The 118,211-nt window shown below is 40.8% G+C and overlaps 5 protein-coding genes, 2 non-coding genes and 1 pseudogene across 7 annotated transcripts; 6 read left to right on the top strand and 2 right to left on the bottom strand.

Moving 5' to 3' along the window:
* Nucleotides 1-6,972: 6,972 nt before the first annotated feature.
* On the bottom strand, nt 6,973-9,360 carry LOC146619723 (uncharacterized). The gene is made up of 4 exons (XM_085369442.1): nt 9,034-9,360; nt 8,537-8,714; nt 7,817-7,911; nt 6,973-7,164 (listed from the first exon to the last, which is right to left on the bottom strand). The coding sequence occupies exons 1-4, from the start codon at nt 9,358-9,360 to the stop codon at nt 6,973-6,975; spliced, it is 792 nt and encodes a 263-aa protein (XP_085225568.1).
* Nucleotides 9,361-10,482: 1,122 nt separating this feature from the next.
* On the top strand, nt 10,483-23,758 carry nphp1 (nephronophthisis 1). Its single transcript, XM_085369058.1, has 20 exons — nt 10,483-10,548; nt 10,874-10,935; nt 11,281-11,341; nt 11,599-11,732; nt 11,970-12,177; nt 12,728-12,829; nt 13,054-13,193; nt 13,392-13,437; nt 13,575-13,662; nt 14,503-14,597; nt 14,680-14,808; nt 16,209-16,283; nt 16,428-16,538; nt 16,613-16,695; nt 16,875-16,951; nt 17,070-17,169; nt 21,978-22,090; nt 22,171-22,244; nt 22,493-22,537; nt 23,480-23,758. The coding sequence occupies exons 1-20, from the start codon at nt 10,483-10,485 to the stop codon at nt 23,756-23,758; spliced, it is 2,088 nt and encodes a 695-aa protein (XP_085225184.1).
* A 12,006-nt stretch (nt 23,759-35,764) lies between these two features.
* On the top strand, nt 35,765-49,208 carry LOC146619721 (myelin and lymphocyte protein-like). Its single transcript, XM_085369681.1, has 4 exons — nt 35,765-35,851; nt 40,368-40,532; nt 48,331-48,492; nt 49,134-49,208. The coding sequence occupies exons 1-4, from the start codon at nt 35,765-35,767 to the stop codon at nt 49,206-49,208; spliced, it is 489 nt and encodes a 162-aa protein (XP_085225807.1).
* A 3,128-nt stretch (nt 49,209-52,336) lies between these two features.
* Nucleotides 52,337-57,447, top strand: LOC146619720 (myelin and lymphocyte protein-like). The gene is made up of 4 exons (XM_085369682.1): nt 52,337-52,429; nt 55,518-55,685; nt 55,782-55,910; nt 57,373-57,447. The coding sequence occupies exons 1-4, from the start codon at nt 52,337-52,339 to the stop codon at nt 57,445-57,447; spliced, it is 465 nt and encodes a 154-aa protein (XP_085225808.1).
* Nucleotides 57,448-59,431: 1,984 nt separating this feature from the next.
* trnai-uau (transfer RNA isoleucine (anticodon UAU)) lies at nt 59,432-59,525 on the top strand. Its single transcript has 2 exons — nt 59,432-59,469; nt 59,490-59,525. It is a non-coding gene; the product is annotated as a tRNA-Ile (tRNA).
* A 338-nt stretch (nt 59,526-59,863) lies between these two features.
* On the top strand, nt 59,864-59,957 carry trnai-uau (transfer RNA isoleucine (anticodon UAU)). Its single transcript has 2 exons — nt 59,864-59,901; nt 59,922-59,957. It is a non-coding gene; the product is annotated as a tRNA-Ile (tRNA).
* A 908-nt stretch (nt 59,958-60,865) lies between these two features.
* mrps5 (mitochondrial ribosomal protein S5) lies at nt 60,866-95,633 on the bottom strand. The gene is made up of 12 exons (XM_085369057.1): nt 95,582-95,633; nt 93,842-93,994; nt 89,251-89,376; nt 88,606-88,719; nt 88,039-88,158; nt 84,993-85,027; nt 67,037-67,127; nt 66,354-66,400; nt 64,649-64,706; nt 62,744-62,806; nt 62,421-62,557; nt 60,866-61,421 (listed from the first exon to the last, which is right to left on the bottom strand). The coding sequence occupies exons 1-12, from the start codon at nt 95,628-95,630 to the stop codon at nt 61,197-61,199; spliced, it is 1,218 nt and encodes a 405-aa protein (XP_085225183.1). The 5' UTR covers nt 95,631-95,633; the 3' UTR covers nt 60,866-61,196.
* A 7,434-nt stretch (nt 95,634-103,067) lies between these two features.
* LOC146619716 (uncharacterized) lies at nt 103,068-104,824 on the top strand (annotated as a pseudogene).
* Nucleotides 104,825-118,211: the final 13,387 nt, after the last annotated feature.

The following is a 118,211-nucleotide window of genomic DNA, read 5'->3' as shown; positions in this document are numbered from 1 at the left end:
GCCGTCTGTGAAAATATTGTCGGGCATAAACCGGTCTGTGGCGCAAAAAAGGGTGGAGACCGCTGATTAAGAGGACCCGAGGGAAGCTCGGAAAGCTAAGCAGAAGTTATTTGGAGAGTGACTGCCGTTGGTTGAAAAGAGAGTTTAAAAAAAAAAAAAACTTCAGTGGTGTTGCACACCATTTTATATTATTTTTTTAAAGTTATTGTTAACCCTTTAAAGCCGGTCAGAGCAGCACGCTCCGTTTTGCGTAACAATTTTTAAATCCCTGTAGAATCTGAACCGTGTAAGCTAGCGCAATAATTTGTTTTGCATATGAAACCGGAGGAGTTGTACTTACATCTGATGCCATCAGCTTGTCCTAGGTCACGGTTTCGTTCCACATATAGCTTTGCAAAAATTGCATAAAAAGTGCTTGCAGGAACAAAAACATAATATTCCAGAAACACGCTTTGCCGTTCCTATCAGCTGTTCGTAACACTTCCCATAGTAAAATGATGCACATGCTGTTTTCTTTGCAAATTTGCATCATAGGATTGTTTTTTGTTTTTCCTGCAGTATATAAAAATTGCTGTATCTCCAAAATAAAACTATGAAGACACTCAAAATAAATTTCCTGTGGTGGGAAACTATTTTTTTGCAACTTTATTGTATTTAAAGTTTTGAGGGATAAACCTCTTAAATTTCTCCAAGTAGAAATATATGTAAACAAAACAAAAGCGATTTTCAATTTTTTTTGTAGTTTATTGCACTTTTTTGCAATTTATGTAATTACTATGGACTTAATGCATACATATTATTAAAATATGGGCTATAACAGTTGTATTGATGTATAGCAACTTGAAATGCTCCCACAAATGGCACTACAACATGTAAAAAAATATATATATATAAGCTCTGGTGGACTTGGTTCTATGGTAGGTCTTAAAGGGTTAAATAAATATCGTCAAATAATCGTGATCTCAATTTCAGTGAAAATAATCGTGATTATCATTTTTGCCATAATCGAGCAGCCCTAATCTGTGCAGTCTGCAATTTTGTTGAAGAAAGATCCATCCATCCATCCATCCATCCATCTTCATCCGCTTTGTCCGGGGCCGGGTCGCGGGGGCAGCAGCCTAAGCAAAGAGGCCCAGACCTCCCTCTCCCCAGCCACCTCCTCCAGCTTATCCGGGGGAATACCAAGGCGTTCCCAGGCCAGCCGAGAGATATAATCTCTCCAGCGTGTCCTGGGTCTGCCCCGGGGCCTCCTCCCGGTGGGACATGCCTGGAACACCTCACCCAGGAGGCGCCCAGGGGGCATCCTTGTCAGATGCCCGAACCACCTCAGCTGGCTCCTTTCGATGTGGAGCAGCAGCTGCTCTACTCTGAGCCCCTCCCGGATGGCCGAACTTCTCACCCTATCTCTAAGGGAGAGGCCAGCCACCCTTCGGAGGAAGCTCATTTCTGCCGCTTGTATCCGCGATCTCGTTCTTTCGGTCACTACCCACAGCTCGTGGCCATAGGTGAGGGTAGGGACGTAGATCGACCGGTAAATTGAGAGCTTCGCTTTTACACTCAGCTTCACCACGACGGACCGGTGCAGCGTCCGCATTACTGCAGCTGCAGCCCCAATCCGTCTGTCGATCTCCGGCTCCCTTCTCCCATCACTCGCGAACAAGACCCCGAGATACTTGAACTCCTCCACTTGTGGCAGGAACTCATCCCCGACCCGGAGTGGGCACTCCACCCTTTTCCGGCTGAGAACCATGGCCTCAGATTTGGAGGTGCTGATCCTCATTCCCGCTGCTTCACACTCGGCTGCGAACCGTTCCAGTGCGAGCTGGAGGCCTTCACCCGATGAAGCCAACAGAACCACATCATCTGCAAAAATCAGAGATGAGATTCTGAGGCCACCAAAGCGAAAGCCCTCCGCCACTTGGCTGCGCCTAGAAATCCTGTCCATAAAAATTATGAACAGAACCGGAGACAAAGGCCAGCCCTGGCGAAGCCCATCACCCACCGGGAACGAGTCCGACTTATTGCCGGCAATGGGAACCAAGCTCTTGCAACGGTTGTACCTAAACGCGTAGTGAGGGTGTGCTGGGAACATCTAGCAGAGGCCCCAGTCCGCGAGATCTTCAACGCACACCTCCGGCAGAGCTTCGACAGCATTCCGAGGGAGACTGGGGACATTGAGTCCGAATGGACCATGTTCAGAGTCTCCATTGCCGAAGCTGCTGCATTGAGCTGCGGCCGCAAGGTGGTGGGTGCCTGCCGTGGTGGTAATCCCCGAACCAAATGGTGGACACCAGAGGTGAAGGGAGCCACCAGGCTGAAGAAGGAGTCCTATCGGGCTTGGTTAGCCTGTGGGACTCCGGAGGCAGCCGACAGGTATCAACAAGCCAGGCGGAATGCGGCTCGGGCAGTGGCTGAAGCAAAAACTCGGGTGTGGGAGGAGTTCGGAGAGGCCATGGAAAAAGACTTTCGGACTGCCTCGAAGAGATTCTGGCAAACCGTCAGACGTCTCAGGAGGGGAAAGTGGTGCTCTACCTGCACTGTGTATAGTGCTGGCGGAGCGCTGCTGACGTCGACTGAGAAAATTGTCAGGCGGTGGAAGGAATACTTCGAGGACCTCCTTAATCCCACTGACACGTCTTCCGAGGAGGAAGCAGAGTCTGGGGATGAGGGGAATGACCCGCCAATTTCCGGGGGCGAGGTCACTGAGGCAGTTAAACAACTCCTTGGTGGCAGAGCCCCTGGTGTTGATGAGGTCCGCCCCGAGTTCCTGAAGGCTCTGGACGTTGTAGGGCTGTCCTGGTTGACACGCCTCTGCAATGTTGCGTGGAGATCAGGGGCAGTACCTGTGGACTGGCAGACCGGGGTGGTGGTCCCCATCTTTAAGAAAGGGGACCGGAGGGTGTGTTCCAACTACAGGGGGATCACACTCCTCAGCCTCCCTGGGAAAGTCTATGCCAGGGTGCTGGAAAGGAGAGTTCGTCCGTTAGTCGAACCTCGGATACAGGAGGAACAATGCGGTTTTCGTCCTGGTCGCGGAACACTGAAAGATGTTGAATCTATTTAATATTTCTTGAAAAAGAATTGATTTCTGTGCATTTTTTTTCACACTGCATCAAATTAAGGTTGATTACGTCGATTAAGCATCATGAGGTGGAGCGTGAGGGGTGGTAGAGTTGGATGTCTCGAGACCGGTCTTGGTCTCGAGACCGGTCTCGAGACCACTTTTACGTGGTCTTGGTCTCGTCTTGGTCTCGACGGACTTTTGTCTTGGTCTCGTCTTGGTCTCGACGGACTTTTGTCTTGGTCTCGGTCTCGACGGACATTTGTCTTGGTCTTGTCTTGGTCTCGACGGACTTTTGTCTTGGTCTCGGTCTTGGTCTCGCTGTTTCGGTCCTGCGTTCTCAAATCGACATAGTGTTCGGGAGATTTGGAGTCAACCATCAGCGGAGCGGGGGGGGGTGGCTTACTGGGCTTAAGCCCGGGTCATTTTTTCAGAAGCATGGGGTCTTTTGGAGTGTAATTTTTTAGTTAGATGCCTGACTGACAACTGTATAAAACAAAAACAACACACGAAGCACAGAGCGCACCGTCGTAAATTCCCCCTAATTTTGGTATGATCCGAGCTCAGGCACTAGGCGACTGAGCACAGCACCCATGTGAGCGAGGGGGGAGAAGCTGCTGCCTGCGAGTTTGCTGCAGACAGAGGAGAGCTTAAGTTTGACCAGGTACCAAAGCAAATCATTCGTACTGAACTAATAATGTAAATATGACGGTGTATCACAAAAGATTGATATCAAACTGATCACTTGGTTGCGTTACTTGCTCTTCGAGTGAATCAAAAAATGGATAAATAAAAAGCCGAACAGCAATGCTGATTTTTTAGAGAGTCTTAGCTTACATTTCATATTTTCAGTTGTTACCCTCCACGGCTAAACAAACTCTCTAAATCGGTTTCAATTGTGTACTGATGAACACAACAATGGACATAAGGAGCTTCTTTCAAAGAAAAAACTCAGGTAGATGTTATTTTATATATTATGCTTTGGATGTTGTTTAGTATATCTATGCAAAACAAGAGGAATTTCAATACACAGCAGTATATTCACAGTTGAAACCAGATATTTACATACACTTTAGGGAGAAAACATAATTTTTTTTTACTGCTAAACATCAATTTAGAGTAAACTTTTGTTTTAGATAAATAAATGTTGAAATATCTTTTGAATTAGTTGAATGTCAGAATAAAAAGAGGGAGCTGTCTATTTTAATCACTTTCATCAAATTTAGGAGTACATATACACTAAGTTTATTGTTAATTAATAAGAAACTCCAGACGATTCGATTCTGAGCTGAAGAAGTTTCTGATAGGTTAGTAGAGTCCATGTGAGTAAACTGGTGGCACAGCTGTGGATGCATATAAGGCAAAACACAGAGCCTGTTTCTGTGACATGGGAACATCAAGAGATGTCAACCAAAAGACCAGGAAAAGAACTGTGGAGCTCCATAAGTGTGGCTCAATTTTGAATACAATTTGGTTCCATTTGCAATTAAGAAATACAGATAGTTTCTCTCTTTACTCTCAAAGTTAACAAATATGTTTTTTATATTTATCAATCTAAAAAAATAAACATTTAGTCTGATTTGATGTTACAATTAAAAAGTGTTTGTGTTTTTATCTGAAGAGTGTGTAAATATCTGGTTTCCACTGTATTTGATGATGTTGGTGTTTGGCTTGATTGTCAGCACAAAGAGGGAGAGAGAGGAGCAGAGAGGGAGAGAGAGGAGCAGAGAGGGAGAGAGAGGAGCAGAGAGGGAGAGAGAGGAACAGAGAGGGAGAGAGAGAATGAGGACAGAACAGAGATGGAACAAGAGCAGGTGAGACACACATGTTAGTCAAATGGTTGTTTGCCAAAACTCATCAGAACATGTACCTAGTGTTTCTTTTTAGATACCATTTGTTCCTTTTCAAATTCTATATTTATTAAGTTCTGCAGGCTTGTTTGCACAACAAGGCTAAATAATTATATAAACTTTTCTCAATCTAAATATTGTACTTTGGTAGAATTAAAAAATAAGTGTAGTGCAGGTCTATGATGATTTTTTAGTGCTACTATCATCTAGTTCTGATTCTGGTTCTGTCTTGGTTACTGTTGTAGTCCTGTTTTAATTCCGGATCAGTTCTGGGTCTGGTTGAATTGGGGTTTAGTCCCTGTGTCTTGATACAGGCCCGACTTTGTTCTGCCTTGCTGCTTAATTAAAAAACTAGTTTAAGGTGTCCTGCATATGTATATAGAATAGCATCTGGCTGCAGTTTAAAGACTTTTTTTGTCTCGGTCTTGGTCTTGGTCTCGTCTCGACTCGGTCTCGTCTCAACTTGGTCTTGGTCTTGTCTTGGTCTCGATACCCTCTGGTCTTGGTCTTGTCTTGGTCTTGATACCCTCTGGTCTTGGTCTTGTCTTGGTCTCGGATTAGGCGGTCTTGACTACAAGTCTAAGGGGTGGTTCCCTATTTTTTATTTATTTATTTTTGTTGTTGCTGGGAGTTGGAACCCTATTAGTTAGGTTGCTTAATATTTATGCTAAGTACTCTTTAAAATACCAGAATAGGGAGGATGGTGTAGGTTTAAGTTTATTAGATTGAACAGTATTGCTGAACTATGAAATATTTTTTTTTGCATACAGGTATAACAGAATAGCTTTAGTGTAGTTGTTGTTTTAAACTTGAGTATGAACTTATACAAAATGCAGCAAGATATTTAAAAAACAGTTTTGTTGATCAAAAAACACTATATCGGATTCATATCGGTATCGGCAGATATCCAAATTTATGATATCGGTATCAGTATCGGACATAAAAAAGTGGTATCGTGCCATCTCTAATTTAAAGTGTAAATCTTGTTTTAAAAAGCAACTTACAAAACCAAAAGCCTACAAATGCAGTAATCTATTTACATTATTGGAGTTGTATTCATTTTCTTATGATTACGGGGCGACCGTGGCTCAGGGGATTGGGAAGCTCATCTGTAACCGGAATGTTCTGTCAGTCTGCCCCAGGGCAGCTGTGGCTACAACTCCACCAGTTTGTGAGAGTGAATGAATAGTGGAATTGTAAAGCGCTTTGGGTGCCTAGAAAAGCGCTATATAAATGCAATCCATTATTATAATTACATATTAAATTAACTTTTTCTGAATATATGAGGTAGTGAAAGCACTAATTGTTTTGTGACTACACCTCTGGTGGAAGATTGCAACAGACTGAGCCATGACTGCTGCAGTCCAGTGTTTTTCCAGTTGCCAAATAGCTTCATCTTTATATCTCATAAAGAGTCAGATTCTTTGGGATTAACTTTTATCACAATCAGTTTCAGACTTGATGTGGATGAAAAAAAAATTCTTACAGATCCTATGTAAAGGATTTTATTATTTTATCTTTAGGAGTTAGTCTTTGTGCAACATTTGCATGTAGAATGTACTAGCAGATTAACTCCAGCCATGCAATCTTTTTTTCTTAAAACATACTGTATGTCCACAGCACTTGTTTCCAAAATGACTGCTTGTGTGTGTAATGCAACCACAAATTTTAAACAGTCAGATAATTTATTCACCTTTAATACAAACCACCTGATGATATTACTGAATTGGGGAAAGACGTCAAGATTAGTGAGATATTACATGATTTTTACCATTAAAATGAGCAGTACTAAATTATATGAGAGTTGTATGAAATATTGAAACCAGATACATTGTCAATAATGGCTTCACACAAAAGCTGTATGTGCTACAGATGATTTAAGCACTTTGGATAATTATGAGGTAGTAAAAGAGTTTTTTCATTGACCATCTGAACTGTCACTTGAGCACAAATGTCTTGTACAGCAATAGCATGAAGTCCAGCTCATCTCCACATTGTCTCAACACTGCTCAGAAATTCACCATTAAGACCAGAAGTGGTGAAATTCATCTCTTAGAAATTCTACCACGGAAGTTCGGTTCCATCCCAGCTGTACGCTTTTCCAGTCTTTTCTATATTTAGCGTGTCAATGATGCTCATTAGACAGTTCACAGAGTGTTCAGCGCTGAACAGCTTGTCTTGTGGCACATTCCGGTGATAAGGCCTGGAGAGGTCTGTGTTCACTGTTCCTGGATGTAGGGACACACAAACAACCTGGGGAAAAAAAACATCATTATAGGCTATGGGATCTATGTACAAGGGCATGCCCTAATCCATGCTCTAAAAGAAAGATACAAACACCAGTAACAAGCATCTTAGACCTTAGGCTCAGAGATGTTTTTTCCCTTTTCGTGTAAATCCTTGACTCCCTGCTCAAACCAGAGTTCCTCCCTGTCCAGGATGTGTACATCCTCATCATTGAAACAGTATCTCGTGGCCTGTAGGTGTGAACAGACTGCGGAGTCCTGGCCTGACAAGTTAGCTCTTGTGTGCTGTGCCATCCGTTTAGCCAGAGGTTGTTTGGTTTCCCCGATGTATAAATCCTGGCAATCCTCCTGGCACTTAACAGCGTACACTATATTACTCTATTTGTGACATATCTTTTGGGTGGACCAATTTTTGGCACAGTGTGTCTTGGGGTTTGAAACCAACAGAGACCCAGTCTTAAGAGAAAATGCGTCTCAGCTGTTCTGATACTCCTGACACATAAGGGTGGAAGTCACTTGGACGAATGACGAAATGTTTCTCCCACTGAAAACGCCAACCAAACAAACAACCACATGAATAGACTCAACTTTGGGATTTCCTTAACTTGATGATTGAGCATGCATCAAGACATTAATGCAGCATGTATGAAAACACTTACCTTGGGTCGACTGCGGCCCAGCTCTATAGACAAATTCCTAGTGGCCATGTTAAGAGCTGCTTTAGACATTCTGTAGCTGTACCAACCTCCAAGACCTGAGAAAAAAGTGTTAGAGATGAACATTTTACCACTGTGCATGCATGCACATTATAACAAAAGATAAATATCTGCTTTGTAACTATGCTCTGTCCTTCAGCTAAGTAACAAAAGTGGTGCTGCCTACGTGCATAGGTGGTTTTAGACAGGGGCCAACGCCCCCGTAGAACTAGCTCTGGCCTCTGTGCTCAAGAGATAATAATTAATTGATTTCTTATGGTGATATGCAGTGGCACGGTAACTGGAATTAAATTGCTGAGGTGTTCAACGTGGACCGTTTAGGGTGCTGCACACTTGCTCTTTTAAATTTGGAGCCGTTTAGCTGGTGGGTTTTTCTCCTGTTAACAAAGAACAGTGTAGAGAGAGAGGATGAAGATCATGAGGGGATGAAAGAGAGAAAGAGGAGTTAGCTGGAGAGGATGCAAAGAACGAGGGATCAGAAACAGAGACTGTCAATCCTGTACAGTATGTGCTTAATACATTAAAAAAAAAAACTTTTTTGTTTTGTTCTGTGCCCCGATTAAAAAAACAAAACAAAACACTGGTCCCACTGATAAATCTGGTCTGGAAGTGCCACTACCTACATGACATGTATGCACAAAGTGTTTTGGAACCACCAGATACCATTGTCTCCAATTGATCCCACTTTCGCTGTGATGTTAACAATGATCCCGCTGTGCTGTTTGGCTTTCTCTGCAGGCTGCTGACCAAATCCACCACTGCCCTTAAGAAGGAGGGGGGAGAAATACTTGGCCATGACCAAAGGACCCACTGTATTAGTCGTTAAGGTGGAAATGATACCCTGAAAATGGGAAAAAAGTTACTTAATTAAGGATTTAATGAATTTGGTGTTGCCGATTTCAGACTCTCTTGCTGGACACAGACATCACCAGCACAGTTTAAGGACCACCAGAGATTGTTAGAAAAAGTCCAATGTATGTACCATTACAGGGGGAAATCCAAATGCCTCTATGATGATGGTGTCTCACCAAGTTTTTTGCACTACTTCTGTGCATGTATTTTCTACACAGGCAACGGTTTGACTCACGACAGTGAGTTAAACTAACTTTTACTCCAGTTTTTACGGAAATGTGGCTTCTCACACTAAAACAAAGGTCTACCTGTGCAGAAACATCCCTCAAGCTGGTCTCTCCTTTCCCCGAAGGGTGAAGCATTGCCGAGGAGTTGACGACTAGATCCAGCCGACCGAAACTCTCCTTAACCCTCTCTGCAGCTCCGCGGATGTCCTCCTCGTGGTTCACGTCCAGTCTGAGGACCATCAGTCGGCCCGGGTGTTGGCCGGCCAGGCTCCGCAATTCTGCAGCCCCGTCCGGGTTTCGACATGTTGCTACAACAGTAGCGAGTGATTTATTTTTAAGTATATATTTGCAGAATCCAAAGCCCAGTCCTCTGCTCGCACCTTGAATAAGAGCGACGGGTGCAGCCATGGTTGATAAATGACATAACTAACAGTGTTTGCTGCCTTCACTGCCACTCAAAGGGTCGTAACTTAGAAAATCGGGGGCAATTTAGCGAGGACGCTTGCCGAACGACATCTTAAATGGGCTCATAAGCGACCTTTAAACTTTTTTTTATATAAAAAAAACCCAACGCTGTTACAGTGGTGGTATGTTTTGAAATTATACATTTGAAATTTGGGGAAAAGAAAAGTGACAGTGAAGGTAACACGAAAGGCAAAGGACGTAACGTACGCCCTATAGGTCTTTCTGAAAGCACTTACACAACTGTGCATTGCAAGTGTCCTTTGAAAGAGTGATACTGGATGGGTTCGATCAGTCAAAAGCTGAGGATTATTGGGGGGGGGAATTCACGCTCGATTCGGAAGAGAAGTAAAAATATCAGTAATATTTTATGTTATCTTTTTTGGACATAAAACCTGTAAAAGCATCAAACATCTAGGATTTAAAAACTAGTATTAGAGGAAATGGAAATGCATTACATCATAATTTGGAGGGTATTTGGATTCATATATGATTACAATCAATAATGGTAGTTTTGCCTTTTGATCCAATATTTGGCTTTAGACCGATCAATTTTTACGCTTATGGCATTGAATCTGAATTAAATGCGCATTAAACACAAACAACTCCAACATTATGAAGTCGCAGTAACGTCAGTAATTTTTCAAGGAATCGTGAGAAAATATCCAGACCAGTAGGCGGCGGTAGCTTGATGTAAGCTTGTAAACTGCCAATAATTGCAAAAAAAAACAGAAAACATAGTCTTTGTATTAATATCGCGTTCATTCATTTACGAATATATAAAAATATATTACATAAGCGAAATATGCTGACTAAAACAAACCCACAATGAGCACGGAAATTACATTGACAATTAAAAAAAAATCGAAGAAGTCAGTTGCTTTTTCGGTCCACACTCCACACCAGTTGGTGGCGGTAATGCACCATTTTGCTGTTTGCCAACCGCCAATAAACCTTATACAGAAGAAGAAGAAGTCAGTTGCTTAGCAACTGTTGGAAGCCCAGCGTCAGTTAGCAAGCTAGAAGATCAGCTAACACACGTACCGTGTGACCCTAAAAAGTGTATAAATGCCACTAAAAAGAAGAGGACCTTTGCAGCTAGCCCAGAGAGAAGTGGATGAAATAAAAAAACAGGTCAGTTCAAGAACGACGCTTTAAACTTAGGTGCGACTGCACCAAACTGTTCGGACTGAACGTTATACAGTTGTTGCACATGTACCACCAGAGCTTTTTCGAAATGATGTGATCCCGAGGCTTGAACTCGACTGTTTCTCTAAACACTTTTGTCTTATAAGCCCTTTACCGACGTGGCATGCGCTAGCATAAATATTGATTAGCATCTGTTCGTAACAATTCATTATGATGCACTGCTGTGAGTTAGCAATGTAAACCAGAATAAAAACCGACATAATCATCAATATAAACGCTGAACTGTACATTGATTTAAACACTTTCACAGGTTGACAGTCTGGAGAAGGATGTCCAGAGCCAGGCTGGATCCACTGAAGAGGCCTTTCGAAGGTAACCAACTGTGGTAGAGCACCAGCAGTGCCCTTCCTTACTCCTTAAGATGAGCACCCTCACCTGTTTTAACATTGAAATCCTTGTGTGTAGTTAGTAGTCAGTTGAGCACTCAAAGGGTTTTCTGCTAAAAGTGTCACTCACCCAGTCACGCACAAATCCATACAGGATTGTATCTATAAACATTTTCTAACAATTACACACGTACTCAGACTGCAATGGGTCCATCAGTGAGTTCGCTATCAGTCTGCCCAAGGATATTTCAGCATGATGACCCTCTCTACCACATGCCCTGATCACCTACTTTATGGAATGCTTGAAAATTTGATATCTACTTGCAAACAGATGCCAAAAACTGCAAATGTCAGCAGAGGAGACACTAAGGACACTGAAGAAACTGAGCAAGGTTAGTTTTCTAATCTTTAAGAAACTTTTCAACCTTTTCAAATACTATTATTGTACACAGATTTAATATAATCTTTCGATGCCAACAATTGGAAGCAATCAGTGATATTACTTGACTAATATTAGTTGTTTTTATTAAAGCAGTTGTCATTACTTACGGCAGCAAATCGATATATTAATTTATCTTTGTGGAAAATGTTGCATGGTTGACAGCAGTGTAGCTAATTAGCCATCATAAGCTAACGCTTGATCTTTCAGGGTGAGGAGCTGGCTCCAGTGGGCAATTATGATCAGAGGAAACAGGAAGAGGAGCGACGAGTGCAAAACATCATGGAGCGTCTAAAAACTCTCTCTCTGGAGCTGTCGCCACCAGGACCTAGCACTGAAGCAGGGTTAGTGAAATGTGTGTTAAGTGCAAAGAAGGAAAACTGGGACGGTAGAGTTTTTTTTGTTGTTGATCTGTGTATGTACTTTATAGTCCATGCTGCAGGGGGCTTGACTTCCCCACAACAATTTAACCTGCATGCTTCATTGCAAAGCATCAGTTTATCTGACAGATTCAATGACAATTGATTGACAAATCTGACCCAAGAATACCTTTTTTCACTGAATTATTCCCTGGTCCACAGTAATGTTTCAAAGGAAGATAGTGAAAATAGTGCTGAAGAAGACGATGACGAAGACAGTAACGACAATGAAGAAGAGCATGTAGAAATTGTTAACAACATTGCCGGTGATGAGAGGCGAGATTTGAAACCGCCATCTCAGTCAGATGCTCGCATCTACATGGTCCTCAGTGATTTCAAAGGAGAGCAGGAAGGAGATCTGTCTGTTCGGGTAAAACACAAACAGCCTTGATGTCAGCAATATATTTAGGACGTTTAGAGCTTGGATTCTTTCCCCTTGCATGTTAAAAGCGATATTGTATAATATTTAGTTTCAACAGAAGAGGGCGCTCTAGCCATCCAAATCTTCTTCTTCAAGTCTTGCAGGCCTGAATTAAGTAACAAATGTAATTTACATATTTCTGAAAACTATTTACCTTTTTAATTTTAAACATTTCTATGATGTGTCTGGTAGATATTGGCATGTAGTCTAATGCACTGTAGTGTAATTTATAAGCTTTATTAATCGTTATGTCCATCCATCCATCCATCCATCCATCCATCCATCTCCACTTATCCAATTTGATATCCCTTTGTGTTAATGAATCTTATTCCATTGCCGGTTAATTTTTAATCAAGTACTTAACCGATTAGGAAGATAGGTTTATCCTCACATCTGAATTTTAGACATGTCTGTGATGAACTGCATTTGATCTCATCTGTTTGTTATAAATGTGTGAGTTATGTGAACTTACATGGTGTTCTGTGGCCTGTTGTTTCAGAAGGGGGAGGTGTTGAGGATTATCAGGAAGGCAGCAGATGGATGGTGGCTGGCTCAGAACACTAAAGGCAGCAGAGGAGTGGTTCCAAAAACCTTCCTGAAGGTACAAAATCTGCAATGATAGCAAGTCCAACATTATGAATTTTCATTTAGACAAGTGTTTAGCTGAAGGAATTATAAAACATTACTGAGAACATTAAAATGCAGCCTGCAGCAGTTTTCTTTATTCATTGTGTTTTTAATATTAGTATAGACTGACAAAAAAGATCAAAACCATAACAGGATATGATTTCTGATTATATTTTAAATGTAACCATAATGTGTTAGATTGGCTCTAGTGTTGATGAGGAAGATGATGATGATGATGACAATGATTCAAAAGAAGATGATGATGACAAGGAGGAGTCGGAAGAGGAGGAAAATCAAGATAGTGAAGAATTAACTGATGATCCAGACAAATGGAGGTTGAAAGTTTTTTATTTAATTTTTATTTAATGGCATTAAGCTTCCAGGGTCTGTGTTTCCCTACACTTGAGAGACTTTGTTTAAAAGGAAGATAATTTTGAAAACTACATTTATCCAGATTAATGGCAACATAAAAATATTACTTACTGGTGTGAATGAATAACATAATTATTCTTGGTTTCTTTTGTTTTTGTTGACAGTGCTTCACATTCTAACTGGTCTACAGTCAAAAAGGCTCTGAGTGAGGTGCGACTTTCTATACTCTACAGTTATAACTACAAGAACTGAAACTGCTATTAATTTTCCCAACAACAAATACTGCATTCACAATCTTTAGCGCTGTGTTAAATATGTTTTATGGTTTTATCGTGTGTCTGTGACAGATTGATGCAACAGATGTGCTCTCCGCCATGGGTGCTATACCTTCAGGATTCAGACCATCAACTCTCAATAAATTACTGGTGGAGGAAGGTCATTATGCAGCATGTGTGTGTGTGTGTGTGTGTGTGAGTGTGAGAGTGTGAGTGTGTGAGTGAGAGAGAGAGAGAGAGAGACTGGATAAACTCACAAATTAATATGAAGTAAACTCTGCCCACAATGGGGGATCTGTGCAGTTTTGGAAGCACTGGCAGAATTCAGTAAATCCTAGAGCTTGCTGGTCCACTGGTGGTGAACAGACCTGCCTCCCTTAGTGCTGCCTGACATCATCCTACAGGTTAAGTGGCTGTTATAAGGCTAGGGGAAAACTGTTTTCATTGCCAGTTACTCAACTTCTGCCAATTACTTTGTCAATGTATAATTTTTCTATAAAGCAGCAAAATATGTGGATTACATTTCCCCAATTCTAAGTAATGTATTCCAAGGTAGTAACAAATCCTTGCATCAGTGAAGCAGAAATCACAGGATGTGTCACATTTATATTTGGAAAAATCAACAATTCTACAAATTGTTGCATCTTAATGGAAATTTGGATTTAAACTAAGATGACACCCAAAACTTAAAACAGCTTGAACAGCTTACACTGTGAGATAAAGGAGCTGGTTTAAAAGACATTTTAATTTATTCAAGTTCATAACTGCACAGGCTTCAACAATTAAGAGTTTATACTGGGTGAGTTATACTGGATGTTATTTTTTATTACTGTAGTTGTTTTGGTACAGTAGGTTGAATGGTGAGTTAGATGCACAATTTTTACCCTATTGTTACCGTATTGATAGAAGCAGCTGTCACTGTAAATAGTAATATTTATCTAACAAGCCAATGCTACATGACTTTCAGGGCAAAGCTGTAACCCTTTGTGTCCTTTATTAGGTGTAACATACAGAGGAAGTCATTACATTCAGCCTCAGCTCAGCCAATCACAGCTCTCCTTTAAAGACCTCTTCCTGGACCCAGACACTGGCAAGGTGAGCTTGTCCCTGTGTTTCTGACACTTACCAGCAACTATAGTCATAAACCTGCCTACTGTGTGATTCTCCTGTGGTGTAGGTTCGTCCTCGGCAGGTCAGCACGAGTGTTTGTTTCAGTTTGTGGAGCTGCAGGATGATTCCTACTCCTGGGGTTGGTGTTCAAGTCCTCAGCCGGCACGTCCGCCTCTGCGCCTTTGACGGAACTCAGGTATCATGGTTGTCTCTGTATACTTTTATTTTAGACACTAGTCCATGACAAAAAATGAAAAAGAAATCATTTAAAACCATTATGAGATATTTACAACATAAATTTATGCCACACACCAAGAAAGGTACTAAGTCACAAACATTTAGAGAACTGAGAAAGATCCTGAACGCTTCATTATATGAAGTTTTTTCTTTTTTGCGTCACTCTAAATAGACTCAAATGTGCTGTATAAAGTGGTGTACAGTCGTCTGCAAAAAGAGCTATTTCAACCTTATCTGCACATCTAGAATTTATGGCTTAGCATATTTGCTTGTGCAGAAAGCTTATACCACTGTCGTTATTACAAACAGAATCAGGGGAACATTTGCTTCCATTCTTCCTTGGTTGGAGCGATCATTATTACGTTCTTTTGTACTGTAATGTTTTACTGCACTTCTTTAATTTCTCCAAATGTCTTCAGAGTATAATGAATTTTATTAATACTTTTGGTGTATTAGGTAAAACAGGTGTCAAACATTACGGCTAGGGCATCGTTGTCTCTCCGTTTTGGCCTTCCGTCCACACTGAGACCGAAATGTAAGGGTGCATACAGGTCAAGGAAAGCGCAGCGTTCTGAAAACGCTTTTCAAAGCGGATACATTCGAAAACGCCGTTTTTGCGTAGCAGTGTGAACAGCGAACCCGGAACTTTTTCGAAGTTGATGATACATTTTGTCATGTGATGCAGTCATGTGACCAATTAAACTATGATAGCGGAGGGCATTATACAGCAGTTGTTTTGTTTGTTCTCAATTTTGACAGCCCTATTAAAGATCAGTTTGCACATGCTCCAGATAGCTTTTCTTCAAATTCTTTAATTCTCACTTGCTTTGCAACTTTGTACTTTTGTGTTACTCGCAGCAACAACTCACCTCATTGTTAGTCCATTTAAAAAACTTGGTGCTTTTCCTCAACATTTTGTCACAACATTTCAGAGAGCCGGAAAGTAAATAAGCAGCAGACAGAAATGAGGCAGGTCGAATCGTCTTGCGTTTCATGCATGCGCAGGACTGGAACGTAATCGTTTTCGGCCATGGATCAACAACTCTGTGAAAACAACTGAAAACGATAGTGTGACGCGGAGCGTTTTCAGACCAAAATGCCGTTTTCAAATTTAACCGGGCTAGTGTGGATGTAGTAATTCATATCCTTGATTACTTTAGTGGCAGGAATCATGTATTGGTCTCTTTAAGTGTGTAAGCTTATGAAACAGTCACATTTCAGCTCAACTCAGACAACAAAGAACACGTTTCTGCCATAAAACAGGAAGATTTTTATGCAGGGTTTTTTTCAGATTTAACTCTTTGTATCTAATTCCCTTGCTCTCTTGCTTTTTTCAACATGAGTTTCACTGTGTTTCAGGTTTTGAGTAACATCCACATAATAAGGGCAGCCTACAACGCCAAGAGCCCAAAGACCTGGAGCTTCTCTCCAAGGGTATGTGGAGGTTGCTATGTTTGTAACCTTACAACACAAACTGATTTGCAGACTCTTTGTACTGAGGCTCTGCAAAAGAAGACAAAAAAAGAAATTGTGAGAAATGTGAAATTTAGCATGTGTTCATGTGTGTGTCTGTTCAAGGTGACCGGTATCTTGCCCACCCTCTTGGATGGAGACTGTTTTCTGCGCTGCAACTCTGCGTCTCCTAACCTCGGGATCCTCTTTGAATTAGGAGTCACTTTTATACGAAATGTAAGGGTGCATACAATTTTGCGAATTACAAAAATGTATATAAGGAAAGAAAAGAAAAAGTGTCTCTGTTTTAGTCTACTGGGGAGAGAGGAGACCTAAGCTGTGGTTGGGCTTTCCTCAAATTGACCGATGATGCAGGAAATCCTGTGCCGAACAGGTACATGTGTTTTTTTACATTCATCCAGACATATGCAGAAAAAGCTGCGAAAATATATCAGAATATCTTTTCTTTAGACACCTACAGTAGTGAAAAGATTAACAAAGTAAAATGACACCTAGCGCAAAACCACTGACATTATTAAGCGCGCACAAAATTGAATTATCTACTGTGTACAGGACCTATGAACTGCCTGTGAATGGTGGCACTCCATATGAGAAGGATGTAGCAGTGGAGGCGTCACCCACTAGAGGATGTAAGGAGAAATGGCAGACTCAGTACATTTTGATCTTAAAATAATATAAGGAAAAAACAATAGAAACAAAATAATAGTTTTTATGTTATATTAATCAGTGTATCTCCTCTCCTTTCAGCTCCAAGTGGTGTTTTCCAGCAGATGCTCCAAGCCAGGCGGCAGCCCAAACTTGTTGTTAAGCTGAAATCAGCCAACAGCCGGACGCAAACACAGCTCGGGTTAGAAGTGTCATGAATCGCCGTGCGGCAGGCAGGAGTAGGACCCAAAATGCAGGACTCACAGGCACGAGGGAATGAACTCAAAACTCAGCTTTATTCGCTGGCAGAACAAATATACAAACTGAACTGGGAAACCACAAACTAAGAACTTACAGAGAGACACAGGGAGATCCACACACGGCATGAGGGACGACGTCACACTGAACAGAGGGAGACGCAGACAGAAATACACAGAGGGTTAACGAGGGAAGTGGGAACACACGGGGAACACAGGTGACACTGATAATCATAACGAGACAGGGCGGGGGTGAACTGAACACTGACGGGAGAGGTGGAACAGGAAGTACAGGAGGAGAGAGAGCACGAGTAGAACACCAACGTAACAGGCAGGGGAGACACGGAATAAACACGAAAGGGGACGAGGGCTCATAAATACATAGAGGGCACACAGGGGGAAGAGAGAGCACGGGGAGAACTTAGACATAATGGGCAGGGGAAGCATGGAATAAAACATAAGGAGAGACGAGGGCTCACAGATACACAGAGGGGCACACAGGGAGACATGAAGGGCAAGGGATCAAAACTAGAGGCCATAGAATAAATCACACACAAGTACAATAATACGAAAAATCACAAAGAACTAAAAACGCTGGGTCAGGAGACCCAGGACCGTGACAGTACCCCCCCCTCAAGGGCTGGCTCCAGACAGCCCAAACACAGAAAAACAAAACCAAACAGAAAACAACCCAGGGCGGGCGGCGGGGGCCCAGGACGGAGGGCTCGGAACAGAAAACAAAGAGCACAGAAAACACCGGAGCCCAAGAAAACAACCCAAAACACAGAGCAGTTCAGGGGGCCGACCGTGCGGAAGGCAACGGCGGAGACGCGGAAACAGTTCAGGAGGCCGACCGCGCGCAAGGCAACGGCGGCGACGCGGAAACAGTTCAGGAGGCCGGCCGCGCGCAAGGCAACGGCGGCGGCGAAGGAGACGACGGAGCAGTTCAGGAGGCCGACCGCGCGGAAGGCAGCGGCGGCGGCGAAGGAGACGACGGAGCAGTTCAGGAGGCCGACCGCGCGGAAGGCAGCGGCGGCGGCGAAGGAGACGACGGAGCAGTTCAGGAGGCCGACCGCGCGGAAGGCAGCGGCGGCCCTCCAGTCCCAGGCGTGCCGGCCATGGCCCGGTGGGCGCAGGGCCAGACGAGGCAGCTGATGAGGATGCTGGACCAGACGAGGCAGCTGATGAGGATGCTGGACCAGACGAGGCAGCTGATGAGGATGCTGGACCAGACGAGGCAGCTGAAGAGGAGGCTGCGGCAGACGAGGACGCAGAGGCCGGGCCAGGTCGCAGAGGCCGGGCGAGGTCGCAGAGGCCGGGCGAGGTCGCAGAGGCCGGGCGAGGTCGCAGAGGCCGGGCGAGGTCGCAGAGGCCGGGCGAGGTCGCAGAGGCCGGGCGAGGTCGCAGAGGCCGGGCGAGGTCGCAGAGGCCGGGCGAGGTCGCAGAGGCCGAGGCCGGGCCGGGCGAGGTCGCAGAGGCCGAGGCCGGGCCGGGCGAGGTCGCAGAGGCCGAGGCCGGGCCAGGCGTAGCAGAAGCACAGGCGGATGTAGCCGGGCCAGGTGATGACGAGGCGGTCGCAGATGGCGGCTGGACAGGCTCCTCGGGCCCTCCAGCTGATGCGGCGTGAGGCTGGACAGGCTCCTCGGGCCCTCCAGCTGATGCGGCGTGAGGCTGAACGGGCCCCTCGGGCCCTCCAGCGGAGACAGGAGGCTGAACGGGCCCCTCGGACCCTCCAGCGGAGACAGGAGGCTGAACGGGCCCCTCGGACCCTCCAGCGGAGACAGGAGGCTGAACGGGCCCCTCGGACCCTCCAGCGGAGACAGGAGGCTGAACGGGCCCCTCGGACCCTCCAGCGGAGACAGGAGGCTGAACGGGCCCCTCGGACCCTCCAGCGGAGACAGGAGGCTGAACGGGCCCCTCGGACCCTCCAGCGGAGACAGGAGGCTGAACGGGCCCCTCGGACCCTCCAGCGGAGACAGGAGGCTGAACGGGCCCCTCGGACCCTCCAGCGGAGACAGGAGGCTGAACGGGCCCCTCGGACCCTCCAGCGGAGACAGGGAGGTGCTGGCCGGGCTCACTGGAACCCCCAGCGGACGAGGTAGATGGCGGCGTGGGAGCCGCGGAGTCCTGGATGAGCTCATCCGAGCTTCCAGCAGGAGCTGATGTAGAGCCAGAGAGGATTAGGACCCCGGGCTCAATGTTAAGCTGGCTAGAAAACCGCACTGCTACGGGGAACTGGGCCAAAGGTTCAGGTGCGAGCTGAGCTGCTGGACACACGGGGACCTGAGCTGCTGGACACACGGGGACCTGAGCTGCTGGACACACGGGGACCTGAGCTGCTGGACACACGGGGACCTGAGCTGCTGGACACACGGGGACCTGAGCTGCTGGACACACGGGGACCTGAGCTGCTGGACACACGGGGACCTGAGCTGCTGGACACACGGGGACCTGAGCTGCTGGACACACGGGGACCTGAGCTGCTGGACACACGGGGACCTGAGCTGCTAACGGTGGAGAAGTAAATGACTGCACAGGGGACTGAACTGATGTCTGTAGTAACGGTGGTGGTGAGAGTGGAGTAGGTGGTGGAGTTAATGACTTCACAGGGGAATGAACTAGAGGTAGTGATGGTTGTGGTGCTGGTGGTTGAGTGGGTGACTGTGCTAAAGGGGACTGCACTGGGGACTGCACTGGGGACTGCACTGGGGACTGCACTGGGGACTGCACTGGGGACTGCACTGGGGACTGCACTGGGGACTGCACTGGGGACTGCACTGGGGACTGCACTGGGGACTGCACTGGGGACTGCACTGGGGACTGCACTGGGGACACTGGAGACTGCACTGAGGGTGGCTGCGAGGGAGCTAACTGAGCTGTGAAGGGCTGCGAGGGAGCTAACTGAGCTGTCGATAAGGCTGATGATTCCTCTACCAACTGAGCTATTGACTGGGCTAAGGATTGAAATAAGGTTTGTAGTAAGTCAGGCTGTGGATGTGACTGTGCTATGGGAAGCGAGGCTGAATGTGGTGGAGGTGGCGACTGAGCTTCGGGCCGGGCGGCTAACAGAGCTTCGGGCCGGGCGGCTAACAGAGCTTCGGGCCGGGCGGCTAACAGAGCTTGGGGCGAAAATGGTGGTGGTGGAGTTGGTGTCTGGGCTACAGGCGGCTTCTGAGCAGGAAACACAGGACACTGAGCTACAGGTGGCTGCTGAGCAGGTGACACTGGAGACTGAGCTACAGACGGCTGCTGAGCAGGGGACTGAGCTGAAAGCGGACGGGCAGCTGACTGAATAAACATAGCTCCAGAATAAACAGTTCCAGATGAAACAGTCTTAACTCCTGGGTCCGAAGGAGCATCCACACAAACGGTTTCTAAATATATAGGTTGGAGAGCAGAATATTGTCCGAGTTGGTCCGACTTGGAAGTGGCATGGAAGAAACAGTTAGTGTCACTCACCACCGGAGTTTGCTCAGAAACGTTAGGGCGGCGGCGGCGTGAACGCCGTTTTCGCCGAGAGGGGGGAGGAGATGAGCCGGGCCGCGAATCCTCCAGCGGACCGGGCTGAACGTCCTCCGACCCCTCACACTGGAGAGGCAGCTCCGGGCGGACGCCTACGGTGGAAACAAGGAAGTCCCGGATGTGGGGGTGCAGCGCGCCGAACAGCCACGGGAGTCCGGACACCATCCGCTGTAGACGGGCGGCTACGACCTCCCGGTGTTCGTCTCCTGGCAGCGCCTCCCACTCCTGACAGTGGTACTCCACCGTATAGATCAAATCCTCCCGGAGCTCAGCGGAGGGGTTGTGAGTTGCTGGGTCCATAACTGGTGACGTCGTACTGTCATGAATCGCCGTGCGGCAGGCAGGAGTAGGACCCAAAATGCAGGACTCACAGGCACGAGGGAATGAACTCAAAACTCAGCTTTATTCGCTGGCAGAACAAATATACAAACTGAACTGGGAAACCACAAACTAAGAACTTACAGAGAGACACAGGGAGATCCACACACGGCATGAGGGACGACGTCACACTGAACAGAGGGAGACGCAGACAGAAATACACAGAGGGTTAACGAGGGAAGTGGGAACACACGGGGAACACAGGTGACACTGATAATCATAACGAGACAGGGCGGGGGTGAACTGAACACTGACGGGAGAGGTGGAACAGGAAGTACAGGAGGAGAGAGAGCACGAGTAGAACACCAACGTAACAGGCAGGGGAGACACGGAATAAACACGAAAGGGGACGAGGGCTCATAAATACATAGAGGGCACACAGGGGGAAGAGAGAGCACGGGGAGAACTTAGACATAATGGGCAGGGGAAGCATGGAATAAAACATAAGGAGAGACGAGGGCTCACAGATACACAGAGGGGCACACAGGGAGACATGAAGGGCAAGGGATCAAAACTAGAGGCCATAGAATAAATCACACACAAGTACAATAATACGAAAAATCACAAAGAACTAAAAACGCTGGGTCAGGAGACCCAGGACCGTGACACAAGTACAATAATACGAAAAATCACAAAGAACTAAAAACGCTGGGTCAGGAGACCCAGGACCGTGACAAGAAGATCAGTGAAAAAAAGACTGCCACTGTGCTTGAACACCTGCAGTAGAATATCTTATCCATAAAGCCTTCCTCTGTTTATTTGGACTCATTCCTGACTCATCTCAGATATATCCCTGTGTGTATGTATGTGCGTGCATGTATATGTTTGTAATAAGTACATTTTTTCTCTTCAGTGTCCTTCCAGATACTCTCCTCCACTGCCTAAACTGCATCCATCTGCTGGTTCTGCACAGGCATCTGCTTGCAGACGCACTGCTGATGGACAGGCCCACAATGCAGAATGCAGGTAGCTCGCACTGTCAGTGGTTCTTATCCAAACCGATCACATTCACAGCTCTGGGTTTAATACCATTATCTCTCTTTCAGATCTAATATGCAGTCCTATACTTTCAACCTTCCCTGTGTTGTTGGACCAGCCAGACCTGTTAGATGCTCTCAGGGTGAGAAAAGTCACATTTGTCATTCAAATAAGATTCAACAACTGCTCCTTTGTTTTGTTGCTTTATCAACACAGCTGAAATTCTGCTTGTTGAAGATGATTTCTGTGAGATTATTTTTAATATTCTCATAGTAAAAATAATGTGTGATTATATATAGAGAGAGTTTAAAGCTTGTTAAGTGGTATGACCCATCACATTTGTTTGATGGTAAGGACAACTGAATATTCAAATAACTGTGTTTCTTCCAGAGTGCCTGGCTGGATGCTGAGACTAACATGAACAGAGCACAAAAGGTGCGTGCGTGTAGGTGTGTAGTTATACAACTCTGTGTCCAAACACATTTTTGCCCGGTGCAAATATAAAAAATGGAATGCAAATTATTTGAACTACATATTTGCTTAAATAGTATAATGGCAGTCATTATAAAACGACTGAAAAACTGCTGAGTTTGAGTTTAAGTGTAGTTGTCTCGGTGGTCTAGCGTCCCCTGTGTCTGGATGGAAGCATATGCAAACCTGTAAATATATTAATCGGGCCTGTACCAACTATTTTGAAACGTAAAAATTTTAATTATTTTTTCCTTCCAGGTTTTTAATATGTCTTTTTGTCATGTTTAATCAAATATAAGGGATTGTATGATTTGCAGGCCAGACATTCTGGATTTATTTACATTTTATGCATTATTACAACTCTTTTGGAAACAGGGTTTTGGGACACAGATCCCATTACAAAGTGATATGTTGGGGATCTGCTTTCTTTTTGGGAACAAAGAGGAAATAGGATGTTTTGGTTAGGTAAAAGGTAGCTTTGAAGAAGTATTGATTGCCTGGTTTAATTAATTAAACTCAGTAGGGATAGCTACTGAGTTTAGGGATAGCTCAGTGGGGTAGGGATAGCTCAGTAGGTAGAGTGGTGGCCCCATGATCGGAAGGTTGGGGGTTCGACTCCACTGAACGGTTACCCTGAGGTACCGTCCCTACACACTGCTCCCTGGGCGCTGCATTGGTGGCTGCCCACTGCTTCACTGGGTGAATGGGTTAAATGCAGAGGAGCAATTTCCCTACGGGGACTATCGCATACACATTAATACATTACACATTATTACAGTAACAGTCTGCATCTTTGGATGCGTAATATCAGCTCAGACCTGTAGAGGATGCTGTCAGTATAATAGATTGGGTGGCTTACACTGAGATGTGAATATGAACTAAAGCTTTCTCCCTGTGTGTTTACAGAGGGACCTCTCCTATCTAAAACTGGAGTTTGTTAAAGTCTACATGTCATCTGTGTATTTCCTGCTCCACTCTCCATCGCTGCCCTGTTATCGTTGGGCGGACCCGCTCTCTGAGGAACAACGCGCAAGAGTCATCTACGCAATGCTGGAAATGCTGAAAAACCAACGCAACAACACCGGCCAGTCAGGAGTTCCTGAGGTCTTTGTTGATGGCGCTCACACGCATCTCGCTTTTGATGTTACCGAGTTGACTTTTGACCTTCTCCGTGTGGCGTGGTGACAATAACGTCATCTCCCTCTGGCTGAAGGTGCTATTTGGTTGAAGTTAATTATCCTAATTTTCACGTATATTTTGAAAATAATTAAAGGTTAAAACTCACAATATTCTATATGTTTATTATTTTTAGTAAATTTTAATGAAGAAGACCAAAACCAGCAGTGGTTGAAATTTGAATGAAAGACCGGGCTTCCTCTTTAGTAGCTGTTTTTCATTACAATATATCACATACTATAACCTAGTTAGTCTTTCATGTAGTTATTATAGTTTTAGTTTTGGTCCATGGCACAGATGATATATAATATGTCATATTTTAGATACACTTAAGATAAAACATGTGACAAGATAGGGCGATTCTTCATTGGTTTTTCACTGAATTTGTTGAAAACAAGACAAAACTCACATGTCCAACACGCTTTACTTCCTTTCTGCTTCTGCTAAACTACTGAGCATACACGTCTTTGCGAACCTTATGTTTACCAAAGGCACTGATCGTAGTCTGTGTAGCTGTGAAATAAAATATTTTATTTATTTTGTATTTAATCACAGAATCAACGTCCTTCCTCTTAAAGATAAAAAAATGTGTTACAGGATTAAAAAAGGGACAATGAGTGCCACTGATGCCAGTAATGGTAACATTATTGGCATGTTTTAATTTAATTTTTATGAAAGAAATTGTGTTCTTATCACTTATTTACATCCACAAAGGTGCTTTTTCAGCCCTGTCATCTCACTGGGTACTGAGCCCCACCCATTATTTCAACATCATTGTGTGTATGTGCTTGTTTGGGAGGGTCTGTAGTGTAGGGTTACAGGAGTTAATAATTGGCCCGCTGTGTTCTTTTTATAGCCTGGTATAAAAGCTAAGGAGCACTAGGAGGTTGGGTCAGTTTGGGTGCTGTCGGTTACGGCTTCACGTCCAAAGCAACATTTATTACAGCAATTCAACATACTTTTTTATGATAAATTGTATATTGTCACACTAAACATATTTCTTTGGGAATAAAATCTGAAAAAGATGTTTGAAAGGCATTTAAGGCTTCTGTAATTTAATTTATGAGATAAGACCTTTAAAAAAAATCCATATTATTTACACTGTTGGTTTTGTAATATGAAGATGTTAGTAAATGTTTCTTTAAACTCTTCACATATATCCCCCAACACATTCTGAATAAAAAAGAAAGGAATAAGATGTAGCCTGTTAATTGGTGAGTAGAAATGCTTAAGGGCATATTTTATTTCCCCATGTGTATTTGACAACTGACTACAGTAATTTAATTGTACCCTAAAGGCATGAATATATCTGCCAGGTCATGCTACTCAAGAAAAGCAACAAAGCCAGTAAGAATATTTCCAAAATGACAAAGAGTGCAAACACCTATTAGCATGTTAGTAATTCCTATTACATCCCCTCATCGTCTAACATGATCTTAACCTTGAAACTAACACACATTTAACCTTCTGTTTGAACTTCAAACTGTCTTGTTTAACTGAACACTGACTATAAAGCCTTTATCCCCCCCAAAGTGATATTCCAAGTCCCCAGCCCAATACCTAAAGTGGTCTTTCTGAATGTGTATAAACATACCAAGCCTTTTGTTGGTGCACTGTTTGCAGGCGACTCATATTCCACATCCTGTATTTCCACATTCCAGTGCAGTTGCTGCGGTTGCTGTATGCTGTCCCTGATGACCGGAGCGTTGATAAGCTTTGGAAAAAACAAAACAAAACTGGATTACCATCAGGGTAATAGTAGTAAGATATCCCAGGGCTGTGTCAAACAAAGGGAAAAGAAACTCTTTGTGAAGCCCAGAAGGGACAGAGAAGCGTTTGGTCCTGAATTATATTTACAGGTTTTAGATTATCCCTTGATTGACAGTAGCAATGAGCAAGATGTGCTTTTCCCATGGTATCTAGACGGTAAAATAATAAAATAAAATAATAATTAATGAAATTTAAGTCTTACAGATTAAACAGAAAATACTTTTACTATGTACCTATAGAGAGGTAGTGAGGCTACACTGTAAAGAAAACAGAATCCAGAGTGGCATTTAATGGTGTTTCCGAAACCTCATATCATACAGTTAGTCAGCATGGGTCTGATCATCTAACATGTGTTTGAGTAAATTTCCAGGGTTGATGAGACAATGTTATTTGAGATTAGTCAAGAAATTATCTATTAAAATAATATATTGCACTTGGGAAAGTGATTTTCTTAAATATGTACACACAACACAACAGCAAAGTACTAACCACTGCTAAACTCGCCCACTGTGCCTTGCCAGCTTCTATTCCCAGTTTGTACAGTATAGTTCCAGTGCTCGCTGTGTGATGAGGTCACCTGTGTAGAATTCCACTAGCTTCAAAGAGAAAAGAGGACAGTACCAGGGGGAGAAACAATATTGAACTATTGTGGACACTTTGTATGTGTTAATTAATTGTCACTAGCTGCTATATACTGTCTGTGAAGGTTCACAGTCATCCAGGTCATCGTAGTCAAAGGAGCTTGCAAAGAAAAGCGTCTGGACTTCTTTAAGTTGCTTGAAGACGTTTCACCTCTCATCCGAGAAGCTTCTTCAGTTCTAAGGTCAAATGGTGGAGAGTCCCAGATATAAACCTAGTGGGAGTGACCCCCCACAGAGGGACAAAAGGACCCCCTGATGATCCTCTAATCGCCTGAGCCAAGGTGTGAAATTGGGTGTGGGACCCAATCAGCCAGAGTTTCGGGTGAGTTCATTGTGAAACCTGGCCCCACCTTATCATGCGAATTCCTGAGGTCAGATGGCCCAGGATGTGAGTGGGCGTTAAGGCGTCTGGGGAGGGATCTCAAAACTGGATTATAGATGGCAGAGAGTTGGTGTGGTAAACCACCGCCTGTGTTCAAAGACGGTCGCTCACAGTGGACATAGATGGCTTCTTTCACTCCTCTTTCAAACCATCTGTCCTCTCTGTCCAAAATGTGAACATTGGCATCCTCGAAAGAGTGTCCTTTATCCTTAAGATGCAGATGGACTGCTGAGTCTTGTCCTGTGGCGGTGGCTCTTCTGTGTTGTGCCATGCGCTTGTGAAGTGGCTGTTTGGTCTCTCCAATGTAGAGGTCTGAGCATTCCTCGCTGCACTGTACAGCATACACCACATTGTTAAGTTTGTGTTTTGGCGTTTTGTCTTTCGGGTGAACCAGTTTCTGTCTGAGCGTGTTGCTGGGTCTGAAATACACTGGGATGTCAAGCTTGGAGAAAACTCTGAGTTTTTCTGATACACCGGCTACATAGGGGATGACAATGTTGTTGCGTCTGTCCTTCTTATCCTCCTTCGCTGGTGTCTGGTCTTCTTTTCTGTGCCTCTTTGCTGACTGCTATATACTACTTTTTTCCATATATGAAAATTGCTTGACAGGGGTGTGAGCCAAAAATGATCTAGCTTCTGGGTTTGCTCAAATGTTTCTTCTTGTTATATGATGGTTTCATAATAACAGACATTCTAGACATTGGTAAATGCTGCTACTGAGAGAGAAACTACAGGCAATGTCAGTAAACGTGGTGGTGGACAGGTATATAAGGCAGTATGTGGGCAGTAGAGGGGGGTCTGTGCCATCTCCATTCCTTATCACCTTGTAACCTCGTACTTCTGATTCATGCTACCTACAGAAATACTTTGATGATTCTTCAGTGATTGGATATATAAGTGATGAGCAGGAGGAGGAATACAGGGGACTAATGGTCTGGAATAAATCATATGCTTCTGAATGGGAGTAAAACCAAAGAGATGATGATTGACTTCAGATGGAAGAAGATGGCTACACGACCTGTAGCTGTGCTGGGACAGGATTTTGATGTGGCGGAGGAGTAAAAGTATTGGGATGTCCACACGGACAACTGGCTAAACTAGAAAACCAACACAGAGGCTTTATACGAAAAGGGTTCTTTTGGATCTTTTCAAGTCTGCAGCGCAGTGATTAAGATTATCCATCACTCAATTGTGTTAAGTGTAGGATACTCGGCTGGGGGAGCAGTGTCAGAGACACCAATAGACTGAATACACCGATTAGTAGAGGCTGGCTCTGAATGGCTGCATCACTATTAAATCTCATGGTACTAAGAGTTTGTTTAAAAAGAGAGTAAAATGTGACTTTATTTGAAAGCAGTGGTGTATTGTCAGATGCTCCTTTTTTCAAATTGTGGTCAACAGGAAAGAAAAATCTTATCTGTGCCATATCGAGCTCACTTTGCTAACTATAGAGGTGAAGATAATGTATTAACTCCACTGCAGATCACTCAACACGGACCATCATTGTGTAGATATAAATGATACTGGACTGCAGACTGAAAAAACTGTAAAACTGTAGACCTGATTGTTATCACATGGAAAAACTGAGACGTTCTCACCCAGTTCTCTTTGTGCCCCAGGTGGACTATTGTCTAAGGAGGAAGAAGTAGAAGAGGTGATAGTGGTGGGGATTTCACACAGTAAGTAGTTAAATGCTAGAATATGCACACACAGATTTAATGTCCTATCAGTGTTATTAAAAGCAAAAAAATAGATTCATAGTGGAGGATCTAGAATTATCATGATCACAGATTCAGTTTGGGAAACGGAAACTTTGTGTTACCTTATGATGTGCTGGAATAATTATTTGGTGTCTATCTCATGTTTTCAAAGAGTTTTCCCTTAATTTAAATGGAGACTAACTATCTTTTAATGGCTTAAACAGCTTTTTGTTTGAAATTAGAGCTTGTGCACAAAATTGCTAGGTGAATGGGTTACAATGTGTGCCTTTGTGTTTTGCATCTTTACTGTAGTTTTAATTTGTTTTCTTTCTTTCTTTCTTTCTTTCTTTCTTTCTTTCTTTCTTTCTTTCTTTCTTGCTAATTTTGTTTCAAGTAACATTCAGTGGACATTTTGTAAGAACTTGACACAGCTGAAAAGTTTTAGATGTTTGGACCAATAACCAAACGGAGAGTAAGCCAACTAAAAGAGCTGAAAGATATTAAAATGCTTCAGACATTTTCAGGAACACAGTGTTTACTACATATCTAGTTATTAGATCTTAACATCCAGTTTTGATTAAAACATGTTTGTAATGCATTCAATGATGTTTGAGGGTATAGGTCATTTGACAGCTATAGAATAAATCCTATGAAGCTTAGTAGAGCAAACGTGTAAATTAAAAAACAGGCTAAGTTTACTATATATAGGTGCAGCTCGAGGTTACCTCGAGGTTACAGTTCACAGCATTGGGGGAGTCCTGAGTCCCTGGACGTGCAATGGGTTTGTTGTCCAGGCTTAGGACACAAAATATAATGCATTTTCTGTCATTGTCTTTGTGTGTATTTGTGTATGTGAGTGTGTGTGCACGTGTATCCTGTAACTAGATCCAGAATAGAGGATCTAGTGCAAGGTGTGTCTGTCTCATGTCTGCTTATTCTGTCTTGTGTGTTTGTCTGGTGGTAATGACTGAGGGGGTTTTATATTGCAATATGATAGCTACAACATCAACAGTTATTCTAAGATTGTGTTTGCCACAAAGTCACATCTAAAATGCATTATTTGTGCAAGTTAAAATCAAACTAATCAGATGAAGACTAAATGAATTTGCACAAAGATGAAAAGGATTGCAGTTTTAAGTTCTTTAATGTGCTTTTACCCCGATGACGGTTGGATATATACCAGCAGCTGGTGTTTTGCCCCTCTGGTGTTTCGGCCAAGACCTGCTCATGTATTGAACAGATATGTAGGACTGCTTTCTTGCATTTGTGCAATATCTCTAAATTTAGAAATATCCTGTCTCAGAGTGATGTTGAAAGCTAATTCATGCATTAATTACTTTTAGGCTGAGCTACTGTAATTCATTATTATCAGACTGTCCTAAAACTCCCTGAAAAGCCTTCAGTGGATACAAAATGCTGCAGCAAAAGTACTGACAGGGACTAGAAAGAGAGAGCATATTTCATGTTGGCTTCTATTCATTAGCTCCCTGTTAAATCCAGGATCAAATTTAAAATCCTTCTCTTCATATACCAGTCCTTTTTGAGCAAGCATATAGGATAACCTGAATCCTGCATTGGTTACACTACAATAAGTTTGGGCTGTTACAGCCATGATGCACTGACTGTTTCTCGTTCACTCACATTTTTCATTCTCTGTGTTACTATCCCTCTCCCCTCACCTTAAACCAGTCGCAGCAGATAGCCGCCCCTCCCTGAGCGTGATTCTGCTGGAGGTTTCTTGCTGTTAAAAGGGACCGCCAGTTGTTCTTTAGGGCTTGGTACCCAATCTCAGAGTGTGAGGATAATTATACCTCTGCCCTCCCGTAACATTTGTGTTGTACCTGGAGAATCTCTAGTTGTGACAGCACTTGCTTATTCCGAATGTTCGAACACTGAGGTACTAGTCGTTTCAATGTTAGTGTAGATGTTGGGTGTCAAAAAATCCATAGGTTCCATATCTCTTTCACGTATCACCTTTTGCTGGGGTTAGATGCGTAGTAGCACTTCAACAATTCCCTATTCTCATGCCTTGTCCACTAGCTTATTCCAGTAGCCCACTTCTCATCAGTGTGCCCTGGTTCCTCAGCTTATGGGCAAAGGGCAGCATGGCTTCAGTTATGTGTCTGTTAATCATATTTTGAGGTAGGCCTGGGTAACATGGGGGGACCTAGACTGGAGCCCTTACTGGATGCATGCCCTTGGTTGGGATTTAAAATCCTACCTATTGTTCTGAATATGGTAGTGTTGTCCTTGGTTTTTCTCAAGCTTCTCATGTTGCCACTTCTTCTTTTGTCCTCCACTTGCTCAGTTTCCTCAGTTTTTTTGAGGACATGTGACACACTGTGCCATGAGAGGCTAGGTTTATGAGCTAATAGTGTTTTGGGAATCACCTTGGTGTCAAAATACAATTTTATGCTTGTCAAACAGCATATTTATATTCTAGTTTTTTCTAATTCAAGAAAGAAATGGGAACCAATGATATGTTTTTATGATGGGCAGCTAGTAGCAAAGTGACAATTTGAAAATTTGGTTTATTGTTATGTGTAAACACAACACTAGTTTATCCTTGAGTGAAGTGTCTTTCAGGCTTGAGTGATTTATTTAGAAAACTTTAAATAATGGTGCATTTCTGTGAATAATACTAATACGTATACTTTAATACTAGTCATATACTTAATATATTATTTAATATTATTGTTATTATTTAACCCTCAGCAGGATTATTTGTGCAAATAAAACTAAATAAAATATATTTTCTATAAATGAAGAAATGTTTGCCATGGTGATCACATTACCATGGCAAACAAAATCCTTGCTTCAGTTTCACTTGAATAGTGTACCTGACGCATGTTTTGTCGTTAAACAGGAACATGTCCTTATACGTATTAGCTTTAACAGACAAATGGGTTGACAGAGGGTGTGTCAGCATCAGCAGAACAAAACAAGTATTTGTCACTGAAAGAGGGAACGTGCATGTGGAAGGTTTGAAAGCTACTCTTTCAGAGTGACTCACAGTCCAATATTGAAATTGCATGTTAAACAGGAATCACAGAATATACTAAACAGGAAAACAGACATTAATTTCAAAGCTTTTTTTTTTCTAATTCATTGTTATACAACTAGTTTTGAAAGTAGTAAATCAAAGTATACTCAAGTAAAATGTGTTATTGAGGTGAGAGAAATGTATGCTGTTAAGATTACATGAAATTAGAAATTGTACCCATGTTTTTTTCCCAGTAATTTCTAATCTTTAACTCAGAAATTCATCTTACAAAGTTCCAAAGCATATTAGGCACATTACTGTTTTTGTGAAAATTTGTAGGCTGTCAGTTTCCAATTAAAACAAAGATCTATTAAATAATACAAGATCATCTGTGCTCAGCAAGACCCTGAACCTGTCATGATTGGGCTGTGTGGCAGGCAGGAATTGGACCCAAACGCAAGCTCACGGAGGCAGGCATGAACTCAAAACACAGCTTTATTGCTGGAAAGAAAAAGCATACAAACTAAACTGGAAACTATAACGTATTACACAGAGAAACACAGGGCCCTGAATGACGGAGAACGCGACACTGAGCTGAGGGAGACGTGGACATAAATACACAGAGGGTTAACGAGGGAAGTAGGAGCACACGGGGGACACAGGTGACACTGATAATCATAACGAGACACGGCAGGAGTAAACACAACACTGACGGGAGACTGTCAAAGTAAAACAGGAAGTACCAAGAGGTGCAGACAGGAGGAGAGAGAGAGAGCACGGGGAGGGCACAGACATAATGGGCTGGGGAAACATGGAATAAAACACAAGGAGGGGAGACGAGGACTCACCGATACACAGATGGGCACACAGGGGGTAAAGTCACATGGGGAAAACAAATAGGGAACATCTTAACAGAACCACCTAGGAACCAAGGCATAAATAAAGAACAAAATACAAAACATACGAAAACTAAGAATGCTGGGCCAACATGGCCCAGGATCATGACAGAACCACTAGCTGTACTCAGAAAGGTCTCCTTGTTTTGAGAAGCAGTATTGGTTCATTTTAGAGCCAAGTTATGAAAACATTTATTTCTATTTTAAACTAGTGCTGTCAGCATTAATCTACAGGGTGGGCCATTTATATGGATACACCGTAATAACATGGGAATGGTTGGTGATATTAAAGTCCTGTTTGTGGCACATTAGTATATGTGAGGGGGCAAACTCCTCAAGATGGGTGGTGACCATGGTGGCCATTTAGAAGTCGGCCATCTTGGATACAACTTTAGTTTTTTCAATAGGAAGAGGGCCATGTGACACATCAAACTTATTGGGGCAATCCATGCTAACTCACTAACGGAGATTTTATGGCATTAACGTCATTTTAACGAGATTAATGCTGATGGCACTATTTTAAACCTGTCCTTTTCTTGCATGTTGCTAACTTCAAATGTATAGGTATGAGGACCAGTGTTTATTCATATAAAAAACGCTTTTGATTTGGTCAATCATGATCTTTTTTTGTACAAACCTTTCCTAGAATAAATTGATATGTTTTCATTGCTATTTGTGCAATAGGGTGTGAAGTATGATTAGTCAGCACAGAGGGGTACCTCAGGGTTGCATCTAAGGACCGCTTCTTTTTAATAATCATTTACTGCTCTTTTCATGTGATTGCCTACACCAATATGATGCTATCATCAAAAGCTTCTTTTTTACAAGTTTATAAATAAGTCGGATGGATTTAGATACAAAAATGTACATCCTTTGCAAACTTTGCTTAATCCATCCATCCATTCGCGTCCGCTTATCCTGTTCAGGGTCGCGGGGGGCGCTGGAGCCTATCCCAGCTGTCATAGGGCGAGAGGCGGGGTACACCCTGGACAGGTCGCCAGTCTGTCACAGGGCCAACACACAGAGACAGACAACCATTCGCACTCACATTCACTCGCACATTCACACCTATGGGCAATTTGGATTAACCAATTAACCTATCCCCACTAAGTGCATGTCTTTGGACAGTGGGAGGAAGCCGGAGTACCCAAACTTTGCTTAATTATCCAAATATTAAAATGCGAAGTTGAATGTCAATCTTAAGTTATCATTTGCCTCTAATATGTAATGACAGCTGGGAAGATCAGAAATTTGAAATTTGGCATGTACTTCATGTGTGGATTGATTTGAACTCACCTTTAAATCGCATATTGATTATATTTTTTAAAAATGCCAATTTTTTTTAATGCTCCACACATTTTTTTTTTACACATAATCTTAGGCAGAGACTTGTTTCACAACTCATATTACCAGTAATGGAATGCACTGAAGAGGCAGCACTGTTACCTCATAGCAAGAAGGTCCTAGGTTTGAATCCAACATCTGGCCGGGGGCTTTTTGCATTTGCATGTTCTCCCTGTGCTTGTGTGGGTTCTTGCCAACTTCCTGCAACAGTCGAATGACACATGCTGTTAGTCAGGTTATCTTAATTTGTCATTCTAAATAGTCCATAGGTGAGAATGTATATGTGAATGGTTGTCTGTTGCTTACCCCTGCGGCAGACTGATCTGTTCAGGGTATGCCCTGCCTCTTGCTCTATGGTAGCTGGCTTAGGCTCCAGCCCACCTGCAACCCTGATCTGAATTATCACTAACACAGTGTATCAGAATTCTTTTAAAATTCTTCAGATATATTTAGGCTTCAGATTTTACAACTCAAAACGATTATTCACCGTTAATCAATGTATCTATGATAGGAAGTAAAATTCATGGATCACCCATGTGATGCATGTGTAGCAGTAATAATTTAAATTCATATGCTGTTTATGTTATTTATTTTGTGGTAACAAAACAGGTTTGGTGACTACAGACAATGATTAAAAAAGGTGGAAGGGTCTTGAGCTTGTCTCACACAAGATGTTTTGCATATGGTAAAGGGTTTTAATCCCTCATCCTGGAAACCGTCACACTGTGCTTGACAGTTTGACTTGGAAATGAAAGCACAAAGAGACCTATTTGTTCTCAATATATTGTAACTTCACAGTTTGGGGTTGTCACTTGATTTAGTTGAAAGGATTCATATAAGTTTAGTGACTTTAAAGAGTTAAAGGTGATGAAATTCACCTGCTAGAACCTCTAAGGCTTAACCTACAGCAACTATTACTTTGTTTTAGAAGGAAAAAAGAAATAGAGGAAGAGGAACAAAAGTGCTGTACTCCAAAGTGCTGAAATGTTGCCAAGTGGAAACATATGACGTAACAATTGATCAATTTAACTCCTGCCACTCCCAACTTCCCTGTTTCTCGCTGGTTATTCTCACGTTTGTTCTCTTGTTTCATTTCAGACCTCTTTATCTATCTGCGCGTTTGATCCTTTAAGTCTCTACTTTTTCCTGTTCAGACTCATGTGCACTTTATGTTAACAAACCAAACAAAACTTCAGTCTATACATCCCTCGCCCAGTCTTTTAGACCTAAACTTCTGCAGTTTCAGCAGACAGCTAATAAAAGACACTAGTTTAAGAGGAATGCACTTCAGTCAGATCCTACACAAACACATTAAGACATAAAGTCAAAAGCAAACATTAACTCAGATGTCAGTGACTATATGATTAACAGGTCAGTCATATAAAATGGTATCAGAGCCTTAAAAAAATCCTCAAATCACATGTAAATTGACTTTCATGTTTAATGTACTTGACAATGAGCTTCCAAGCATCATGCCCATATACTATGCTACTGCCACCATGCTTATGTATATTCTGTAATCCCAGTCTGGCTGCAAGATTTTGACCTCCACCTATACTGTGTGGCGGTCAGAACAGCTTTTTCTTCTTAAGCAGTGAATTCTCTTGTTTGTATGTTTGGTGTTGTTGTGACACTGCAGAATAAATTTTGGAACCCATTTGATGGTTTGAGGCTGATCAGATGACGACTAGCTGGATAAGAGTTTATTTTAATATTACCTACAACAGTTAAAAATGTTATTAGAAGTGTAAAGTGATTATAGATGGAAGCAGCAACCATGTCACCAACTGGCTTGGGAAGCCTCAGCATTTGCATTTGGCTTCCACTGTGTGTGTGTTTTTTCTTTTTAAATGAAGTGATCATATTTCAGTGAGAGCTGGAGTAAAGCCGGCATTACTCTAACATTCAGCTGAAACTCCTTTTATATCCAGAATTAACAGTGCTTAGAGTTGCTTCACTATTCCTTTTTGTGTGCATGTAAACAGGTTGATATTATTAATAGAGAACCATCAACAAATACCACAGAAATGGAGGCTCACACATAAAAACTGTACGGAGAACCACATACATGCAAAGAGGGTCATGATACATCATCCTGTTGCACAAACAAAAAGAAACCCACCTGTCAAACTGGTAGTTTGAACAGTAGGAATGGATGGGGAGGTGGAGTAGAGGACGAATAGAGGGAGGTGCAGGAGGGAAAACGAGACAGAAAGACAGTTTTTAAAGGCACCTTGAAACAGGTTACACATCTCATTCTCTAAGACACCTCATACGTGTTTGCACACTGTTTTGGACTATGGCTTCCACCACCTTAGGTGATGCTCTGCCATCAGGCGGAAGGATCTTCACCAGCTTTCCTGACATATTCTTCATCCCCGAGTTTGTGAGTTTCTTGTTTTGTAATTTGTGTTGTTAGAAGGGATGTGTTACTTTTCCATGTTGAGTTTTACCCTCTTTTGTGGTTCAGACATGTCTTATTTTTGCACAGCCTTTTCTTTTATTCTCTTTCATATGTTTGTTTAACACATTTTCCTTATTTCATTCCTTATTCAACCAGGCCAACATTATTTAAAGTAGCATCTTCTTCTTCTCATTTCTCTGTTGGAGCAGGTCTCCATTCTGATAAGATTTTTCTCGTCTTGTTTTGCTGGTCAGCTGGAACCACTGTTTGATAATTGGAGTTAATAAAAAGCAGCCTTTTTGGTGAAAATAATTTGTTTCCATAGCAACAGGAAAACGCTAAATATCAAAAAAACACACATTTTATTTGTCAGAAAACATCTGTGATGCAGTATCTGCACTAATCAGCCATTAGTTCTACTTTTATACCCTCAAAATGAATAAAAAAAATATTTGTGCAATTTGCACAATACTTATGTTGTCACTGGCATCCTCAATTTCACTTTCACCACGATTTTCCTCTATGCTCACAATCATGGATGTAACAGGTGGTGATGGACTGAACTGTATTATATTGAAAAGTGAAGATTATTAGGCTTTGTTTAGTTTTTCAATCCAGAAAATAATAGGATGAAAAAAGCATTAACTTTGAGCTGTTAATGAAGAAGGACTGACTTTTAAAAATATATATTTCATAAACTTATCCTGAAAAAAGTTTGTGCAATATCTTTAAACCTGCATAACAGCTATTACTTTAAACGTGAGAGTGCGGGGATAGGTATTAGTACTTCTTATTTGTTTATAATGTCATATAGAGACATTTTGTTATCTAATACATTCTCTGTATTGCTCAAACCACAAAGAAAAAACCTTGTATTCTGTGATATTTTAGAATTAAAGCAAACAAGTTGTCACCTTTTTTGGCATGCATGCTCCTCATTAAAATGGCACTAAAGCTGTAAATACCAAACCCAAGCTTTATCTTTACGTTTTCTTTTGATGCATGCAACACACAGATTAAATCTGCATAACACGTGGAAAGGCACCAGTAACCCTTAGATTTAAGTGCAGTAAAGTATATATCAAAGTAGTCATAAACCCTCATGGATCACTGGATGGATTTCACTTTTCATGAAACATTATGCTGCACCAGCCTGATGAAGGCCACAAGCCAAAACGCATTGGTCAGTTAATAAAGTTGTTCCTATTTCCTTTTAAGTGTTGCTGGAGCTCCTGCATTGTTGTGCCAGAATTATTTGCTGCTGCACAAGAATGGAAATCTACTGATAAAGTTTACCTACTCTTGTTGTCAGTGTAAATTTAACTGATAACGGATAAAAAAAGGCAAATGTGGGTGAGTTTGGCTTAGTTTTTGGCAACCAAGTCATTTTCCTGGAATTACTGTGTACTGTGAAGGACTGTGAGGAAAAAAAAGGAAACGCTAGAGAACAAAAACACCTGCACAAGGCAAGCAATGGCAATAAAGTGAAGGAATGAATTGAAAATCTCCTCAACAGTTAAGATGCTTGATGTTTTTAACATTTTTTAATTGAAACTGTCCTTAAACCTACAATTCACTAGCAGGGATCAGACTTCACTGGACAGTGTTTATTGACAGAAAATGGCGGACAGAGTCAGCAAAGTTGTCGATTTGGTGAGGGCCTCAGGGCCCTCTGGGCAGAAAGCACTCTTGGTATCTACGTGAGACGTGAGAAATAAGACAAGAGCTGGGAGGGTGGGGCACAGAAATAAGAACAAACTGCAAGTAGGGCAGGAGGACATTTCACGATATATGAGTGGAAGGGGAGTGTGTGAGGTGTGGTCCCACTACTGAAATTCAAATGAATTGTGCCTCAAAGCTAACTTACCATCACACACAAACATATTCAACACTAGTTTTCAGGTTGAAGCTTGGTTATTTCAAATAATCACCGAGACCATAAACTCAGACCACATGGCTGTAGGATCCACGTCCAGCTGATTTAAAGGTATACTCCACTCAAACGCTTTCACCACCCCCTGTTGGCATGGAAACAGCAGTTATATTCAGTCTAGACTGACAACAGTGGATTTCAGCTGTGATTCAGTCACGGCAACAAATTTGCCACAACAGATATAGATGCTAAAAAATACTAGTATACCTAATTTAGGTTTAGCCAGCCACCCATTCAGGTGTGCATACTGTTGTGTGAAAAAAGCATTTTTCACACTTAAAGGCTTCAGATCATCAAACAAATTTTAATATTGGTCAAAGTTTTAAAATAATGATTTCATTTATTAAGGAATTAAATCTATCCAAACCTACCTCTGTGCGAACAAGCAATTTTATCACATTAAAGATGGAAAAAGGTTGATAAAAATATTGAGTCATAGATTAAGTCTTCACACTGACTTAAATGCTCCATTATAAACATTTTTCCTGTTGTTTTCAGTCAGAGTAAACAGTCAAGCTTTGACTGCGAGTACAGAAGCCCCACCCACCTTTTTTTTTGCATATATTTTTGTATAAATTTGTATATTCACGGTGCGTTCCCTTTTACCTGGAATGGATGTAAAATGGATATGTTTCACCTGTGTGGTTTTAGATGAGATAAGTTGCAATAAGGCTTGTGTAATATTTGTCCATATATTAAAACAATTTTTGTATGTAGAAGCACCTATTGTTTACTACTCTGTTCTCCATTTCCTTCATGATTCACTGTCAGAAATTTCGCCAGAGTTTCGCCTATTAAAGGTTTAAAGAAAAAAACAGGCAGTTGTTACTTCACATTTTGACAATTAAAAAAATATTCTGACATTGTACAAATAAGATTCACAAGTAATGAATAAACCAAAACTTCTTTGCATTTAAAAAATGATATCATGAATATTGTGTATTCTTTATTCATCTTTTTACTCTTTTTTGTGATGTGGATTGTTTAAACAACAATTGACAATGACAGCTAAGAAGCATTCTAACATACCTCAAGTGGCCACCAAGACCAGAAAAGCACTACATAAATGGAAGTAAATGCAGTTATTTTTATTTATTTTACTTGGAGGAGACATGTCTCACTTTAAATATACCATTTGAGATGAATAAGCAGAGTAGAGCAATGTTTGTCTTTCACAGTGTTTAATCCAGGACATTGCATGTTCTTCATGGGCACTGAAAAAAAAAAAATACATAGATTAGGAATAGGCTGTCCATAATTTGAGCTCTCTGTGTTTGCACAGCTGACTGAACATGATTTTGTTGTTTTTATGGGAAGGATTATTATTTTAGTTCTTATTATTTTTATTACATTATACCGAACTAACCTAACTAGACTTGAGTCCAGCTAAATTTATAAAAATGATTGCTAGACAAATTGATTGAGGAGACTCGAGCAGTTCTGAATACAAACAGACCTGTTTCAGGTTCCTTAAGTAGCAACTGAAAAATCAGAAGATTAAATAAGTGATGGAGAATGTTCATTTTAGATCTTCACCTAAAATAAATTGACTAAAGTTCTCTTGGGTATATACTATTAATAAAATAATAAAAATTATTACAGATATCCTCCCAAAATACTCATCTGAGAAAAAGTACAAAACTGAAAAAGGCTTTTGTTTTATCTCCCAGAAGATATGATATACTACTGAGCTATTGAGAAGCAGAAGGGCTTTTTTGTTTTTGGCGCTTGTGTAAAACGTCCTCACTGGAACACCAAGATGCCAGTTTCGACTGAATGAGCCTCAGCTGCTGTTTCCTCTTGCTCAGCTCCTGCGCACCTGATACTTGAAGGTTCGAAGCTGATTGGCTTGAAGAGTGTCTGGATGAAGCCTTTAATATAAAGACAGGATAAAAACAGATCTTTTTCATAGCAGACATGTTCACTTGTTTTAGTGTGAAAGCACAAGTTTAGTCTTAGAGTGTGTCTCAGAAAGCCTTTAGGACCTCGAAACTGAATGTGCTAAATAAAATGTAGAAATGTTATTATTTACACCTGAGCTTTCCTACATTGGCGTCTCTCTGTGAAGATGGCCTAACATGAAACAGTCAAAAATTTCTGTTGCTTATTTAAAAATAAGGAATGACAATGAATAAAAATGTTTTTCCTGCGCACACTATCTGTGACCTATGGTAAAGCATTTTAATGTGCCTCTTATCAAGGAACAAACGGTGGAAGGTTCATGCTCCATCTAAATACCAAAGACTCTTTCAAGCATAATGTTTGCCAAAGGAGGAGATATAAAGGCTGAGGCAATACACCCAAGAGTGACAACATGGCCATTATGTGTGTGTTTGTGTGACCAAGCCTTAGTTTAAAGGGCACTGTACCAATTTACATGAAGCTCTGAATAACCTTTCAGAGGGCTGGAAAATAGCTTAAAGCTTACACTCAACACTATAAATTTCTAATAAAAAAAACTTTACAAAGTGGGTGTGTAGAATTCCCTCTCTGTGGAAACCAAGCCACTGAATTGCAATATCATCAATCATTGTCTCTTTTCCCCTCCTCTGTGTGACCCTGCAGGTGTTTGGTGGTTTGGTGTGGATCCTGGTGGCATCGGCTAAAGTTGATCCGGCTAACCCTCTGGGCTGGGTGATGTTTGTGTCTATCTTCTGCTTCGTAATGACAACACTCTGGTTCTTCATCTTCCTCTGCGGAGGCAATCAGAGCAGCATCTGGCCAGCACTGGTTAGACACTCCCACTGACTGCTTAATAGCCTAATTAGATAAGCAGTTAATAATGGATCGATGAAGTAAACCTTCTTTAAATTCCAAATCATCTTGTGCTCAGCAGATCTTACAGTTATGTAAATCAAACCACACATGAAGAACAATGCTTGACATATTAAAAAGTATTTTTTTTAATTTAACAGAACTTAAGCAAAAATGCAGAGGCAATGTATGCTCCTCTAAAGCAATGCTTTTATAGGAATTAAGAGAGCAAGTAGTAATGAAAATTCGTTGATCGATTGATCATCAGCAAGTGTGGCCACCTCTGGAAAAAGAGACATTTTGGAAGTGTACTGGTCCGGAGCATTGTTATGTGTTAGCGGGATATGAAGTGTTTGGTAAAAACCAAACACAACATTAACAAACACTTTATGTGTGGTGAAAGAATGATGATTTGGGATTATTTTACAGCCACAGAAGCTGGGTATCCTGCAGTCATTGAGCCAACTGTGAATTTCTCTGTATACCAGTATTCTAGAGTCAAATGTTAGGCCATCTGTCCAACCCCTAGGGCTTGGCTGAAAACGAGTCACATAACAGGACAATGATCCCAAACACATTAGTAAATCTACAAAAAAATCCAAGAGTTGGAATCACCAGTTAAAAGTTCAGACCTTAATCTGACTGAAATGTGTTGGACTTTAGACAAAGGAATGCATACCAGAATGAAAAAGGAAAACAAACAGAGTTGTTCTGCATCAATAAATCTTTATTACAAAATGGTACAGGTTAACATTAACTTAAAGGGCCGGCAACGCCGTCTTACCAATAACGCCAAAGAAACAAAGAAAACGCTCGCAGCCACGAAAGGCAGGAGGACTACCAAACAAACACAATAAAAAAGGAGGCACTTCCCACACTTCCTACCCTACTCCCCACCACGGGGAGACACTCTCAGGGCCCACAAGCCCGTCTGCTCACTGGTCAGAAAGAGGCTGTCTGTCCAAAATCTAACACAGAACCGCGTAGAGCCACCGAGGAAAAAGCCACCCTGCTCACAGCTCATCCCCAGTTTAAATAGCCTCAGAGGATGATTGCTGACTGGAGTCAGGTGGCAAACGAGGCTAATCAGCAGCAGCTGTGTCCTGGGGAGAGAGGAGAGTGAGAGAGACAGAGAGGGGTAGGAGTGGCAAGAGGGGTGGAGGCGGGGAGAGTGGGCAAACACCCCACCCACACACTCCCACAGCCTCACAGAACGTAACATTCCCCCCCCCTTACATTGAAGCCCTACCAAAACAACAACAACAACAACAACAACAACCTATTGCGAGCTGCGTGAGAGTGCATCAGCCACTATATTGTCAGTACCTTTCTTGTGTATGATCATCAGATTGTAATCCTGGGCCAGGAGTGCCCAGCGCATCAGTCGCTGGTTGTGATTGTACATCCGGTTCAGAAAAACAAGGGGGTTGTGGTCTGTGAACACGGTCACCGGGGAAGCGCTGGAGCCCACATACACTTCAAAGTGCTGCAGAGCTAGAAGCAGAGCTAAGGATTCCTTCTCTATGGTAGAGTAGTTCAGTTGATGGGGTTTGAACTTTGCAGAGAAATAACAGACCGGATGGCACACACCTTCCTCATCATCCTGCAGCAGGACTGCCCCGGCTCCGGTGGCACTGGCATCGACCTCTAGCTTAAAGGGGCGAGAGAAGTTTGGAGCTGCCAATACAGGGGTGCTGCACAGAAGAGATTTTGCCGACTCAAAGGCATGCTGGCATTCAACTGACCATTCAAAAGGCACCTTTGGGCTACACAGTTTGGTTAGCGGGGTCACGACCACAGAAAAGTTCTTACAGAAACACCGGTAATATCCAGTCATCCCTAGGAACCGCCTTAGTTCCCGTCTGGTGGCTGGACTCGGGTAGTCCAGGATTGCAGCAACCTTCGCCTCCACTGGGCGGACCTGCCCAAACCCCACCTGCTTACCTAGGTAAGTGACGGTTGCCTTACCAAACTCACACTTAGCGAGATTGAGGGTCAACGAGGCCTCGGCTAGCCGCTGAAACACTGTCCTCAGAAGGGACATATGATCTGCCCATGTGTCTGTGTATAGCACCACGTCATCTAGATACACATTGCACTGGGGCACATCTCCCAACACCAACTGCATCAGTCGTTGAAAAGTAGCTGGGGCATTTTTCATGCCAAAGGCCATTACTGTGTATTGCATGAAGTGGTCAGGGGTGACAAATGCAGAAATCTCTGAAGCTCTGGGAGTGAGAGGCACCTGCCAGTAGCCTTTAAGGAGATCGAGTTTGGTGATGAATTTGGCAGGGCCGATGCTGTCAATGCAGTCTTCCATACGAGGAAGCGGAAAAGAGTCAGAGACCGTTACAGCGTTTACCTTCCGATAATCTGTGCAGAAACGGGGTGTGCCATCAGACTTAGGTGTTAGTAGACATGGGGAGCTCCAGGGGCTACAACTAGGTTGTGCCAAGCCGTTTTCTACTAAGTACTCAACTTCTTCTTTCCCACATTGCTGTCCCTCAGAAAGGGTACCCAGATCATCATCACCCTTAACTTCAACACTTAGCAGGGCAACAGGGACTGAACCGGGGACAGCCGTCCCAGCAGTGTCTGATGATTCTGTCATGCTGGTGTCTCTGGTATGGTATGGTTTCAACATGTTGACATGGCATAGGCGAGTCTTCCTTCTGCGTTCTGGGGTGTTGAGAATATAGTTGGTGTCAGACACTTTTTTCACTATCACATAGGGGCCTGAGAAACGAGCCATGAGGGCAGAACTGGGCACGGGCAACAACACAAGAACTTTGTCCCCAGGCTGGAACTGTCTTTCCACTGCTTTTTGATCACATCGTTTTTTCATGTTTGCCTGGGATACACAGAGAGCCTCTTTTGCTAACAAAGTAGCCCGTTGCCACCTGTCCTTGCATGTTTTTACAAACTCCATCACAGTAGTTTTAGGCACACAACCACTGAGAAAACTCTCCTTCAACACCTTTAGCGGACCCCGCACGTCGTGTCCAAACACCAGGGTAGCTGGGCTGAACCCCAAAGACTCCTGCTTCACATCACGTATAGCGAACAATACAAACGGGACCCCGTCATCCCAGCTTTTTCCGGTGTCGTGGCAATACTTACTCAACATCGCCTTGAGAGTTTGATGCCACCGCTCCAGTGCACCTTGTGACTCTGGGTGGTAAGCACTAGACACAGAATGAGAAACTCCAAGGGACCGTAGAGTCCAATTAAAATCCCTGGACATGAAATTGGTACCCTGATCTGTCTGCACGGTTTTCGGGAGGCCAAAGGTGGTAAAGAATTTGACTAGTGCTTTGGTAATGCTTGCTGTCGTGATTTTCCGCAGAGGAATCGCCTCTGGGTATCGAGTGGACACACACATTATGGTTAACAAGAACTGATTCCCTGCCCGCGTCTTTGGTAAGGGGCCAACACAGTCTACCAGGATATGCTCAAAAGGTTCACCGACAGCAGGGATAGGACGTAGGGGGGCGGGGGGCACCGCCTGGTTCGGTTTACCCACAAGCTGGCAAGTGTGACAGGTGTTACAAAACTGCACTACATCTGCTTTCATTGCCGGCCAAAAGAAATGCTGCAGTATACGGTCATATGTTTTAGTGACACCCAAATGACCTGACCATGCGTGATCATGTGCTAACTGCAGCACATGCCACCGCAGACTGGTCGGAACCACCAACTGCCGCACTACGCTCCAGTCTTCTCCAGGCCTTGGGGTCCACTTGCGCATCAATAAACCTTCCCAAACGAAAAATGTCTGCCTCTTGCTCCCCTCACCTCCCTTATCCTGAGCTGCTGCAGTAAAACACTGAACTAATGAAGGGTCTTCTTTCTGAGCCTTCACAAGTGCTTCCCGGGTGAGCAGAAAAGGAGCTCCAGACACAGGAGCTGGCTCAACCACACTGTGAGCTAACTCTAAGGCTCCATTATCTCCCTCATCGGTGCAGGGCATCACATCCTTCTCTAGAATAGAGCCGATCACTGAATCTGACAAATCAACCCCCCCACCTTGTTGCTGGGCACGTGAACGAGTCAGAACGCTCACCGGGAACACATCCGGGTGCTGCAGGCTGAGGGCATCTAACACAGGCTCTATAACAGGATTGTTGGTCACCTCAGGGGTAGGGTAAACTTTCCCACCCGCGATATCATTTCCCATTATAAAATCCACCCCATTAATCGGGAGAGAAGGCCGCACACCCACTGAGAAGAAACCACTCACCAGCTCACTCTGTACCCAGATACGATGGAGGGGAGCAGGCACAAAACTCATCCCAACACCTCTTACAATGATGCTAGAGTCACAGTCAGACTTCTCATTAAATTCAAGCACACTAGCTAGTATGAGGGACTGTGAGCCACCAGTATCACGCAGAATAGTCACTTCACGCTTATCCTCGGTCTTACCAGAAAGCGAAACTATCCCCTTAAAAATGAAAGGCTTAAAACACTCATCCGGGGTCTCAGGGGAAGGGGGCCTACTGACAGGAGGCATGGTTTTAATCAGCCCAACCCCTTTTGGTTTACGTGAAGACGAGACTGATTGTGAAGCTTACAGACGGAAACAATCTGCGATCAGGTGGCCAGACTTAAAACAGAAAAAACACTTTCGGTCTGCCTTGGGACGAAACACAAGTACCTCACTCTTTGGGTGCTGTGCAACTGGCACCTCGCTAGCCTTCACTGGGGCATTGCGCCGGTCATACCTACTGACACTGGTTTTATGGACGAGCGCGAACTCATCAGCCAGCGTCGCAGCCTGCTGTAGCGAGGAAACCTTCTGTTCATTAATATATACCGCGATGCGCTCAGCAATGCAGTTCTTAAATTCCTCTATGAGCATTAGTTCCCGGATCGAAGCCAGGTCAGTGGCTTTGCAGGCCGCACACCACCGATCGAAAAGAACACCTTTTTCCCTGGCGAAATCAAGATAGGACTGACCCTGACCTCTTCTCAACCCCCGGAAACGCTGCCTATAGGCTTCTGGGACCAGCTCATAGGCCAGCAGGATAGCCCTTTTCAGCTTGTCATAGTCCAAGCTGTCCTCAGCTGACAACGAGGAACAAACTTCTTGAGCCTTACCCGCCAGCTTACATTGGAGCAAAATGGCCCATGAATCCCGTGGCCAGTGCAAGGCTGTGTCTATTCGTTCAAACGACTCGAAGTAGCTGTCGACCTCAGTGTCACGGAACATCGGAACCAGACGACTGTTTTTCCCTACGTCAAACGGGGTGTCTGCCTGACGAATGGAGGCAGTCGGAGGAAGGGAAACCTGCCGGAGTTCCAGCTGTCGCAACCTCACAGCTGTCTCTGCCTCCACCTCCACCTTCCTCAATTCGACCTCTCTGGCTCTAGCAAGCTCTGCGTCTAAACGCCTAAGCTCCAGCTCTTTCTTTAGCTGGAACTCCCTCTCACGGTCCTCCTTCTCTAACTGGAGACGAGCCAGGCGTACACGGAGCTTAGCATCCTGCTTCGAGCCTTCACTTGATTCAATGGAGAGGGGTTCGAAGCGAGGCAATGTCATGGGTTTGTCCACAGGCAGCCCCTGACCAACAGGTGTCGACACCAATGGACCTACAGCTTGAGCTGACGCCTGCGGAACAGGCTGAGACGCTGCACCATGCTCAAGTGGACTGGCAGATACTGGCAAGGCCACTATCCCTTTCTCCACCAAGCCAGCCACAAGAGCAGCTTTCAGCTCAGCCTTACGCAGAGCTGTGGAAACAGAAATGCTATAACCTGATGCCACCTCATGCAAATCCCTCTTCCTACAGGCGTCCAGTTGGACAAGCGAGGGGTTTTTATTAAACACGGCAATATCAAAGGTAGCCATCAACTCTAAAAACAAAAAACTACCTGAGGCTAACAATAACAACAAAGAAGCACCACCTCCAATACACAAATGAGAAAACAGGCGGGAAAAGTGTGGCCAGAGATTAACCAATAAATAAAAGTACCGCCGACCCTCTCCCCAGACCTGCCTACTAAAATCTTAGCCTAGTTAGCTTCTGGAGTGTACCAGGCTCGAGGCAACTTTAAAGGCTAAGCATCAAGTGCACAAAGCACCGACAAGCCTACCCCCGACAGGGAACTAATCCCCACCCGGGATTACTCCGAAAATAATAAAGGAAAAATAAAAAATGAGTGCCTGAAGGAGGAGCTTACGCTCAGCTAGACACTCCCCTTTGCTAACTGGAGAGAGAGCGCAGCAGATACCATACAACTAAACAAGCCACCGGCAAACAACTCACTAAAACTCAATTGTTGTTCCTTCCATTCATATCCCGGACGAGCCCCCACATTGTTACGTTCCCCCCGAAGGGGTCTAGGCATGTGAGAGAGGGGACCAGTAACAAATGAGTCCGGAATCAGAATGAAAAAGGAAAACAAACAGAGTTGTTCTGCATCAATAAATCTTTATTACAAAATGGTACAGGTTAACATTAACTTAAAGGGCCGGCAACGCCGTCTTACCAATAACGCCAAAGAAACAAAGAAAACGCTCGCAGCCACGAAAGGCAGGAGGACTACCAAACAAACACAATAAAAAAGGAGGCACTTCCCACACTTCCTACCCTACTCCCCACCACGGGGAGACACTCTCAGGGCCCACAAGCCCGTCTGCTCACTGGTCAGAAAGAGGCTGTCTGTCCAAAATCTAGCACAGAACCGCGTAGAGCCACCGAGGAAAAAGCCACCCTGCTCACAGCTCATCCCCAGTTTAAATAGCCTCAGAGGATGATTGCTGACTGGAGTCAGGTGGCAAACGAGGCTAATCAGCAGCAGCTGTGTCCTGGGGAGAGAGGAGAGTGAGAGAGACAGAGAGGGGTAGGAGTGGCAAGAGGGGTGGAGGCGGGGAGAGTGGGCAAACACCCCACCCACACACTCCCACAGCCACACAGAACGTAACAAGTCTCAATGAATGCCCACTGTTCTTTACAATTAGCTGTTGTAAAAGAACAGTGGGACGAAATTCCGCCACAATGATATGAAAGACTGATAAAGTCATACAGAAAACGATGACTTCTAGTTACTGGGGCTAAAAGTAGGCTTAATTTTTGATAAATAAATATGTTGTTGTTCATCTGAGATTATATTTAAATTATTTTAGAACCTGCTCAGGACCAGATTTCTTTTATGTCTTGTTACATAAAAACTTAGACATAATAAATAAATAATAAAAGGTGTAATTCCATTTCTCATGTGACTGTAGTGTAGACATTGAGAAATGTGCACCAATATATTAGACATCAAACACTGAAAAAATACCACAACAAAAAGAAGAAAATTTAATTTATTACTAAAGTAAAATTGGTACTTGCATTTGAGAATTTGAACTGTCTTTACTCAGTGTAAACAATAAACAGTCTTAGTTAACCTTTGGTGTTTGTTGTTGCCACTAAGGAAAAATGGACACTGTTGTTGAATGTTGCTATTAAAAATGCAGCGATAAGCAGAAAACCTGACAATTAAGGACATTTTTTAGGGCCTATCTTAAAGAAGGGTTATTACCTGGCAATATTCTTAAAAATGAGGTACCACAGGGTGGCAATTGGGGTTTTGGGGGATACTTTCCCACAAGTTTTACACAGTCCATCAACCTGTCCCCACTTTATTTGAAAATTTTCCCTTTTGCTCCCCTTCCTCTTTTTGAGAGTGCGAAGGCCCTATAGTATCTTCTCCATTTATTATTATTATTATTATTTTTTTTTTAAATTTCCTTCTTCTTATTTTTTCTCTATATTTCAATTTGCAGGATGCAGGCTATCATTTTGTGGCGGTGGTTTTCTTCCTCAGTGCATCAGTGGATCTGGCCTATGTTACCTATGGGATTGGACAAGAAGTTAAACTTGCACAAGTTCTAGCATTACTACCAGCTGAACTGCTCAAAGTATACCGACTGTACATTTCTGCAGTGGTACGTAAAACACATAAATTTATTGTTCAAAACATTAAGGGAACTCTCAGATCTTGAAGAATGAGATATCCAAATTAAAAGTATGTACTGACATATTTTTAATCCAATTTCAAAATATGTCAGTTCTACAATGACTTCTGTTCGCTAAACTGTTTATTTATTTATGATTTTTTGAGCAGCATATGAAATAACATAAGTTCTTATATAATAAATGAACCGCTTGATGGTAATATTATATCATTATTTACTAAAACAAGTGGAAATAACGAATCTTGTACTTGTATTTCTGACAAATTCACTTTATTCTGGACAATTTTAGCACAACATACTGAAATTATCCAACTCTTTTGGTAATTTTTAAAGTAGTTGTAAAAGAACACAGCTTTAAAATGTTTTAACAATGTAATTTGTTGAGCAGTACAAATGTAGATGTGTAAACATTTCTCTAATGTCAAGGAATTGAAAATGTAATTATGGAAGATACTGAAAATATGCAAGTAAAGTATATGTGTCTCAAATTGTAATTGCTAAAACAAGGAAAGTTATCAAATCAAAGTTATAAGTTAAGTTAAAATCTTTAAAGTCTTGTACCTCAAAGTGACCATCTCCATCATCCATCTGTGTTTCTGTCTGTTTTTTAGGTGATGTCCTATGTGGCCACTCTTCTCTACTTCCTCCATGCCATATTCTCTGCCATTCGATGGAAGAGGTCCTAAAACAAGTCACCAACTCAAGAGGAAAACAACAACAACAAAAAAACGAATAATCACATAGCTTTCACAAATACATTGAGAAGAAAATTATTTTTATGCATTTATTTTGAATCAATATGCCCAAACATCAAATTGATGAAAAAGTAGAAAACACACTCAAACAAAAATTACATTATCACATTAGCCTACCTCACAATTTTCAATGTTGTTTTTTAGAATCCATCCATGTGAAGTGAGAATTACAAGTTTTCAGAATTAAATGTTGTTTAAAGAAGATGGATGAGTGTAAATAACTAATGAAATTACTAATCTAAACAGAAGCAGGAATGATATTATCATAACTTTTGATTTCTTTGATTTTTCACTGTAACTTTCAATAGTATACAATTTAAAAGCTCAGTTCACAAATTTTACACCCACACACAAAAAAACACAAATGCATTTTTTAAAACTCAAGATCTGTCCTAATTTTCTTTAAATATATTTCTGAGACATTTAAAAAAAAAAGATGTTTCCTTCAATTTCTGTAAGTAAACCACGTCAATGATGTTGGCTTAAAGACAAATCTTTCTGCATCTACCATACTAGTAACATGACCTAATATGATAGCTGAAATTTCAATATTTGCTATATATCTGTTTTGCCTGAATTAGATAGTGGAGAGAAGAAGGGACAAAAAGGGAAAGACATACAGCCTTAGGCTAGAGTTTAACAGAATTGCATCTAACCTTGTGGCATACAGTCACCTGTTCATCGTGTGAGCTAAACCAGCACCACAGCATTTAAATATTTCCAACATTTGTCACACAACTTACTTCTACAGCTTAACACAGTTAGACTTTTAGTTTGCTCTCACAAAAAACATTTATAAAACTGAAGCAGGAAAAGCAGGAAGATTGTGACTTTAGTTCCTACAGAAGACAAGGCCAACGATAAATGGAATGGGCTCTATATTTCATCTGTTGCAACTTGATGGCCCAAGCTAAAATAATGATCACTTTGATGGTGATCTACCCATTTATTCAGCTAAAATGAGAGCCGCTACAAGGGTATGATTGGACTGACACTAGAGGCATTGTCAGATGCATGTGTTGTTGTCTATAGTTCCGCAGTGACTGTGTTTACAATGTTAAATTGTCTTGGATTAGCAACATTTGAGTTTTATTTATATAGATATATTAATTTGTTTCATTGTTTCTTTGCTCTCATCTTATTTCTTTCAATCATAGAGTGATGTAGCAGTTACCTGCAGTGTAGTGTTGCAGTGTAACCACTATTAGAGCTTCATTTCTGTAAAGGAGATAACGCTTCCTGCTGACAGCCTTTTAAACCAACTTCAATACACTAGATTTTGTGCCTTTTTCAAAGGCTTGGTGTTTATGCATGGCATGGCTGGCGATTTGAAATTTGATGATGTAAATGTCTAGATGATTCACTTCACACTTTTGTCTTGGAATCTCCATTGTGAAATAAAAGAATTGGACATTGGAATATTATGTGTTTTGTTTGTTGAGGGTGTCAACATTAGCAAAGACTGACAGCATGTCATGCAATGAGTCAGAGATCACATGTTGTGGGAGAAAACAAACAGCGTCAATTTCATTGTTTTCATTGTTTCGAACAATGAAATACTATGTAACAACAGACCTGAGCTGTCAGGTAAATCTTCTAATTGCACAGAGATAAAAAAGACAACAAAAACTTATACAATCCCCATTTGACTTGACTGATTAAAACTACAGGCTGGTGAAGATTGTCCAATCAAATGGTGTAAAATACAGCTTTAATACAGATGTAAATGTTCCAAGAACATTTATACCAGTCGTACCCTTTATAAAATAGAACAAGGAGTCAGTAAACCATCCCACTGGTTTATTGTTCTCCCTTTATCACTCACCTACATAATAAAATAGAGTAAGGTGAGTTGTTTTAGTAATACGCAGCATCAGGAAATATGCTTTTGAAGTTAGCAGTAAACTGATGCCTGATAAAGAGACACTGGATGTTGTAATTTAACTAACACTGTAATCCAATATTACATTTTGCTCTATTTAAAAATGGTCCCTTGTGTGGGACTGCTATAATGTTATTGGCCACTTTGTTAGGTACACCTGTTCAACTGTGGGTGAACATAAATAACCAATCAATTATTGGTTATTTATTTAGGCAACGACCTGCTGAAGTTCACACTGAGCATCAGAAATGGGGACAAAAGTTTATTTAACTGAATTTGAGAGCTGTTGGTGCCAGATGGCTTGGTCTGAGTATCTCAGAAACTGCTGATCTGTTGGGATTTTCCAGAGGTCAGAGAAGAACAACCAGACTGCTTTGAGCTGATGTAACAGAAACTCATTTCCTAGAAAAATATCCAATGTTAGCAGTTAAATGCTCCACCACCAGCTAGTTGCAAACAAAGTTTTTTGTTTGCCTACTGTTGCTGGAAACTGATACCAGGGGAGGTAATGATGTAGAACACTAACACTTTGAGCTCATAAGCCAAAACAGCAACTAGAAACATGTTGCTATAAATGCTAAAGGGAGATGCGAGGCCTGTCAGCCCTCACACTGGACATGCTCATTTGATCCATTGTTGAAATTAATTATTGATTAGTGCAGCTCAAAACGAAGCCTTGTGTCTGTGAGATCAAAGTAGACTGTCTTAACCCACAATCATTAGAATCTATATTTTGAAAAGAAACCTGTTAAAGTCTCTGTGTGCAATACAAATAGAGGCTTGAGGCATTTTTCTAACACAAAGAAAGGGTTTATAGGTTAGTGGGAACTGAAAAGTCAGTGAAGTGTGTCTTTACTCAATAGCAACAGCAAAGATATTAAATCAGTAGACTCAACTTAGCCTGCGGCCACAAGATCTCTCATCAAGTTTTTTGAAAGCCCCGTCACAAGTCACCAGTTCACATTAAATTCCAGGCAGCGTTCAGTGCTGTAAGGTGAAGGGTGTGTCTGGTTTGCTGTTGTGGGAAGGGATCTCTCCCCCACAATAGCAGAACGGGTTTGACTGCTCACCTGACTTTCTTAAAAGGGTCATTTACACCTGCTGCCGCACCGTTAGTCCAGAGGAAAGAGCAAGGTGCTCACTGTTAAATCAGCACTGGGAGAAGGAAGAGGCAGAGATGGCTGCAACAACTGCTCAGCCCATGGGGAGCCTGCCCAGTGGACTGGGAATATGCACCACTGCACCGGATATATTTTACATACCTGAACTGGTAAGTGGGCAATGACAGACAACAATGACTATGATCTTCAGGTCATTAAGTATTCTCTTCAGGATGCAGTTACAATTTTATAGTTCTCATTTTAAAGTATTTTAAATACGACAAATATTTCATTAAGGTGTGCCATGGCAACAAGTTCATATATATATGAGTTAAATAAGCCTTCGGCTCATATAAATACTTCATATGATGCCTAAAATTGATGCCTAAACTATTTTTACAGGATAAACGACAATTGGTAACAGTGCTATGTATTGGGTGTGAGTTTAAGGATGAACAAAACTCAAACTTCTTTTCACCAAAATAAATTACCTGCTGGTATTTCTGATAATTTAGTGGTCCTATATCTCAGTGGGCCTATATCTCCATATAGTAGCCACACTGTTTTAGGATAAAAATGCACAATTTGGAGATAGAGAGTCAGTGGAGATAATTCTTCATGTGGGAGGAGCATCATCTCTCTTCACATCTCACATTTCACTTATATTGTGTCTTTGTTAATAAGAAAGAATGCAGCCTACTCTTCTTCACCCTGACTGATTACAAAGGACACTCGTATAACAACTAAAAAACAAAACTGCACGGATAAAGATCTTTCATTCTCACAACCAATACCCTCGCTAAAGTTTTAGTTTGTTTATTTTGGCTCCGCTCAGCCAGTCATGCTGTTATATTGTATGAGTTAAAAACATGAACATTTTCATATCTTGAAGACTGAAGCCCTTTATGAACTGTTTCAGTTCACCAATGACTAAACTGAACTGGAAACACTTGCTGTATAAACAAGTTATTTTACCTGTTCCAAAGTGTACAGTTCATTTAACAATTAATGAACTAATTAGCCAATTGTGTGGCCGGAATATAATGGATTTAAGCACATAGATATGGTCAAGATGACCCACTGAAATTTGAATTGAGTGTCAATATGGGGACAGGTGATTTAAGTGACTTTGAGTGCGGTATGATTGTTGGTACCAGATGGGCTCCTATGGGTATTTCATAAATTGCTAATCTGCTGCTATTTTCCCACAAAACAATGTCTAGGGTTTATAGAGAATGGCCAGAAAAACATAAATGCCAGAGAACTCTTTCATGCTGAAGCAACAGTAAGTCAAATAGCCGTTTTTTTCCAGCCATCTCTAAATGCCTATCCTCGAAGTAAAGTATGGGTGACAAGCAGCAGAGTACCATACTTGGTGGGAACCCAGGCTAGGATCACCAAATTTGGACAATAGAAGACGGCAAAAGTGCTGTGTGTCCCGAGGAGCCTTGAATTTACTGTAAGCTTTGAATCTGGCCTAAACATGGCTACATTCTGCATTGTTTTAACAGTTTAGGTTCCTGTTGGTGTAAAAGTCTGGATGATAGTTTCTTAGCACATGTAGTACCAATTCAGAATTGTTAAAATACCACATCCTACCTAAATTTTGTTGCTAACCATGTCCATACATTTATGGATACCTCTGTTTACTGTGACCTACGGGCACAATGAACAGAGAGACTACACTCCCCATTTGCCTCCCATTTTAAGCTGTCAGTGAAATGTCCTTGTGTTTTATATTCGATGAGTCAGATAAATATTTTTGATATTTATATTCATGCACTGTTGCCTGTTCTTATTTCCTGGTTATGATATTAGAATTTAAAAGACAGCTCTTGACTTATGAAGGAACTTTAATTAAGTTTAGACTAAAGGTAAATAAAAACAATCATATTTGAACGTTATGCTTAGCTAATGATGGCAAGCTTGACTGATAAGGTGAACGCAATGTATAGAAACAGTAGAGACAGAGATTAGTGTTTGAATGGGCTGTTGAAAATCAACATTACCATCAATGTTTATTAAGTGTGGTAAAATAAACCCTTAAGTGTGTATTTCAGATATTTTTTTCCATTAGTCTTAGATGAGCCCAAAATTGAAACATTGATCCTTGTATTTCTTTTGAGGTGTTTTGTCTGAATAGAGGAACAAACATTTTCCCAGTAAGTCGTGAACTCCTAACCTTAGCAATGCTCTAAAGTACACTAAAGTTGAAGCTAATTTTGTGATTGCTTTATTTATGATGTTGTAATATCAGAAAGCTTCCACCATCTGCTGGCTAAGTCTGTTTTAGATTTCAATTTTAGATTTCCCCTGGATTTCAGTTGTGGACATCATTGTTCTGCGATGTCCCAGTTGTGGCTTTTGTGGGTTTTAATGAACACGTGGAATGTTCATTTAGGATTTCAGATTGCAATCTGAAATAACTGCAAGTTATGAGTTAGCGTGATTATAAATTCCACATCAGTCAAGCTCCAGTGTCACAATTGGTCAGCGTGTGGTACTTATAAGTCAGTACACTGCAGAGCAATGCCAACATTGTGAGTTAATAAATGACATCACTGAAGCTATTGAGCACTGTGGCCCTTCTTCATACTCAGATAATTTACAGAAATCCTTAAATGATGGATGTAATTTCTCTTTCTATGGCAAGTTTGGCTTAAAGGAACAATCCATATTGCACAGTAAGCACAGGATAAAGCTCTTTTAGAGTAACAATGTTATATTTTAAATCCCACACGACCACCTGTTTTAAAGTCTTTAATTACTGGTTGCTTTTTATGCAAGAGTAACTTATTTTAAGCATGTCATGTGTTTTGCATTATGCACTTAGGTCATATTTATGGTTATTTTTAGTTTAAAATAAAATTGAAATGGCTTTTACAGAGCCTCCTTATAATTTACCATGTAATGTTTAATAAATTAGCAAACTAATGAATTTAGTTGTTTTTAATTCAATTCAAGTTAATGTTAGATGTGTTGTTTTTTTGTTTGTTTTTTTGTTACATATTTTATCTTTTTTTAGAAAGCTCACATTTTGTTACCATTGCTACTGTTTCTAGTCTTCTTGCTTACCTAAGCCCAGCTTAGCTAAGCTTAGGTAAACTAAGGTTAAATGTGCTGGCTGTAGATTCCTATTCACTGAATATGTCCAACTCTTCACTAGAAAAAGAATATGATGGATTCCCATTAGTTCTCATAAATGTTATAATTCAATGTGCCATCTCCATTCACGCTCTCTCTTCTTCATCTCTGCAGGTATTTGGTGGTTTGGTTTGGATTCTTGTTGCATCGACACACGTGGCCCCACCGAACCCTCTGGGGTGGGTGATGTTCGTCTCTGTTTTCTGCTTCGTCATGACCTTCCTCTGGATGATCATCTTCGCTGCCGGAGGTCATAAAAACAGTTCTCACTGGGCTGCTGCTGTAAGAGAGACGCAAGAGTCAGACGGGGAATAAAATTTAGAAAAATTAATGGGTTATGACCTTGTTGTAAAAATGTTTTAATCTCTGTTTGTGAAGGATTTTGCTTACCATGGCCTGGCAGCGCTCTTTTTTCTAAGTGCAGGGGTGGATTTGGCTATCATCACCATCGGGGTGAAAGACCTTAACCTTGACCTTAAAATCTACAGGACTTACATTTCTGCTGTGGTAAGTACAATAACTCCAATAGAGCTGTCCAAAATATTTGTTCAAATTTATTTTTATTTAATATATTTAATTAATCAACTTATTTAAAATTATTTTGACTTCTTTTGAATACTCAGGAAATATACCTATCCAATTCCTCCAGCATGGCTAATCAATACATGCCATAGTCAGAGGTTTACTGTCTTCCAGCAAAGTCTGGGAGACAGTCAAAGAGCATGGAGGAAATTCCAGGATTATCCTGGAAGAACTGGACAGGGCCCCCAAAGCAGGACTGGCATTTGTGCTCCTTTGTGCAAGGAGGAATGAGCACTACCAGAGCCCTAAAAAACAACCTCCAGCATGTCACTGGTGTGCATATCTTGTATCAAATAATCAGAAACAGACTTTACAACAGCTGCCTCAGATCTGAGTGTCCTCTAGTTGGCTCTGCGATCACTGCCTAGCACTGTGCAGCCCGAGTGGCAATTGCCATAGAATATCAGAATTGGCAGGTCCGCCACTGGTCTGGTCCACTGGTGCACTGTGCTTGTCACAGATGAAAAAAGGCTGATCTTTAGCACATGCGTCTGCACGTGGGGCCCACACAAAATACTGAGTTCCATTTTGAGTTGCTGCAAAGAAATTTCAGAAAAATGGACCAGGCTGCTGCATTATTTTTGAATTCAGCCATCTTTAGGTTGAAAATGATGTGGCATCCTTTCATTTCTAACACATAACCTAGGTCATATCAATACAGATATCCAGAATGGTTTTTTTTCCATTGAAATCTGATTTGTTTTAAAAGTGTTCCTTTAATTTTTTTGGACAGTATGTTAATGTTGAGATAAAGTGATCAGAGATTGCACAATAAACTATAAACCAGGGGTGGGAAACTCCAGGCCTCGAGGGCGGGTGTGCTGCAGGTTTTAGATATCACCCTGGGTCAACACACATTACCAGGCCTCTGAAGAACTTCAAGACATGTTGAAGAGGTCATTTAGCCATTTGAATCAGCTGTGTTGGATCAAGGACACATCTAAAACCTGCAGGACACCGGCCCTCGAGGCCTTGCTATAAACAGTATATCATCTAAAGAACCAAACCACAGCAGGTAGAAGTAGATTTTCAACATGTTTTTTTTAATTCAACCTGACCCAAAACCAGTGAGTCTGCTCAATTCAAACAGGACATGCAGAACAACATTAATCAGTGACCTAGTTGGTTGGGTGGAGCCAAGGGTACTTATGAACACACATTGATTATTAGCTTAAAGAGGTGGAAACCTCATGTGAATTTCCTTTCACTTATTATGCTAAGCTAAGCTAACTGGCGTTTATACCTAGAATTCCATGTAATTCTTGGCAATAAACCAAATATGGATTTCCCAGAATTGGATTAAAAAGAAAACTGAAACCGGAATAATAATACAAAGGATGGACTTGGCTTTAAGTATGTTCTTTGGTTGTGTTTGTTTGTGTTTCAGGTGTTCGCCTTCGTGGCCACACTCCTGTACTTCATCCATGCCATTCTCTCAGCCATCCGATGGAAATATTTCTGAAGAGTGAATAGCAGACCTGCAAGAAAGTAATACACTCCATCTGCTGTGCACATCTATGTCCCTGACTGTCTATGTGTGTCTTTGTCTGTTGGATAATGCATTTAAGTCACATTAGATTGGTCAGAATTGGTCTTCACTGTATGTGAGAGCATGACTTTCTTGCTTTGCAACATTATCAAAATACCAAATACTCTAACATACAAAAACTCACACAGCACATACCTGAGGTCACAGTGAAAAACTGCATCCCATCCTTTTTTTGGCATAACAGAGTATATTGTGAAATTGGTTACGACTTTGTAAAGGAGAACTATAGATTTTAAAGCAGAGAAAAGACGTAAACAAATCAAAACTTATATTCTATAAACTATAAAATTCAAAGAGTAAATGATCAACTAGACAAAAGTCATATTCTTTTAACCTCAAACCTCAGAATAATGTTGTCGAGCCAGTGATTACATCTTCACAAAAAGAATGGGTCATTTTTTTCAACAGTTTAGAGAATATGGTGTCAATGCTGTTATTGTAGAATAAAATTCATCACAAACATACAAAGCTGGTAGCATTAAATACATTAAATGCATACTTATATTTTATGTTTCTCCCTTTGTATTATCTGTGTTGAAATATTAATAATATAACTGGACTTATTAAAGAAATCAAATACATGCATGTCATTAAAAAAATTAAAAAGCAAAGAGTAAAAGACAAAATAAGAGGAACAGAGTTAATGTTGCTGGATTAAATTTTTATAGTTTTGTATTCTGAAGATTATTAAAATAAGGAAAATAAACTACACTCGTCTGTATTCTTTCATTATGTGCTCCATTTTCTCTATAAAACATCAAAAGAATCTTTGAGTTACTTGTGAGAGGCATTTGCACTCATTGGAGTTTGGTTTAACTGCTGTTATCCTTATTCTTCTTCAGAGCTGATGTTCAGTACCAACATCAAACATAATTTGATGTTTTGAATACCAGCTTTCCTTTTATTGCAAAACCATGCACATTAAAATTAAAAGAAGAATAAGAGATTTCACGGTGTTTAAAATACTCTAGTCATGGGGGGTCAAAAGAAATGAAATATCAAATGACTACTTGTCTTCACATAAAACAACAACAGAGTTATATAAAAGTTTAAATTTGCATTTAGGCATCATGAATGTATCGTCATTGACTCCGGAGGTAAGGATGTCTTGACTTGATGAGCATGAGTTGCACACAAGCGCCAATGGTGCAATTAGTCAGCACGCAGTACTTATAAGACAGTAGATTGTAGAGCAAGGCCGAGGATGAGAATTCAAACCTCAACTGCGGCACCCCACCTGCTCTCATGAGGGTTGCTTTCTCTGAGACTGTTTTCGGTCCAGGTATTGGATAAGAACGACCTTTTCTACATTACCAGTATAAACCCTCTGGATGTGTGCACCCCCTCCCCCGGTGTTGGAATCAGGCAACGTGTTGTATTTCTAAGACAGTACACTGCAGATCAATGTTGAGGTTGTGAGTTTAAGCCTCATCTGGAGCAGATGTCCTCAGTTCATCTTGAAACACCAGGGCAGAGACCTGTCAAGGCTGAGTTATATAAAAGATTCCACTTGCACTTAGGCATCACCACTGTTAAAGGAATACTGAGACGGCACTGCTTTCATTTTTTGCAATCTTGGTTGTAAAAAAACTTATATGACAAGGGAGGGCAAATTGCATTGACTTTTCCAATGTTTATTTATTTTTTATTTTTTGGTTTAGGGTTTAAAAAGTGAAGCCAGTGACATTATCAGTGTAAAAGATGGACCCTGTGGTTTTTGCTGTTGTCATCTTGGTTGCAAGAAAAAAAAAAAAAAACTAAACAAAAACACCTGATCTTACAAAGATGGGCGCATGCATGGGCATTTTTGTTGTTGTTGTTGGCAACTGTCTCTAATAGCCAGTGTTGAATCCTCTGGTAAGAATGTCTTGACATAACTAGCACACCAAGCACACAAGCTCCAGTGGCGCAATCGGTCAGCGCGCGGTACTTATAAGACAGTGCACTGTAGAGCGATGCCGAGGTTGTGAGTTCAAGCCTCACCTGGAGCAAATGTGTTCTTTGGTAGTTCCTCTGATAGAAATCTGAGCTCTTTTTAGGTCCAGGTATCGATAAGAACAGGCATCACTAGTGTTAAAGAAAGACTCGATGAGAGCTTCGCTTTGAACTGTCGTCATCTTGGTTGCATACCTCCCCCACCCCCCCAAACAAAACAAAATAACCCCTAAAACTGATGTAAAAAAGGTCGCTGCTTATGTATTGGCTTTATCAACCTGGAAGCTACATTCAGTAACGTCTGAGGTTTTGGGTCAAAAAAGTGAAGCCAGCAGTGACTTGAGTTGTAAGAAGACGTCAGAATCTAGACTTGACTAATGCCTCAAGCACACAAGCTCCAGTGGCGCAATCGGTCAGCGCGCGGTACTTATAAGACAGTACTTTGTAGAGCAATGCCGAGGTTGTGAGTTCAAGCCTCACCTGGAGCATCTTGACTTCATGGTCTTTGAATTGCTGAGGCACAGACCTTTTTAGTGGAAATGTCATCTGAATTTCAGGAGTGGGACCACTCCTCCTTGACACCCCCTTTTCAAATACCTGCTGTTCCCCCCCCCCCATTTTCCCCTCTCTTACTTTCCTTCATTCATTTCTCGTTAGTACATGGGGATCTGTTGGGCCCGGGAGCCGTCACCAGTCTCCTTCGAGGCCTTCCCCAAACCGCAGCACCAGTTCACACTTCCTCATTCCCCATTGTTACCGAGGATGTTGTCCTAGCTAGTGAAATGTTCAGCTTTATAAAAGATTAAACTTGCATTTAGGAATCAACTGTGTAAAAATCTGACTACCGAGACAATGGCAGCCAGCAGTAGGTGACTCCTCTGTTTGCAAAATGAGTCAGGATTTCTGGAATTACTTTGTTCAATCTAACCCTAGTTTAAACTTTGCAGCTCAGTTTATATCACCTGGTTATCACTACCTATATCTGTAGTTCTAAGAATATGACCATTTTAACTTTGCAAATCATTGACTCCATTTAAAGAAAAAGAAAGACAGGTATGCTTTAGGGAGTGGCTTTGTTATACATGACAAGTTGCTACTATGACTACAAGGTGGCACTTAGATTGTAGGTTTCGTGGTGAACATGCGGTTATCATTATTTTTTATCATTAATATATATTACTGTGCACTGTTGCCCAACGGACATCAAAAGTGACAAAAATATAACCTTTGTTCAACACTTTTCAATTTCTTTGCTCCATAGTTGCAGTAAAACATAAGAGGTATCCATCAGCCTCAGCTAATCAGGAATTTCATGCATTACTAAATATATCCAAAGCAAAAAGGACAAAACCCCCAATGACTTTAATAGATTTAAAATTTATTATTAGCACATGTTTTGCAACAGTTCAAAATTAATTCTCAAGAGTCAGAATGTAAAATATTTCTTCTGCTGTAACATTGACTGCATCAGTATCATAGGTTTGATATGGACAATGAAGTTGGTGTTATACTGAAAAGCACTGAACTTTAGTCCTCAGTTGAGGACTCTTACAAACAGAGTCCATCACATTTTGAGACGTTAACAAAAACCAAAATTCTAGCAAACAAGTTCCACACATACTGTTACTAGAAAAAAAACAAGTCAGATAATCCATTTGACACTATTGGTTTCCTTCAGTCCACTCAAGTCTCCTTTGGTCTTATCCAAGCATCAGCCTTCCCACGCATTACCAGATGGTGCGTTTGACACCTGCCCAGATCGAGCGTTTCAACCCCTGTGCAGCTCGTACGTCATCCCAGTGCAGCCGGGTGTTGGGAATCTCATCCTCTGACTCTGGGTTGGGTCGTGCGCCGTCTTTGGGACTCGCCACCACCATGGGCAGAAGGCCACGCTGCGACTGAAACTCTACAACATGGAGCTGCTTCTTGTCAGCCAGAGTCTGGTGGGTTTCCTACGGAGAAACAGAAGAGGTAGACATTTTTATATGGAAACTGCTACTGGGGCTATGAACTTAGCAGCTTCTATAATATAAACTTTTTCCATAAACTTTTAGTTTTTGGAACTACAAAGTTAGTGACTTGGGAAATAAAATCCAAATGAGTATTTTCAGCAATATTTAGACAATTTTTTAAACATTATTTTCATAAAGTTTTAAAGCATCACATTTTTATAGTTAAAAAGTTGCTTGAAATCTAAATATATTTTGACCGAAGACCAGTGAAGTGGAGATAGCAAAAGAAAGAGAAGTTAGGTTCAGACTGTGAAGAGCAAAATAATGATACCTACAGCTGCACTGAGAGAGCTCGGGTGAAACAGCCATTTAGAAAATGTGCTGGATTTATAACAGAAAACATAACAAGAAAACTATTGGAAAAATAAATGCAATAACTGCTTCATCTCAAATGTCTTGTTTTCATCACCACTGAAGCCCCAAATTATAACTGAAAGTAAAATAAGATTAGTTGGCCAGAATTATTAAGAAGCCAGATATTTCCCCTCAGGGATAAACTGAGAAAAAGCTACAGGTGGAGGTAATGTTGCAGTAACATTACTCAGGTGGACACAAATACAACCCCTGTCTAAACAGGCATCCATTTGCTGGGAGGTTAGCTGTACTTACAAGGTGATAATATGTCACTATTGTGTTTTCAGCATTCAGAAGGCCACCTGATATGGTGCAAATGACATCAGCAGTGAGTGTCCAGTTCCATCAGAGACCTTTACTGCAAGCCTGCTGCATCCACTGCTCTCTTTCCCCATGTTTGCTCTCTCTTTCTCTTTATTGTTACAGTGGAGTAACAAATGGCAAAAATGATCTTTATAAAATTAAGAAAGCTAATAAGAATCTGAGCTCTTATGCTTTCATGAAAGTTTATGTTCCTGCTAAAACCTGTATGCTTTTCCAAAACCATAAAACCAATTTGTGAAAACACCCCCAAACATTTCTTACCTGACTGGCTAATCCGGTGAAGAGAGCCCGGGTGATGTTCAGGAGATTGACTGATCCCTCTACTTTGCAATACATGTCTTTTATACCGATCAGCTTGCAAAGAGTGATGACCGCCCTGTGGCAGTGCAGACCGTAACCTGCAGACACAGACATTTTCAGGACACCACGGATATCTTAACTGCTGCTGAATGTGCAAACAGGTATCTTTCTGCTGAAAGGTCAACTGTACTTGCAACTAAGGCTGGTGGAAAATGTAAAGTTTTTTCTTTTAGACTTTAGAAAATCGTGCAATAAAAGAGGACATTTTGGAAACTGAAATATACCTTTGCTTTGTTTTTTCATGCAGAGCGTCGTCCTCTTAAACTTGGAATCAATGTCATGGTAAACTATTGGAAGAGAAGAACAACAGCTTAATTATACTAACTGGCTGCAGAGCAGAGAGAAAACAAGCTGCTGTACTGAGACATAATAATCAGACCAAAATGATGCCAGAAAATTGAATTATTTTTTTTTTACAAGCTTTGTGCCATTTCTGAATGAAAGCACCTGTGTTTTGTTATGCATCTTTTCCCCTGCTCTCCCTCAGGTCTCCTGTTTCTCTACCTGCCCACCAGATGTCCTTCCACATGCCAGTATTGCCTGCTCACTGCAGCAGCTGTGGCTAATTAGTTATTCAGTGACACACAGTCCTTGAGAGGGAACTGTGTGCTGCTGAATGAAGCCGATATTATAGCTTCAGGTTAAAATCTTGTTCTTGCGCTAAAGCGCTTTTACACACTTCACAGGACATTGTAGATGAGGAGAATAATCAGATCACATGTAGAGAGAGCTAATTTGTAGCAGCTGAAAGAGGTCCCGCTGTTTTCTGTCAAAGTGACAAAGTCAGAGCAGAAAGAAATCTTGCTAACTCCCACATCGGAAACACTTTTCTATACTTAAGTAACTGAAACACTGAAATAAAAGTCTACCCTAGTTCAAACCAGTTAAAATGAGTGTGGGAATTGACTGTAATATCATCCCAGGATGTTTTGGTCTCTTACAACAAAGGTGAAAATGTACCTAAGTCAAACACAACCAAACTCGCTACTGGCTTTAAAGTAATTCAAATTCAAACAGTAGCCACTGTAAAATCAGTGCAGCTCACTGAGTATCAGACAAACAGATTGGCTAAAACCTTGCAGCAAATAAAACTTGAGCGATGGAGCAACAAAGGCGACAGAAAGTTAAATTTATCCAGGCATAATTGGAGCTTTGATACAATTATAACATTCAAAACAAGAAAGTAAACAAATGAGTCACACTGTCAGGTTGCAGATGGACACATAGGGAGAGCTGGCATGTGGCAGCATCATCTTTCCATGAGCCTAAAAACATTTTCTCAGTTTCCAATTCAAGCTGGTTGAAATACAGAACCAACGATATACACACACACACAAAGACACTGACACACATGCAGTTCTTCTGGTTTTAGACCAGAGCTGGAAGCTAACTTTCTCCTCCGGTGGGCCAGTGGAGGCCGATGACTCATGCTCATTAATCTCTCAGGCTCTGCTCTCCAAAGAAGGCCAAAGAAGCCAAATTAAGTCTTACAATTAGAACGGAGAAGCAGTGCATTTTAACTCCCAAACCTTTCTTTACAAATGAATATTATAGATCATATCCTTTGTATGAGTACCAGCAGGTAATGGGAGGGTACAGTGTTGAATCAGAGGAGTACATGGAGATAAAGGCGTTGAATGAAAGTGATGCAGAGAAGAGTGGGAGAAGAGGGAGATGTAATTCTAAATTTCCTGGTACTCATGTCTTCTTCAGTTAAACCCTTCACCCATGCTCCTCTAATACTTACATAAGAACTTACACTAAATTAAACTTCTTCACACCATCATGCTTGTCTTTGCATACTGCATACGTGGCATTAAGAAGTAAAAGCAATTTTCAGGAAATGAGTTTCCTCGTTAACATGCAAATTAATTTATGCAGCAATCTCCCCCAACTAAGGCTATAATCAGATAGCCTTTTCAAAGTAGAATGAAGCATGAAATTTTGATTGTTCTGTATCGTGTTCATCAGATTCTGTTTACAGAGACAAAGGCTGGCAGGCATGTAATACTAAGTTAACATAAGCATATAATAACAGATGGAAATTTAAAATGTGAATAAACAGACCGCAGTTTTATGGAGGAAGAGAGGAAGAACAAAAGGACAAACGAAGATTCAAAGTCACTTACTGGTGTGGTCATTGTATCGTTCTATATAGTACAAGTAGTGGATGGCTCTGTTCTTGGCCTGCAAATAAGAGTTACATGACAAAAGACACACAGATTGAAATCCAGCAGTTACATTAATATAGGAAAATATATTAATACTATTAGTAGAAAAAGGCCGTGTAGTAAAGTCCTTATTATAAACATAATGAAACGCATCAAAGGAAGTCTTGAGTCTTGTCTCTTTAGATGCCATTTAGCTCACCTAATCATCTAATGTATAACCATAATAAAGTGAGTTTAAATGTGCTATTTAAACAAGCTTGATTTGATTTGAAAACCTGTTTATGTTGCAGGTTTCAACAGCACTTACCCAGAAAACACTGTTGAAATATAACAATATTGAAATATAATGTTATTTCCCTAGTCAAAAGTTAAAAACTTGCATGGTAGATGATTAGATAGATAGATAGGGTGATCGTGGCTCAAGAGTTGGCAGTTCGTCATGTAATCGGAAGGTTGCCGGTCCGAGCCCCAGCTCGGACAGTCTCGGTCGTTGTGTCCTTGGGCAAGACACTTCACCTACTGGTGATGGCCAGAGGGGCCGATGGCAGCCTCGCCTCTGCCAGTCTGCCACAGGGCAGCTGTGGCTACAACTGTAGCTGCCTCCACTAGTGTGTGAGAGTGAATGAATAGTGGAATTGTAAAGCGCTTTGAGGGTCTCGAAAAGCGCTATATAAATGCAATCCATTATTATTATAGATATTATTCCTGGGAAGCGTAGTGGTCTGGTCAGGCAGTCTGTTACAACGTGAGAACTATGATCATATCAATAAAGAAAGGAAATGCACATTTTTGTTTTGTTGTTTATTTTTGTTTTTTTTAAATATAACAACATTTTATTGAGACTAGTTTACTATATGGTTGTAATCAGATCTGATATCCCTGTGTTGGTCTTGTTTCTACATCATCATAACAATCTTGGTTCCAGTATCAACCTTGCAGTGTACCTATCATGTTGCCTGAGCCTTCAGTTAAGTTTGGCCAAGTTAGCTAATGCTACAACAAAAAGCTATCACCAGCCTAACTTGATAATATATTTGTTATCTTGCAGACATTCATGAAGAAAATAACTGAATAATTGAATAAAGACATTTTTTCCCCATTTTCCTCCACTTTATAAAACTAGAATATTACAACACTATTGGTCAGCTCCAGTGTTGATGCTGGACCAACATCATTATGATGATGCAGGAATGACACCAGCACGGGGATATCACATAGCTACGTGCACAGGTCCTCTTCACACACACAGACTGGATGCTCACTTTAAAATGATAACATCAGATTTCTGCATATGCTGATGTGGATTCTGTCACACTGAGTGTTTGCCACTTGTCTGGACTGACACAATCATCACCCCCTGATGTCACTTGTATATGCTTATTCAGCGGCTTCAGAATGCGAGGTCAATCATAAATTTGAATCTTTTCATGTGTCGCTTATCCTTTTCAAAACCTTCTGGTACAAAGTCTATGATAGACGTCCAGCAGATGACGCGATAACATCTCCAAAATCTTTCGTTTAGGAGATATTTTTTAGCCAAGACCAGTCGAAAACCTCAGTCGACAGTTATTTAACAAAACACTTGCAGGATATGTGACCTTAAGCTGTCCCAAACCTATAAACGGCATCTGAAGCTACACTGATATATGGTTTGTGGTCTTACCTTCCTCAGAGCCGTGTTCCTGTCTGCTGCTTTCCCCAAAGCAAAGCCTGGAAGGAGGAAAGAACATTGGTCTTAAAACACCTCTGAGTGCAGAGTGTTGAGTAGTCACTGATGCTTGTGAAGCTCAGTGTAACAGAAAATGTAAAATTCATCATAGTATGATTCATTAAAAATTAAACAAGATTCTCTTGAAGAAATCACAGCTTGTGATGCTTTTCCCGTGTTATTAAACTAATGACTGTGAGTCTTTATGCTAATGAGCAATAACATGATGAAGTTTTTGAAAAGCAGCAGTGACACACTCTATAATAAGAGGTTAAGTGTAGGCGAGCTTCAGGAAAGTATGCAGAGTTTCGTCAGCAGTTTTCCCTTTTTTTTTGCTGCTGCTTGAGGATGAAAAGTGTCAAACCCATTTCCTGCACTTCCCCATATCGGCAGAGGCTGAGGCATTTTAGAAAAGCTCAATTAAAATAACTGTCAAAATCAATTTTGGCTCTGTGTCATGTCTACAGAATTCAAAACATGTTAAATTATGTTTCTTATCTCTCTTCCTCACACTATAATACCTTGCATTTTCAATAAACGTGATTATCAGGGACAAAACGTTTAATAGACTGGATTTATCATCATAAGTTGCTTCCAGAGTTTATTCATTCATGTATTTATTTTTTAGAGATTCAAACCTGCGGCTCCGTTGCCATTTCCCACTGCGACCAAGCAGCTGATGGACCTCTTTCTGCCTTCTTTGGCTGTCATGTTGAACACACTCTTCACCTACAAAACAACAATCATAAACAAACACTATCTTGAGCTCTAGTGTAGCTATTATATCATACACACTGCAAATATAAACATAAATAAAAATGTGAGATTTTTCTGCAGACGTGCTGCAGTCAGTGTGGTTCTGCTGGCTGTGAGCTCCAGCATGCTGTGTAGCCTTCTGTAGCCCATTATGAAACAGCTGGAATGAGGATAAGCAACTCTATAACTGAAGTCCTCTGCTGGCAAACAACCCTGCAGTCTGGAAGAGAATTTCTACCTCAAGTGAAGCAGTTCTAGTACCTTAGGTGGGACAGAGGGAGCTGAGAGGCAAAGCAAATCTCATAATTTATGAGCCCATCTACCATCCCATCGTTACCTGTGAGGTCTGGGCAGTGAAAAAGGAATGAGATCACAGAAAGTCATAATTAGTTTTCCTCACATGGGCTATGGAGTGATGAGTGAGAGCAGTAATGCTGCTCCTTTGCATTAAAAGAAGTCAGCTGAATACATTTGCGCATCTAACCTCCCTAGAGAGGCTTTTTATACTGGAGGGACTGTATATCCGTTCTAGCCTGGTGCAAGTGGCCAAGGATCAGTCCAGCTGGCTATTTTGCTTAGTGTGCTGCAGCTGCAGCCACATTCTGGATAAGCAGCAGCAGATAATAATGACATAATGATATGTTACAACTGTTATTGCTCATTATAAACTCTTGCAATTACATACTGAGATTAATTTATATACTGAGATCAAATATCAGGACAACAAATCAGCCAACTACTGTCATCTGTTTTTATGGCACAGATTAACTTCCAAAGCTCAAAAGATGAATGAAAACAAGCATTTGTTGTATAACTTCGGCGTAGTATCATTTGATTTTATGCATTTTGGCTTTTATGCTCAAGTCAATAACAGACAAGTTAATGAACCGACAAAAACAAATGCGTGGAGTAAAACATCTGCAGCTATAGCACCACAACAAAGCTATTAGTTGTGCATTTGTGGTCAATCCAGACCCGCATGCCTTCCCAGATTTAAGTGACTTTCATTGATCTGTTATGTAAAAAAAGCGGCAGTCATCTATCTATCTCAGAAGCACACACATATCCTATCCACACAGGCTGATCAACTCTAGGCAATATGATTTTGAAACACCAGGGGGCAGCATAGATCCACTACAGAGGTTTGAAAGAAGAGCGGGAGGAAAAGAGGTGACGGATGAGGGGTAGAAGGCAAGGGACAGAAAGAGAACAACAACAAATGAAACTAGAATCAGATCCAGCGTGTAAGGCTGCAGTTTAGACTAGATATAAATGTAGTGACAACTCTCAAATTCAAAGAATCTAATATGTGGGGACCGAGGATTAGTGTCACCAATTCAATATCTCATCAAATGTGCGATCACGTCACAGCCTCCTATTCTGTGTCAGTTATGATGCTGAATTATGGCCTGACGAGAGCTCTTGTGGAACATTATGACGACACAGTGAAGTTGACCTTTTTCATACAAAATGTCATCACTTCATTACTTGATATTATTAGACATTGGTGTGAAATCTTGTAATAAGTGAATGTATTCGCATTATAGTCAAAAACATGCTCTGTAAGATCACACTGAACTTGACCTTTGACCACCAAAGTTTAACCGATTCTTCCTCAAGACTAAGTGACCATTTAAAAATCAAAGAACAAGAAAAAATGATGATTAGATGGTGAAAGATCTATTTGTTGTGAATGTTCTAAAATCTGACTCAAAAAATCCTGATGAAATGCCTGAATGTGTGGAGATGAAACATCCATTTGTGTGTGTGACATCTGAAAACGGATGTGTCTGCATCTTTGTCTTAATAAGAGATGTGCAAAGTACCAACACTCAAAGAAGCCTCAAGAAGAACTACAATAAATGCACACGGAATAAATTCAGCTCAAAACCAAGAGGCACAGTGAAAAGTGATACAGAATAACCAGCGATCCCGACTAGTTCATTAAGCAAATTTAATTAAGATAATTATAGTGCTAATTAGAAAATATTTTTGGTCTAATTAGAAAATATTTTTTGTCATAGCACCTTTCACAGTATGTTTCATTAATAAAATGTTCATTTAGGATTACTCTAAATTAAAAGCTCATTTTACCACTGAACTCCACAACAAGCTGCAAAAATAGAACAACAGGTACTTTAGAGTCTAGTTTAAGACCTGGTTCCTGGAACTCTCATTTAAGCCATTTTTGGATTCAAAAGGAGGAAAATATCTGACTTATTACTAGCTAAATGCTGTACTGTGTTCACCAGCTTGTCTCTGAATATGTCCATCAAACGCTTATGGAAAGCTTTATGACTGAAAAAAGGGTCTGCTGCAGCAAAAAAAGATGCTAACATACTGAAGAGCTGCAATTTGGCACTACTGCCAAATCCACTTTCATATTGAAATCACTCAATAATTCACTGTTCATATGAAAAAACAATGACTCCTGTGGCTTTAAGCATATAATAGCTATGATGTGATTTCCAATAACAGGTATTGAGTTGGAGGGGTTTAAATATTGACTATAAGACAATTCTCATACAGACACACACAGGTCACACAACTGCTTACACACAAGGTCTATATGAAAAATCTGTGTATCTATGTACAGTATTTTGACAGTTCAATACTGGTTTAAGCATTGGCGGCACTTTGTGTTACTTTGCTGCTTATGTATGGCAGTGGTTTGTGGTGTTCATGTTGCACTTGTGTTAGTATCTGTCTTATTGATGTGGAAACACTGTGGTTATTTCTTCAACTCCACAGTTGGATATTGCTTTAAAAGTATTCCCTCAACGATACACACAAATACAGAAATATTACTGAGGTGGAAAGATAAGTGAAGAAGCGATTGTACATTCAGCAATAAAACACCCATCAAATATTTATTTATTCTCTAGTAAAGGCAGAAAATCAAATATTAAAGCTTCCTTTGCTCATTTTGTGCGAGTGTGAATGAGAGGGGAACAATAATAGTACAAAAAATGTAAAACTAAGAACGTGAATGGACAAAATTCATTCAGCTGATTTTAAACAGACAAGAAAAATGTTCAATAAAAGAGCCAACAATTAAGCACTGATGCATTTACAGTATTTCCCACCACAGCCTGAGTGTAGTATAGTAAAGTTTTCTTTTCAGGTTGGAGCCAGAACCAGAACTTCAAACCTTGTGGCTCAGAGTTAGGGCTCAGAGTTAGCATAAGAATTTGGGCGTGACTGAAGTGCATTTTAAGCTTAATTCAGGTGGTTTAACTGTTATTACTGCAGTTTCAGAGACACAAAATTAAACTTGCAAATGTAATTGGAAAAAAATCCTTTGGAGCCAATGATTGCCTGAAGTCTAGAATCCATGGACATCACTAAATGCTGCGTTTCCTCCCTGCAAAGTCTCCTACTACAGCTGCCTTCATTTAATGCATGCTTGAAAGTCATTGAGGAATATCTCATTTCTTTGCCTTGAGCTTTTGGGTTGCTTTTGCTGTGTACTTTGGGTCATTATTATGCTTATGCTATCATCAATACACATGAATGCCCAGGTTCCACTTGCAGCCATGCATGCCTATGCAACAACACTGCCTACACCACATTTGACAATGATGTGGTATTCTTCAGCTCATAAGCCCATCATTCTAGTGCAAATTAATCTTGTTTTCATATGTCTTCATATGTCACAAGACTTTGTTCACCAAGAACTACAAGTTCTTTCAGCTGTTTTCTGGCAAATTGAATCTTCTTGTTATTGACTTTAAACAACTCTGGGAAATGATTCATGTCATCATGCACTTTTAGTTTTATAGCACTTGTAAGGTGTTTTGGTGTTGCTGATCTGAATAACTGAATAACTACCTAAGTTCAACACATGGAATCAACTCCAGCTCTTTCATCTGCCAGATTATGAGGGAACCAACCTCATGTGGTCAAAATACTGGTCAACTCTTCACTGACTTTCATGCCTCTCAAAAAGGTGGACTATGTACCCTGTATAAATACTTATAGACTTGGCTGTACATGATTATCATTGTGCTAGGTAAAGATCAAGGTATGATACTACATATATACATGATAATACATATTATGTATTAGAATTTCACATAAAGATAACCACAGACAACATAAAGAAACACAAAGTGAAAAAAAAAACGCAAAATGAAAACAAGCCATAATAATTATGAGCTAAAAACTGAATAAAAAAACAAGCCAATCGAGTGTGAAATTGTCTGAGTATGTAAATGTATTCCATACTCCAGTGATAAGTGGCAACAAAAAAAAACAGTTGTTACAATACGAGTGAATGCAACTCAATCCCAAGTGAAGGACCTGCCTGGCCTGCCTCATCAAGGGGCTTCTCTCTCCCTCCCCTCATGCTCCACCTCTCTTTCTCTGAGTCTCTCCATCTCTCTCTACACCAGCAAACTGAAAGAGTGAATTTAGCTAAAGGGCATATCATGACTGGTGGGAAAAATGTATTTATGAGTCAAGCTAACGCTTTGAAATGGAAGTCTATAGGAGCCACTACATAGCACCAACTTGTTTCTGACAGAATGCATTCAAAACACCTTCAGCTGTGACTGTGAAAGGGAGGTAAAACATCACAGAAATGAAGGACATTGATCCCTGGAAATATGAATAGTACTTCCTGCCTGCTTGTATGCATTTCCTTATGTTGTTCCTATGAGCTGCGAATAGATCTTGCACTAGCGCCCTTTCATTGGACTAACCCCACACCACCTCCAAAAAACAGTTCACCTTGAGGCTTTTATCCCTGTCAGAGAGCGCAAGTGATAAAATAGTGCTGAATTCCAGCAGAGGGAACTTCAAAGTCAAGATGTGCCTTGAGCGTCGCTCGTTACGTAACATACACTTCAGTAAAGGGTTTATAATATGACTGCAGGGCCACAGAACAAGGATTGGGGTCAGAGCAGAAGCAAACACCAAAACAATGAAAAGACAACCCCAAGGACACATGCAAACACATGGATGCACAAAAACAGTGACTTAACGACACCTCCACATGCCTCACATATTTTTTGCCCTGCACTAGCCTTTACAAACCAAAGGTGCACACACATAATGCTCCAAAAAGTACATGCCGTAATAAATGCATGGACATTTTTTCTGCACAATGTGGCAGCAGGTCTTAAAGGGAGGCAGCAACATATCCTCCCTTACTGTCAAGTTTAAGTGTGTAACGAAACTTGCTCTTTATGCCAGGTGCGGACCAGATGGCACATGAAGCGTTTCTGTAAATCAAAATCCAACAAGTTATTAACTCTCAAGTTTCAGCGTGACTTATGGCTGTTCGCAGCCAGTTTCAATTAGAAGTGTGTCTAAAAGCCTCCAGTGATGTTGAGTTCTGGGCTTTACATTTGTCATTTGAGGTGAAGATGCAGTAGTTTTGAGGAGTGTTCACAGCAGAGCAGATGGGCTGAGTTTTTCTCTGCCGGATGAGCAACAGCATGGCAGTGGGAGGATGCTTCTAACTCGCTCTCACTTCTGTTTAATCTCTTATTTTCTCAATCTGTTGCTGCACGTTTTCCTGTCTCCATCAGTCTATATGCTGCAGTACAAGGGACGAGTTTTAACCACATGAAACCAGAAGGTACTGCATGACTACAAATGCCTTCTCTGACTTGCTCTTGCATAGAAACACCATTTTTTTTCTCGAGTATCTTGAGTAAAGATATCAACAAGTGAATAGTTAACAGCTTTTATTTGCTCAGGCATAGCTACAATTGCCATAATTAGTCATACTGGTGCATAATTTAAACTCTGCTAGATTTCTTTGTGTAATTGTGACATGTGATGTGTTGAGAGCCAGATGGCCATATCTGAAGCAAAACGCTAGATTCACAGGCCTGTTTTTTTCTAACAGTGGTGCAAAAGGTAATCAGCTCTTTTACATAATGAAATAACTAATCGTGAAAAGAGAGTGCAGTCATACACTATGGTAGATGGCTATTTGAATATTATAGCACAAGTGTCAAGTTCTTCTTTGGCCCCTCTCCACTAAGTTTAATTTAAAAAAAAAAAAATCTTTCAGATATTTGTGACTGAGAAGGAGAAAAGGAAAGAGTTAAAATCCCTTTCTGGACTAATGTGTGTTCAAATGAGATGACAAACTGCTGTCTAAAGACTTAGCAAGAAAACAACATTTATAACAGTGTAGGGAACTGTGCGTTAGTCATGCAAATGACTCAGACATGCATGTTTGTGCTTGTGAGACTGAAGGGACGAAAATAGGACTAAATTACATTCAACTGTAAAAGTATTTTTTGGAAATTAAATTGATCATATAGGGCGAGTGAAAAATTTGCTTTCCTATTCATTTCCTTAATGTAGAACATTTTCATTTGTACTATGTATTACTCTACAACTTGGCATCATGGTTGATTCAGATACAAGCCACCATCATGAGATTAAAATGCACTTGGAGATATATTAATTGATCCAGTAACTGAAGGCAATATTTTAAATTAGATTTGATAAAAAATGTGTTCCCCAAGGATTCTTCAACATCCAACTTTTGGATGAGGTTTAATAAACTATGTGTTGCTGGGTCAACTTCAGTGAACACCGTGTTCCCAATTAAAAGAATCTAACTCCTCTAAATTAACTTTTAAAATAACTCGGTGATGTATGACTGCAAGCTTTTACTTTCAAATGTAATAATACCCGAAGAAATGCAAAATTATCTCATCTTCTTTATTGTCATTTCTGTGAAAATATTAAACTGTAAATGAAAATAACAGTGCTGAACTTTCACCAGCACAAATCTAATAAATACTAGAACTGCCAAAAGGTTCATTTTGACTAATTTACATTTTAAAAATCACTCAATTTATATGAAACTCCATCATCTAACATTTCACCACTTTTTCTAAAAATGAGTTTATTTATAATGTAGTTAATCTTGGAGCACATGGGATAAAAAGGAACTGCCAACAGAGTTATATTAACCCCAACAGAAATCAATGGGAAATGCTGCGCTCAACAATGTGGCATGCTCAGTTGGCTAGCAACATGTATTGTTTACAGAGATTCGTACATGAAGGCTGCTATATAATAACCTAGAGGTAGCTAGATGTCACCAATGCTTTGGCTAATTATGACTCTGGATGTGACTAATAGAAAATATATAGTGGAGTGCAGTTAAAATAAAAAATGAAGAATTATTGCACGACTGACTGAATCTCTCTGGGTATTCTGGCTTCTTCCCACAGTCCAAAGACTTACACCTAGTGGGGTTTGGTTACTGGTGATTCTAAACTGGCTGTAGGTGTGAAATTGAGCATGAATGGTTGTCTGTCTATCTGTGTTGACCCTGTGACAGGCTGGCACTCTGTCCAGGGTGTACCCCACCTCCACCCACCCTATGGTAGCAGGGACAGTCAACCACAATTCTTAATTGGATAAGTGGAAGAAAATGGGTAGAAAGATGAATGGGTCGGGTAGGTGAGGGAGTGTGTGACTGGAAACATATAAAGAAGCAAGCAGGTTGCTGGCTATGTAGAGAAGCCAAACAGAGCACAGCGCAGAGAGTGGAGAACTAATCTGAGCAAATAAAGAGTGAAATGTGGTGCAGAGCAGCCAAATTGGATTGGTTTTGGAGTTGAACGTCAATGCTGAGGAAGGCTGCACACTAGGATGGGTGGTGTTGTAGATTGAACAAGGCTCTCGGATAACATAATAAACACTCACTGATCGACTTTTACAGCAATTAATTTATTTAAATGCATTTCTTATTTTATTGTGGCCAACTGTGTGGTGTATAGTAAGTTACAGGCAATGACCTGCTTCACTTTCAACAGTATACTCTCACTGGTAATTTGCCTAAAGGTTTTATCATGGATCCTTCTCTGTTTGCATCACCAGTAGTTATTATATCAGTAATTCCTTGGAGTTGCTAAATATCATTCACTTTCTATGGACTCTCTAGTTATTGTTGTTTGTTGTTCCTTTGTGGATTCTTAAACATATTTCAACTTTATGATCTGTAATGAAATAATATGAAATCACACAAACTCTTTGTAAATCTAATAAAACCCCCAAAAGTTCTTGTTTGAAGTACTTATTTCGTAAAGTCATAGTTACAGCTAGAAGACTGGTGCTGTTGCAGTGATTCTGGGGGTTTAGAACGTTGGTAGTTGTAGTGTTAAGAAACAAATAAACCTGCATTAGTAGCTTTTGACTTCTGTTACGTTTCGGCGTTGGCAGTGTATTGTTTTAGGCGTTTTGTTTTGGCGTGACTGTTATGTGTTTCCTGTTTTACTTTGAAAGTCTGTGTTATCTTAGTGTTCAGTTTACGTTTCCTTGTCTCGTCAGGTCTAATTTGCCCCAGCTGTGTTTCCCTCCTGTGGTCCATTCCCTAATTGCTCCTTCTATGTATTTAAGCCCTGTGTTTCTGTATGTCAAGGTCGCGATCTTCCCCCCGTTGTAAATAGTTTGACGTCTTGTGTTTGGTGATGTAAATAAATGTCGTATCTTGCTTTAAATCTCGTTTTGGGATTATTTTTGTGGAAGCCCGTATTAGTTTTTTCTCGTGTGTTTTTGCCTTATTTTTATTTCAGAACTAAAAGCCTTCCGATCCCAAAGCTGTATTGCTACGCCAAACACAGCCACTTTACGTCACGTGCTTTTCTGAAGCTGAGGGGCAGTTTTTCTTCCATTTGTACGCTTGAAAGAAAAGGGCACAAAGAGTGCACACGAACATTTTAAATATCCACGCTTAGCCAAGGTGCTGAGCCATTGTAGTTCAACTTTATCCTACTTCGGAAGAAAAAAAAATTATATAGTAACCTTCAAAAGAAAGCAGCAGGGGAGTAAGATACACTGGAAACACACCTCACAAATATCAGATATGAACACAAACACATGAAGAGAACTGAAACATGAGTAGAGATTCACGTATATTCTGGACGCTATATCAACAATGACCTCTTTGGGTTGATAATATATGTGGCGTATCCAATTGACCAGAAGTGAATCTGTCTGGCTAAAGATTAATATGGTGATACAGCTGAGTTATGAAGAACCCTAAAAGAAATTCAGATGCTGTTATGTTAGCAGTATATATTTACATTCATGTTTTGTTTCCTCCCACCAAGCAATATAATGACCTGAGCAAAATTTTTAATATTAAACATATGGGGGCTCGTCCGGGATCGCTGAGGGGTCCAGCCTTCATCCGCCTTCGCTGGAGGGTCCGAGGGACCGCCCCAGCCTTCATCGTCTGCTGGAGGGTCCGAGGGACTGCTCCAGCCTTCATCCGCCTTCGCTGGAGGGTCCGAGGGAGGGACCGCTTCAGTCGTCTGTCTTCGCTGGAGGGTCCGAGGGCCGGTCCAGCCTTCATCCGCCTTCGCTGGAGGGTCCGGGGAACCGCTCCAGCCTTCTGCAGCTGGTGGGCTGCGTGTCCGTGTTTGCAGCTGGTGGGCTGCGTGTCCGTGTTTGCAGCTGGTGGGCTGCGTGTCCGTGTTTGCAGCTGGTGGGCTGCGTGTCCGTGTTTGCGGCTAGTGAGCTGCTCGTTTGTCTTCGCTGGAGGATCCGAGGGACCGCTCCAGCCTTCTGCAGCTGGTGGGCTGCGTGTCTGTTTTTGCAGCTGGTGAGCTGCTCGTCTGTCTTCGCTGGAGGACCCGTGGGACCGCTCCAGCCTTTCGTCTGTCTTCGCTGGAGGATCCGAGGGCCCGCTCCAGTTTTCCGTTTCCACTGGAGGACCCGTCCAGCCATCAGCGTCGCCTGCGGGACGGCGGCCGGTGCCGTATGGGCTGGACATGGAACAAACATTTTTCGTTGGGGTTGTATGTTTTAAATGTTTGTTTTTTTTGGGTGGGGGCGTATGTTACGGTTCGGCGTTGGCAGTGTATTGTTTTAGGCGTTTTGTTTTGGCGTGACTGTTATGTGTTTCCTGTTTTACTTTGAAAGTCTGTGTTATCTTAGTGTTCAGTTTACGTTTCCTTGTCTCGTCAGGTCTAATTTGCCCCAGCTGTGTTTCCCTCCTGTGGTCCATTCCCTAATTGCTCCTTCTATGTATTTAAGCCCTGTGTTTCTGTATGTCAAGGTCGCGATCTTCCCCCCGTTGTAAATAGTTTGACGTCTTGTGTTTGGTGATGTAAATAAATGTCGTATCTTGCTTTAAATGTCGTTTTGGGATTATTTTTGTGGAAGCCCGTATTAGTTTTTTCTCGTGTGTTTTTGCCTTATTTTTATTTTCCTGCGTTGCACCCCGGTTGCCTAGGCCGGGGTGTAACATATGGGGGCTCGTCCGGGATCGCTGAGGGGTCCGAGGACCGCTTCGGCCGTCCGCCGTCGCTGGAGGGTCCGAGGGAGGGACCGCTTCAGCCGTCTGTCTTCGCTGGAGGGTCCGAGGGCCGGTCCAGCCTTCATCCGCCTTCGCTGGAGGGTCCGAGGGACCGCCCCAGCCTTCATCGTCTGCTGGAGGGTCCGAGGGACTGCTCCAGCCTTCATCCGCCTTCGCTGGAGGGTCCGAGGGAGGGACCGCTTCAGTCGTCTGTCTTCGCTGGAGGGTCCGAGGGCCGGTCCAGCCTTCATCCGCCTTCGCTGGAGGGTCCGGGGAACCGCTCCAGCCTTCTGCAGCTGGTGGGCTGCGTGTCCGTGTTTGCAGCTGGTGGGCTGCGTGTCCGTGTTTGCAGCTGGTGGGCTGCGTGTCCGTGTTTGCAGCTGGTGGGCTGCGTGTCCGTGTTTGCGGCTAGTGAGCTGCTCGTTTGTCTTCGCTGGAGGATCCGAGGGACCGCTCCAGCCTTCTGCAGCTGGTGGGCTGCGTGTCTGTTTTTGCAGCTGGTGAGCTGCTCGTCTGTCTTCGCTGGAGGACCCGTGGGACCGCTCCAGCCTTTCGTCTGTCTTCGCTGGAGGATCCGAGGGCCCGCTCCAGTTTTCCGTTTCCACTGGAGGACCCGTCCAGCCATCAGCGTCGCCTGCGGGACGGCGGCCGGTGCCGTATGGGCTGGACATGGAACAAACATTTTTCGTTGGGGTTGTATGTTTTAAATGTTTGTTTTTTTTGGGTGGGGGCGTATGTTACGGTTCGGCGTTGGCAGTGTATTGTTTTAGGCGTTTTGTTTTGGCGTGACTGTTATGTGTTTCCTGTTTTACTTTGAAAGTCTGTGTTATCTTAGTGTTCAGTTTACGTTCTTTATTGTGAATTTCACTTTTGATATTAGTATGAATACATGCCTTGACAGTTCAGTGTAGTAAACAGCTCTAATCCAATTCAAAGTTCCTACAAAGTTCATCCAGCCTACTCTTAGTTTACTTTCAACAAAACTTTCAAGGTTGTTGACTTCAGGGAGTATAAAGCAAAAAAGAAACTCTCTTCTGACACTGACAACACTCCATCTCCGTTAATGAAATCACTGAGTCTTGTCCAAGTGTGTGCTGTACTTGGAGAGAGGCCATGAACATCACTTTTGTCTGCGTCGCTCTGACTCTTCTCCATTTTTTTCAGTTACCTCAGCTCTCCGTCATCTCTAGCTCTATTCTTCATCACACTGAGTGTGCCAGAGCCGTGTGCTTTAACTTAATGGGAATTTTTGAAGCTGTAGTTTTTAGTGTAATTGTACTGGATTAGATGATTTAGATGCATTTTGGTGCACATTTTTCATTTGACGATTCTCTGTATAGCATGTCCTCACATACGAGCACAAATTATTTTTTGACTGCTTGGGGAGGCGGATGAGTATGAAGCGGGGGGGCAGCAGTGATCATTTTATCTTCATTTTTTGGAATTTTTGTAAGCCAGCCTTATTAATAAAAATTAAATTAAATTAACTGCCCAGTCTTAACATGAAAGTGGCTTTTTCAGAGCTTTTCATAAGAGCTGCAGGCTAAAATAAGGCAGGGTGGATAGACTGAACAATAGTAGTACAGTTTTCAGCAGGAAGACCAAAATAGTGTACTAAAAAGAGCCTATGAGCTGAGGGCAGCTGTACAGTCAGGGGATAATTCAGCACTGGTTTGTCACTACTTTTAGTCAACATAGGACAAAGCAACCTTTGCTTTGCAACCAAAAGATGTATTTTGAACAGTTTTTGCCTAAAAGTCTGTATGGAGCCACAAAAGATATATGGACCTTAAAGTGAAGGCAATAAAGCCTAGTCTCCTTTCCATATTACTAACAAGCACAAATAAAATCCTTTACAACATGTAAACATTCTACAGTAGTATTATTTGATATTTAACTGATATTTATCTAATATTTAACTTTCTAGTTTCCCTATATTAATACCACATTTTTGTTGGATTTATTATGTTACAGGACAAAAACAATGAATATGTAGGCCTACAAAAATAGCCTGCTTTGATAATAAATAAAGCACATGCAGTATCTCACTAAAGTGAGTACACCCCTCACATTTATTTAAATATTTTGTTATATATCTTTTCATGGGAGAACAGTAAAGACATGACACATTGATATAATGTAAAGTAGTCAGTGTACAAGTCAGTGTACAGCTTGTACAACAGTGTAAATTTGCTGTCACCGTGCCCATTATGTGACTTTTGGGATTAATACATCTAAATAACTGAACTGAATAACCTGGAGACCGCTGGAAGCACTGTGAGAATCATGTTCTTTGATTTCTCCAGTGCCTTCAACACCATTCTTGCCTCGGTTCTAAAGGACAAGCTGGTGAACTCTGGAGTGGACCATCTCCTCACTACCTGGATCCTGGACTACCTCACCGACCGACCACAGTATGTGAGGACTCAGGGCTGTGTGTCGGACAGGGTCGTCTGCAGTACGGGGGCCCCACAGGGAACGGTTCTGGCTCCGTTCCTCTTCACCATCTACACTGCAGACTTCTCCCACAATTCCACCCAGTGCTTCCTGCAGAAGTTCTCTGATGACTCTGCAATAGTCGGCCTCATCACTGATGGGGACGACAAGGAGTACAGAGGACTGACTCAAGACTTTGTGGACTGGTGCCAGCTGAACTACCTCCAGATCAACGCCAGTAAAACCAAGGAACTGGTGGTAGACTTCCGCAGGCACAAGCATTCTCCACTGCAACCACTGAACATCCAAGGTATGGACATTGAGGCTGTGGACAGCTACAGGTACCTTGGTGTTCATCTGAACAATAGACTGGACTGGACTCATAACTCAGACGCCCTCTACAGGAAAGGGCAGAGCAGGCTGTACCTGCTGCGGAGACTCAGGTCGTTTGGAGTGGAGGGCCCACTCCTGAAGAAATTCTATGACTCTGTGGTGGCTTCTGCTATCTTTTATGGCGTGGTCTGCTGGGGCGGCAGCATCTCTGCTGGGGACAGGAAGAGACTGAACAGGGTGATCCGAAGGGCCAGCTCTGTTCTAGGATGCCCTCTGGACCCAGTGGAGGTGGTGAGTGACAGGAGAACGGCGGCTAAGCTGTCATCCCTGATGGACAACATCTCCCACCCCATGCAGCAGACTGTGACAGCACTGAGCAGCTCCTTCAGTGGGAGACTGCGGCACCCACGGTGTGGGACGGAGAGATTTCGCAGGTCTTTCCTCCCCACTGCTGTCAGACTCCATAATAAAGACTTTAACTGATCAAGCACACACATCCATACATATGCAATAATACTAAGTGCAATAATCCTTTCTGTCATCGATGTATTTTTACTCAGTTGTATATAGTATTTGTATTTGTATTCTATTTTTATCTTATTGTATATTTATTTTATTTTATTCTACTGTATATAGTATTTTATTTTATTCTATTCTGTACAGTTGTGTACTGTATTTATTCTTATTGTATTCTAATTTTTGCCTCATAACTTTTGCACTGTCCACTTCCTGCTGTGACAAAACAAATTTCCCACGTGTGGGACTAATAAAGGTTATCTTATCTTATCTTATCTTAACTAAACAAAGCAGTTCTTATCATCCTTAATGTGGACATCTTAAACTGAAATATCAACCTTTAAGTTATGGATGAATTTTGTTGCACCTATTTTTTGGCTTGCCAGGAGATCTTTATGTATTTTTACAGTCTGTAATTTGCCAGAAGCACCGCGTACTGGAAATCCAATCCAATCCAAAAGAGACAGTATGAACAGTGTGACAGGTAAAGACTCGCCTACAAAGATATAACTTAGCAGATACTGAAGGAGAGATGAGTAGATCTCTAAGTATTTCTCTTGGCATAAACATCAACATCAACTGAAATGAGCTGATACTGTCAGACAGCAAGGAGTAAGTTCATTTCAACAACCTTAAAATAACAATAAAAGGATATGTGTGGAATGTATGCATCTACATTCTATTATTAAAGTAACATGTGAAATAACAAATATACATTTTTTTAAACTTTAAAAATTTTTCAGCATTACATTCAAAAGTATGCACTTATTCTTATCTACATTTAATGAGTCTTATTAATGTTACACAGCTCCAGCCTTTTGTTTCCCTTCTTCTCACCTTTCGACTTTCAAGATAACTTTCATAACTTTTCCTTCTCTTACACTTTTTCTCTTTCCCTCCTCTTCCCTCCCTCCTGCTGGATGTATTCACTAATGGCATGCCAGCATGATCGTCCTTGGGAAACGAGCCTTTTATTCCAGTAAGCCTTTTTCATTTCATTAGGCCTGGATTTATAGTGGTGCACACTTACGCTCACACTCTCGCACACACGCACAGAGGGTATATTTATAGAAGGCGATGGCACCATAAAAGCGTCCATCGGTTTCCAGGGGGAAGCCTAATGTCTGTGACACCACTTTTATTTATGCAGACAGGAGCTGTAGGGAAGACTATCAATGACACACACACACACACACACACACACACACACACACACACACACACACACACACACACACACACACACACACACACACACACACTCTAATGACATGTGTGTATGGAATAGATCTGGAAACAGTCACAAAAAATTAAAAATCATACATATGTGTATATAAAATATATAACTTATATTTAAGGTATAGACAAACAGGTATTCAATGAAAATCAGATATTCCACGTGTGTGCACCCCCGTCTCTGCTGCACATCTGGGTCTTCCTGCATCTGTGACCTTGTAGTGTTACCCCCATTAGTTCAGTAGGGTCCATTAGCACTAATTGAATTAAGGTAAGTTCCAGGATCACTAAGACAGAATCTAAATGAACTGTCTATGCAGTGTAGCTTTATTCTGTTTCTCTTTCTTTCTCTCTCTCTCACACACACACTGCCTTCAAAATACAATTTTTCTTTATCCTGAAGCACACACGACTGCAGTGCAAAGTGTCACTTAGCTACCAGGTTCACCAGATTTCAACATGAATCCTCATATCTTTTACAAGTTACATGTAGTATTAGGCCATATTTTTCATGCTGAAATATTCAGATTTAAGCATCAGCGGTAATCAAGTTTTAAAAATCTATTAATCTTCTCAGTGGAGACGGATATACTACATGCTATAAGGCTATAGGACAATTTAATCCATTTAACTCTATGTTGCTCTATGTTTACTACACCACTCGTCAGCAGTGAAGCAGGTACTTTCAGCTACATCAGCATTTAGTAGGGTTTTAGCGTGTGTGCCACCACACGCTAAAACCGTAATAAAGGCAAACATGCATTTATTACGGCATGTTTGCCTCTTTCTTTCATTCTTTAGTTTGTGAAATAAAACGAACAAAAGCTGAAACAGAAAGAAACAGAAAGACTCCTTTGCCTCTTGCTATATTACATCACTTTTACTGCTTGTCAGGAAGCTTTTATTGTACCCCTGTTAACATAACTGTTTCTTTCAACTCAGTTGCTGTTATCTTCACATTACCAGTGTCTCATTAGCTCCATTTTTAATGTACGAGGTTGTGCACCCACAGAAAAACATGGAGCAAGACAGTAGCCCATGACAGTAGCATGCTATGCAGTAATGACTGTCACATCGCGCTGCAATTAAACACATGTAAATAAACTGGGGGAATAACATAAATGCACTTTTTGTCTTTCCTTTTGTCTATTCTGGTCCCACAGTAATTTATCATCTTAATAATAAATACCAATTCAGTAAATTTACAAACTGTATTTGAATGCAACATTCTAGCAAAGCAATCCTGAAGTCAAGTCTCGAGGTGCCTTGACATAAATGCAGCTTATTAATTTCAAGCTATAATTATTGGACTGAAATAAAGGCAGTTCACTGGATCTCTAGCATGCTGCTCATTAATTGCACAACCCTATACTATTTATCACCTGGATGGAAACAATATAACACTTTTCTGGCTTGCATCAGCTTCAGGAAGTCTTGGTGCCACTTTCATTTTCTCCAGTCTTGGGTAAAACACTCAAGACTAAAGGAGAATGTTTGTTTATTGGATCGTTGACTTCAACGGTTGGAAAATTTGGCCTGAAAATGTCATACCAGTAATGAAAAGGCAACTGATTATATTACAACTTCATTCCTTCCACAGTTCTCTTATCATGGGACAAATGACACAAAATGGTACTAGTCTTACCTTTTTCTTGTCCAGTTCAGCTTCTACAGTCTAGTTAATGACTGCCTAAAGGGCAATTCCTAATCGTCAACAGTCTCATAGACATTCTTTTGGCGAGAAACTACAATCAAAACCGTCTGATATCAAAAACAACGCTGCTCTAATCTGAACCTGACATCCAGCCGCAGTGCCATCATTAGTGTGATGGTAACTCTCTTCTTTGTTATTATGTCTCCACTGACGCATGTGACATCGTCAGGTCAAACTAAAATGACCAAATTTTCTTCTTTATCCAGCTTACTGTTATTTTCAAAAAGTAGTCATTACATAACTTAACTAGGAGAGACTGAGCTTTTTTACAATTAAAATATCCCTTAAATCAGGAGTGGGGAACTCCAGGCCTCAAGGGCCAGTGTCCTGCAGGTTTTAGATCTCACCCTGGGTCAACACACCTGAATCAAATGATTAGTTCATTACCAGGCCTCTGGAGAACTTCAAGACATGTTGAGGAGGTTACTTAGCCATTTAAATCAGCTGTGTTGGATCAAGGACACATCTAAAACTTGCAGGACACCGGCCCTCGAGGCCTGGAGTTGCCCCACCCCTGCCTTATATTGACAGCATAAAAGTTACACTGCAAGACAGTTTCAGGAATACTAAAAACCTCCAATGGTCTTCAGGATTTTAAGGGTCAATTGTGATCTTAATAAACTGCATACTGTGTGAAATTCTAAAAGAAAAAAAAACTGCAATTATATCCACCAAACTCTTGAATGAACAGCTTTGCTTTAGGGCTAATTGTATGCTTGGTTTCATACATGAAGCAAACGTGACCTAGATATTACACTATTTGACTTCAGGGAGTGCTAAACCAGTCCAACTGCTCAAATGCTGCTGCTTAGTTCTCAAATGGAGCTACCCTTGCTCAGCAAATTTGCCCCTATCACCATCCATGTGTACACACCACACTGGATTTTCCACTGCTTTGAAATACTTGAAAACTGTTTGCTCCCTTTGAGGCTTTCTGCAATATTTTAATGTACAGTCAGATTTATTTAGAAAATGACACATAAAACAAAATAAGCTAGAAGTTCCTAGGAGTCTGGGGGCTATCAGTACAGCTGTATTTTGTCCAGTCAGCTAATGCAGAGAGATGAAACGGTTCTTATTAACTTGGTTGGGGTAATAAACCAGCAATTAAAATGAAGTGAAACAATTAAACCGTCAAAAACGTATTCTCTTGATGAAAACTGTTAATTTGATGACAATGCTGCACAAGGGATCATCCTCATTTATTAACAATACAGCCTTTTTTACATTTTTGAAACAATTTAAACGCAACTGTTAATCAACATTGTCGAAAACGTTGTAGAGTGTGTCGTTCAGTAAACAGAAAGGGACAAGAGACACTAACCTCGATGACACGTGAATCGAAATCCTCGTAGGTTTCTGTGGACAGAGGAAAGAAAGACAAAGAAAGAAAGAAGTTCAGATAACAAAGCTTTAACACGCAAATGCATTTAAGCGCACACATCCGTACACACATACACTATAAACCGATTAACCAGGCGAGCGTAACAAATACCCAGAAGCCCTTGCAGCAGCGTAACGGGTCTGCACTTTTCATTGTCAGTGACCTTTGAAGGATGTTACTCTCCCAAATGCACCCCGTTCACTTCTAACCAATTAACAACAAACAAAGGAGAGCTGACTCAAAGGCTCCAAGGGGAGGACACACACACGCACACACACCCCCACCACAGCTGGTATATTGACCCAACATCTGTAGGAGACCAAAGCTGATCAGAGAGAAGTAATCAATTTCCAGCTCCCTTCACATCACATTCACCAAACCCCGAGTGTATCCTTGGAAGCGCGAGAACAACAACGTCAGGACAGCGCGTGAAAGAAGGTGTTCGGGCATGCACGGGGGAAGGTGTGTATGTCAAGGTGTGAGAGGGCTTGTTAGCATAGAGGCAAGTGCAAAGGGAAGAGAGATATAAAACTAAGGAGGATGTGAACCAAGCAGAATCTTGTTCCCTCATCCTTTGTGGTTCGAGGTAAACAAGCTCAACTCCAGCAAAGACTAATGTTTAAAGATATAATGAGGCTGGGAACAGGAGGCTAGCTGCTTCATCAGTGAATCAGCCGGAATTAGCCAACAGTGTTCCTCAGAGTTTCAGATGAAGAGTTGACTGGGCAGGAGCCCAACACTACGGGCTTCAGAGCAAAGCTCTCTATATGCACCGGCATTTGGCCGAACAGCTGGTTACATTATCATATTAAGTTTTTACTCTAAAAATAGTTTTTGATCATTGGACTATGATGCATGACACATGTACATCGTATGGCCAGTGAAAAAGATTCATTTTCCAATGATTTTGGATTTTTTGTTAATCACTCGTGAAGCAAATAAAATCAGATGATCACAGACACAGGATAAGATACAAACTTAAGACATTCATACAAAAGATATAAATATATTTGTTTTCCCAACTTTCATCAGCGGTTTACTTTTTGAATTATCCTGTCACTGAGTTCTTTGGTTTAAAAATCTCCACAAAATTAGTTTATTTCTATTAAATAAGAGTGCATTTATGTTTCTAGCAAGAATACATCAACAGTCACTGTGGAATATATTGACCAAACTTTGTGTGAAAGATTTTAAATTACCTTTCATAAGTTTTAATTGATCATTAGTTGTCAATAATTAAAGTCTTATGGGCTCCACTGTAAAAGGGGTTGGAGATGGATTTTAAACCCACTAAATGATCAGCAAAAGCAAATTTGTTTCAAGAACAATCACAATAGGATGTTTTAAAGCTATCGGCAATTCATGACACTCATTATGCGATTTCTTTCTAGTAGGATAACTCCGAAGTCGGTACCAAGTCTACATAAAAATAATGTAAACGTTACAATAATCACTTTTCCTTTAGTTCAAAAAGCACCAGAGAGGCAACTGATTCGGGAGATAATGTGCAACAACAAAAACAACAGAATCCTAGGCAAAAATGTGTCAGGAGACTGACATCTGGATCTGTAAAAAGAATTAAAAATAACAAGTTTCATATACAAACTTTATACCAAGAAAATGTGATGAAAATACTGGTGCTTGTGTTAGCATTCTGAACAAGCTACATACAGTTACAGTCTGTTACATTTTGCTTCACAGAGACTTTATCCTTGTCCCAACCAATTATAAGGACCTATCATTGCTGTCATGGTCCACATGACTGTGATTTGTAGTCACATTTCTGGGAAGTGGCACATCAGGTTACAGGTTACAGCTGTGGTGTGCTGTAAATTGAGTTTTAAGGCTGTGGTTATAAGACATTCCATTCAAGGTGTGATGGACCAACAGCCCTGCATGGTTCATTGCAAAGTAACAGTGTGGTCATTTGGGTTTCTTGTACAGGAACAGGGGGGGAAAAGGCAAACAGCGTGGGAGGAACGAGAGAAGCCGAGAGGGTGATGGAAAAGGAAATGGAAGAGAGAAAATAATGAATTGAGAAATGACTGGAAGACATGAGGAATGGGAATAGGAAAAGAAATCTGGGGTAAAAAGACAAAGAGTGAACAGGAAAGCCACAGAGAGCAAAAAAGAGAGGGATGTCTTTCTAAATTAGGAAATTGTCCCATTTGACACTTTTGTCAAATTCTCATTTTCATCTCTAGCAGTGAGCCCCCATGCTGACCTCCTTCTGCTCTCTCTCTATCGCACACATACACACCCAGCATGCCTCTTATTACACTTGTATTGCTTCATCCACCTCATCTCTCTCCATCACTATAGTCATCATAACGTCTCGCTGTGTCTTTCAGTGTATATCTAAGTGAGGTGCCCCTCTGAGACCTGCTGTGTCATGATCTAGACTCTTGTTACTCCATGAGAGTGAGGTGGAGATGTCTGCACTGTGACGGTCAGCTCAAGCTGGTTGTATTTTGTTCTGCTACTTTTCTGGATTCACTAAAGACTGTTGTAAATACAACAAGGAGCAAATTGAAGGACACTGTTACCTAAACCAAGTAGGTCATGTTTTTGAAAGCATTTACGGCTCATTTTACTTGTAAACGCAGTAGTTCGAAAGGTTCTGATAAAACTTTGTATGGGTGTAGAGCAATGAGTGGGGTCATATTAAAAATCCATTAAAATTTGGCTTGCATCCACCACGGTCTACAACTTAATGATTTAGAGTTGAAAATTGACAAAAAGCCTTAAAACTATATCTACATAATTAACTACAGTACTGTGGGACGATTTCAAATATCATTGACCTCTGACCTCTCCTTTGCTGTCAACAGATTGACCTGAGAGTCAAAGTGATAAATAGCTCTATATAGCATTATTAAGATGACAAAAGGTTTTCCGGTTGAAATACTTTTTGAGCATAGTTGATTAATTTTAACAGTGTAACGGTATAACAGCAAGACTTTGTGAGCATTTAGGTATGATTTACCTCCATTGGGTCCAGGGTCAGGCGGCCCCAGGCTGATTCCCCCCCAGGAGTTTCCTGTCCAACCTCTCTCCCTCTTCACCTTCATCTTCCTCCTTCTCTCCCACTCATCCCTCTGACGCACTGCAGAAAAACACAACAGACGAATTTTTGCAGAGGTCACAGCTGACTACAAGGAGCACAACACGATAAACATCAAAGGTGCTATCTGTCAATGTCAAATTAACTGTGTAATTACTATTAACAAATGAGATCACAGTGGAGACAAATTAGCGGCTTCTATGTCCCAACAGTGGCGCTTGTTTTTCAAGATTAAGACCTCATTTACCCCCACCGCTCCTTCTTGGTGGCTCGTGAAAAGTTAATTTATTTTTCCAGAAAAATGATTTTTCTTTGGCTTTTCTAACGCTCAGAAGCGGAATATAAGCTGACAACTGATGGACAGCTGTGATATTGGATAACATAGCTGGCAAAATGTCAGTGCATTCATAAAGTTGCACAGGTTTGTGATCATTTTGTGCTTCTGCGCAGATAACAGTGACATGTGATGGGATATTTGTGTGTCTTCACCTAGTTCAGCTTGAACCTCCTGCTGCTCAGCTTCGCCTCTTCGACTCATGCTCTGCAAAGCGCCATCCTTCAACACTGGACTGTTGAGTCCAGGCCACAGAAAACCGCCACGACCTGGAGGTTAAAAAGAGAAAAAAAGGAAATCAATTACAGGAATAAAGAATGAGAGGAAGAGAAATTAGTACTAATTATTTTGCAAACATTTGTATTTTCTTTGTATATATGGATCTAAGGCCATGATACTTGCAGTGTGTGGATAAAAACAGCTGTTGACAGCTGTGGACACCGAGTGAAAATAGTTGTTCCCATTATCTTCCATACCTGAGAGAGCTCTGCGGGATTCCAAAATGATGGATGCTCTCTTGCAGAGCATTAATAATTTAACACTAAGTAATGAATATTCTAGTTTGTCATCCTCATCAGCTGCTTCTTAGCTTCAGCGTGAGTGTCAGTGTGTGATTGGCAGCGCTTGTGTTAACAGCTGAGCAGGAGAAATTTATGCACTTCAGAACAAAGGAAATCATTTAGACAATTCAATTGTATTATTTAAAGAGAAAATTATAGGAATTAGATTTTCTGTGTTTTACCAGCTTTACTCTTCTGTCAAGAAGTGAATTAAAGAAAGGCACGCAGTGGAAGTCTCACCCTCTCCAATGGTCTGTCCTCGGTTCAGATCTCTCCTTAGTTTGCGTCTGGTACGCTTCCCTCGACCCTTTCTTGCTCCAGCACCGGACTCAGCCAACACACCTCTCCATAGCTCTTCAGCCGTTACTGTAAACACACACACTCACAGTTAAACACACACACATTAAACAAAAATGGTCATACCATGTTTGAGAATAAAGGTTATCTATGGTTGTGGATGGTTATTGAGTTATGACTGACAAGCCGTTAGGCAGTGAAGAAGCGGTTTCACAGTCCAAGCCACACCTCTTGTCACATCCGTCTTTTTATGACTAACATGGTGGTGAAAATCTAGAGACTTCAGAAACCAATGGTTAAAGTCCCGGTAGTTACAACCATCTTTCAGACTGTCTGTGATTTTACCTTTGTTTAGTTCTTATCACTCTTATCAAGGTCTTTTCTCAACATCTTTTATGGTTCACATATTTAAAAGTTTTATTTTTCTTACATGAAAATGTAAAAAAGGCTTTAAATGTTTGTTTTCTACAGATTAGCTGTATGAAACTAGCCTTTTTCTCCAAATGCATTAAAGGTTTTAGAATTTCACTGTCAGTAAATGACAGATTTGTTTTTCTGATTACTTGAGACCTAAAACAATTCATACACGAAAGATAAAACTAAATGATTAGTATTTGACAGCTGATAAATCACTTAAATGACTTTTGATTAAAAAATGAAAATATTAAATACGTTTTCAAATGTGAGAATTCACTGCTTTTCTTGGTCTCACATTGGGGTAAATTTGTATTTGGGGCTTCCTGTAATTGTTGGACAGACAAAACAAGACGATAGTTATTTTCAGCACCTCACTGAGTGAGCTAATACCAGAGGACTGTTAGCAGTGACAACAATTTGAAACAGATTAAAATATAAGACACACCTGAAACAGTCTTATTAAAACAAGTGTCTCTTCTGCTAGCAGGAAAAATGCTGCCAGCAGAGTAGATTTAACTACTCATCTGCCACACCTTCACCTTGACTTTCGCTCAACTCACCAAGTCAAAACACTTAAGAGTCAAAAGATCATAAACATTTCAGAATTTGGGTCCGTCCTCTCAGAGCTGACAAATAAAAATGTTAAACAGTAATCTCACAATGTAAGATCTAACTAATGTAATGTGAGAATGCTTGGAGCCTTGCCCCTTTAAAAGCCACAAATAAGGATGTTCAGTAAGTGACATAAGGGAGCACCAGGGACCGTAACTAAAAGCTAATAAATTTGCAGTGGCTATACAGCAATCACTGTAAAGTGGTAATTCATCACCAAAGGCCCAAGTAAGGATCTGCAGTACATCCACTGATTCAGACATATCTGAAAATCAGTAAGCAACATGCACAATAAAAAGTTAAATAGCCCAATTAAATATTTATAAGCGAATACTTAAAGAGTCTTCCTGGAGAAATACAAGCCAGGGACAGAGTCAATGTAACGCGACAGGCTGTTTGACAGTGTGTTTTTCATGTAATCACAATTCAAACTGAAAGTGTGACGTGTTGACAGGCACAACATTTTCTTAATTACACGAGAAATGCTGAGGCATTGACTGTAAATGATTAAGACTGAAAAAAGGAGTAGTTATGAAGCGGGTGATGAAGCATGGCAGAGAAAGCAGGAGATAAAAAGAGATGTTTTGACAGCTTCATATATGCCCACTTCAAACACTGTCATCAGTCCTGACATGAATTCCAAACAAGCTCTGCTAACGTGCATTTACCAGTGAGAACATCCCTTTGAACATGGCCAGATGAATCCGGACACTATAATAATATGCACCCATTTAGAGCAGGGCGATATGACCAAAAATATTTATCACGATATACATTTGAAAATTTGCGATAACGATATAACTGACGATGTAATTGACACTAGACAAAATTAGAGATGGCACGATACCACTTTTTTATGTCCGATACCGATATCATAAATTTGGATATCTGCCGATACCGATATGAATCCGATATAGTGTTTTTTAATCAACAAAACTGTTTTTTTAAATATCTTGCTGCATTTTGTATAAGTTCATACTCAAGTTTAAAACCACAACTACACTAAAGCTATTCTGTTATACCTGTATGCAAAAAAAATATTTCATAGTTCAGCAATACTGATCAATCTAATAAACTTAAACCTACACCATCCTCCCTATTCTGGTATTTTAAAGAGTACTTAGCGTAAATATTAAGCAACCAAACTAATAGGGTTCCAACTCCCAGCAACAACAAAAATAAATAAATAAAAAATAGGGAACCACCCCTCACGCTCCACCTCATGATGCTTAATTGACGTAATCAACCTTAATTTGATGCAGTGTGAAAAAAAATGCACAGAAATCAATTATTTTTCAAGAAATATTAAATAGATTCAACATCTTTCTTCAACAAAATTGCAGACTGCACAGATGGTACCTTCCCAAAGGAAAAAGTACTATAGCTTACTAGGGTATATATATTAGACTTAATAGTTACTATATACAGTAATTGACTTCTATTCATTTTACATCAAATTAAAACTTTGGGTGTCAGATAATTATTCATTAAAAGCTAGACATTTTAAATGAGAATAAGAAAGAAAAGTATGTCTTTGTGCCCCCTTTTCCCTGTTAATGCCCTATCGGCCCCCCTGGCTAAACTTTGCTAGATCCGCCCCTGCACAGTTACCAGCCGTCAGCTACGTAGAAAAAGATCCTGGTGTAGAAAGTAATATTAAATAAATTCTAACAACAGCTTATCAAGCTTAAACGTGCTGCTGTTGTTTATCCACTGGTTTCCTCTTTCTGGTGCAAAGTGGGCCAAAAACAAACATGAGAGACGGACTCGCGACAGAAAAGCCGATCAGCTGATCATTAAGCAGTTTCATGATTGAAGTAGCAGCAAGAAGAGGCAGTCGCTCCATATATCATTTGTTAAGCTTAACGCAGGAATGCTTTACAAACATTCAGAGATGGACATAAACACTTGCTTTACTTCTCTCGGGATAACTTTGTCGGAGATGAAATGCCGGGTTGCTAGCGAAGCTCCACATGCTATCCAGACCACCGACAGGTCCCGCATGCCACAGCCGCTCTATCACGTGATGCATACTGCTCCGACGTGCTAACGTTCTGAGGCGAGTTACGGCGTGTTGCAAGTTTTGTGAGGTGCTTTCGTGATATTTAATGGATCGGATTACATTTTTTATTTTTCTCCGATATCCGATCCAGTAATTTAGGTCAGTATCGGACCGATACCGATACGTAATATCGGATCGGTCCATCTCTAGACAAAATACTTTACAACTCCACAATTTTATTAGGGCAAAAAAACCCATCAATGTATTTTCACTTAAACAAGGAGCTGTTTTTTTTATGTGCATTAAAGTTATATAAAAATTTAACAGTGCAAATGCAAATTCCTCGCTGACAGTTTAACCAAAAGGCATTTCCAGTGGAAATTGGCCGACATATCCTCAGCATAACCATGTATAATATCCACAAAACTGAAAAAGAGGTTATACACACGCAATACGGTAATATTATGTTGAAGCACAGTACGTATCACTCCGCGAGGCTCCTGCCTAATATAGCCGTAATGCTCCGACAAGCCATCAAGTGGTGCAGGTTCGTAGCTTAGCAAAGTCGTACTAAAACATTGGACAGATTTTCGAGCGCCGTGTACGACATAAAATCGTTTCGAGGTCAGTAAACAAAACCAGAATTAATATATAAGGCACACGGGATTATAAGGGGCACTGTCGATTTTCAGAAAAATCAAAGGATTGGAAAATACGGCACACTTAAAATCAAACAACACAGTAATAACGATGGTCCGCTAGCATGCTCTACCAAAAATAGTGCTTTGTTGTGTATCTGACGGACGAAAGCTAAACTAGTTCCACACCACTGAAGCTGCAGCATTATTACAAACCCATTCTGGTTCATCCGCTTCATTTAACGATCCACTTTCGCTCTTCTCATTCTGCGTTGCAGCCATGTGCGTATGTAAACACAGGCACTGCGTATGCGCGTTTTACCCACATTCTATCGCGATATTTCATTTTCTTGTCGTTGCCCAACATTATACCGGTATTACCGTGAACGGTATGATATGGCCCAGCCCTACACCCATTAACATTTGGTTTCAAGAAATCACCTGTAACTGTCTCGATTGTTGTACAGGCTTTAAGCAAAGCCTGAAGAACGTCACTGCTGAGATTTTCTCCCATTCAGACTGACCATGAGTAAGTGTTAATAATGTTAATATGTTCCACTGATCCAATTAATTCACAACACTTAAGGAAAATACATTTTATGAACTGTTGTGTTTTTCATTTTTGTTGTTTTGGGATTTGTTATACTTGTGCTTTGCTACTGTTTTCATTTTTGAAATGGAGTAGTTGATAAGTTTTGAAACTCAGGGCCATCCCTGTTATAACCTGTGTTATATAAGGAGACAACTTAAAACATTCTAAACAGCTATGCTTTTGCAAGTCATGCTATGGTGTACTTTTAATATTATAGTGGGAGGATGATGGCTGGAGAGAAGAGTTTTCAAAATCATAATTTCATAAACTTACGCTTGTTGAAGAAGCTGCCGTGTCTTGTTTGCTGCGATGTTGTTGGAGGGAGCGGTGAAAGTGCAGGGTGTCTTTGCAGAGACGCAGCTGAGGCTCGACTTGCCAAGAGAGACGCCTGTACAACTCCTCCTACAGCACGGAGAGATGCTGCACCTGTAGACCAAAGACACCAAAGAAAAGGCAGATCTTATTAAAACTGCATTACTTGCATGATGACAACATGCAAAGATAAAGTCATGAAAGTATGTCCACTCAAGTCAACAGCTGGGCTAATAACCAAAGAGAATACATTAAATGAGGATATATAAACCACCAAGTTGTTGTAGAATTTCACTAGGTACATTTTCACATGATATAAAAAATATGATGCTAAGGGTTTACTTCCCTAGCATACACAGCAAAGTCACAAGTCCAGGCATATCTTAGATCATCAGCCTCCACAATTTTTTAGTAAAAAGGGAGCTACTTCAGCAAAACACAATACTTTACAAACATACGAGACAACTGTTTCTGCTGAAAGTGAAAACAGCAGACATGTTCTGCCACTCGTGGCAAAAGCGGACCATTGAGCACAATCAGGTTATGAAGGCACACAACAAATACTCAACACTCAACTCAAGCATCTTTGGAGCACTTGCTAGTTAAATGCCATATAACAGTAAGAGCAAAAGGTGTAACCGATGCAGTCGCACGGCGGAAAAGGTGAACTGTAAGCAGATGGTTAAAAAGAAAAAAATTTTTTTTTTTCAGTTTTTATATGTGACAATACTGTGCAGACTCCTGAAGAGCTACAAGGTGAAGTTACTTTGGTTATTGTTAAGCAGTTACACTCTACTTTCACGTAGGATTTCCAGAGAAAACACTACCTGGGCTACGTTTCTGCTCATATTTGTCCTATGCTGTGTCACTGGATATAATGTTGCTGCCACTTTGTGGCAAGAGATTGACACTTTCTTTCTTTTTTGTCATCAATGACACTTGTTAAAACAGCAATGGCAATCACTGATAAAATGTTATTTATCACATTTTGTTCTTTTTTAATCGTCAGAAATTATTATAATAAATAATAACAATAAAACATTTTATTTGTAGGCGCCTTTCAAGACCCCCAAGAACAGTAAAATACCAAAGTTGAAGTATGCATAAAAATAACAGCTGGAAAACACCATACAATTAAACGTACGGTAAAGAATTATAGAATAAGCAGTGCAGAATCAAACAGGCTTAGAAATAAGTGCTTTAAGGCTACAAACACTAGATTATACACCTGAAAGGTGTACCTAACAAAGGCGACACTTTATGAAGCACACAGCTATTCTTTCAAGTCTATTTCGCAGAAATAATTCTCAGAACAACCAGTTTCACATTTAAACCATTACATTCTGTTACTTGATCAATATTTAGGGCATAGCAAAATCGATTAGGGAGCAATGGTGGAGTACGTGTAACCCGAAACTTGCAACACAGACACAGTACCACCCAAAAATGAACACAATTTGCTGAATATGTCTTCAATTTAACTCCCTGGATGCTGCTGTTAGTGAATGCAGTTCAGGTTTTTGGCTGAAGTGAGCAATTTTCACGATGTGAGTGATGATGACAGGCTCTTCCGGGTCAACTAAGCAAACCGGAGCAAAACAGTAACAATTCAAAAACATCAAGACAATAAATACACTGCACTTTATAAAATGGGCTATGTTTAAAAAGCTGTGAAACAGAAAAAAGGGAGAAATAATTCACCTCCAAGTGTGATGCGGAGGGCACAGCACACCCCGATGGATGCCGCCATCTTGGAATTCTGAAGGACCTCTTACAGGACAACTGGGGGTGTCTTACGATGCCTGTTGAAAAATCGTAAAATACAGCGAATTTCCATTTCATAGTGATTGAGTATAATTTTCTTCCTGTAATGATCTTTGATCTTGTTTCTTTATATTTTGCTTACAAGGAGTCAGACTTTTTTATATATATATATATATATTTTTTAAAGTGGGATATCACCTCTGCATGAAGCTCAGAATAGTTATGAAATGTCCTTGCTACAAATATTCCACTGTCAACTTTTAGTTACATGAGGCACATAGTGCACAGAGGTTGCCAACTTTTTGCAGAGTCAATCACTAGAGACCTTCAAATTATGTGACCTTCAGATTCGCTCAAGAACAGTACATACAGAGATTCATAGTATGGGTTTCCATGGCTGAGCAGCCAAGCCTTACATCACCAAGCATAATAAAACATGCCGGATCAAGTAGTGTAAAGTACTTTGGACTCTAAAGCAGTGGAGACGTGTTTTCTGGAGTGATGAATCGTGCTTCACAGTCTGGAAAATGGTTCTTGTCTGTCTTTATTGTGCCATGTGTAAAGTTTGGTGGAAAAGAGAATTATGGTGTGTTGGTGTATGTGTGTGGTGGGCTGGAATCATATTAAATCCTATGGATAAAGAATGGGGTCGCATATGTTAGCAAAGGTAGGTGAGCAAAAGCCTTTGGCAATATAGGGTGCCATCTTGAAAGCATCTGATTGGCAACAGCTTCATTTTTCAACATAACAATAAAGCCAAACACACTGAAATATAAAAATACTATCACTCATGAATTGTCCTCTCCAGAGCCTGGAGTTCACCATTGAAGCAGTGTGGGATTGTATTAGTAGAGAGCCAAAGAAATGGCATCCAAAATCTAAAGAAGAATTCTGGAATGTCCTTCAAGAAGTATTCCTTAAGGCTGCTTGAAGAAATTTAAAGACAGTTTCCCTAAGAGAGGTAAGGTGTTAAAGAATAAACATGATGACACCAGATATTGACTTTGAGGTTTGTTCAAACCCTACATTCTGTTTTTCCCTTGTATACCAAATTGCCATAATTGCATTTTTCATTGAATTGGTGCACCAATTTTTCTTAGCAAAATATAAACCGTGTTGGCTCACGAGTTTTGCACAGCTCTCTATTTGTAAATAACGTAATCATATCTTTGATTCCTTTATTTACCAAAAAGACTATGCTCTCTTTATAACTGTGTGTGTAAGTCTAACAAGCAATCTCACTCAGTTTCAAAAAGACACTCAGTGAAGAGTTTGAACATTAATGATATGTTTGTGGCTTTCTGGTAAGCTCTTATGTCTGAAAGAAGAAGGAGAAAACAAACAAGATTTTTTTTCCAATGAGGATGTCTGCTGGCTGCACATGAAACTCAACAAAGTCTTAGTTTTTCCTCTTTTGATATAAATTTTCACATTGAGAGGAGAGAAAACACGGTAATTACAATGTTGAGAAGCTGAGAAAAAGATGCAGGAGAGAGCTGAAGTAGCTGTGGGTAGAAAGACAGGAGGAAGGCATGAGAACAAACTGTGATGAGAGGGAGGAATGAAATGCTGTCTACAGAACTGGAAAAAGGAGGTGGATGTCGATGATGCACACAGCATGAATTGCAATGGCAATCTGAAGGACTCTCCTGGGAAGAAATGCATAGTTTAACATTCTGACAGTCAGAAAATATCTAGACATGGTTTAAAAAAATATCGGTCACTGGAAAAAGAATATCAAAACTTCATGACTCTGTATATTACTGTATATATAATGGCATCTTATGAGTGGTTGTAAATCGTACCTTAATACCCATATTATGTCAGTATGCACTGTAATTTTGTTGTCGTTAACCCAAACCTTTCCCATTTCTTTGAAGTGTATTTGTGCAAATCATTCAACAAGTATGTGAGCATCTAGAAACAGAAACTGAGCAGTGATGCTTGATCCATTTGAACATGCAAGCATGCCATTTGTATAATGATGCAAGCATGTGGCGAGCACCTACAGCGCACACACACACAGCTGTCGCTAAGCATGTGCAGCAGGCCACCAATCAGTGCCTCGTGCCTTTGGCCATGATTGCCATGCAGCAGAGTGATTGATAATTATCCTGTATGCATCTCAATTTCACCTTATTCAACATAATTTCCTCAGTATTACAGCCCTTTCCCCCGTAGATCTGCAATCAAAAAGCTGCTGAAGAAAGGACAGCCGTCCAGCTGTGTGTCAGCAGGAGATGGGAGCTCCCTGCTGTTGAAAGGATCAATGGCTTTCATACAGTAAGTTTTTCTATAATAATTGCCCCATAATGACAGCTTCATCCAGGGTTTTATGTAAAAGAGTGAGTCACTTTTCTTGGCTTTGTACAAGAGAGCGGAGGAGTGAAGAGTGGGAATATATATATATATTTGAGGTAAACACAGTGCTGCTGGAGTTCAGCGCAACTTCAGTCAAAGTAAGAGAAGTTTGTCATGCACAAGCTCTGCTAAATGTTGGTAATGTAATTTGGTTCCTGTCAGAGCAGAAGGGTCAGCATCGTCTTCTATATGGAGCAGGCTATTAGACTGAACTGAACAGTCACTTCAAACTGGCTGCAAAAACAAGTCAAACCTCACAGGCTGCTATGTTAACGTGTTCAAAATTAAAGATAAAATTATTATGTTTATAGCCTTGTAGTTTTTCATACCTATTATACCTATTTATATTCTGTTAAAGCTTAAAGCAGTGTGCGCCTGCATTTGACTGACAGTTATGCATGCACATAAAGAGTCTATCTTTGTCTGCTAGGTTTTACTTCTGGTAACTAATAAGGCTCATCTGGACCTCTACAATGTTTTGAAGCATTTTTAATGGAATGTTACGGATTCAAATATTGGGGATGGATACAAGAGGAAAAACCACAATAACAACACTGGTCCGGCCGGGTTGAGTCAAACGCTGATTTTAATGATCACACGCGTGGGAGATGGACACCGTACGCAGACAGCATCAGATCTCAAAATGGTGGAGCATTGATCAAACTCTTATAGCCTCTAGTGGCCCCCACCTTATCATAAAAGCCTAAACATTCACATGCTTTCTCTCACACAGCGTCTAAGCTACGACCTTGGCTCCCTGTTTATCTGCTCCTGCTGAGATGGGGCAGAAAACTCCAGTATGTTCTGTTCTCTTCTAATCAGACAAATAAGGCGATGACTTTCTGCGAACAGTATTTCTTATAACTCAGCAGTATAATGCATCATAAAACAATATCATTCATTCACAATAAATCAGCAGTCTAATGTAATGCAAATCAGTTTAACAAATGCAATAGTTACCACCTTCTAATTCAGGAGAATAATGCAAACTAAAACTACATAATAATTCACAAACTTTAATTAGGGGTCTAACATGGCATAAAATAATATTATAATCTCACAGGAATTAGGTGAAAAAGGTGCTCATATAGTAGAGCTCTGAATGTAGCCTCTCATTCATTTCTTCTTCATAGCAGCAACAGAAGGTTATATATTACATCATGTTTACCTTTATTTACTGAGACGAATCAAACTGAATTGAAATACAGTATGAAAAGCAAAAGCAGTACAATTTTAACAAGCTCCCAAAATTGTTTCTGTTCTTTCCCTTCCTTAAGAATAGCTTCTTGACAGCCATACTTCCACTGAGACCATTCCTAATGAGGCTTCATTGAACAGCTGATGGATCAACCGAAGGGCAAGATGTATCTCTCAGGACTTGTGCCAGGTCTTTGGTGGATTATTTTTCTATTATTTAAGGACATTAATTTCAGATGCTATTCTCTGCTGCAGATACACAGGACAAACTGCACGCCATCACATGACATACTAAGTTTTTGGCTGATAGCTCTTTGCAAATTACCTTGTTGGATCAAAACTACCTTTTTATCCCTGTGCTAATGTATCTTTGACATTTTTCATATTCAACTGGAAAAAAATAGCAACAAATGATATGTTTCTGCAACAGGCTGTTAGAAAGAAAGTGCCCAAACATACAATTTAAAATTGGTTATTTAATAATATATGCGTAATATATGTGTTTTATATGCGTAAACACAACACTGGCTTGTGCTTTCAGTTAGGTGCCTCCAGAAAGCATTAAGAACTATTTCTTAAGATGACTTTAAAATGTACAAGATAGTCATGAACCACCCTTGCATATGTCATTTTGAACTCAGCACAGTCTATAGCTTAAGATTGCAAACAGGTGCAACAGGAGAAAGACCAATTTGTACATGCCCACACAGCCTCTAAAAGGAGCCTAATCAAACCAATCAAGTGAAAACACATGCGGGTGTGTATAAAATATCTCAGAGTGCATGCATGTTTGTACTGGCTACCAAATTTCTTTAAAACATTTTAAAACGGGTTTTACCTGAGAGGAAAATCAATATTCAAATCAAGTTGTACTATTTTTTAAATTCAGAATACATTATTTACAAACAGAATTGAGAGGAAAAACTTTAAGGGTTTTCAGAGTCTGTGGACTGTTAAGTTAGGCTTAGTTTTTTTTAACTGGGAGTCTTCAATGCTCCTGTCATTTTTTCCTCTTGAGACGATTAAAATCTGTGTTGAGCTGTGTGGCAACAAATATTATCCTTAAACACAGAGTACTGACTGGCACTGGCTATATCTAGAAATCTGTTACTGTAACTTAGCCAGTACGTTACACCTATTTAGCCTACAAAGCGTGTTTGCCACGCTTTTAATATATACAAAGCACAGTAGAATTGTTTTTTTAGAAAGCTCTTTAGTAATTGGCCTTTAAAATGTCAATGAACAGACTTTCATCTAAAGACCTCTAAGGTGTACTGGTGACACACACAACATGCTCACACACATTGACTTGAAACACTGAGTACAAACAGCCTGAGGAAGGAGGAGCATGGCAGTCAAAGACAGAAGCACAAAGACACAGCGAGAGAGGAAAGAAAAAAGTATCATCCATCTTTTCCAGGTTGGCTTTGGAGATTAGACATATATAACATTGCCTGTCAAAGACTCCCGTCTCCCTCTAGGCAGGGAGTCAGAAGTTGGGATGCCTGTGTGTGAGAATAATGATTTTAGTCTGCTTGTGTGTGTCAGAAAAAGTAAATTCCCAACAAAACTTTATTTATAACCCCTTTTACACTGTAGTGTAAGAAACAGTAGTGCAGCCAAGTATTAAATCCTTAACTGCAAAAAATAAAAATAAAACAATGCAAGCAAAAATATAACAATATCGAAGTCAATGTTTGAAAGTTAAGCATTACTCTGGGAGTCCTGCGGTTGATGTTTCTCCGTAATCCTGCAGCTAAAACAAACAGTCTCATTCCAAAGTCTTTAAATGATTTGTGAGGGTCTGTTACATTTTAAAGCACTTTTTGTTTTGACTTCAAGTTTTGACATGAAGGCTATTGTTCCAGAATCCCATTCATCTGGATTAAAAGAGTGATAGCAAAGAAAAGTCTGCAAAAGGATGATGAGGTGAGGATGGGCAGTCAATGAGAATGATGGCTGGTTCATGTCTGCTGAATGTTCCGCGTGCTCTCAGGATGTTACATAGTGCTGTCTTGTCAAGTGTCAATCCCACAAAAAAAGGGGGGAAATGGTGGTTGCTTGGTGATTGCATGGAGTTTTTCATATTCAGTGACCCTCAATCTCAAATTGGGACACTGTGTACACTTAGAACACAAATAAAACAGAATGCAAAGACTTGTAAACCTCAGCAAACCACATTTTATTCACAATAGAACATAAAAACCACATCAAATGTTTAAAATGAGAAAATCCACCATTTCAATAAAAATATTAGCTCATGTGAGAGCAACACAAAAGGCTGGAAAATTCAGTGGTACTGAAGAGAAACAGCTGGAGGAACATTATGCAAACCAATTTAGGTTAATTAAAGCTCCACCGTGAAAAGTGAACATGATTCAGAATATTTGGAAAACATGGTTCTCTGGACTAAAGAGGAGACGGGCCATTAGACTTGTTATCAGTACTCAGCACTGGTTCTGTGATTGCATGGGTGTGCAGTGGAACTGGCCACTTGCACATGTGGAAATGGACAATCAGTGCTGAAAGGTATATATGGTAACACCTGCTCCCATCTAGGCAGTACCTTCTTCAGGGAAGGCCTTGCATATTTTAGCAAGACAATGCTACGCCCTGTTTGAAACAAGCAGCTAGTGTTAGCAATCCCTTCATATGTTAGTCATGTCAGTGTTAAGATCAAATTTTTTTAACTACGACTAGCAAAAATTCTACAGTTTGCCATGTTGCAACATCATGTTTCTACAATAGTACAGAACTAATAAACCATTGCAAACGGCGAAGGTCCTGAATAGCTGAACAAATACATTTATTTATAGTTTGGACTCACACTTTAGGAAATTCAAAAGAGCCTTGAATTTACCCCAAGAAAGGAGTCAGAGACCGGTAGAGAGAGCAAAAGCCCAAACTAGCAGCAAACAGGAAGAGAAGGCATATACTTAGACAGTGAGCTGACAGCTTCTCCCAGCGGAGTTGTCTGTAGGTCATCTTAACGTGACGTGGATCGATACTCCAGCTCCCTGCTGTCCCCTCTCTGACACCTCCTCTTCCTTGCCTTTTGCTCCTCCTGCTCCTTTCCTCTCACAGACAGGAGGTGACATCGCACCTGGCTTTAACAGTACAAACCAATTAACAACTGTCAGCAAATCCTTCCTGGCTTTCTTCTAATCTTCTTCTTAGTGCAGGGAATCTCTCACAAAACATATGAAAAGCACCTTATATTCAGATCTGGCTGTAGATGTTTTTGTTCACTCATTTGGTTTAAGTGAACTTTGGATGCAAGATGGGCTGCAATCCAGAGGCGCAGCAATTTCCTAATGTTGTAAACCTGCTCAACATTTGGCAATAAACCCCTTTCTGATTCTGATTCTGATTCTAATAGAGATAAATAGCATGGAGTAGTGTTGTAAGAAAAAGTCTTTGACTGAACATTTAATATTTTAATTAAATTTAATTATTTTAATTATTTAATTTAAATATGTGAACTAAGAAGCAATTTGCTTAATTCTTAAAATATTTTGTTTCCCTTGCCTCTACCAGTTCCCTGGTAGCCTTTCATAGAAAGCTTTTGCTCCTAGCTCTTATTGTTGTTCTTTTTAAATGTGTTGTCATTTTAAATTGAGGTCAAATTGAAAATCATTTCTATTCAGGACAAAGCGAAGGTATTGTGGTGGACCACTAGAGGGCTCCACTCACACTCAGTGTTGAGGAAGTGTGTTGCTGTGTTTTGTGGCGCGATGTGTTCAGTTGATGTGTGGAGAGGAATAAAGAAGGAGCGAGAACTAAGAGCTCCTTTTCGCCAGTTCCATCTGCGCCAGGTTTTCCAGCGTTTGGCAGCGCACGGCCTGATCATCAACCCTTCCAGTTGATGTGCCAGTTTGGGTTGCCTGTTCTGGATTTCCTCGGGCACCGCATTTCCGCTGAGGGTGTGGTTCCGTTGCCCGACAGAGTCCAGGCCGTTTTGGTTTTTCCGTGTCCCACGTCAGTTAAAGCGTTGCAGGAGTTCTTGGTGATGATCAATTTCTACAACTGCTTTCTCCCCAGAGCTGCCCACCTGCTACAGCCGCTCTATGCTGCCTTAAAAGGTAAAACAGCCAAAGATCCTGTTGACTGGCTGCCGGAACGCATCCAGGCGTTTTCCGCAGCCAAATCTGCGCTGGCTGACGCTACCCTGCTGGCCCACCCGTTTCCATCGGCGGAGATCGTGTTGACCACCGACACATCCGACGTGGCAGTGGGTGCCATGTTGGAACAGCGGGTTTCAGGTCTCTAGCAACCGCTTGCCTTTTTCAGTCGTACGCTCCGGGATGCCGAACACAAGTACAGTGTTTTCGACAGGGAGTTGCTGGCCCTGAACCTCGCGACACAACATTTTTGTTTTTTTCCTCGAGGGTGGCAACTGTACTGCGTACGCTGACCACAAGCCTTTGACGTTTGCCATGTCCAAGGTCTCTGACCCATGGAGTGCACGCCAGCAGCGCCAGTTGCCGGCCATTTCGGAGTTTACCACAGACATTCAGCATGTGGCTGGTAAGTCCAATCACGTCGCTGACTGTCTCTCACGCGTGTTGGTTTCTCCAGTGTATGTCGGCGTCAACTATGCTGCCATGGCCACTGAGCAATGTGCTGTCCCGGACGTCCATGCCCTTCAGTCAACGAAAAAGGGGCCTCGTGCTGGAGGACACCCCCGTGTGGGACGGCGGTCCGCGCCTGCTTTGCAACGTTTCCACCGGCTGCCACCGCCTGGTGGTTCCCCTTTAGTGGCGTCGTCGTATTTTTGACTCGGTGCATGCCCTCTCTCATCCAGGCGTCCGGGCCTCGGTCAAGCTGGTTAGCGCCAGGTCTGTTTGGCCGGGCCTTTGCAAAACAGTGAAAGACTGGGCTGCGGCTTGTATCTCATGCCAACGCTCGAAAATCCACCGGCACACGCAGGCACCCCTTGAACATTTCTGCGTCCCCGGTAGGCGTTTCGATCACATTCATGTGGACCTGGTTGGTCCCTTGCGACAGTCGCAGGCTTTCACGCATCTTTTGACTGTGGTGGACCGCACGACCAGGTGGCCAGAGGCGGTACCCCTGGCGTCCACGACAGCGGTGACGGTGGCCAGAGCATTTTTTGTCAACGTGGGTTTCGCGTTTCGGTCCCCCTGCTGACATTACCTCGGACAGGGGCCCCCAGTTTGTTTCTGAGCTTTGTTCTGCCATGGCTGACGGCCTGGGGGTCAAGGTCCACCGCACCACAGCAAGCTAACAGGATGACGACTGGGTCGACCGTCTTTCGTGGGTTTTGCTGGTATTGTGTAGCGCGGTTAAAGAAGACCTCGGGGATTCCCCGGCTGAACTGGTCCTCGGCCAGCCCCTCCGGTTCCCCGGAGAATTCTTACCTGAGAGCCCCCACCCCGTGTTTCGATATCATCTGTGCTGCCTTTTTGCCCCCCAAAGGACTCAGGACTTTGCTGTTCCTGGCACCACTGCCTGCCTGACACTTTTGTTCTGAGGTCGTTGGACTCTGCTCGTTTTGTTTTCGTCAGGCACGATGCCCAAAGGACTCCGCTGCATCCACCATATGATGGGCCATACAGGGTTCTTAAACCGTGGGTTCTTAAAACTGTGGTGGACCACTAGAGGGCTCCACTCACACCCAGTGTTGAGGAAGTGTGTTGCTGTGTTTTGCGGCGCGATGTGTTCAGTTGATGTGTGGGGAGGAATAAAGAAGGAGTGAGAACTAAGAGCTCCGTGTCGTCCATTCTTATCTCCACAGTATATCCAATAATTCTTCTTTTATCTTGATATGAATAGAAAAAAACAACAACTTTATATTTGGTTGTAAATTAAATTAAGATGTTTTCACTAATTAACTACGTATTAAATGACTATTCAGTGTATTTGTCAGTATTCTGCTCTATATGTTAGTTTTTTATACTATTGCTGCAATAGTGTTACAATATTACAACATTTGTAATGGAAACATTCCCTTCCTTGCTAGAAAAGAAGTAAATGAATAGTTAGACTGCTCCTCAGTTCTTATTCTTAGTACAGAAAATGTCACACTTACAGTACATGACATAATATGCTATACTTGTATAAAATTAAACCGCAACTGGAAATAATTATCCACTAGCCTCTTTATTAGGCACTGCTTTGTAGGAAACGGATGATCTACTGGAATTTTCCTGCACAACCATATAGGATTTATTGAGAATGGTCAGAACATATCCAGTGAGTGGCAGTTCTCAGATCAAAAATGTCTTATTGATGCCAGGGGTGAGAGAAAAATAGCCAGACTGCTTCAAACTCATAGGAAGGAGGCAAAAACTTACATAACCACTCATTACAACTAAGTGCAGAATAGCATCTCTGAATGGATAACATATTGAACTTTAGGCTAAAGATTGACTACTACAGCAGAAGACCACAAACACTCTTAGCTATGGTCAGCTAAGAACAGTAAACTAAGGCTACAGTTCACATGGGCACATCAAAATCAGACAATAGGAGAATAATTTCATTCGTCTTATTGGGTTAGACTTTGGAAATCTATGTAGAATAAAGTTGCAAACTAAGGGATATATTCAACTACGGGTAATTTATTAACACGACAGGAGCAGCTTCTAATCAGAAAAGCACATCTCATGAGATCTGCATTTGCTATCAGCTATCAAGCCAATTAAAACATCAGGATGAATGAAGAGCTAATATTGAGACCTGTGCCTGATGTCCATTAAAGGCCAGATTATTTTCCAGATAGGGTCTAAAGTCAGTGTAGTCATCCCTCTGCCCTAAGCCATTTCACTTCATTTCACTGTGGACCCCACTGCGAAGGCTGTGAAATTCCAGCCACAGTTGTTGAAAAGAACCTGACACCAAAAATTGAAGCGTTACAGAAACCTTGTTACTGCTCATATTATGTGACTCCATTTGGTTGGAGGTTCCAGGTAAAGCAAATCTAAGATGAGGTGCCTTGGTAATTTGTATGTTTTCGTCACATCTTAGTGTAATATCCCAAATAAACTGACAAGTGTACCATTGAATCTATTGATTCTTATTCTTTTCTGTATTCTATATTTCTATACTTTTATTCAAATGCAATACTATTGTACTTTATTTTATTTTTATTTCTTATACATTGATATATTTTACACCTTTAGAGAGGAAATCTGAAAAATGCATATGCAAGCGGGTCGGTTGCAAAAATCTCTGAGGTCCCACCTTTTACATGCAATCTTGTCACTGTGCTCTCTTTGTAAATACCAACAGTAGTTTTTTTTTAAATCACCAACAATGTGTTGTAAGAAACTGAATGAATATACTCCCCCTAGAGCTTGTTTGCCTCTAAGAAAGTCATATGCTGTGTCATGGTTTTAAAGAGACGAGACCCAAGGAGCAGGCTCACAGAGTCTTATTTACACCAGGATTAAGATGAATAGAGGACAGGTGGTTACCCTAACGATTGCTAAGAAGTGTTCAAGGAGAGTCTGCGAAGACGGAGAGAGGTAGTTAACAAATGACAGTGAAGAGGAAGGCTGCAATTGCTCAATCAATTTAAACTTTGAGTCCTTAATTGTCAGTGAAGTGTGTTGAAGCATGAGAGTGATAGCTAGTGAGCAGGCTGGGGCTCAGAGGTGAAAGAAAGAGATTCGGTTCCAGGTAAGTCTTTGTGTGTACTTAAATACACCTTACCGATGAACGCAATGAGTCACAGGTGTGAGAGAGCAGACCAAGGATTAGGCAGCTCTGCCTGTGGATGGAGGCTCAGGTAATCTGCCCACCTCTCTCTAAGAAAAGTGTGTGTGTGTGTGTGTGTGAGTGTGAGTGTGAGTGTGAGTGTGAGAGAGAGAGAGAGAGAGAGAGAGAGAGAGAGAGAGAGAGAGAGAGAGAGAACAAGGGAGGGGAAAATTAAACAGACAAAGATTTCCCAGATCTGCCCCAAATCCTAACACTATGTTAATTGAAGAGCAAATAAATGCATTGTACTCTCTGCTCTAAGTGATTTTTGGAATGCCAGATTTAACAGTAAGCTACTTTCAGGGTCGCTTTGCATATTTGATTTTATTTGAATTGATAATTATTTACCATAATTCCTACTGTGAAAACTGAATGTTTTTTTTTTAACATCTGCAGTTTTTCATAGTTTTTACTTTATCCTGCCCGGCAACTGGCTTGGTCCATGGTGTTTTTTTTTTAAATGCAGTTAAAAGGGCCTGATGTAAGCAACTTGACCTTTTACCGATATCTCCAGAAGCAACAATTGTAGTAGCTTTGTTTTTCCTAAATCCATAACATGGTGTTTTTGTTTAGTGACTAACTTCTATTTCCAAAAGTATCCTAAAATGTATTGCAGACTCAAATCTATTATGACTATCTGATTCAACCTAATAAGCCCAGAGCTAAATTGTTCTAATATCAGAAGCTATTTTGTGAAATGAAGGCAATCAGAAGCTCACAGAGGACCTCTCCTGCAAGATGTAACATTTCATCTGAAAAGCCCTCAGTGAAAGCAAGTGATATCTAGCACTCAAAAACAACTGGAGAGAGGATATCTTTAAGTAAATTGTGTGAATATTCTTATTTGCTGCTGACAAGCTTGACAGGTTTTCTGATAAAGCTGTTATTTAGGAGGTGATTGGAACTGGAAGAGTCAGTGAGTAGGAAAAAGCATTACTGTTCCCAGAAAGAGGAAATGAGGAAAAGAGAGGCTTAGTAAGAGGTGGTGGAGGAGAGGAGGAATCTGATGAAATTCACTGCACTTCAACATTTGTCTTCAAGGAGTGGAGAAGGAAAAGATACATGTACTGTAAAAACTATAATGGAGACTCAATTTGGGAGAGTTGGAGTGAGCAAAGATGGAAAGGAGTAAACAGAGTGAGTGGGAAATGGGGAAAAATGCAGAAAGTTACCAAGTGAGAAGTTAGAGTAAGCGAACTGAAAGGCAGAGAAAATGTGGGAGGAAAATCAATGTGAGCAAAATAAACTGGAAAGGAGTTTATTTATTTGTAAGGAAGAAGTCACAATCACGGGGAAGAGATAATGCAGGAGAAATTAATAGACTTATAAAAGAACATAGGGATTATAAAGACATAAATAGGGAGGAAATGTTGAAAAAAGAAAAAAGAAGGAGGCAGGTGGCAGTCATGAGTGAAGGAAACAAAAACTCTTTGATGGGGCAGTAAGGCAGAAAAGCTCTATAAATGTCAGTCCATGGTCATGTCCAAAATGGCAAGGGCAGTATAAAAGACAGGATGAAGCAAAGGAAGTAAAGAGGATAGGGCAGTTTCAGATAATACAGTAAATGAAAAGAAATTTGTAAGAACGAAGGAAGCGAGGGGCAGTGGTGAAGGTAGTGATTCATAAAATGAGGATGACGATGTCAAAAAAGAAAAGAAATAAAGAGGTTGAACAATTTAAGCGCAACAGAAATGAAAGAAGGAGGAGGGAAAGAAGGAAAGGGCATAGGAGAAAAGCAAGCACATGCTAGCTGGAAAGGTAGCCAGCATATATTTTCAGGCAGATATGGTCTGCACACCTGAAAAAAAAAACAGAGAGATTAAAAAAATGAAAATAATTTAAGACCATATAAAAAAGAAGAGGAAAAGCCAGAGAAGCAGAAAAGCAACACAAAGTTAATGAGACATAAAGTGCTGAAGACAAAGGGGTTGAATATATAAGCTGAAAATCATATAGGCACTGAGTAAAGAATGAGAGATAAATGGGAATTATTCAGTTTTTAAAATGCATGAAACAAAAGACAACGTTTAGGAAAGAGAAACTACAGAGCAGTAAACACACACATCAGCGGCTCTCCACTTTTGTGTGATGAGATGTATTAGTTTTCAGTTTTTTTATGGTTAAGAGTCCCCCCTGTTTAAAGCCCAAGGACTCATAGTGTCTCTTACAGTTATATAACATTCATCCCCGTCTGAACAAATGAATCATAGGCTAAGTCAAAAAATTAGAAAAAAGATGGTGAAGACAGGAGACAAAAGTGAGTGTCACCTCTGTCAAAAAATATGCTAAAGAGGGGAACTTAAAGTTACAAGCCTTCTCTTGTTGAATTTGTTTTGTTCACTTTTCAGGGTCCATCCTCTTCTTTTTTTTTTTTTTTTTTTTTTTGAAGAGAAACAAGTGCTTTGGCAACATCTGTGTTGGAGCTTATTAGATTCTACATCACGCTGCTGACAGTCGATCTCTCGCAGTTCTTTGTGGAGCAGAAAACCTCTGCTGCTTTACTTATTTTGGTCTGGTGTTGTGGATACTGCAGCTAATGCATGATTTAACTGCTGTATAACTTTAGTAAGATCATCTCATCATCATCTAATTTGTGTTGTACAGTTATTTCATTTTTAACCTTAATTTATATTCTATTCCTTCCTAGTTAAATTTACCCTTTTTAATTTTTCATATTTATTTCCTATCTTATTCATAGCCTTTTCCTTTTTTGTTTTCTTTAGGTCACGAGCAGTTGTCCAAGCATTTCACTACATATCGTACTGTGTATGACTGTGTACGTGACAAATAAAATTTGAATTTGAATTTCATCAGCTGAGAATTGTACTACTTACACACCGTATACTTAAGCATTGGTTCAGTCTTTATGTCATCTAGATCCTGATAAACATTTTGAAGAGTTTGAACAGCTTAACATTGTACTTTGGCTTTGCTTATATTAGCTGCAGTTGTCCTGTTCTTCAGATAAGTGCTTTTCATTTACCGCACGACATCTTACTGCTTGACATCCAAATATATTCAACATTTAACCTAATCTGAACCTCACTCTGCCACAGTACCCTCCCTGTGGGCATCTGTTCATCATCTACCATTTGTCTCTTTCTGCCGACTTATCTTAATGTCAGACACACTGTGTCATCGCACAGAGTGGTAAAAGGAGCAGGGCCAAGCAGCCAAAACTGGAGACAGTGTCACATTTTCACCTGCAGTGATGATGAGCTGGCCATGGCCAGGACTATTCATAATTACTCATTCTGTCTGACACTGGGATGACACAGCCAGACACTGTTTGGGCTCATCTGAAAAGATCTTACTTATTACAGTTACATCACAGTCAGCTAAGTTTAGCTTACTTGCAGATTAGAAAAGGCACAAAGGCTTTTTATTTTTGTGTAAAGTTATTGTTTGTGGGCTATTCTGCACCCTTTGTTGTCATAAACATATAAAATAAGCAGATTCTGGAGATAAGCCAATGGAACAACAGTAGTTACCTTACAAGGGAAAAAGATCAGGATCAGCATCTAACTGATGCTATTTTAAAGTGTATCTAAAAATGCCCAGAATATTAAAACATAAACTTTCTCGCTGTTTTTCTTTTCTTTCTTTTTTATCTTAAAACATTATGTACCAATTTTCTGGCATCTGGTAGTTGATAGTTTCATATTTAGCAGGCAAATAAAATACCTGTGGTGTCATTTTTGTGAATATTTTAACTCAGGGAATGTGTCTGTCATTATTTTCAAATGACACAGAAAGAAGATCCAAAATGTACATATTCTATACTCCACACTTGTGCAAAGGAGTTAATTGTGAGCTTTAGCAGAGAATACATCGATATCATTATAGTGAGTAATGCAGCATCAAGTAGAACACAAACAGCACGGCTCGAGCGAGCAGCCTAAATGCCCTGCAGTCATGCAAAGTTAGACCAGTTAGACAGGAAAAAAACGAGAAAGAGAGAGAGATGTGCTCTTTTTAATGATTGCCATTCAATTATTAATTTAACCAGTATTTTGCACTTATTACACTTGTTGAATAATGTAAGCTGATGAATTATTTACTATGAGATAAAAATGGCTCGTGTTATAATTGCTGGCTCACAATTAGCTGACAGTCAGAGAGGACTGCAACAAGAGAAAGAAATTAACTTTAGAATGAACTTAACCCCTTCAAATTCTAAGGATGTTTAAACATACTGTCACTTGGGCTAATATCCTTTCATGTCTTGCTGTTGCAAGCATAATTATTTTGTGAAGTCGGTGGCTGTTTAGGATAAAATAAGCGCGGCAGTGTGTGTAAAATCTTTAATTAGCCCCACCATTAAAGCTTGTGGTCTCATATTCTAAATGCAACACATTTCATTAGCTAATTAATGCTACCATACACCAGACCATCTTTGATTATGGGTGCTCTTGTGCAAATTTTCTCCTCACAACAATCGCCTCCGTAGGTAATTTGTGCAACCTGTTTTTACAACGTATAGTCAGATTTCAAATTATGAGGCTTTAGTAGCAATAAGTCCATGAAAACGTTTGCTGGTGTTTTTCAGTAAAGCTAATTGTGTAATTATAAAACTGTCACTGTGCTGTTTAAATGTGTTCATGGCTGTAGAGAAACATTGTGCTTAAAAATGGCAGTTATTGTATGAAGCAACATTTATTTGGGCAACTCAGTCTCAGGCTTTTTCAGCGGTTTTGTTGGAGTGGCCAGAACAGATTTTAAATGTGGACACTCTACTGTATATATCGTTTCAGTGAGTAGGAACAAACAACAAACGTGGTCACAAAAAATGGTTCCAACGTCAGATTACATGCATAATACCGTTTTAAAATCCGACAGCAAAAAAGCAGCAATGGTGAGGGGAAAAAAGCATACAAACCCTATCAACACACAGCAACCAGAGATATTTTTAATCTGGTCACGGTGAAACCGGATCAATACTAAACACAGAATTCACATCATGTTTCTCTATCCATCCAGAATGAGTCATGCCGCATACACCAACGGTCTTTTCAAGCATCCTGTTCATAGAACATGGACTGAATCCAACACTTAATAGCCGCTGCGCTACAGGAGAGGATGTTTTACAGCAGTCATAATTTCCCTTAAGTAGAAACGCTTTCTACATCCAGTCCGAGTGCTTTGTCCTCTGCAGACATACTTCTTCTTAGCACAATCCTTTCAGATAAAATATGATCTTTTTCTCCAGTAACAGCATCTATTTTGAACTCTCTGAAAGTGGCAATAGGCTTTCAAAGATGAGGATGTAAATTAAGAATTTTTGGAGAAGCTTTCTATCTTCATAGCATTACAGTTTGTAATTCTGTGTATTCAAAACCAAACACTTCTACCTGCAGCTCGAATAATGGACTTATCAAGCTCGTATTTCAATAATAACATTGAAATAAACAGTTATAAATGGAGGTTGATTGGCAAATATAAATTGGCCATGTTTGATTGACTCTCCAGCCCCTCACAAGCACATCTAAATGCATGGGTGCAATCCCAAGCCCAATTTTAATGCACAAGTGTTTTGCTGGAGAGCAATTCTTACCACCTTTTTCCATTTTAGGATGCTTCCATTTAAATTTGTATTTGTATGAAGTGAAAACTTTATAATTGTTTCTTTTATAATCTATTGCTTTACTGCCTCAGTCAATCTAAGATGCTTTGTTTCTGTTAAGTTTTACATTATACATTATAGCCAAATCAGCAAATCAGGATCTATCTCAACCATAGCAGACAGATTAATAGATATATGATAAACTTGGGTCTTGGGAAAAACCTGGACAACAATTCCTTTTTTTCCTGATTAAGTGTCAGATATGGATAGTTGTTTCTCATCCATAGTCAGATCTAGTGTAAAATGTAAACCTAAATTAATTTTTGTACCCTAAATGTATCCGTGATTGGATGTGGCTCTTTGTTTGGTCACATCTGCACTATCTTCAACACAAGCATTTATCTAATACTGCAGTTTTCTTTATTTCAAAACAAAGGTGCAACCCTCAGGGCTAAAATATAAAGGTAATGTGGGAGTGTGAAAAACATTCCTTATGTGGCCACTTGAGAGTTAGCTAGAATCACCAGTGTCAAAATGCAGGGCTTTGTGGATAAAGAAACTCCCCATGAATTACTTTGATGAACACAAAACTCACCGTATGGTACTGGCTCCAAACCCAGAGGGCTAGAATACCAAATCTGAGAATTCAAAATGGTTGTCAACAAATTACTGGGTGATTCTTGCATGGTAACTTCATGCAAATTGGCAGAACAAAGGAGTTCCTAAGTAGAGCCTATTTAAAAATCTCACACATGGCATGATTATGCACAAATTATTCCCATTGTTGTTGCCAATTGTTCTGTGATTTCAGGTAATATCGAAGCAGTGGGAGCTGTGCGGCATATTGTATCTCTTTGTAACAGGTTTAACCAAACTGTCAGCATCTTCACTTATTAGATAAGAATGAACTAATGCCTCACGTGAAAAATTCTGTCCTCTCTGCAAGAGCAGAATGATCCTCAATAGCTTGTAATGTCAGCATGAAACTGACAGAAACACCCCTTAAGTGTTGCCACTGGGCAAACTTTATGGGAATGCTCCACTTGTGATGTCACATTTCATGAAATCCCTTCCTCACGCCATTTTCTCTCCTCTGCAGCTTGACCAATTTTAACCCTCAAGCGATTCCACAACACTCACAACTCATTGTATTATATCTATTTTTAATTAAAGCACCTTGGGACAACAGTTGTTGTGATTTGGCGCTTTATAAATTGAATTGAATCGAATTGAATTAGGTTTATATTAGCCACACATATCCATCCATTCATCACGCTTGTCCTATTCAGGGTCGTGGGGTTGCTGGAGCTTGTGCCAGATGCTACAGGGCGAGAGGCAGGGCACAACTTGCATAAGTTGCCACTCTATCTCAGTGCTAACACAAAGAGAGACAAACAACCATTCACGCACACAACTGCAGAAAACAATTACCAGTTAACCTGACATGCATATCTTTGAATTATGAGAGGAAGCTGGAGTAACCGAACCTACAAAAATATAGGGACACATGCAGGGAAAGGCATGGGAAAGGGAAAGGCCCAGCAGAGGCGCATACATACACACATGCATATCTATGTACGTACATATGCATTATCAGAGTTTCTGTTTTCTCCTGATTTTCTTTAATTTGAGTCCTTTCTGCATCAAGCCTTTAATTGAGCTTTTCCAATGAAACAGGTGGAAGGTCAGTGCTATGCTTATGGGCACAAGTGCCCTAAACATAAGAAAATGTTTTCTAAATATGTTTGCCCTGCTCAGTAAACAGTGTAATGAGTAAACTGTGGCCTGCAGTGGAATCCATGCAGACTGAGAAGAGTTAGCAGGCAGATAAAAGTGGAACCATGTGGAGCTGAGGGCACTGCAGATGAACATTAAAGTTACTTTGAACTCCTGTAACTTTAATTCTCATTGACATGGAGCAATGTAGCTGTGAGCCACACCATGTACACTACAATTAAGATCAGTGAACCACATCCACCATAAAATAATCCTGTTACGCTGTCTCTGTCCATCTGTCTGTTAGCCTGGCTGGAAGCGCTTGTTTCCCCTACTGAGGGTCAGGGACAGTGAAGGGTCATGGACCGCCAGCAACATTTTCAGACATCAGATCCCAGGATTGTGTTCTTACGAAGAAGAAAGACTATATAAATATACTGGGAATGATTCGCTTGTTTAATAATGGTGAAAAAATGCACATGTTGGCTGAATAACCTCGCTGTGCTTAAAAAAAATCATTCCTATTTATTTGGCAGTGGATACCACATCATAGTGTTATTCAGCATACATTTCCCCTTGTATCTGGTTTATGACAATCTAAAAAGAACAGAAGTCTTCAAACAAACTGGATTAGGAGGACGCATGCGTGAGCTAGTGAAGGCTGAGGGTTCGAGCTCTGCAGCACCCCTGGGTGGATCTCCAAAGTCATGTAGGTCTAAAAAATCATATAAAAGTTTTGATTTTTAGATTTTATGAAAGTTTAGGTTATTTTCGTATTCTATGACATTATTATTTTTTTATTTTAGAGAAATCTAAGCTTTGGTTGCTGAGATTTAGTCACATTCTTGATGATAGTGTAGTCACTTTTGAGAGACATGCAAGCATGCAGGAAAATTGTGCGTGAGTGGTAGAAGTCTCAATGATTCCACCAAAAATATGACTATGCTGTTGATTCTGATGATTCAGAATCAAAAGCTGGGAGTCTGCACTTTCAATTTTATCCCTCAACAAAGAAGAAGTGGGGCACCAGCTGCTAATTTTAGCCTTCATTTGCCTCCTTTTTAGCTTGCAGATCCATGCTTGCACACTATATCTTGAATCAAACACATTCTACTTACTACTGTAGGACTGCAAGATACGTAAAAACCTTTTTTTTAATCCTTTTGGTACATTTAGGACTGTGTCTCTTCTACTTATTAACTTAAACCACTAAAAGAGAAGCTAACAGTAGGTTAGCAGCTAATGTCAGCTTGGCTAATAATACTCGCAGTAGTTGTGAAAATTAGGGTTGCATAAAAGTAAGGTTGTCTTGAAATAAGCTGCCCATTATTATTGTAAATATGGATAGAGAACTAGATATAGTTAGTTATACTTCAAAATAAGATATGTGGCTAATGATATTTAGAGTATTTGCCTCCAAATTAAGCACTTTACTTTCAACAATTTAGCTTAGGGTGTTGGAGATGTGGTGTACTCAGAATATAGCTATACGACCCCCTGTGAATTTTGTAGTGATAATGATAGACATTAAATATTTCAATATGTTATTTTGGACAGAAATGGAAAAAGATTAATTAATTATTTTAATTTATACATAAATTACAATAGTGCATGTTGTTGTTTATTTTTGATAGGACAGTTTGTAAAAGTGAAATTGTTGCTCAAAGAACTTCCAGTTATCATGCTGGCTTTAACATTGTTTTTCTTTTAAAACTTTATTTTGAAAAACTTTAAACATTTTCAGTATGCAAGGCTTGCTACTTTCTGCAGGAGAGGCTGGATCTTTGGATGGTTAGAGGTCAATCAGTGATGAAGGCAGCACAGGATGATGGTCGACAAGCGGGAGAATATGGATGGTATCTTATTTTTTTACTGGATATTTTAAACATGTGTTCCATGACAGCTTTTTAACTAATCTAATCTAATTTAACTAAGCAGTGTAAATCCAGAAATTAGTAAATTGTGTGTGCATATTTGAAATCTATTTGCCATTAAAAGAACATATGCAGTGCTCATAATGCTGTTTACAAAGAGGAACAATAGTATAAGCTTCTACCTGAATATCTCTTCCATCTCAGCTTTGTTTCTCTCTTTCTGTGTTTCAATTTTCTTCTCATTCCCCGGTTTGCTTTGTTCTACATAAATGACAAGTGTTGTAATTATAGTCACGTTTTGTATCTATCTACACTTTCACAGAGGAGCTCTGACAGCCGAGCAGAACTTTGACACCCTTGGCGCTAATGCTTCACAGCCTATCATTAAAACAGACACTGGGGTGGGGACAAAGCAAGTGAGAGCACGTGTCATGTAACTTCTGACATTGCGGTTTTGAATTTGGCTTGTAGTGATATATTCCCATTACAAAACTATATTTGCACAGGGAAAGTCAGCGTCTGTGTGTTACTGGCACAGGGGGTGCTTCAGGCGGGGTTTTAACAGCAACAGTTTTATCAACCTTTGAAATTAGCACTGACAATGGGACAACTGCTGAGGGACGTTTCTGCTCCCTACTTAAACTGAGCTTTATGTTTAACTTTGATTGGCTTAAGTTGGACTGATTGACAAAGTTCATCCCTGAAACAGACATTGAAAAACAAGACTACATAGTGAAATTAATTGCTGAATTGGTGCTTTTGATTATAGCACTTAAGCTTCTTCAAAGTTTCAGGCTACAAAAACTAGATTGTTACTCAGCATATATATGTAATGTTTAAGAGGTCTACTTTATCTTTTGCTCTGGATTTCTTAGTGGCCAAGGCCTTACACTATGAAACAAGCTTACATAGCAAGGGTATCTTTCAATTATCTGCATTCAGTGAGCCTACCATCAGCAGTCAGGGTCACACCAAGCTGGTTATCAATTAAATTATCCCAGGGCTTCCTCCACACATTCACATGCAAGGAGTTGTGTTAGCATGAGAGATGGGCACTACTGTAATCCGATTACCTTTTTTGCAATAGTAATCCCTTACTTTACTCGTTACTTGAAAAAAATAATTTGATTACTGTTGCTTTCCCACAAGCACGCTGTGCTACTGCATTTCTAAACCATTATTTTGTTTGTTAGTCTCATGACAATGATGTAAGTGCGTGTGACGTCCATTGCAGCAACAGACGTGTGTAGATCAACAATGGATCATATGGATAATATGGAGTGCAACCATGCAGAGTTTGATTCTCTAAAAAGTTACAAAAACATTAGCGTCCACTGTACTCAGCATGGGAGGAAAACTTCTTTCTACAGCAAAAAATGTAACTTCAAATCTGAGCAAGCATCTAGCAAACTGGCACGGCAATGTGAAATTCACTGACATGACTGCTGCGGCACCGGGCAAACCTCCACTTGCCCCACTCCTGTTAAACAGGTGAAAATAGATTTAAGAGCAACAAGACTCAGTGCAGCTGAGTGTTTGATTTTATTTATTTTTTGCTGTGTTTTACTTGCATCAATCTGAAAGAGCGAGATAAACACAAAAAATTATTTTATTGAATATGCTGGAATATGCAGAAAATAGGTTTAAATGTTAAACAAATTTCTTCTTCCATATAATTTAATTTTTGCTAGATGCAATGTGCATAAAGTTAAAAGATTAAAACTAATAAAACAATTTTTAAAAAGAGACTTTTTCATTTGATTACATTTTATATGATGGATTATGCAGAAAAAATAGAATTGGGCTGAAAGCTCTATTGCTCTATTAGGTATTCAAGTTGTGTATCATGTTTTTAAAAAGTTACTAAGTAATAAAGTATCTAATTAAGTAATCAGTAAAGTAACAGGATTCGTTTTTTGGATAAGTAATCATTAATTAGTAACTAATTACTTTTTTTCATGTAACTTGACCAATACTGGTTAGCATCATCTGATTAATTACATTTTTTGATGTCAACTGGCAGCAGAGTGTCTAATTTTACAAAGGCAGGTAAAAAACATAATATGAAGATATAAAGACTGAATAAAGACTGTAAGCAACACATCTGCAAAGCAGCAGTGTGATTGTAGTTTAG

The sequence above is a fragment of the Diplotaxodon limnothrissa genome, linkage group LG13 (assembly GCF_057381915.1).
Source record: "Diplotaxodon limnothrissa isolate DT_005_m linkage group LG13, D_limnothrissa_male_GT1.1, whole genome shotgun sequence".
Classification (NCBI taxonomy): Eukaryota; Metazoa; Chordata; class Actinopteri; order Cichliformes; family Cichlidae; genus Diplotaxodon; species Diplotaxodon limnothrissa.
Note: the sequence above shows the minus strand (reverse complement) of the source record. Positions and strands in the feature narration are given on the sequence as shown.

What these genes read in the sequence shown, in the direction of transcription:
- LOC146619723 (XM_085369442.1), bottom strand. Translation starts at nt 9,360, where the DNA reads ATGGCTGCACCCGTCGCTCTTATTCAAGGTGCGAGCAGAGGACTGGGC. An exon ending in TGAGGGATGTTTCTGCACAG is followed by an intron (nt 8,715 to 9,033) that starts GTAGACCTTTGT and finishes TCCCATTTTCAG; the next exon opens with GGTATCATTTCCACCTTAAC. An exon ending in GGGATCAATTGGAGACAATG is followed by an intron (nt 7,912 to 8,536) that starts GTATCTGGTGGT and finishes CTTTTTTCTCAG; the next exon opens with GTCTTGGAGGTTGGTACAGC.
- nphp1 (XM_085369058.1), top strand. Translation starts at nt 10,483, where the DNA reads ATGCCACTAAAAAGAAGAGGACCTTTGCAGCTAGCCCAGAGAGAAGTG. An exon ending in TAAATTACTGGTGGAGGAAG is followed by an intron (nt 13,663 to 14,502) that starts GTCATTATGCAG and finishes GTCCTTTATTAG; the next exon opens with GTGTAACATACAGAGGAAGT. An exon ending in GGAAATCCTGTGCCGAACAG is followed by an intron (nt 16,696 to 16,874) that starts GTACATGTGTTT and finishes TACTGTGTACAG; the next exon opens with GACCTATGAACTGCCTGTGA.
- LOC146619721 (XM_085369681.1), top strand. Translation starts at nt 35,765, where the DNA reads ATGGCTTCCACCACCTTAGGTGATGCTCTGCCATCAGGCGGAAGGATC. An exon ending in TATTCTTCATCCCCGAGTTT is followed by an intron (nt 35,852 to 40,367) that starts GTGAGTTTCTTG and finishes GTGACCCTGCAG; the next exon opens with GTGTTTGGTGGTTTGGTGTG. An exon ending in GACTGTACATTTCTGCAGTG is followed by an intron (nt 48,493 to 49,133) that starts GTACGTAAAACA and finishes TCTGTTTTTTAG; the next exon opens with GTGATGTCCTATGTGGCCAC.
- LOC146619720 (XM_085369682.1), top strand. Translation starts at nt 52,337, where the DNA reads ATGGCTGCAACAACTGCTCAGCCCATGGGGAGCCTGCCCAGTGGACTG. An exon ending in TATTTTACATACCTGAACTG is followed by an intron (nt 52,430 to 55,517) that starts GTAAGTGGGCAA and finishes TCATCTCTGCAG; the next exon opens with GTATTTGGTGGTTTGGTTTG. An exon ending in GTTCTCACTGGGCTGCTGCT is followed by an intron (nt 55,686 to 55,781) that starts GTAAGAGAGACG and finishes CTGTTTGTGAAG; the next exon opens with GATTTTGCTTACCATGGCCT.
- mrps5 (XM_085369057.1), bottom strand. Translation starts at nt 95,630, where the DNA reads ATGGCGGCATCCATCGGGGTGTGCTGTGCCCTCCGCATCACACTTGGA. An exon ending in GGAGGTTCAAGCTGAACTAG is followed by an intron (nt 88,159 to 88,605) that starts GTGAAGACACAC and finishes GTTTTTCTGCAG; the next exon opens with TGCGTCAGAGGGATGAGTGG. An exon ending in AAATGGCAACGGAGCCGCAG is followed by an intron (nt 66,401 to 67,036) that starts GTTTGAATCTCT and finishes TCCTCCTTCCAG; the next exon opens with GCTTTGCTTTGGGGAAAGCA.